This window comes from Cyprinus carpio, chromosome B12 (genome assembly GCF_018340385.1).
Source record: "Cyprinus carpio isolate SPL01 chromosome B12, ASM1834038v1, whole genome shotgun sequence".
Taxonomy (NCBI): Eukaryota; Metazoa; Chordata; class Actinopteri; order Cypriniformes; family Cyprinidae; genus Cyprinus; species Cyprinus carpio.
In genome coordinates this window covers 11,962,871-12,107,049 of record NC_056608.1, presented here as the reverse complement: position 1 = coordinate 12,107,049, position 144,179 = coordinate 11,962,871, and the positions used below count along the sequence as shown (strand labels likewise).

The following is a 144,179-nucleotide window of genomic DNA, read 5'->3' as shown; positions in this document are numbered from 1 at the left end:
AGAGTTTAGTTTTAATTGCCCTTTCCCTATTCCCCAAGCTATTTTTAAATATTTAAATAAAGATTGTTTTATCACTTACTTGTTCTCGTGTTGTTTGGCCATTGGGTTGGCTTTGGGGACCTCCTCGAGGTGGAAGTTGAGAAGGGGTGTGGCTTAGTCAAAGCATAGCCTTTTGATAAGTAAAAAAAACACATGGATTCCAAAGTGTTTCTAAACTTTTGATAAGTAAAGTAATCGCTAAACAGGTTCATATATGCTGTACAGTATGTTACATTCTTATTTCTTAATCAGTAGGACATTTATAAAAAGCACCCTAAAAGTCATAATTTCAACAAACCAGCTGAGTGTGTAAATGGTAAACTGAATCAGTGAGGAATATGTTTATTTAAGCATAATATGCAAGTAAAATTATTAACAAAAAAGGACAAAAAAATATTAATGCCCAATGGCATTTTTGGTTGTACACCAAAAAGGATATTTAACAACTTTATTTAGCAATTTATAATAGCAGTTTATTTCCTGAATCTGCATGCTTCTTTTAATAATTCATAGCTAGTCCTCAATCAAAGAATTCACATACGTTTATAGAGTGACATATCACCAATAAATGCATTGTATATGCTAAAAGTCTTATATCAATAAGACATAAACATAAACATTTTTTTAGAAAGAAATATTTGTATTTAATATAAGCATTAAATTGATAAAGGGACAGTGAAGACACTTCCTTTGATATAAAAACATCATATTTCAAATAAATGTTGTTCTTTTAAATTAAATTCATCAAAGATTATTAGTTTACACAAAAAAAAAAAAAAACCATTAAGTGGCACAACAGTTTAATATTGATAATAAAAAGAAATGCTTCTTAAGCACCAAATCGGCATATCAGAATGATTTCTGAAGGATCATGTGACATTGAAGACTGGAGTAATGTCTGTTGATGATTCATTTTGTCATAAGAATACAATACATTGTAAAATATTTTAAAACAGAAAAAAAACAATAAAAACTTTTTTTTATTTGTAATAATATTTCACGATATTACTATTTTTACAGCATTTTAATCAAATAAATACACAAATAAATTTTCCAGGTCAGAATTAACACACAGATGCAAGTAATTCACACACGCAACTTTCATCTCTCTTTCTCGATTTCTCAAAATGGCCATATTTGAGAAAAAAGTTTCACCCTCTGCTTCTGTGAACAGTTAACCACACCTACTTTGTTTTGATTGGCCATCTCAGTCATTTTGACATTGATGAGTGCTGTTGGACCAGCCTAAAATGTCACTTTTAAACCTTTTTATCATCCTTAAAAGCAGAGGGCAGCAGATTCGTGCAAGAATTTCAAATATTGGTGGGGGAGGGGGGTAGGGGCTAGAATAAAAGTAAAAGGTGTGCATTTCTCAAGCACAGTTAGCTGTTTATGATGAATCATTTCTAAATATATAGTCACATGACAAAAACAGGCACAGTTCGCTATATAATCATGTTTCACTTTCATACACTGAAATCCTGTTAGTTGTTTGTTGTTAACATACACGTGTCTGCCATTCTATTTTAAGCCCCACATTAAAATTTTCTCTGAAATGATCTCTCATATTGTCACTGTGGGATTTTGCTCAACAAAATCCTTTTCCAGTGAACCCTACTTTATCAAAACAGCTATTAGATCTTGAACCCAGGTCTATTTTATATTTCCCTTTTAAGCACAGAGAGCACTAAGCAACAATAATCTTGATTTTGCATCAAGAGTCTTTGTTGTGGAATTAAGTATAAGTATGTGTTTCAAGCTCATTTCAGGCCAAATCCCGGCTGATTTAACAGCTGTAAAATAAGCAATTGCCACTTGCACCAATCAGTTCTTTAACATTAACCCTAATACTAAAAGTAACACATGCCTCAGCTTTTGTTTTATTCTAGACAAAACATCCAGTGTTATCAATAAATTGCAGTGAGTAGGCAGTAGTTGCAAGGCCTCAACATCCCATCTGGTTTTCAACAGGGACAAAGAGGAATACGCAACTAATGCCAAAGATTATATTAATTATGCTTAATAAAAAACAAACAAAACAATTCTCCAAGTCACCAGAGTAAACAGAAATTATGCTATCCTCATCTTAATGTGCCAAGAAACCAACCTTTAAACATGCTTCATTTAAGCATTAGGATATTATAGGCATCAGAACAAAATCATACTTTGAGGTCAACAGAGGACAGTTTTGCAGTATTTCGTCAGCAGAAATAATTATTTAGTTTGTGCAGAAGCTTTGACCGGCTACTTGTAAGGGTGTGCGATTGAATGATCGGCACGTTCATAGCAGAAGTCTCTGATATCAAACTGTGGGATTACTGAAGAGTTGATTGGTCCCTCAGAGATTTCCCATTGAGATAAAGAAGTGCTAAGAAAGTCCTCAATTCCTTCTCTGTAAACCTACTAATATTGCTAAAGGATGGGGAATAGCCTCGAGCAAGATGATGAGGCTGTGGGAGTGTGAGGGGGTGGTACAAGCAAGCTTTCCGGCTTATTCATCCTTTCTCTCTATTCCCACCTTCCTCAGTCTTCACTTCCTTCTCACACTAATCTGTGGGTGAGAATTACATCCTGGATTTGCCTAATGACATTTGTGCATCATTTTCCGAGGTTTTCAAAAACAATGCAGGACCACAGGCACTCACAGGTCATTGTTGTGTTTTTTTTATATTATTAACGGTGTTTAACCTCTTTAATTTGGAGAATAAGGCTTTGTGATTTTAAAGACAGCATGAAGTATTCGCAATAGAAACATAATCTTCAGCAGGAAATGCGTTTCTTCTGCATAATAGCTTGCACTGATGAGTCGTGAATAAATGTGTATAGTAAATGTTCAGATGTTAAAACACTAATATTTAAGCACAACCATTTTCTCCACTAACATTAACCATTGCACCTGTCAGCAATCAGCTTTTTTAAACAAATAAGCAATCAGTGTTTTTGAATGAATCATTTAAATTAATTATTCAATGATTCACAAATAAAAACAATCACTTGTTTCATTCATGAATGAACTAGTTTTTGATTGATGATTCAATGATTCACTCAAGGATAATCACTTGTTTTGTCACTGATTTATTCAGTGTTCTTCCATTCACTTGTCGCTACTCACACATTTGCATAATATAACAATATAATATTATTTTTACATAGTCACAGCCATATCACCCTGCAGCCCAAGACTGGTTGCCCACTGAAGCTAAGCAGGGTTGAGCCTGGTTAGTACCTCCTGGGAAAACTAGGTTGCTGCTGGAAGAGATGTTAGTGAGACCAGCAGGGGGTGCTCACCCTGTGGTCTGTGTGGGCCCTAATGTCCCTGTATAGTGACGGGGATACTATACAGTCAAAAAGCACCGTCTTTCAGATAAGACATTAAACCGGGGTCCTGACTCTTTGTGGTCATTAAAAAGCCCATGGCACTACTCGTAAAGAGTAGGGGTGTAACCACAGTGCCCTGGCCAAATTGCCGCCACTGGCCCTTGTCATTCATGGCCTCCTAATAATCCCCATCTATTTGATTGGCTCTATGACTCTCTCTCCTCTCCACCTGTAGCTGGTGTGTGATGAGCACACTGGCGCTGTTGTACTGTAGCTGCCGTTGCATCATCCAGGTGGATGCTGCACACTGGTGCTGGTTGAGGAGAGATGCCCTCACATGATTGTAAAGCGCTTTGGGTGTACAGCAATACACAATAAAGTGCTATAGAAATGTATCATTCATTCATTATTTTTACATAAACATTTAACTGTTGTACAACTTTATAGAAGACATTCCCCTTAGAAAACATTATTATCTTTGCAATGAAGAACACAAATTTTGTGACGCTAATGGCACAGAAATTACACACTTCTATTATGATGGGAAAGTGCTGATACATTGCCTTTTATTCCATGCATTTGCTTTGTCCAATATACATCTTATATGGTAGTGTATTATCATCGGTATGTCTAGGCTAGATTGATAGTAGGTCTAAATCAGGCTCTGGCAGGAGACTTTAATTTTGAAGCTTTTGAAAATATGAGAAGTGTTTTACAGAAAATTCCCTCTCCAGTGCCTCACTTGCAGTTGCACTCTGAAGTGTAATGAAACCAAACACTTAGCTGCCAAACTACCAGCTGCAAAGCCCAACCTAAATCCACTCTACCGGTTTCAGTGTGGGATTGCCTGGCAAATTATCATTCTGGCCATTAGTTATCCACTGATGGCTGTCAGAACAGTGATGGATGCGTTTTATTTACATTTGAGGGATGAAGAAAAATAGCATCAGGATTTTATTTCGGGGCTGTGATTGAATGCTCCAGCAACCGTAACCTTGTCATTTGCCTATGGTATGAATGTCTATATTCCCTGTTTTTGATAAATCTGTAAGAGCCTGAACATTGCATTGGGAACATGATGACTCGTTTGATGTAAAATGCAACTCAATTGGTGTAAATTTTTGGTAAGGAGGTCAGCATTTGCATTCACGCAGGCACTACTGTTAAATGAATGGCATAAAACGTGATCATATGAAAACATCTGCGTAGTTACCCCTCTGATTTGTAAAATCCCCCATGCATTGGCTTGCAAAAGGGTATGCTGAGCCAGTTCATTAGGAATGATGTGAACAACAGATTTATTATAGAACTGAATATAATAAATGGTCTTTGAATGAGGCTACAGGTTGATCATAAGCAGACTGTCAATGAGTATTTAGAGGAAGTTCAATCCCTCGCTGAAGCTAATTCAGAAGCAGTTTTCTGCAACAATTTTTTTTTTCTACATTGAGATGGTTGGACCAATGCCTCACTTCTCAATGAAACAGCCACGGTCACTTTCAAATCATTTAAAGCACCTGAAAATGTGGTACACAGAGCCAAGAAAGCCACATGGGGAACACAAAGCCACCACCTTTTTTGAAACAAGCCAGGCAGCTTTGCGGTGATATCCAACAAAGCCAGGAAAAACAGGGAAAAGAAATTGTTTTTTTGGGGGGCAGAGAGCTTAACGTGAATGCTACACAATGAAAACTCACCAGCATGTTCTATCGATTTGTTTCTAAGTACATCCTGTAGTTTAAGCCTTGATTAACTCTTTGGGATCCAAAGACTTACGATGGTCTAAAAATAGTGCTTTCTCGACTCATAACTGGTCATTTCAGTGCAGTAGAAGTAGTGGTTGATAAGAAGCCAGACTCTGTGAATGACATAAAGCTTAGGCTGCTTCTTGACCAGGCTGAGGCATTCTTCAATGTCCCTGCAAAACAAATCAGATTCTTGTAAAAGTAGATTAAATTGAGAATCCAGAAATGATGTAGTTTATTCTGCGATTACTTGTCTAAATCCTGCATGTTACATTGGCCGATTGATTTGGGCACATCTTCCCACAGAACCAAGGACAAATACTTGGTGAACTTTCTCAAACTTCTATCAATGTTCATCCAAAATAATGACAATTCTGTCTTCCTTTACTCTTTACTCACCCTCTTGCTGTTCAGAATACAAAATAAATTTTGTTTTCCATGCTTTCACAAAGCTTTCGAGCTTCAAAAATTATTCAAAGTGTTATGAAATAACACGGTTCGTATTCCTTGTGCACGGTCTTCCAAGTCATTTGAAGCCATACAATAGCTTTCTGTGTGAAGCAGAATTTATATAAGTACATGATGACAGAATTTTCATATTTGGGTGAACTATTGCTAAGTTTATCCAGCTTAGAGTCCTAAATAGCACCAAATGGAAGAGAAAACAAAGTGTAGTGCACAGGTTTGTGACGTTTGCAATGATGAAAGTCTTGGCTTTCAGATTGCAAACAATAGGATTGTTTGCCGTTACAAAAGCCACTGAAAGGTCTGATTCCATCAGCCAAGTAGCACAAAAACAACTTGTTCTTCGACTGGAAGCTGCTGTATTTTCATTTATCGAACCCCAAGATACAGAACTTCATACTTGAGCTCCGGTCACTTTCTGATGCCGTAAGTATGCCAGCAAGAGAAACCAAAAGCAAGGAATAAGTTGGTTAAGAAAAAGTGATCTGAAGATAGGGTGAAATCAGATGGCAGAAGGGCATGAGTTATTCAAACAAAGACCCCTGGTCACTCTGCTCAAGGCACTGATGCTCTCAGCAGGAGGGCCGGCTAGGTTACCTGAGGCAGTGTTTATTATTCAGTACCAGCAAGTCTGGCCTGGCCTACACAATTCATCTTTCCACTCTGTCGAGAGAGGAAAACTTATATTGAGTCCCTGGTTACTTGATAAATGGCAGATGATCAGTTCAATGTCATACCCACCCCCTCTCCCACCGCCGCTCGCTGCTTCTCATCTCCCTCTCTCTCTTCAACATACTAAGCCGCATCCTAACTCACCAAAAATTATTTTGATTGGTTGACTTAACAACTCCCTCCGGGCTGTCATGACCACATAATCAGATCTGGCAATATTTCTTCAGCTTCACAAGAGAAGACAAGAGAAGAGGATTTGTGTAGAAAACGTCAGTGTGCTTCAGTTTCTGCTTGCTTTCTCTGGTGATCTAGTACTTTGTTCATCCAAATGTTTTTATAACAGCACAATCTCTCTGTTTCAATATTTGAGATGCTTAAACATAAAGCTAGCATTGGTTTAAAGGTTTGTTCCTTGTGGTTAAATCAACCAAGCAGCCAATGGAAAAGCTAACAGCTCTCTCCAGGTATTATAAACCTCCTTGATTGGTTTTCCCCCAATTCAGGTTTGTAGTTTTTCCATGAAATATTCATTCATGAGATACACCTTCAAAAAGAGAAAATTCACCCATGCTGAAAGATAATTGGAGTTTTACAAATGATCTGACTGAGAGCACTGGTTCTTTGCTATCAACAGTAGCATATTGCACATCAGTGCTCAGTGTGAACTTAAGATAAGGAGCTAAAGGCTCAGCGAAAACACGCATTCTTAACCATTTTCTATAATGCCATGTCAGCAATGCAGTTTTTTTTCCCCCTATCTGGGCCATTTATTAGACAGGTCTTGCTGGGAATATATGCGGTTGTAAAATTGCGTCCAGCACAGATTCCACACAATTATGAGACCAAAAAAAAAACAAACACTTTAATGAAATCAAAGCTAATATGAATGAATTTGATTCTGTTTTTAGCGGGATCACAGGTAGTATCATCATCTCAAAACTAAAGCAGTCACCTTTTTTAATGTTGTACATTTTAACACCTCCAGATTATATTATATTATATTACTAGTGCTGTCAAACGATTAATCGTGATTAATTGCATCCAAAAGTTTTTGTTTACATAATATATGTGTGTATTCTGTGTATATTTATTATGTATATATAAATACAAACACATGTATGTATGTATTTAAGAAAAACAAGTTATGTTTATATATTAAATATATTTATATATAATATAAAATAAAAAATATAAATATATATATGTACATATTATTAAGTATTTATAATATAAGCAAAACCTATTTTTTAAATCTAAGTATACACAGTATAAAAAAATTAAGGTTATAAAGTAAAATATATTTTTTTAAATTAAACTGTTTTCCATATATGTTTACCTTTTAGAATGCTTAAAATGCTTAGTGTTTTTAAATCTCAGTTTCATATAGCATATTTTAGTACAATAGCACTTGCTCATGCCACTATATTGGAACACTGTTATTTTAGATTATTTAAGACGTGAAAACATAAAGAGTGAAGCTGAAGTGTGTGAGATGAGGGTAGAGGACTGCTGTTGCGTTTTTACCCAGACAGAAACATATACGTGAGGGTTTGGAAAGTCTCTTTTATCTGTGACTCCAGGCAGATTATTTGGTATGTGAAACACACAGCAGACAGCAGCTCCTTCTGTTAAGCTTTCCCCTCACATCACTCCACTAGGCCGAGTTGGTTACAAAAAAACCTAAGGAAGGCAAAAACAAACCAACCAACCAAAAAACCCTGCAGCTCCACTAATAACATGCACACATACTTTGTAAAGCATGCATGCACATCTATGTAGACATATTCTCAAAAAATATATTTGTGTTTTCACCACAGTTGTGCAGAATGATTTTTTTACTGAGTGATGGAGGAAGAGGAAAAAAGAGTTGGAGCTTAAAATATATGGTGGTTTACACTAAAGAGAAAAGATGAGACCATTAAAAGTAACATCCTTTCATGCATGTTTTTATTAATAGTTACAGTATGTATTCAAATTACAGTACAGTCCAATACGCTGGATGTATTATTGTGTTACAGCTGAGAACAATGGTGATTTAAGTAATTATGACTGCTACACTTCATACTGTCATTGTACTTCGCACAATTGCTCAAGCGCCAACTATTTTAAACTGACTTTTTTGGTCATTCCACAAAAGCTCAATTGGACTGATCTCTGGGTTTTTCTGGGCTGCAGCATGACATTGATTTTTCTTTGGTTTTAAACCAGTCATCTGTGACTTGAATTATGGATTGCAGTCCTGTAGCAAGATGAATTGTCTTTAAAGTTGACAAGGTTTTTACAGTTGTCCCAAAATGTATTTGTACACGTAGAAGATAAATTACAGCAAATAAATGCTTTACATTTTCTCAGGACTACCTTTATGTCAGTATTTTTCAATTTTTAAACAGCTGATGGCGAGGTTTTAAATACAATACATGCACAATGTTATTTACATTGTTGTAATATAGATAGATAGATAGATAGATAGATAGATAGATAGATAGATAGATAGATAGATAGATAGATAGATAGATAGATAGATAGATAGATAGATAGATAGATAGATAGATAGATAGATAGATAGATAGATAGATAGATAGATAGATAGATCTTATCTAACGCACTAATATGCACACATTTTAAAGCTTAAGTGTTCAGATACTTTATGGGGATCGGTATATGGCAATGCAATGATTTTCTCATAAAATACCTTTTTATCACCAGTTTTATTTTTGTCAAGAGGTCTCTACTGCAGAACTTCTCAGACTTTCATTTTGGTCTCACCATCGAATGTTCCCCTAAATAGAATCTCTCACATGTCTTTGGATGAACTCCAGTCATGATATGAAATTTCTTCCCCATCACACAAGACAGATTTATGGAGGGTGTGAGCTATTGTTGTCTCATGCACACTTTCTTTCATTTCAGTTATGGAAGTCCATAACTCCATACAGCTGCCTCGGGCCTCTTGGTGGCCCCCTTTACTGAAGCCCTTCCTACTTGGACACTCAGATTTGATGGATGAACACATTTTGTTTTTAATGACTTAGGACTTCCGGTGTGCTTCAAGGTATATTCCTTGTTTTTTAGACCCTTTTGCTGACTGGTATTTTTTAAAGGACCTTGTCTCAGATTAGAGGCGAATGTTCCCTGTTCTTTATTGCACTGTTTCCTTGGAAATGTGTGGGTGTGCTGCCGGACAATGTTGTATTTATAGTGAAACCATGTGAAACATCTAATGAACACCGGTTTTGTCATGAGTAGCAAATGTTCTTAATGAAACACCAGGTTCGATGCTGTAACATAATAAAATGTGAAAACTCAAGGGGGTTAAACACTTAGCCATTCTAATTAGCTTAATATGACTGCAGTCCATTAACAACACCTCAAGCCCAGTCACATGAAAGATTGTTTGAGCCATATATAACTGCAGGACACACCTCATTTCATGTGTTTCCAGTGCATTTCTTATTGCATCTCTTTCAATTCACATCAGGGTTTGAGATAATATGACACATGCCAAATATTTTAATATCTTTCTGAATAATTGAGTTCTTCAAACACATGAAATTATAATAACTGGACAGGGTTGTGTGAGATCATTTTGTACAAAGGCTGTTGAAAATTCAGCTTTACAATCACAGAAATAGATTCATTTTTTAAAATATATTAATATTAGCACTGTCAACATTAACGTGTTAATGCAATTAACGCAAAATTACTGAAGCACAATTTCTATTCTAAAACGTTTTACCTCATTTTACCTGATCTCTGTCTGCAATCAAATCATTTTAAGCCGCTAAACTCTGGGAAAGTTTTCAGTCCAATAATCCAGTAAGCCCCCGTTTTAGTTTGAAAACTCCAGGGATGCATTTCAGTGTATCCAAATTTATCTTGAAATAAGCTTGCAGAAAATACATTTTTGTAAGGCTACGTTTACACTACTGCATTTTCATTTTAAAATGCATAACTTTTGCTACAGTTATGCCTGTTGTTTACTCAGACGTTTCAACCCTCGTGTAAACAGACCAAAACGGACACTTTAGACCCCGTTTTAGTTTGAAAACTCCAGGGATGCATTTCAGTGTAAACAGACCAAAACGGACACTTTTGAAAACGATGGCGTGGCTACCCACATTCTCTCTGCGTATCCTTAATGACCATGTAAACGATAACATAATGCTCATTGTTGTACTGATAGACTTGTATAGGTAGTTTTCCCTTTAGACCATTCCAAGCACGCGTCCGCCATCTAAATAAAAGGGAATCTAACTATACACATCTATGGTTGTACCTGCATGAATGGTCATGTGAAATGCGTTTTCGGTTGTGTAGTGTAGACAGAGATCATTTCTGAAACACAGTGAAAATGCCAGTGTAGACAAGAATAGTTTTCATTTTTAAACCCCGTTTTAAAACGAAAACGCACTAGTGTAAACAGGGCCTAAGAATCACCCTTCAATCTTTTGGTTTACTTTGCTGGATATAGCAAATAATGACAAAATTAACATGTTAAACAAGATAAATGGCACATGCTTAATTTCATGAGTATGCGATTAATCACGATTAATCACACAAAAAGTGTGTGATTAATCTGATTAAAATTTTTGATTGATTGACAGCACTTATATAAAATTCTGCTAAAAAAAACCCAGCTTTGAATCACAGAAATAAATCACATATATTTGCCATCTACTGTATTTACTGTATGTTACTGTATTTTTGTTCAAATTAATGCAGTCTTGGTGAGCATGAGAGCCTTCTTTCAAAAACAATTTTTTTTTTTTTTAAATCTTACCAACCCCAAACATTTTTGCTTCAATGGGGTACTGGTAAGTCATTGCAATCTCATTCTATTTTCAGTTCATCCTGATCCTAAGCAGGTTTGCGCTTACAGACCTGTTGCTACAACAACATGTTCAAAATGAGCTTCAAAGAATGGAACAACCCAAGATTGCGTGAAATCCTAAACAATGAAAACCCGTCAACTCAGTAATCCAGATACGGAGCCTAGAAATGTGTGCATGTGTGTGTGTTATTTTTTAACCCAAGGCTTAGGTTGTGGGAAATCTCAGTTGGACAAAGCTTTGCGCCCAGGGACAGGTTACATGACTGGCACACCATCTATTCACTTTGAGTCCTATCTGTCATGCCTTGGGCTTGCACATCACCTTTCCCTGTCGATTCTACAAGCATGCGGTATCACACCAGCACAGAGGATCTGGCTCATCGTGTGAGCTCAAAGATCAGCCTGATGCCAAGTTCTGAACCATGCTGACAACTGGCTAGAAGGCTTAGAAAGTAATTTAACTCGCCCGTGTGGAGAGTCTTCTAAAATAAAAGCAACATAAAGACAAATAAAGGAACAAGAAAATAGGACACAATCTGCAGCATTCTGCCTATTGTGTCCGATCCGAAGAGCAGTAATAATGTGTAGGAAGGGTATGTAAAAAGAAAGGCTGTGACAAGCATGCTGAAGCAAGGTGTCTCCTGAGAGGCTGGTGGTCTCTGATCACCTCCAGCATTCTCATTATGTGCTGAGTACTGACTAGTACCAGCCACTTACAATGGCATCATTATCCAGATGAGGCTGATGCTGACTCTCATTAGAGGTGAGAACATGCAGAAATGCATTAATCGTATTAGAGAGAGAAATCCATTTGACTTTGCTGTCTTCAAACATGTAACAAGCATGGTGTTGTGGGCGGGGGAAACTGGTGTGTATATAATAGGCTCTGTACTGTATGTCTGAGAATGAATGGTTGATGTGACATTGTCTTGCTTATTAGCTATGTGTGTGATGGGTGACAGGATTATTCTGTCAGCCTGATTCTTGTTTCCTGTCCTCTTAGTGACACTTCATACCACCAATACCACATTCTATTCTCTCTCTTTGCTCTAGGCCCACTCTCATCCTATAAACTAAAACTTTGCACCCTGTCAGATGTGTATGTGGTAGCTCAGTGTTATCACTTTCTCTTATAGAGTTGTTCAGTTTATAGCCTAAAACCGTTAAGAGAAAAAGCTCTTTTTTTAAATCATGTGTTCCCTTGAGAATCAATGAATGTTTTTAGAACGGTGGTTTCTGACTTGTGTTAACATGAATTACTCACACCTCAAATGTGAATTTTGAATCTAAGTTGCTAACAAGTTGCAAGGAAATGCATTTCAACATTTCAAAGCACACCGTGGTTTCAAAAACCATACCTGACTGAGGTAATTTGTTTTGCAGAACAAAAAAATGTGAAAGACTGAAAGTAATGTTAACAGTCCTTGTTAAAATTAAAAAAAAAAAAAAAAAAAAAAAAAAACTGCTTTTCCAAAATGCAAGTCTTGAGGAAACTCATGGCAATTAGGGTTGATATATGAATTGACAATAGAAAACAGTAAATAAAAAAAAAAATAAAAAAAATAGTAGTATATTATATGACACCACATTATGTGAATAATGTTCATTAGTGCTGCTTTTTGTTTGTTTGTTTTTTGTAGATAAAATAATCCAAAGTGGTGGACTATGTACACTATTGTTCAGAAATTTAGGGACAGAATATATATATATATATTTTTTAAGAATTTTATACTTATTTTCAGCAAGGATGCATTAAACTGATTAAACGTGACAGTAAAGATATTTATAATGGTACAAAAGCACAACTGTTTTAAACCTTGACAATAATTTTAAAAATAAATGTCTCTTAAGCATCAAATCTGCATATTTGCATTGATTTCTTAAGGATCATGTGACACTGAAGTATTGAGTAACGTCTGCTGAAAATTCAGCCTTGTCATCCCGGAAAATATCTAAAAATATTTTTGAAAATGTATGTATTGATAAAAAAAAAAAAGTAATTTTTTTATTTGCACCCTATTTGTGTTCACATAAATGCAGCCTTGATACTTAAATACAAAACCTAATTTAAAAAAAATAATAATACAAAATCTTACCAACCTCAAACATTTTTTAGGTTAGGAGTTCGGCATGCTAAAATATTCTGTCATTGAATCTTGATGGAATGATGCAACTTTTGTGAAAAGGCTGCAGGGAACAATCAAAAATCAACAACAGAAGTTCTGGGTGAGTTCATGCAAAGGACATCTGAGTGCACAAATCAAAGAATGAAGGCATGATGAAAACTCATTGTGAAAATTATTACTGTAGCCGAGTATGGTTTTTCAGATGTTAGTTGTTTGTATCTTTTTGTCATTGTGTCACTGGTAATGGTTCATGAACAGACATGACCGTCAACAAACTCAGATTAATTGAAAAGTCACAATAATGCTTTGAACTTATTTCATTGTCAAAAAAAGAAAAACCGAGTCAAAAGCAGCATGAGCAGATAAAAAGCTTGTAGGCGGCCTGCGCACAGACCACATGTGGAGGGCTCTTCAAAAAGTCACTTCTTCTGAATTGCTCTAATCATTGACTGGAAGGGCATCAGACAGGTAATGCCACCGGGAGAAACACACATGCTGAGGAAAGTCAGTTGTAGGATTTATTTTGTTTTCTGTATTTGCCTACTGTGCTTTTTTACACACAGCGCACTGGAAATTAAACTTTTTTTATTATTATTCTCAGTTCTGGAGAGTCCAAGAAATTTGACTTCATAGTCATTTTTATGAATTTACAACACTTACAACAGCTAAATTTTTAATCAAAACATCTAAAAATAAAACTGTACTTTCCCTGTAAATATCCCTGAAAAATACATTTTGTATCCCTTCTCACTTTCACAGCCTCTTTCATTATTTACATCTCGAAAATCCAAAGTTGTCAAAAGTAACATAAAAACTGACATACTATACCTGCATAAGTTATATTCTCCATGTTCCAAACCAGCAACTTCCTTTGCTGCCAGTTCACAGAGCTAAATAAATGTATGATGTGGGGCAGAGCTACAGATTTTGGGTGTGAGTGAAGCCAAACTGTCATGTGTTGAATACAAGTCAGTCTAAGCACAACAGCGCTCATATTTTGCATCCTCACTCTCTCACTTACACCATTCGTCTCTTGCCACCTGTGTATCTGAGGATACTGAGGTTGCTGAGGAAAAGCAATCCACTGCAGTCACCAGTGATTCATTTAGTAAGAGGGAACGCAGTAATATCTGGATCATTTTATAGTCAGCTGCACAGACTAAAGTGGTTTCAACTGTAATTTGTGTAAAACCACCATAGGCATGCAGAGGAAATAATCTGTTATGCATAATCAACACAATTACATATACTAGCACTAGTAAGAGCCTACTTTTTGTTTAATGTTACCATACAAGATTTATGAATTGGATAAGGCATATTAGGGGATGTACCAGTTTTATAATTCTGCCATATACCAATAAGCCAATTATTTTCATGTTATGGCTGATAACAGATAAAGATATATAAAAAAAAAAATAAAAAATAAAACAATGAACATTAAAATAATTTAGGCAACACAAAAGTATAATGTAGAGTATAATAAAAGTTTAATATCTATTTGCTAAAGATTACATTTAACACTGTTTTTAATCATTAAATTACTAGAATTTTTTATAGTGAGTGTGAGAAGATGAAGGTAATCCAAACATAAAATAGGCAGAATAAGCAAAATAAATAAAGAACTTTAAAATCAGCTAAATAATGGTATATATCAAGCAACTGTGAGGCATGCAACTCTAAATTCTTTATATATATATATATATATATATATATATATATATATATACTCATTTTACACACACTTTACTAATTTCATATTAAGCAAGATTTTTTTTTTTTATCACAAAAAAAGCTACATCTGCCTTGTAGGTTGTTTTGTTTTTATTTTATTAATTTCTCCATGGCTCATGGTACATACACTTGTCTCCTGTCAGATTCAGCAGTGCTACATTCCGGTGTCAATTCCTGACAGTTACTCATCTTATCATATTGAAATTTTAAACTCCAAACCTATATTCAAAAGAAATAAATATATATCTTGCAGCATGAATAGTTCAATCAAAGATCGATAGAACAATCATAGTTTAAGTGCTGAAGCTGTAAGACATCAGACTCCTCCAAAGCATGACACAAGTCCATTCCTTCAACAAAGAATAATCCAACAAAGCTCTCTGATTTGGTTTGATAAATCACTATTGATTTTAACACTCATGCAGAGAGAACAGAAAAAAACTGTCAAAATAGTCAATCTGTCAATCTGCGATTCAGACTATAGTGGATCATGGGTAACTCTTAAAGTCATCAATAAAAGGAATGCATGGACTGTTGCATTGGCTGCCTATTTAATCATGCTGTTTATTTTGTATAAATTTGCATTGTAAACGTGAATCATGCTTCGAAAGCAGGATTTGGTTTTGTGGTTGTTTTTAGCTTAGGTACAGACCCATGAAAGCATAAATCAGGAAATTTCCTTCACTTCACCCAAACATTGGGCTATATATATCTGTCCTCCTAATCCGGTTAGGCTTCTTTTATCAAACATACAAATATGAGTCAGCCCTTTTTTTCCACACATCATCACATTTTTCTGGATTAATTTCAGTGTCACACTGTGTAACAGATATCTGAGAGCAGAATGTTATTTCTATGGCAGAAAATGTGCCTGCTCTCTATTCCTGTGATGATGGGACTTTTCTTCTCAGTGTTCCTCAGAGCCTGTCACAGACACAAAAGAGCTGATAGCACGACTGCACCGCTGGAAAATAGACAACTTTTCACGTCAAAATGGCCATCTCAGATTTGTCAAGTCAGTGCCATAAATCCACTCACAGATTCACCTCGGGTTTTTCATAAGACTTTATATTTTTAATGCAATCCACAAGGTAGCAGGTTCAGCTGAAGTACATTTTGATCCTGACAGAACTGTCTGCTAGCCTTCTTATCCTTCAACATAGCCTCTGAATTTGCATTAACACAGATTCCTTAAGGTAGACACCAGACATATTTACTATATAAATTTACATATATACTAATTTTGTGTTCCAACAAACATGAGACAGCAGCTTTAAGAACAGTGGATCTGATACAAATATGAAATTGCTTATGTTGCTCTGCATTTACAGATATCAGGTGCAAAAAGGAGATTTCCATAAGATGTATAAATTTTGATACTGTATAAAGAAAAATAAGCACATTTTATGCAGTGTGAATTCAAAAAGAGAAAAATCTCATTAACTTAATGCAGCGGTTTGTTTACTTTTTTTTTTTTTTTTTTTGCATGCTCAATAGTGATTCGCAGGTGACCTATTATGCCCCTTTTAACAAAATGTAAAATAAGTCTCTGATGTCCCAACGTGTGTGTGTGTGAAGTTTTAGCTCCAAATACCTCACATCATTTTTTTATAGTTTGTTAAATTTGCCACTTTTGGTATGACCGAAAACATGCCGTTTTTGTCCCTTTAAATGCAAACTAGCTGGTGCTTCTGGCCCCCTTTACACAACAGGGCGGAGTTTCAGTAGTTGGCAAAAGCAAAACAGGACAATCTCATGCACTTAAAATGTGTTGGTATTGAGCCCTAAACATACTGTATAGGGGACTTTACAGATTTTTTGGGGGGATATTTCCTTTGAAAATGAAATTTAACCACAGTGTCCTCAGCAGCTCAGATGGAGGGTGTCTATGGAGACACCTATATGGTGCATCCCAACACAACACTTGTAATTTGCGCTGACATTGTATCTACAGCAAGAAAACAGTAATGGCGGACAGCTGCTTCTCACTCAAGGTTGTGTTTATGCTAATAGGACAGAGACCGTCACAAATGGGTGGAACTTTTTCCCTAAGACGACGTGTACATAGAGAGAAATCTGGAATCCCTTGTTTTGAGAGACTGTTCATGATTTATTGGGATTATTAAAAAAATTAGTGTGTGGATTTTTACCATTATAGGCTGGTTGTTTTCACACACTGCGGCCATACAACTGTGTTCAAACACCTTATAAAAGTGATTTTTGTAAAATAGGTCCCTTTAAATGTGATTAAATTTAGCAATTTGAAATACTGTATGAATAAGGCATAATTTGCTTCACTCTGTCAGGTGATCTTTTAAAATAATGTAATGAATGTTTAAGCCTATTAGTTTCAGTTGGCAACTGAAGCATTAAAATGCAAGACAAATAAATATGTTCACAAAAATATTCATCTCAGTCTTAAAAAATCCTAGAAAATGTCAATGGAAGATAGTGCTCTAGAAATGGAGCACCCTGCAGGGCTTTGTATTACAATAAATGTTTTTTGGCACCAAACCTTGCACTATGAAAATATTACTGAACCCAAATAAAAGGGTAGAAAAGCTACTTTGCCATGTTGGGTAGCTGCATGTACTGTATATGCTGGAGGCTTCCTGCACTATTCTAATACCTTTCGGTCTTTGTCTTTACTATGACAAATTCACTTTGCTGTGTATTTGTTTGATTTTCATCCCAGATTTTAGATGGGAAAAAACATGTCATTTGAAATAGCTGTAATCACAAACTGCCTAAAACTAACCTAAAACACACCAGACGTCACACCAAACGTCACTTCCTGTTCCCTTTCAGTCGGTCACTCTCAACGTCATGTCTGATTACCGACGAATTGGGATCTCGCTTAGAGAGACCAATACACTTCAAGTGCATGCGATTATTGCATCGAGCTGCCGCTGATCACAGCGTGAGTATAAGTAGGCAGCAGATGCAGCGCATTTTCAGCTTTTCGCTTCGGAGCCAAAGTGGTTCTATCGTTCCGCTCCTGACTTTCTGCTTATCGAGTGTTTTACAGGTCGAGTACAAGCACGCTTTTCGAGGGCTCTCATGCTGGTGGTACAGTGCTTCAGCGGCGGTGGTTTTTTCTGTCTCAAATGGGTTGCACACAACAGGCTGCACTACCCCCTGTTTGTGTTACAGATGGCCATCTCCCCTGTGTGCTTCAGCACACTAAAAGAGCAGTTCTAAAAGAGTATTCACTGGTGGAACGTCTTTATAAAGACGCGTCTTACAAAGATGCCCTTCCTCCTGTGGGTTCCTGGATTTTTTACCTGGCACCAGGTGATGGTCACGATCGCTGCATCTCGTGTCTGGGCATTAAGCACGCTGAGGTGGCTTTCATTGACGAGTCATGCTCCCATTGCGGGAAAATTACCATATCGGAGTAGCGGACCAGGCTCCATTTCCTGCAAAGGGGCGGCGTACCCGTGCCTCTGCCTAGATCTAGAGTTCCCTCTGGTGGCAGCCGGGGGCACACTACTTCTGGCACTTTCGCCGGCACTTCGAAGCCAGTGGAGCCATCGGGAGAACAGGCTGGACCCTCAAAAGGGGTACCACTTGTATCTTTCGATGGTCCCCCCAACAATCGGATGTCGGTTGCTGCATCGGAAGGTGAGCCAAACTTTTCTGGAGAGGATGATCTGGCAGTGCTGCCACCCTCTGGGCCAGCTGTGCCGGATTCAGATCCGGAAATTATGGCTATGCTTTCCCGAACCGCCTAGAGTTTTGGGCGGTTTAGTGGAAACCTCCACCGCATCCAGAACCCTCAAGGCTGGATGATTGATTTCTCGGGGTGGCTCGCGCTGGTTCACAGGGCCCCACTCCGGTACCTTTCTTCCCGGAAGTGCATGATGAGCTCACTGGGTTGTGGACGGCACCTTTCACTGCCAGAAACCGCCCCAGTGGCTGGTCCTCCCTCACCATCCTCGATGGTGGCGTAGCTCGGGGGTACATGGAGGAGGGCCGGGCAGAGAATCTTTTGTTTCTTTTTTCCAGGCCACTGACTTCACGGTCAGTGGTACCCAAAAACTCAACAAAAGAGCAGTTTCCTCTATCTCTGGGTCACCTGAGGGGATGGGGATCTGTGGACAGTCCAGTCCCACATCACAGTCACCCTCCTCTCTCGCCAGTGAGCAGCAGTGGGAAGATCGGGACTCTGCTCAGGTACAGGTAAGAGTTACGGGGGAAGTCGTGGCCTAATGGTTAGAGAGTCGGACTCCCAATCGAAGGGTTGTGAGTTCGAGTCTCGGGCCGGCAGGAATTGTGGGTGGGGGGAGTGCATGTACAGTTCTCTCTCCACCTTCAATACCATGACTTAGGTGCCCTTGAGCAAGGCATCGAACCCCCAACTGCTCCCCGGGCGCCGCAGCATAAAAATGGCTGCCCACTGCTCCGGGTGTGTGTTCACAGTGTGTGTGTGTGTTCACTGCTCTGTGTGTGTGCACTTCGGATGGGTTAAATGCAGAGCACGAATTCTGAGTATGGGTCACCATACTTGGCTGAATGTCACGTCACTTTCACTTTCAACCTCTGCTCAGGTGCAGGTAAGAGTTACACACACTCAGACCCCTGGCTAGCGCTTCCCAGCCCATCTCGTTGGCTGGGCTTTTTGCCAGACTCGGCTTTGCGATTCAAACTCTCCCCGACACAGAGGATCCCTTTTCTCGGTATGGAGTTGGACTCGGTCAAACAGACAGCACGCTTGCGCAGGAACACAATCAGTTTGTGTTGAACTGCTTGAATACATTCAAGAACAGGATGGCGGCCCCACTGAAACGGTTTTAGAGGCTCCTGGGGCATATGGCAGCTGCGGCAGCAGTCACGCCGCTGGGGCTGCTTCATATGAATCCACTTCAGCGCTGGCTCCATGGCTGAGTCCCGAGGTGGGCGTGGCAACGGGGCACTCACCGGGTCTAAGTTACAGTGGCCTGAAGTCAAACCTTCACCCCGTGGTCAGACCTTGTGTTTCTTCAGGCAGGAGTGGTACACACGGATGCCTCTACCACTGGCTGGGGGGCCAAGTTCAATGGGCTTGCAATTTCAGGGGTTTGGACAGGGTGCCAACTGCACTGGCACATCAATTGCCTCAAGTTGCTGGCAGTGCCCATTGCCTTGATCCGTCACATTGGGGCGCTTACGAGGCAAGCACATACTAGTCTGCATGGACAACACTGCGACCGCTGCATAAATCAATCGACAAGGTGGTCTATGCTCCCGTCGCATGTCGCAACTCGCCCGCCACCTCCTCCTTTGGAGTTAGAAGCATCTGAGGTTGCTTTGTGCCGTTCACATTCCTGGGCTGAAAACTTCATGTCTGGTCCCTGGACATGACGCAGAGGTTCTAGGTGACATACCCCAAATAGTAGTTGACACCATCACTTCATCGAGAGCACCATATACGAGACAAGCTTACGGTTTGAAGTGGATCCTGTTCGTTGGGTGGTGTTCTTCTCACCAAGAAGATGCCCGAAGATGCCCGAAGATGCCCCCGAAGATGCCCGATCAAAATCTTGCTGTCCTTTTGCAGCAAGGGTTGGAGCGAAGGCTGTCTCCCTCCACCCTTAAAATCTATGTCACTGCGATTGCAGCTAACCATGACCCTATAGAAGGGAAGTCGGTAGGGAAGCATGACCTGATCATCAGGTTCCTTAGGGGGGCGAGAAGGCTAAATCCTCCACGACCCCCCTCTATACCCTCTTGGGACCTGACTCTAGTGCTCACAGCACTACAGCAGGGCCCATTTGAGCCTTTGCAGACAGTCGAGCTGAAGTTTCTGTCTATGAAAACTTTGCTCCTGCTTGCATTGGCCTCCAGTGTGGAAGATGTTTATTAATCAAAATATGAACTAATCAAATATAATCAATGTGAATCTAACCATTCATGTATTCATTCCCAGCCTCCAAGATCTTTACATCTCCAGAGTGAGGAAAAGGGCTAAAAAAATCACCCCTCACACCCAGCCCACTCTCTCTTTGAACTCATGCCTTCTGGCTGGCGCTAAAGAGCACTGGCCACCAGAACAACCAGGCACAAAAACAGTTTTTTTTCCCGCATACTTTATTCAACCTGAACAATTAATCTTCATAATTATACAACGTCCATCACAACTAACTAACATATCTGAAAAATAAAAACAAAACTGCACACTTTGTAAATAACATATCTGCACACTAATAACATACCTGTACATTTATCTAAACAATTAAATTTTTTTCCGATACTTCTATTTCTGTATATATAGTACGTTATTTAATGTTTTGTTTTTCTTTTTTATATTAGTGTTATATTACATCCCTACTGTGTTATTCCTATTTATGTCTGCACTATGTTGTACTTTTTTCTACACTGGAAGCTCCTGTCGTCAAGTCAAATTCCTTGTGTGTGTAAACATATTTGGTAATAAAGCTCTTCTGATTTTGATTCGGATTCTGATTCTGAATAAGCTTGAATTGAATTGAATTGAATTGAATTGAATTGAATTGAATTGAATTGAATTGAATTTTACTAACTTAGTAACTTGGGACTTTCAGAAAAAAGCTTTTGTACATTTTTGGACATCAGTATTTAATTTGGTTTGTTTTGTTTTTTCACCACATCCATTTTTCTTTGAATGAGCACATTACAGTGCCTTTCATGCATTTTTACACAATGCAATAAATAATTACTGGTGTTTGAAAATTACGGGACAAGGCAAGATGATACAGGTCTCTTTCTTAAGAATGGGATGATACAGTTCAACCATAAGATTTGTTTCATACTCATTTTATTCTGCATTAGCAAGCCATAAAAACCATTATAGAAAAATGAAAAAACAAACATCACCTGCCAGCAATCACAAAATACACCAAACTTTATAACAACAAGATACCTTACTTAAGTTACTCAGTGGTCTCTATTTCTATATTAAGACATAATCTTCACGGAGACATATGCCGCAATGGAGGTATAAGCTCACAACTTCTGGGGTAATTTGTCTTTGTTAACTGCTTTCCATTAAGTATAATATGACATGGTGCAATACAAAACCGTTTCAGATATGAAGTGAAAAAAAGCACATCTAAAAGCTAAAATGGTTGAAATTTAAGGATCTAAGGATCAATTTAGGTCTTTGCTATCATAGCTGAAACAGAAAGTGATGCGATGATCAATATGGCACATTTGTGGGATGGTGTCAAAGGGAAATAGCTCAGCCATGAAGGAGGCATGAAGGTTTTAAATGTATGGTTTATGCAGGAATAAAGACTCGTTTGTTTGAAAATTTATGAGGAACCATCCCATGGAGATGTATTAAGTTTTCAGTCAATCAGAAATCAATGACTATACAGCCATTAAGAACTGCAAATAGCCTTTGAATTCCTTTTATAATTTTGTAAGATGGTCTGCCGGCCAGTGTTATATGCAGCTTTATGAAAACGGTCAAAGTGTTAAAATATTGTGTGGTCACATTTACTGTTGTTTTAATTTTATTACGGATCCATGTGACTAGATATTTCACATCAGGGTAAAAGATTTCCCCAAGAAAATATCAAAAGTTTTTTTGTGGATTTGCAATGTATACTAATAGAAATTCGCTTAATTTGAATGTGACTTCTGTGTATATGGTGCTTTATTCATTGCTACACTATTACCAATATACCATGGATCTTTTCTGTCTGCCACCGTACTTAAATTAATAGTTCGCCCAATAATGAATTTTTTTTAGTTAATTTACTCACCCTCAGGCCATCCAAGAAGTAGGTGACTTTCTTTCTTGATCAGAACTATAAAGATGATTTTAGATGAGCCCATGGTCCTTGATAATTCAAAAAATGCAAGTCATCACTTTGAGAGTCAAAAAAGCTGAAACGGAAAAGACAAAATTAAGGCTCGCAGCTCCTGAGAAAACAGAAAACAATTTTAAAAAACATTCAAAACTGTACAATAAAAAAAAAAAATAAAAATAAAAACAAAACAGAAAACAGGGTGAAAATACATTCAAAAGTGGGCATTTTATGTAATCTTGTCAACTGTAGAATAATAAAAAAAATAATAATAATAATAATTTGGGCTTTGGAAAGACTGGGTTTCCATGTTCAACAACAAAGAAATGAATGAAAGTGGAAAGGCTTATGTGATTACACGCAATGTCTTAATACTATAAGTTGCTCGGCAGCTGAAAGTTCTTTTTAGGAACTTGCATGCACACAACACATGCACAGAATAGACTTACAACAATGATTTGTTTGTGACTGGCATTATGCTACATAAACATTAATTATCATATTACATTTAAAATATTCAATTAATTCTTAAGAAAATAGCATACATAAAATGTAAACAGTTAGTTAAGCTTATCAAAACAGGCCTAGATAAAATTTTATTTGTTTGTGCGTTATGTAAAGTCATGCCTATTACGTAACACGCACCAACTGTTTTGTTTCACAAACTCTTTTCTTTTTAGTGTAGGCCTCCACTGGCTTTGAATTAATTAGTATAGTCTATTTTGTGTACCTTGTCTCTGATAAACTGGACAAGAACAGAGAAACATCCAGGCAATGATTTTACAAGTGGTTTTTACACATTATATTTTAATTTTACACAAAGCTCTTAGGACATGTGCCATAGAGATTAGTTACTACTTAAAGTGGGTTCTAAAATTCTTAGAGTGCAAGTGAATACTTCTTTTTCTCATTTAATAATTTTTTTCCCCATTATAAATTATAATTTCTGCATAAAAATGTGAGTGAAAATGTATTTTAAAAGCAAAAAGAAGTCTAAAACCACCAGTAAATGTTCCTACTCTGCATACATATGTACATTTCAGCATAAAAATGTCAAGGGATTTTTTTTTTTTTAATTCTTAAACCGCAAGATGATCCTTACTTTTTGTTACCTCTTTTAATTAAAATATATATTTTTTCTATTATAAATTATAATGTCTGAATAAAATATGAGTTAAAATAAGTCTAGGACCACTAGTGCATGCTTCTATTCCGCATACACATGTAAATTTCTGCATAAAATGTGAAGTGAAAACTGTATTTAAAAAGTCCTAGACCACTCATTTAAAATATAAAATATTTTTCTAGCATAAACATATGAGTAAAAAAAATGTACTTGAAAATCTAACATGCATTTCAGAATTTGGCTATTTTGATCAGTGGTATAGAAATATTGCAGAAGTTCTATTATTTCCAGGTTTAAATGTGGTCTCAGACCTTTGAGGCCCACTGCACTTGCTGCTAACTTAAGGCTTTGAGAAACCAAACTCTGCTTTTTTTAAGAGACTCTGCATTTTATTCAGAAGTAACACTGTGTATTAGGACAACAGAGAGAGCCTGATGCACTGATGTTCCCTAATAAAATGCTTTATCGACAGACACAGAAATGTAAAAAATAACCAGTGGATATTACTATTAATATTTTAAAAGCAGCATGCTGTGGAGAGACCTTTATGGCAAAACTTTAGAGAAGTGCACTTCCATCAGCTCTAACTCTGGCAGCCTTGTCTACAGAGCCACTGCCTTTAAGCAGAAGACAAATGATACCACTTTCCTCTGTATGTTCAACAGTGTTAGCGCACAGAAGGGGGCATTGCAGTTTTTAAGTGTAGTGGAGGATGCTGCGGATTATTCTGGACTGAAACATCCAGGGGGAGATGAACAATAATGAGGTAAAGAAGTCCTTTGACCTTCATCACTGGAATGATCGCAGTGGACTCCTACTATAGGGATTGTGTTGGAATCTAAAACTGTAGACTATAACCACTGCAAAACTATAAGCAATGCAATGCTTACAACTTCAGACACTCTCTGCCAATGCATGTGAAATAAGTCAAACAATGCATTTTAAATCATGTATGAATCCAATAATCTTTTAGGAAAAAAGTTATGGATTGCTTATCGCGTTTCTCACACGATTGCTAAAAAGATTGCACTGGCAAAACAAGAGAGAATGCAATTAGCACGGATACAACTTATCTGCAAAAATGACTACACAAGGAGCTGAAGTGTTTATTTCCTTAACATGAAGCCTTCCGCTCCAGCACAGTTTTAATTCTGTGGCATAAATCTTGACATGTTATGCAATTCACTAGGGATGCAAAATATATCAGTACCATATCAGTTAGTGTTTTATTTATCATATCAGTCCATACTGGAAATATTTCGGCCAAAACAAAGATATGTAATTATGTGTTTCTAGTCTCTAACTGATTTTACATTTAGATTACTTTATTTTGCAATCATCTATAAAGTCAACTCTTACATAAAGTGAGTCATTAACAACCTTAATACTATTAAATATCAACTAACCATTTTTCTTAGGCTGCTTTTTCTTTTGTATACATACATAACATTTTTTTCATTATAAATTACAATTTCTGCATAAAAATGTGAGCGAAAATGTATTTTAACAGTTAAAAGAAGTCTAAGAACAGCAGGGAATGCTTCTATTCTGCATAAATATGTACATTTCTGCATAAAAATATAAAGTGAAAAAAATATATAAAAAGTCTTAGACTACTAGTAAACACTTTTTATTTATTATGGAATATCCTTTTAGCATAAAAATTTGAGTGAAAATATATTTGAAAATATAAGATGCATTTCAGAGTTTGGCTAAATTACTTGCTTCTTTCACAAACTGATTTACAATCCCAGATATACCAAAAATTAAAATTAATTTACTCACCCTTGTGTCGTTTATGACTTTCTTTCTTATGTAAAACATAAAAGAAGATATTTTTTTAAAGAATGCTGGAGGGCAGAACAACACTCGATGCCACTGATTTTCATTGTTTAGACAAAAAAATAATTATTCTTTTGTGTTCTACAGAAGACAGTCATTCAGGATTGGAATGACATGAGATGGAGTAAATGACAGGATTTTCATTTTTGGATGAACTGTTTCTTTAACATCAACTTCCCTGGTAAAGCTATCAACAGGCCTTTCTTCCCTGCTCCTCAAACTATTATTTTTCCAGTGGTTAATACTAGCAGCAAAGTGGAGAGAAGCTAGAGTGTATGGAATTTTGTTCTAATGAAAAACTATTAAAGAGTTTTCAAATACAAATCAGATTATTGGATAGGCCCAAATGAAATATAGTGAGTGCTGCTCTTAGTAATGTTGTCTTTTAACCCTGCACTGAAGCAATAACTTGCTCTATTACCCTCACATGAACCTGCGCAAGCAGAAATGATTGAACTCAGCAGGATGGGGGGTACACTCTATGGATGCCACAATAGATGACCCAGAAAAATACTGAATCCGGGAAGATCACAGCAATCATCATCTGATACTGTATCGATCCGGTATTGTAAGTTTCATTTGTTTGCCATCAAAAGAACCCAAATAACCCATCTGGTCCCCCAGCAGAATATTGATCAGGCAGTTGTGAACAGATGCAGGTGGTCACGAAGATTCAAAACTCATAACATCCAGGTTCATTTTCCATGAAAATGGCACAAGTAATTCTAAAAGAAGAGGAAATGAATAGATTCAAAAGAGATTTCTGGCAGACATGGAAAAATATGAGAGTGAAAACACCGCAGTACAGTTAAAAACACTCCGAGGACAAACCTCCACAGCACTGTGCCACATGATCAGGGATGTCATCAAAAATCGCCCTTAGTGATAGACTGCACTGCTTGAATATGGAAGTGAAAACAAGAAAAGAACCTTGATATATTTTGTTTGAAGCGTGTACATCTACATTGTTCATTTTCTCAGTGTGCTGAGGACATCTACTGGCACCACATTTGTTACGTGATCGCTTTTCTTACTCTGGGCTACAAGATCCAGTTCATCAAAGCTCTCAGCCACCATAGCAATACACTCAGCAAATCACTAAGGATGAACAGCCGCCTCAGTTGATTTGTGTCCTCTGCCCACCCATCTCGCCCATGTTCCACTGTCTAACTTGCTAAATGGTGTTATATTTCCCAGCTCTTTTTCTGAATGCATGAGTGATTTGTTGCTGTCTTTCTCTCAGGTGAATGTGCAAAGTGTAATACAGACTTATGGCTGCCGTGTTCCTCTTCCCTGACATGGCAAAAAATTCTCTGCCGCTCCATTTATCAAAGCTCCTTGCACTGGCACCGGCTTTAAAATGACCTTCATTAAATTGATATTTTCCTGCAACACAGATTGAAACATTCATTGTCTCCTCCTACACACTCTGACCGGTGTAATAGGCTTGAGTGTCTGGTGTAATTTTTATAGCCTCTTTTAGAACATCATTCATTTTCCCACAAGTTATTCTCCCATAAGTATGTATGCGCGCCTCTCAGAAACATACATAATAAACTTTGTTGTGCAACATCAAGGCTGCACATAGCCCAGATTTTCTGTCAGGGAGCTGAATGAAATACGGTTACCCCTGGCACCACGGTGGCCTTCTGAATTGGGCAGGGTTTAACCGGACTCAGCATGGAAAATGACATGGCAGGTGAGTAGCGGCAGGTTTTGCGCACTAAAATGTGCTTTAGCTCCTAAAACAAGTATTAAAGTTAAAGGAAAAGTTCACTCATTGCTGTAAACGTAGTCACTCCCAGGCCATTTCGAGACAGTCACCAATGGATCTTCTGCAGTGAATGGGTGCCATCAGAATGAGAGTTCAAAGATTTGATAAAAACGTCAATGATGGATTTGTTTCTTACAAATACACAGGTTTTCATTCCACAAGACATTAAATGATAGACTGAATGGAACACTCATTCTCTCATTTGGCACCCATTCACTGCAAAGGATCCATAGATGAGCAAAACCGTAATGATAATCCTTTGTGCCAATAAAATATTTATTGCTTTTCAGGAAAAAATCAGGTCTAGTTATGCCCCTGTTTATTTCCAAGATTTCCAATTACAAATATTTATTGTACAAAGTAAGCACTTCATTATAGTTTGATGCATATGATGCTGCTACACTAAATTCAGTGCTACCAATTGCCAAACAGTTGACACGTTTACAAATTTAGGAATAAGCTTAAAATATTCATGAAATTAAGTGGTTTTGCTCTCTACTAGCATCTATGATACAGCATATTAAGATTTTTCTCAGATATACGGATTCAATTTTCTGTTCCATTTGCAAGCAATTTGCCCTTGGATAATTAAAACAAGACAATGTCACTTTTTGGCAGAATAACAACAAAATAAATAAATAAATAATTTTTAAAAAGCCTGGGCATTGGTATCACATTCATTACTGGCCAGCAAATTAATTATGAGTGTACTAATTAACAGTCAGATTAACCAAGCGAATGGAAAACTGCAAGAAGTTACAGGTTACATTTAAGCTTTGAACTATAATCCTGTGCATTTTGAATATCATTTTGGCTTTACTTATACACTTGTGAGCAACCTGATTTACCGTGCTGACCCAACTTGATTTTCCGGAGAGCATCTTGTGCTTTAAACAGGGATAATTCACCTAGAAATGAAAATTTTCTCATATTTACTCACCCTTATGTTGTTCCAAACCTGTATGATTTTCATTTTCTTTTCTTTTTTCTTTTTTACAGAACATTGGGTTCCATACAACACTGAACCCCACTGACATACACTGCATGGACACACACACTCTTACTGACACAAAAAAACATTTTTCAAAATATCTTCTTTGTGTTTCACAGAAGAAAACAGTCCTACAGATTTGGAATGACATGAGGGTAAGGATGCTATGAATAGAAGAGTATCATATTTTAATCAAAAATTCAATGCCAGTTTCTTTTCTTTCTTTAACCACTTGAATCACAATAAAATGAGGTGACTCAGAAGTTTCAATAGTTTGAAAAGTTGTGTGTGCTCCTAAAAAAGTTCTGTGTGCTTTTACAGAGCAACTCTGAGAAAAGGAGCGATAATTAACTCCTTTAAAAACTCCTTCAGCAGTCTTCTCAAGAAAGCATAAAAATCATAAGTGCAGATATTGATTGCTATAGTCTTTCTGGTTCACTGAACTGCCCAAGTTCAAGGTCAATATGAATTAAAGGCTTTCTGGAAAAGTCCGAGATTTTCAATCAGTTCTTGGAGATAGAAAATCCATTCAAAATTTGCAGGCTTTGCCATCGTAAGAAACATGGCATTGTGGCATGCATCATCTTTTCCTTAAAAACAACACTAAATAAATCTGTAGTCTCTCTGAAAATTTCATTTTTAATCTAAAGACCGTTTGAATATTGTTTGGACTCTGCAAATATTTGCACCATTCTTGTGGCCTTGTTGAGGTGGTAGATTTTTCCCTTTGCAAACCTATGCTCTTTCATTTCACATAAGCTACAGGAATATTTTAACATGTTAAAGCCAAGGCATCATTTTCTCATCAAAATCCAAGTGATAACTGCCATCATAACACAAACAAATCTCCAATCACAGTTCCATTTCAAGTGTTGTTCTCATTAAAGAAAAAATAAGGAAGAAGGGAAGGAAAAACATCTTATCTAAGGGTGTATTCACACCTGTCTTGTTTGGTCCAATGAATCGAAGTCAAGTTCGCTTCCCCCTTTGGTCCGGATCTTTTGGGCAGGTGTGAATACAGCAATCACACTAGGGTGCGCACCAAACAACTCTATCAAGACCTAGCATAACATATTCTCACTGCCCCCTATAAATGTAAATGTACAAGTCATTCCCATTTTCAAATAAGAAAAAAAAAAAAAAAAACACCCCAAACACACATAAAACAATAAAACAAAAAATCTTGCAACAATAAAAAAACAACACCTGCAATAACTAAAAAACTAACTAAACTCTAAAAAAATCCAAAAAAGTACAAATCATCCACATTTCTAAACAAAAGAAATTTTAATAAAAACACAACAAATAAAAATAAATGGCCAGCAACAGGAATTATGGCCCAAAGAGGCATAAATGGCTTGCAACAGGCATTTTGCTTATTCTTAATGTTCTATAGTTGAAAATGTTTGGCCCCAGAATAGTTTAAGGGCACTGACCAGCCCCAGCAAATCTGGCTCAACCAAAGGTGTGGGTTTGGAGCAGAACCATATGTTTAGATGACCAATGGGAGTATTCAGGAAACACATTTGGAAACAATCATTACTTTTGAAATTCCATTTTGTGCAGTGTTATTATTAAGTAAATGCAAAATCATTAAAAAATTATTTTCTGTAATTTAATTAAAATAGAATAAAATACAAATATTAGGCTAGGTGAAAAACTTTTAAAAGCTGAAGTACTAAAATTAATTGTAACTGAAATAAAAAAAGGACAAAAGCACATACAATTACTAAAATGTAAACTAAAATTAAAATAAAAGCTGAAAATATAAAAAATGTAACTAATTAAAAATAGTAATAATTACTAATAGTAGATAAAAAATATTTGTTTTAGTGACACAGGAATTGCATACTTCACCCCCTAACAAAAAAAAAATTATAAATAATCTTCCTCTAAACTGTAAATCTGAATTGAGGAAACTGGCTTTCTCTGGAAATACCAAGGTATATTTTATATAGTATATGGTCTAACACAGAGAGTGATGAAAAAACGTCATTTAATGAATCAATACCTTTCACAATCACAGCAGATGAAGAGGCATCTGGAAAGGAAGTACGATGAAAAGCCATTTGAGATATTGAATGCGCGTAATGAACAGAAAATCTCTATATTTCCACCGCCTCATCACTGTGCTCCATACAACAACCGCTCACACATATGCGTCAGAATACTTGAGAAAGAAATTCAATTGAAGGAATATTGACTGCCAGGAAGAAACTGATAAAGTGAAACTTAGCCCACGAGTCAACTCTCAAAAGATGCGGACTGGTCCATATGTGTGGATGTCAACCTACTGTCTAGCAGCACAAAAACATAACCTGGAGTGCCAGCAATCTTCTGATGGCTGACAGAGAGAGGCATGAAGGATTCCGCCAAGTGTAAGGGCGATGGGAGCACTGTGCCACTTGCTACGGTATTGTCTGATGGCAAATGGATGACACCATTTCTATTCAGAATATGTTCTCCCAGTTTGCTAATGAAGACTTCTGGGACAGTGGGTTGGAAGAAAGAGAAAGCATTTCAAAATCTCCAAAAAAATATAAGAACTTGAACTTAATTAGTATAGACTGTAAAGTGTAGTGAAGTGGGCTAGAAGCAGCTCGCTTCTCAAGGCCATTTGAATTTGTGCCTGGGCTGTCGAGACTGTGAAATATTAATTGGTTGTGGGTGAGTGGGAGCAAATGGCAGCTCTGAAGGCGAGTACCCGAGTAAAGAGAAAAATCACACGCTTGGAAAGACACATCATGTAGCGCCGCAGACATGATCATGGAGCGGTCAGGTTCATCTGGACAGCAATCCTTCCTGTGATTCAGAGTAGATAAAGTACAGCGAGGTGTTATTGTGAAGTAGACAGTACATTTCCTCTCTTCTGAACGGTTCGCTCACTTGAGCTCTTTCAATACTGCTGTTCTACATTAGGCTCCTGGCTTCATTTGAAAAGGACAAGGGAAGTGCAAGGGAACTACAAAAGGAAGTATAAAGAAAAACCAAACAAACCAAAACACTGCTTAAAAACCAAGTGAACAACTCATGATTGTGTACAATTTAAGCGCTTCACTCAGTTTGCTGTAAAGACTGGTTTTGCGATATAGGCTACAATGGGATTTACAAGTAAAAACTGCTTCTATTTTATTTATTTTTTTCTAATGCAGTTTTAATCACAAAATACAGAAAATGGATTTGAGCAATATAAACATCAATATTAAAAAAATTACAATACATATATATCAAAAAAATTTTAATACAAATCTCGAAATTCAAATATAAAACTAAAAATACCTAATTAAAATTTTAAAATAAATAGAAAAAACTAAATTAGAAAATTTCAAGATAAAAAATAACAAAAAACAGAACATCAAAAATACCTCATTCCATAATGTTTTTCATTCCAAGGCTTCCCTAGAAATCTGAAATAATAATTTTTAAAAAAAATTATCCTGCTAATACCCTTTTTGAGATTTTCAATGGTGTTAGATTAGTTCTCGTTAGATTTACCAAGCCAAAAGAATAAACTTAAGTTTATATAACACTGTATAGAAACTTTGTATGGAAAGGATAACAAACAAACTACATTTGAGCAGTTAACCCTCAGTGTGTATCTGAACAAGTCCCACAAGATAATGCTGCAGGCATGTTTTGGCATTATTAGACCTTCACAAACAAAGACTACTATAACAATTCGCCTTCCTGCAATCCTTTTATGTGTGTTTTCTGCATGCAGTTGCCAGCTCTCTTTTCTCAGAGGACATTTTCTCAGTTTTTACTCCGCCTGTCACTTCTGCCAAAGCACATCAAAGTCTTCTTTCCATTAGTCTAAATGGTAGCCTCTCTGTCATGGTTCAGAAGTTAAAAGTAATGGTTTATGTGGGGCATTGAAAGTGATGAATTCATTACTTGAGACGCAGAGATGAAAAACTCAAGCAAACAACATAGATATTTGTGTTATTTGCTCATTACGGTAATGAGGAAATTGAAAATGCGCAGGCTTTGTGTTTTAATTTGAAATGGCATGCAAGCACACACACAAACACCACAACAGAATGGAACAATGTGGGTTACTCTGTAATTGCTTACGCTCATTTAGAAAGCATTATATCAAGTTTATAATTCTTGTTTTCAATTTTATTTTGAACAAAGAGGCATTTATATGAATATGAAGTCTGTTCTAACAAGCAATGTTAGAATTACAGCCCTTGTCTAATTGACTCGAGGCAGAGCAAAAGATAAAAAAAAAAATCAAGCAAGCCCAGCCCAGATGAGAAAAAATAAAGCAGAAGTAACGTAAAAAAAAGTATCACAATTAGTTACTTTTTTAGGGAGTAAGACAATATTGTAATGCATTACTTTAAAAAAGTAACTTTTAACAATACTGCTTACACAGTGCTCTGAAAGTACACAGAGAAACATTAAAATATCTCAAACTCAGAAAATTCAGATTGTAAATCCAGCTATTTTCGCAATTCTGCAGCCTACTTTCTGAGACCAATGACCTGTGTGCAAAGCCCATGGCTGCCCTGTGAGCATTTTATTGATCCGCTCCAATTAACATTAGCATAGAAGAGCTAACGTGCAATTAACACTCCCACTCAAGGGTCATGAGCGACTGCCATCTTTGAGGCTAAATGCAGGTTCTAATAAAGTCAGCAGGCTATGAGATCAAGACAACCAGCCCACACACACATATAAACCTGCTCCCTTTCTGTTTGCTACATCACTTCTCCCCGTCCATAAACACATTTCTTTCTCTTTCCCTTGGCACAAATTTCCATTCAGATCTATTCACGGGTTTTGGATTCCGATCTCAGGGTTGGCAGGATGAGAGGAAGGCCACGGCCTTTATCAATATTACATTTGTGCAGGAGATTGCGCTGCATTCAGCAAGAGAATAGATCTCAAAAGTCAATATAGCGAGCAACAGCTAACAGCCTCTCCAAGTGACTCACAATACAGTGCCTAGTCAAGCGCTTCACTGCAGTCTCCTGATGTTATATATGCTGGCTGTTAAAAAATAAGCGATATGCTAGACTGAGCTGATGTTGCTCTTCTGCTTTCGGGAGTCTGTGAGAATGCCGCATTAGTCGAAATTTCTCCAGAGCTATTTGGCACAAATGTAATGTCACAATGTGGCTCTTCAATAAGCAATCTGGATCCATGTTGTTCTAAAAAACATATACCACAGGCTGTTTATGTACTTGTCTGTGCTGTTTGTGAAAACCGAAGCTGTAATCATATTGTAAATCCATAGAGTTCTTATCTTTGTGCTCTGATACGTGTTTTCTAGTGGGAAAGCCAGGTAGTATAAACCAGATCATACTGTTGAATGCTTGAATCTGATTGGCAAACGTTCTAAGGTGTGCGATTATTTTCAAGCAAATGCACAGTTAAAGTAGTTCCAGGCCAAATGATTTCCTTACAGTTTACAACAGCAAAAGAACCAAAAACCCACAATGACAAGCAAATAAATAATGAAAAAGGATGAAGTTAAATTAATCCTACACTCAACAAAAACCTGATGAATTTATTGAAATACAACATCTGAACAAAGACTGAGGTGTGGTAACTGTAGTATAAGCGGAATAATTCTCGACAGGTGGTTGAATTATTAGAAAATGATGCACACCCAAGGTGGTGATGCTTATACCTTGGGTGTGCATTATTTTTTAATAATTCAACCGCCTGTAGAGAATTATTTCTTACCTCTTCAACTCTGGTTGTCAGAATTTCCAACTTCCCATCTGGTAAAAACTAGACTGCCAACTCAGAACCTCAAATGGATATCCACAACATTTCCCCTGTGTTTAGATTTAGAAAATCTTTGCCATATTTATTGGATTATGGGATTTTTCTCTTACTCAAACACATCTCTTTACTTCAGAAGGCCTTTATTAACCCACCAGAGCCATGTGGAGCACTTTTTATGATGGATGGCAGGAATGCACCGAGATTAAAATTCCTGACTGAAGCTGAAACCAAACAAAATGAAACACTAGACAAAAAGTCAAAGGCCGAATAGCAAACATGGTATTCCACGTTTTTTCTCCATGTATTTTACCCATTTTTCCACCATTGTTTATACATTTTATTTAATAGCCAAAATGTGCTTTTCATTGTTTTGTCTTGCTTTTCAAAGAAAAATCTATTTAAAAAACAACAATTTAAAAATATTTAACACTGAACATTTTTTAACATTCTAGCATTCTAGCAGACATTTTGACGTCTAGCAGACCAACAAAGCACAATTTAACTTAAAACGAATAAGTTAGTAAAAAAAACTTTTTTAGGGAATTTTTGAGACCCCCTTTTTGAATCAGGCATGTGATTGGCTAAAGACAAAAAAAGAAGGAAAACTGAACCCTTTGAGCAGCAAATCATGACACTGATGATTGAAGTAATGATGCTGAAAAAAAACATTTAATCAAAATTATAATAATCAACAAAATAAAATATACTATACAATCACATAAAAAAACAATTATGTACATTTAAAAAATTTCATAATATGTATTTTTTATTACTGTACATATAAATGCAGCCTTGCTGAGCAGAAAAGACTTCTTTTAAAACATTAGAAAATATTACAGATACCAATTTGAACATTAAAACATTTGAATATTATAATACATGTATTAACAGAGCTGTTGCAATTATTGTTATCGTTATAATTATCGTAATTTTTATTTTATTTTATTTTACAAGAACAACATTAAAACTACAATACTAACATTTATGAATGTTGATGCAGTTCTTGCTTGGAAACCTGTTGAGAGACTCAGTGCTTCTTTTTGTTGACAAAAGCAGATTTATAAATGATTCTCATTACAAATTTGGGAAGATGTTTGTTGCATGTATCACATTGTCACATCCATGCCTTGTAAAAATTCATGAAAATGTTACCGAGTAACTGACGAGTAACACTGATTTTGCAGTGCAGATTTTCTTCATGCTTTGGATTTTGAAACCTGGCTAACAAGCAGATAACACTGCGAGCTTGTGCTGCGCTGTCAGAAAACATGCAATTCGTATGTACATTAGACACATTTAATTTTGCAGTTTATTTACTAATTGGGCAATTTCAATCCTCATACAATAACCAGCAACAACCATTCCTTCCTCTTCTCATCAAAGACATGCAATGCACTAAACAGTCTCGCACAGTTGGTGCTTGTAATGATTTTTGCATCTTTTAAATCCTTCCACACTGCCGACATGTTTGTTGCATTATAAAGAGTGTACGCCTCTAACTTTACGCTGGTTGCCATTTGATCGCAACAGCAAAAATGTCATTGTTCGGTACAATTTATTCGGCCTTTTCATGTAGGTTTTTTTTTTTTTTTTTTTTTTTTTTGGCCAAATAATTTCATTTGCCGAACATTTGGTGCATTGAATGGAAGCACTTTGTTGGGCTCAACCCAATTCACTCCCATTATAAAGCTGGCATTTTTTAATATAACTCTGATTGTATTCTTCTGAAAGAAAAAAAGTCACATACACCTAGGAATGCTTGAGGGTGAGAAAATTGGGTAAATTGGGCGAGTAAATTAAATGTCTCTATCTAATTTAACAAATGATGGATAGAACCCTCCCCACCAATTTTTTTTTTTTTTTGATAATCAGTTCCACTCAGATGTAGGGCCAAAGTACTGAAGAAAAGATCTGTCACTACTTCTCTCACATCACAAGTTTAATATCAGTACATCCATTGAAATGAAACTGTATAGCAAACATTTGCAGAGACAAGTGTGATATTTATACTTCAGAACAGATGTTAGTAATGCATAACATTGTTTATCCTTCATAATTTGGTTGCTACGCGATTTATTCCTAGACAGTCACACTCCTGCAATGGCAAAAGTAGTGATTCAATTGTGTTTCCTTACACGTAACCTTCCAAGAACCAGACGCCTTTATCATGGGAAGTTGGAGATATCGAATATGTAGGAATATCCACATCAGACTTTGAATGGAACGCAGCAATAGCATTTCACAGGAATTCTACCTGCCTGAGGTAAACCCATTTTCTCTAGAGTTCTTCTGAAACTGCCTTTCAAAAAAAGCACTCTATTTTAAAAAGTGCCACAGAAACACAAACCATCTGCAATTATGCAGATCAAAGTCAAATGGTAAATATCATGTCCCTCTCAAAGAGCTGTGGTATAGATCAGTACGTTACTCTCACACCTTAAATATTTTGTTCGCAGGACTCGTTCATCATCAAACTCTTTGAAGATCAGCAGGTGAGGAGGCTGCCAGGCTGTTTAAAATGCAGCACTTGCCTCCGGTTTGTCTGCGCGCCTGACGTCCTGTTTGCTTTTAACTCTGGCGTCAGCCTGGGGACAAAGCGTAAACCTTCACATTTAAGAGAAAAAATCCAATAAAATCAGCTTTACCAACTCTCGAAAATAGGAGGATAGCAGTTTTCACACAGCCTGTTCATCTTTGTTTAACTTTTTAATAGACATTCTTTGTAAGACCTGGAGTCATTCCATTATTTTACAAAAACACAACTTCTATCCAAAGAGATAAGCTTTGATACACTGTCTAAACCTCAGATCACAGTATGAACTGGATATGCAGTCAACTAAATTTGTTTAATTGTCTTGATTTTTTGTAAATGGTGTTCGCATATTTGACATTGTTTCATTCTGCTAATTTCAACCACAAAACCCAGCCCTCCAAAAACATGTCAGCCAATCTGATGTCAGCAAACACTAACAGGAACACTGACTGACTGGAAAACAAAACATGGCCTTGAGCTTTCACAGAGTGTTATTTCTCATGACAACCATTTCAGTCTATATATCTGTCAGGTAGTAGAAATGATTTATGTGTGGCATTCCAAAAAATAATCACTTACAGCATTTAATTATCATTGAAGATGAACATGTATGAAATATCACCATCATCAGTAAAACACATGCTCAAAAAAAAAAGTTAATCAACGCACTGGAGTGGCAAAAACATGTAAGATTAAAGTGTGAAAGATTTTTATGTTAATTATTGTAGATTGGCAAGTTCAGTATTTGCAATTACTGGGTTTCAATGCAGACTAGAAAAATAGAATCTGCATGTTATTTTAAATTGCATTTAAATTTAAACCACATTTATATATTTGGCAGACATTTAAATGTAATTGTTAATATATAAAAACACATGAATATATATGTAAACATTACACTATGAGTCTCAACCACCTTAATTGCTGAATCCAGTAATTATGCACACACACAAAAAAAAATAAATAAATGATGAGATTAAATGCAATTAAATATTTAAATAAACTAACATCCATGATTACATGAAACACGGTTTTATATCCTACTCTGATCCCAAACATTTACCAGAAATTTTAAACTGAAGGACAGCACTCACCTCCATCCCCAAACAACATTACAAGGTTGAATTATGTTCCTGACAAGGAGAAACGCTCTGAAATCTTTAAACAAAGCAAAAAGGAGAAAAAGCTACTGCTGGGCAGTGATGTCCAAATTATGACATACTTTTGGATTGAGGGTTGAGGGTCAAATTCTCCGAGGACTCCAATCTGCCAGGTCTCAATTGAGGCGGAACCAGTGTCCCTGCTGCAGAATTACCCTCCAGACCTGGGCTGTCAGCCACAGTACATTCAATTAATTCTAAACCATATGGAACCTCATTACAGCGCTGAGGTTTGGGAAGAACCTGAAGCCCTTCAGTGTACACTACCATAACTGTCACTTTCCTTTCTGAGGGATGTCAAATGAGCAAAAGTCTCATATACGGCTGTCAACTCAATGGTGCAGGTGACATCTGTAAGGTCGAACAATGCTTATAATATTTATCTAACATTCTAGGTTACACTGGTTTACACTGGTTTTAGTTCTTGTGAAAGAATTTTCATGAGAAGGTCATGATTATTTTATGGGTTTTTTTCTTTCTTTCATAACATCATCTGATACCTGTATAACATACTAGCCACTGCTATACACACAGATATACTTAATGTATCAGTAATTTGTTCACAGATGTAATTATTTGCATGATTAAAAAGTCAATTACATACAAAGTCAATGCAAAGATACTAATAGAAACGAATTCACACCGGGCGAGTATAGAAATACTACATTGATTTTTTTTTTTGAAAATGGCACTGGTATCAGATCGGAGCAGAATCGACCAATACTCAGAATTTTTGGTATCGGATCGGTTCTGAACAAAAAAAAAAAATGGTATCATTGCATCCCTAATTATTATGTTTTAATTTGCACAAATAATGCAAAAAAAAAAAAAAACACAAGTAATCAAGACTGAGTAATGCAATGCGAATATTCGCTTTGCTTTTGGTGTGCACACACCATTACAAACGTTGTACAAAAAAACACAAACTAAGTTGAATTCTAAAAGTTAGAGACTAGTTAATATGCAAAGAAACAAAACATTTCTTTAACAGCATGTTAAATGGAGTGCAAAAAGTAAATATAATGAATACAGAAAGACTATAATATACTGCAGCTGCAGGGAAAAAATCATAAAGACTGTGACTATGGTGATTCAGTTAAAGTCTGAACCAAAGAAGGACAATTACATCTTATAAAGTAGATGTCTGTATATCACAGAACACGAAAATCAATAGGCATTCATTATCCATGACACAGGGGGCCAATGTCCGCAGGGTGAAAATTCAATCGGCCTCAAACTGTTACAGCAAAAGATTTACACCTCCTCATCTGGACTTTCAGAAACATAGTACATCACCACACATCTGACAAACAAGACAACAGACAATTTGTACTGGAATGCTTTAAAGTTCACTTCTATATCATAATGCTTCAATTTGATCCACACACCCCAGGCAATGTAGCATAGCAAGAGGAAAAAGTGATAATGTTCTGTAGAAAAGAGTTTCCATGATTGCATAACAAAATGGTTTCTATCGTTATTATGAACAATAATGCAATGTCTCAGTCCGATGGGACTCAAACTCTAAGCAATTTTGGTTCATCCTTAGTGTTTTCTGTGAAATTCTGTATGGGCGACATAGTCCCTCAGGAATTTAGCCTGGTGAAAAACAATTAGTCATGCATCTGACTGAGATCTTGGCAACAGTGATCTCAGGAAATGTGTGATATTTGAAAAGCTGATTATGAAATCACCCATGGGTTTTCAAAATAGACTTAATAAGGTTTATTAAAAATCAAAACCTCATCTGCCTGAGACATGAATCTCACCGGCTGCTTTCATATGCCAGCATAAAAGCCTTTGAAGTGCACTCACCATCAGATATCAGATTTCCTGTAGTAATTTCTTAGATGCTTCTTGAGAAGCCACTATTTTTGTATATTAAATTTATGAGTGTACATTTATCAGTTTAGGCTTTGGGACTTTCTGTATCAGGTCCATCAAACTTGATAGATGTCTTGAATTAGCTGAATAAAAATCTTTCTGTCGGGCCTAATTGATCTTAAAGGTGGGGTATGTATTTTTTCAAAAACGCTTTAGAAAACAGAGTCGAGCCGTGTGCCAAAACAAACTTGTAGCCAATCAGCAGTAAGGGGCGTGTCAACTCATGATGCGGATGACAAAGCGCTCAGTGCACAGGACGGACATCAGCGGAGCCGAACAATGACAGAAATATAGAGATGGCGGAAAAAAAAAACATCTTCGGAACAAAAGAAGGCTTACGATAAGGAAAGAAATATCGGATCAGCTTTCCAGCACTGGAGAGAACTCAAGGAGCGGGAAGGCCCGCGATCGGATGCCGAGGTTGCTTTGTTTCTTCTCGACAGTTGAGTAACATTGTTTTTGCTTTGTTTCACAGAACTAATATATGCTGACATTTGCTTGAATATGCTCGTGTGTCATGTTTGTTCATCTGCAATCGTATTGTGGTTCCCTTCACCTATGATAAAGACACATTCATTCCCACACCCTATAAGCCTGGAGCGTCTAAACTTCCTCCACTGTTTCAAGCATCAGCTCCCAAAGTGTGTCCTACAAGTAAGATAATGCGTTTAATACAGCAGATAATAATACAGCAGATTCCGCCATAATTGTTGACTGGGTTGCGTACGTATGTCTGGGGCGGAGCTATCAAAATAGGGCTGAGATCCTTTTGGGGTAGAGGAGTGTTTGTTTTGGTGATTTGAATAATCAACATTGACTACCAGAAATCATTTACCCCACCTTTAAAGTGCCCCTATTATGCCATTTCCAATATTGCCTTTGTGTGTAATAGTGTGTAATGTGGCTGTATTTGAATGTAATTGCAAAACAAAATTGTAAACCTGAACGTTCACGATAAATAAAGTTATTGGCTTAAAAAAAAATAAAAGAATCGACTCTGAACAGCTGAAACGAGTTGTTAGTATTTTGAATCCCACTTTCGTGACGGCTACAAGTCACTGGGTAACACATTTGCATAATGTGTAAACACATCCTACTACTTACGGCCGCGAACAGCTTGACCCCGCCCACAAACACGTCATTCTACTGATGACTGCTTCTCTAATCTCGGGGAGTTCAACGTGGGATTCACAAACCGCTTGCAGTTAAAAGATAGATCTGTATCCTGTTTATTTGGACCAGTTGCTCCACTGAATCACAACCTGTAAGTATGATAAATAATGGATGTTTATATTTTCTATACAGAGCGTTCAAAATACAGAAGTATTGAAATAGATGTATCATTTCTGACACATGCTGTATGACGTAGACCAATCACAACTGACTAGCCCTTCTGACCAATCAGAGCAGAGCAGGCTCACGGAAAGGAGGGGTTTAGAGACACTGATTCTTTGAACTGCATCGAACAAATCGTTTGAGAATCGCTGGAAAATGAAGTGATATTAAATGCATATTTTGAGAAAACGAAAGCGTTTTTTGACATTGCATGCAGGTAATCCTATTGTAGGAGACTCACAAAACAATATTAGGAACCGTAAAAATGGCATAATAGGCATAATAATTGGCTCTTCGTAATCTTTCCTCAAAAACTGCTTTATTCTGTTGATGCGTGCTCACCACTATAATTTATATGCTTCCCTTAATCTTATTTAAAAAACCATGAAGACACTGCTGCAGTCCATAACTTTTTTGTGTTCAACATTTACAAAATTTATATAATAAGGGAGTACACCATGAATCCATTTTCCAAACCATCTTTTGGCTTGTCCTGAATCACTACGGTACACCTATAATAAATATTTATATTGGGACTATTTTAGACTGGTTCGGGTAGGTACCGCTGCGGAGTAGCCCAGTACCTGCGTGATTCGCCATAGACATAAACAGAGAGAAGTAGCTCCGGCTACAATGTTCTTCCACAAGATGCACACAGTTCTGTTTATTAACCACTAGAGCGCCAAAAGTTACGGACTGCAGCTTTAACTGAGAACAATTGCTAATGGAGACAAAAAGGTGTTTCAGTAATACGAGCCGCTTTCTTCCAGCTTCTCCATCTCTGACACCTTCAATAGCGGGTCAGCTCTTAAACGTGTTTGTGTTGCCCTCTGCCTCCGTTCCTGCAAGGCCAGAGACCCAAGTAATGAGACGGATATCCCATCCCATTGAGCTGACTTCAATTCAATGGGGTGGGAACACCCCAATAAGGCTTCCACAAACTACTTGCTTCAATCTCCGGCAGCCATTTCCAACTTATCAGGAGCCATTACCTGCCTGGTGCTCTGAAGGGTCAAGGACAAGCAAAGAAACATTGCTTGTTTATTCTATAAGGATGACCAATAAAGCAGAGAGCTGCTAGCAAGCTTTCCCCAAGCTTCAGAAAAGAAAACCCAGTGAAAACAATTGCTGTTTTCAGATCTGATGTTTTTAATTGGTGTCATAATTTTCTAAACAAAAATGAAAATGCTGTTAGAAAGCAATAACACTACACTGTGATGTTAAATTTAACAGTGTTAAATAGAGACTTCATCATTTGTTGAATACAAAAGAAGATTTGTTTTGATTTGATTTAAGAAAAAAAGAGAAGCCTATTTCTAAAAAAAAAATCTTTAATGTTCAATAGCAGAATGAAAGTCACAGTAAATAATGAGTTTTTCTAAATCATACCAGTTAGCACATTAACTTGCAGCAGGGTTCTTTTTAGTATATCGGATGTACTTATACAGTTTTATTAATATTTTGAATTTATTTTTTTATATTTTCTGCTTTCATTTTAATTTTAGTTAAGGTTTTAGTAATCTTGTTGTTGTTGTTTAAATATGTACTGTATATAGTTTTTAGTTTTACTTAATGTAGTCCATCCATAAACTAAATGAAAATGAGAAATTATACCTTGGTAGCTATACCTGAAATACAGTACATTATTATTATTATTTTATTTCATCTAACAAAAAATGTTCTATGGATTTAGATTTAGTTTTATTTAAATAAAATAACCCTGTTTGGCAGCCTAAAATAAAAAAACTGCAACAAAAGAACAAGCAACTAGACTTTTTTTAAATAAACTACACTGAAAAGACCATTTTAAAATTAATTAAATTAAAAGAACAAAATTATACCAACTATGCAACTAACTTCTGACTATTAGCAAAGTTCTCTAAAACTAAATAAATATTCTTAACCATCATACTTTTTAATGGGCAATAATGAATTGCAAAACAATCTTTTTTAAACTTGAGGTTGTAAAGAGAGGTGAAGACCTCCTTATAAGCGTTTAACAGATTTCAATAGCAATACAACATCTGTGTGCTACAAGCAAAACAAGAAAAATTTTGTGATTCTGCTCCTGTCTATATGAATTTCTCAAAGGAAATGCTGACGTTTATGTAAAAATTATACCATATCATGGGAATGCATACAAAGATACTGCATTACACCTTACACAACAATTAGATCATCAGATACAAACAGCATTTGTCACAGCCACTAAAATATTTAGAATATGTTTTTATACTGTTGCATACAAAAGCTTATGCTTGTAAATATTTAAGAGTTTGCTTTGAAACCGGGAATTTATTGTATGCAAATGACATGTCCTTTTATTACTTTTTCCCCCATCATCTTCCAGAGACTGAATTTGTTGACATGCCCTTTGACATGTTGTGTTTGCTATTCATTGTGCTGCAGTAGCAGTAAATTCTCCCAAGAACTACAGTGGCTGAGAGAAAGAGTAAGAACGAGATTTTTTTTTTTTTTTTTTTTGTGGGGGGTGGGGGTGGGGGTTATGGTAGCAGTAGCCTTATGAAGGAGATGCCTGAGGGCTTGTCAGAGGAGTCCTCCAAACTTCAAAGTCTCTTTGCTTCCATAAGAAAGGCCATTGGGGAGTTGGCATCAATTTTAAATGATAAAGAGAGAGGTTAGGGAGGGAGTGAGTGAAAGCATACCAGAATAAAAACCAAGCCTCTTGTCAGGATAAAAATTAGTTGTGTTTGAACTGAGAATGAGTTGTGTGTTTGTTCCACCGCTGAAGCTAAGAGAAGCAAGGATGACTCCTTTGACAAGCATATCAGCATATCCAGCAGAAGACATTGTGAACACATTATCAGCATCAGCCGCAGTCATGATGAGCACTTCCTGCACGTATAATGCCAGACACATCAAAGGAAGTGTAAAAAAATCCGATTAAATAATTATGTTACAGCAGACACTCTATACAGATATATGTAGATCAGTTCATATGTTACTAGCGGTAAGGATTGTATGATCTTGGAATAACATAAATCTTTTAAAAGTATACTTGTACTAGTTCCACTTTAACATAATAAATATACTTCAGTATGCAGTATCTGTAGTTGGACTCCAGCACTACTTCCGCACAATTAACATGCGTTTAAGCACAAAATTATACCAGAAGTACAATATTTTTGGGGGGTATTTTTATTAAGCACATGAATATGTAAATGTATTTGTAGTATACTTAGCATGAAATATGTGTATTTCAAATACATTTTAGTATATTTATGATTCACTAGTTAAGGTTCACAGTGCATGTACTGTATTTGTGTAAAATCCATGTGTGAAGATTCCAACAGAAATTACGTGATTCTTCAATAAGTTTGCACTTTTCCGAACTGTGATTAAAAACACAAAAACAGTAATACTGTGAAATTACACTTCAAAAGCACTGTTTCCTAATTAAAAGAAATTTTAAAATCTTATTCATTTTAAAATCTTCTTTATTCACTTTTCATGATGGCAAAGCTGAATTTCACTCCAGTCTTCAGTGTCACATGATCCTTCAGAAATCATTCTAATATGCTAATTTGGTGCTCAAAAATCATTTTCTAATTATCAGTGTCAAAAACAGTTGTGCTGCTTATTATTTTTGTGGAAACTGATACAGGTTTGTTCAGGATTATTTGGTGAACAGATAGATAGATAGATAGATAGATAGATAGATAGATAGAAATGCAATCTAAAAAGAAATGTATACATTATGTATATATTTATTCATTGAGACCACTTCTTATAAACTATAAGAAAAGCCTTGAAGCAAAATCCAGCCAGGATAGGAATACAGGACACAAGAGGTCATCTACCTGCGCGCTTTAGATATGCCATTTAATCTTTCTTTTCTCAGCTGACACGGCTCAAGGGGAACTTAGGAAGGCAGGACGTGGAGGTGATTGCTACGTAGTATAGCCGGTGGACAACGGGAAAGTTCAGAGCTCATTTAAGAGACTTGGGGACCTTTTCACCTCGCACAGCGCACCGGGTTCTGGATGACAAATGAGCTCCTTAAAGCACTGTGCTCTGCTGCTACAACGGTCCCGCCCCCTCACTCCACCTTCAGCCATTTATCATTCACATCCCCACCTCACCAACACGGCCTAGTTCATAAAGGGTGTTCAGCACAATGGGGGAAATAAAATTCAGGAAAAGGAGAATATATCCAACTTTGAGCGATTCTGATTGAATTATTCTAGAAATAGTCCATGAACGACTGATCCGGAACGGAACACACTGGTAAACAGGAGAAAATGGGACAGCTGAGTGGAATGTCACTGTTGTATTGATGATCTCTTCTCTCTTTGAGCTGAAAATAACGACACTCTGATCAACAGACGCATTTTTCCATGTCTCTGTTTATTTGATCAAAACTGATTGGACTGGGGAAATGAATGTGGCTGTAGCTTTGAAAACAACCTGAAATAATTGAGCTATTCACCAGAGTTTCATGAATGTTTTGAATGCATTTAACAACAAGATTTGTGCCCAGAGGATATTCGCTTGTTCAATCATAAAATGTTTGTGTAGTGGAGATAGATAAAGCCTATCAAGTGGATGGAGTGTCCCTGTACATAACAGCAAATAATAACACATCTGCATGTTCCTGTGAGAGATGTAAACTCACTCTCAATTGTCTCCACAGCAACAGATTACATGTCAGAAATGTAAACATCTCCTTCGCTGTTGTGAAAACTAATGAGGGTGATTACACACAAAGCTGAAAAAAATGAAATGATTAGTCCTCTGAAATGCATAACAGAATTCATTTACAGAAATTTCACCCGCTTCAAGGAAGTTAATTGCATCGTATTTGAAGAAGTCATCTCAGACTCATTTCCTCTCAGGTTTCATTTCTGGATCTATTTTCATTGCCTGTAGTCTTCGGCACTATAGCAGACTACCAATTATACCAATAAACAAAATCAAAAATACTATATTTACAAATATGAAGTTTTTCATTATGTACAAAATGAGCAAAATGTCTCCGCTTAGAAAACTGATCATACTGCAGCTATGTAGCATGAGAAGTCCTTGCAGCCACTGACCTAAACCCAGCCTCTAAAATGTTATTGACCAAACCCACCTTTGCTGCTGTTGCTGTCTGCATTTTCTAATGGTAGCATATGCTGGATTTGTGTGTCTGTGTGCACACGTGTTTTGTTTTTAAATTTGAGCTCATAAATTTGTCAAAATGCCCCCCAGTGAAACAATAGACTTCTCTCTGGTGACCTACAGTATGCAGGACTTCTCCAAATACTGAGTCTGCTTAAACCCACCTGGTCATATAAATCCCCCAATCTTTTTTTTTTTTTTTAATAAACCGTTTCACTCAGACCACCTGATAAAACCATGTATCTGCTTTTTTGATTGCAATGTTAAATAAATCCAGGGAAATGCATGTTGTGAATTTCAACTGTCACCCCTCACTCTGAAATGAACATGTTGAACATCAGTAAAGATGTGTATATTTGCTCCACGGTAAATTAATGTTAATAAATTGTTAAAGTAAATTTTAGTGAATATAATGTGAGTGTATTGTTACATTTAGGCAAAATCCTGTGCTGAAACTCAGGCCCTGGTTACTTCTTTGTTAAGGTTTTAATTTACTTTTTCACTTTTATCTTATTTTTCTAATGGATTGTCTCTTGAGCAATTTGTTGTGGGACTGAAATGGTCTAATGAATAGGCCCTGAGTCAATTAGACAGAAGCTGTTTTTCTTTGTTTTGCTTATTGGCCTTAGCACTTTGAATGTACATCTTGTCATCTGATATTATTAAGCAAAAACAACTAGGGACAAATAAAGCATAAACAAGCATGGGAGAAATCTCTGACACCACACTCTATTATTGTGTCCCCTTAGCAGGGCTATCATTTCCTCCTGCTTAGTTGTAATTAATGGTAATTCTAGATACAACGCTATGCTTCATGATGTGGAGATCAACTTTTAGATCAACAATTTTCAGAATATTCTGTTTGTTAATCAATAATTTTAACTATTTAAATTAAGAGCTCTTAAAGGGGTCATATGATGCGATTTCACATTCTATTTCTACAATAACAAGCAACTCTCCTTTGTAGAATCCACCCCAAATCAGCTTTCACCATGGACGAAGCGGCGTCCAGCCCGGAGTCGGCACATGTGATTGCTGCAAGACCAAGGAATGCTCCTTTGTAGAATCCACCTGCAGCACCATTCTCAAGCCACCCGCCTCTGCTCATTCAAGCCGGACATGGCTCATTCGAGACCGCAGATCACTCTAGGCCTCCAGCCTCTGCTCACTCAAGGCCACGGTGTGTGACGCTGTTTCGTTAAGAAAGCGAAACTACTTTGCATTTGCCTTCCAAAAGAAAACACGACTAGAATTCGTGTTTATATCACATTTATAATGGGTTTTATGTTTTTGTCTCGTCGCTCAGGCCAGACAGGGCATCACAATATGTTAAGAGGCGTAACATTTCCGTCACATGCTTGAGGCATTTGGCCAATCACAATGCGCTGAATAGCTGGCCAATCACAGCACACCTCGCTTTTCAGAGAGATAAGCCTTGTGAAAATCGACGCGTTTCAGAAGGCGGGCATAGAGGAGAAACAATAATGTACAGTATGTGGAAAATAATTTCATTTTCATAAACACATTTCATTATGCCAAATACACAAAATAATGTTCTTTTTAGCAACATCATATGACCCATTTGAGGAAAACAAATGGTCAACTAAACTGTTGATTAACTCAATCAATATATAACAACCAGTCATAATAAATTCTACAATAATGTGAAATCATTAAAACTGTATGTACAATGAGATCATTAAAACTTTATGTACAATGCAACAAATGTACGATTCAAACCTAAACTAGACATAAAACCCAACCCAAAATTCAACCTGTGCATAACCATAATTGACCGTTCTCAAAGAGATGTGCCCTTAAAGGGGTCATATGATATGGAGACAGATTAGTCTCAAATATAATTCACGCAAAAAACACGATTCACACATGCGTAAACAATTTCACATGCATGAAACCTAATTCACGTACACACAAAAAAAAAATTCACGTGCGTGAAAAAAAAAATATATATTCACAAAAAGCAATTCACATTCGCAAAATAAAATTATATATTCATAAAATACATTTCACAAATGCAAAACACAATTCGTAGATATACAACTGTGCACAAAAACCTTTGAATGTTTAAAATGTACGAGTGTCTGAATGTACAAATCGTCATTTACTACGAATCCACTCGGATTTGTGTGTGTGTGTTTTTGAGACTTTCCTGGCAGAGCTCTCTTCTCACGTGGGTCTGTCGTACTCTTTAGCCAATCAGATGCAAGCTTACCATTCAACCAATCATATCATAAGCCACCAAGAGTGCATTCAGAAGCTCGCACTCGCAGGCAATCGGGGAAACGTCAAGAGAGAAGCCCATAGAAGCCCTGGCGTTATATTTTAAAATACTATACAAAATAATTAATCAGAATACTTACTCCTGCTCACTCATGCCAAAGAACTCCCCGCTCAAGCTCGCCGTCTCTGCAAGATTAATGATGGCAGTTTGCACGCACAGCTACTAGAAGATTTACATCTGTCAGACAGGTTGCTGACCTCATCAAGCTTAGTTTGAGTCTGCGCGTCAGAAACGGAAGTTCTAAAAATCACTAAAAATGGGCTTCACTTGTCTCAAATGAGTTCCAATTGGGTCGCTGTGTCCATTTTTTTTTTACTGTCTATGGGATTACTGATGTAAAGGCTTAATTTCCGTTCTAAATAATCCATATAGTGCAAAAGGTGCGCAGAATCGTGCTCCTTGAATGCACTCCCAGTGGCTTATGATATGATTGGTTGAATGGTAAGCTCGCATCTGATTGGCTAAAGAGTACGACAGACCCACGTGGGAAGAGAGCTCTGCCAGGAAAGTCTCAAAAACACACACACACAAATCCGAGTGGATTCGTAGTAAATGATTTGTTACATTCAGACACTCATACATTTTAAACATTCAAAGGTTTTTGTGCACAGTTGTATATCTACGAATTGTGTTTTGCATTTGTGAAATGTATTTAATGAATATATAATTTTATTTTGCGCATGTGAATTGCTTTTTGTGAATATATATATTTTTTTCACGCACGTGAATTTTTTTTTTTTGTGTACGTGAATTAGGTTTCATGCATGTGAAATTGTCTACGCATGTGTGAATCGTGTTTTTTGCGTGAATTATATTTGAGACTAATCTGCTTCCATAATATGATGCGAGATCAGTTTTTCCTTTCTCTTTGGGGTGTTACAAGCTTTTGGTGCATTAAGAAGATCTGTAAAGTTGCAAAGACTAAAGTCTCAAACACCCCCCTAAAATGGCTCGTTCTACCACGGCCCAACATCTCTATGTCACTATGTGAGAAGATTTGCATAACGCCGCCCAAATGTTCAAGCAAAGAAAGAAGGCGTAACATTTATGCTCACTGTTGCCGCAGCTGCCATGCTGTGGAGTCGCTGTGTGTTTCATTGAAGTGAAACTTTGTTTGGCCTTCCAAAAGAGGACATGTCTAGAAATCAGTGGTAAAGTTGTTTTTCAACACTGTTCCAGAACAGTTCAACCCAAATACTCCGATGTGTGCTGAGCATTTTATGGAGGATGAGGACTGTTTCCTGAATCAGTAACCTGCAATGCGTCTGTGGCACAAAGGCTGTTTCTATAAAGTTGGGCAGTTCAAACTTCGCAAGGACAGTCTGGCGCTTCTGACCCACAGTCTGTAGGTAACATTACGTTTTTTATATTTAAATAATTTGCCAATGATGATTCAAGATCACAAATGCAGACATGGTTTTATGTTTACGCAGCGCGATATGCAACGCAATGCGTAAAAAGACAGTATAAGTCATTATAATCAGTAATTATGTCCCACACTGCAACAAATGCCTCGTTTGTAATGGGTTTTATTTGTTCTGTCTCGTCTAGTGATGTCCGGATCACAAACAAATCTTTCTATTTAACCGGATCTTCTTAGTGAACCAGTCAAACCAGTTCACCAAATTCACCAAAAACTGAATCGTTTGAAACAGTTTGGGTCTTCAGAACGCACTAATCCACAAATTACTTAAATTATTCAGTTTATAAACATTCATTACAACTCCCTCTGATGCGAAATAAACCAATATCCCGAGTTATTCAGTTACTCCTAACAGTACATTGACTAAACTGCTAAAAGAAAGCGGTGATGGGCTGTGCACGAGCAGAGCAGCTGGACTGAGTCTCGTGCTGCTGGCCTGAAAGACAGTATTGTATGTTAAGGGGCGTAACATTTCCGTCACACACTTGAGGCATTCGGCCAATCACAACGCACTGAATAGCTGGCCAATCAGAGCACACCTCGCTTTTCAGACTGATGAGCTTTTTAAAAATCAACGCGTTTCAGAAGGCGGGGCATAGAAGAGAAACTATAATGCACATTATATGGAAAATAAGAAACCTCATAAACAAATACATTAAACCAAATAAACAAACATAAAAAAACCAAAAAAAAAAGATAATCTTTTTAGCAGCATCATATGACCCCTTTAACCCCTTAACTGTCACCATCCCTTGGCGCTCTTTTTTTGTTGTTGTCCTTTTTCTCTATCAAATCTTTTAGTAATCATCATAAATTATATATCATTTGAAAGCTTAGAAGCCCAAGATTCATCCTGTGAACCATTTTGAAATTGGACATCGCGTTACCATGGAAATGGTACTTTAAAATCTTTTGCCGATTTCCTTCCCCTTAGTGGGCAGTGTCAAGTGTCATATTACAAAATCCATTACGGTCTTTTAGAATCAAACCTTTTTATATTCTTGACAAAAAAAATTTATGTTATGTAAACATTTCTTGTCATGTAAAATATTTATTATAAATAAAATACAATTAATATAGTGCATTTTATTTACAGTAAATTTAAACTTTTACTTTTTGATACTTTTTTATTCCACTTTTGCAATAATCTGCTGATTTTATTCTTTAACTAACTCTAGAACTAAACTAACCTCATGTCGCTTCATGTCATCTTCCCACTCATTAAACTATGACAGGTCTTTTACTGCTAAAAGACGGTCACTGCGAGACTCTATAGTGATGTAATTATGGCACCATGTGCTTTATGAAAACCATTTTCATAGGTTTGACATTATATTGTTGGCTCGGAAAATATGTAAATGCGCATGCCCAGTAGTCGCAGCTGTGATCCTTTCTAGCCTTAACCACAAATCAGAAAGGAGAATAGATTAATTTCAAATGGAGAAAAATATCGCGCTCATAATCGAAGGCGATTCATCTACGATTATGAACGCGATATTGCGTAGCTTGTCAGTGATCTACGGATCTGTGTATTAAATGCTGCTCCATCTGAAAGCACGCAATGGAGATTTACTAATCAAAGAACTGGCTTTATACTGATGAGGTGTGCATGATAATGGCATGCGATTTATCGTGCAACCCTAATTTTTTTGATTGTTTGTTGATCACAAAGTAGATGAGGAAATCTAGGAGGCCAGGTGTATTCAAAGTGCCATTACGGTTTACAATGTGTAGAATGGTGCTCTGTGATATATCGAACTCATCAGAGAAGGGAGACTGGCGTTTATCGCTATCGTTTGTCACGGTTTGGAAAGATAGGGAGAAAATATAACAGAATAACACAGCGGATATCGCATTTTGCGTAAAATTAAAAAATACATTTTCAATACCGACCAGATACAATTCAGATTTTGCCGGGAACTAAATGTTTTTTTAAAAAAATGGCAATTAGGAAAACACAACCTCTTAACACGTGCAGGGCTATAAGTACTAAACCAAACGAGGGACTAATGAGTAAATCAACAAGACACAGGTGAACAGAACGACATATGAGTGAGTGAGTGAGTGAGTGACGTGACATACAGCCAAGTATGGTGACCCATACTCGGAATTCGTGCTCTGCTTTTAACCCATCCAAAGTGCACACAAACAGCAGTGAACACACACACACACCGTGAACACACACCCGGAGCAGTGGGCAGCCATTTATGCTGCGGCGCCCGGGGAGCAGTTGGGGGTTCGGTGCCTTGCTCAAGGGCACCTCAGTCGTGGTATTGAAGGTGGAGAGAGCGCTGTACATTCACTCCCCCCACTTCCAATTCCTGCTGGCCCGAGACTCGAACTTGCAACCATTCGATTGCAAGTCCAACACTCTAACCGTTAGGCCACGACTTCCCCGATACAGGAAAACTAGGTCAAAGCAGGGAAAACAGAAACACAGGGAAATCTAAACCAAAACAGAACATAAACATGACGTATCACCCTGGTGCCCCAGAGGCTGGTGCAGGGCAGAGACAAGGAAGGAGGAGGAGCGGGCCACTGGAGCTCGCAAACTCAGGAGGCTCAGAAGACAAAGGAGGTCTGGTCGGGACAAATGGAGGCTAGATAGATAGATAGATAGATAGATAGATAGATAGATAGATAGATAGATCTTCTATCAAATCTGATGCATGCATGCAAAAAAAAAAAAAAATCATGATCAATTCATCCAGAATTATCCAGCTGAACTCATATGTTTGATTTCTGTCTTCTTATACTTTAATTTATCTCTGATGAAATCGTTCAGGTTTTCTCTGTAGAGCTGTTTTGAACTTACTGTTTGAATGCATTTGTTTACTGGATCCTTTGGACTAAAACACTGTTAATCTAGATTAATAATGCTGCACATGATGCAGCACAAATATTTATCTTTTATCATACCTACTGCATTACCTAATGTTAATTAAATTAAACTTAATGTTAAATGTTATAGCTAATACATAGCACAGTATGAAAGTTGCAACCTAAACTGCATAAGAATGCTTTTTTTTTCTTTAATATAATTTCAAGCATAGGTCATTGGTACATGAATTTTAGGGCCTGCTCAGTAAAAGAAAAATTAAATAAATAAAATCAATTATTCACCAAGAACAAAAATTCAGGAAACCTGCATGCCTGCCATAAACAAACTTCCCATCAGCTCTGAAGGCCATGGGGAATAATCTACTTGAATAAAAAGTTACAGAAAAACTGTCCAGATGGGACTTCTGTGGTAATTGCAATTGAGATATCTCCAAGCGAAATCGTGATTCAAGTCAGTAATGAATTTGCTTTGATAACTTCAAAAAAGGATGTGACGACTTCATTTTGCCTCATTCGTTCACAAATTTAATTGCATACAATGGATAGTTATATAAAATATATAAGCAGTAAAAGTGAATATTAAATAGAATATTGTACAACTTATTGAAGTATCTAAACTGGACTGATATTTTTGCGCTTTAGGGACAGTTTTATCAGATTTTCTTTGCACAGTTCCTACATAACCCTAACTAGAGACATGCAAGGACCTTACACAAGTTCACAGCTTTCAAAGCACTTGACATTGTAGACCTTACAGTATGTTTTTCATATTTCTCAGCAGATGAATTAATGACGTTTTTGCACTGTTGATTTCACTTCTCTTATGACATTATGGTATGTGCTACGCTTTCATGAGGCTGTTAGGAACATGTGATGATTGGATATGTAAATTTCCTGCTGTTTTCTGTATTTCAAAGAGATCAAACATGAGAAGCCTCCCATGTACATTCACCACAAAATGTGAACTGTAATTTGTAACACTGAATGGACAGTTCACTCAAAAAATTAAAAATGCTGTCAGCAGTTACTCACCATCATGTCATTTAAAACTCATCTGTATGACTTGACCTCTATGAAAAAAAAAAATACCATGTCATTTTCAAAAGAAAGGAAGAATTTACATTTGGTATAGTTTTGGTTAGCTTTTGTAATGGCTTTGATAGTTACAGTTTAGTTTTTATTCTATGGAGACATTCCTATGCTGTAAAAAATGATTGAAAAATGGTTAAAAAAAAAGCCGTAAAATGAAGTCATAAACTGTTACTTGGCTAAAAGTATTTTCCCATTACTATATATGGCGAAAATCTGTAATAGATTTAATGGACATTTAATGTCATTTTACAGCAAAATACTGTTAAATGTACAGTTTTTGGAAGTAAAAAGTACAAGTCAATAAGAACAAGAAAATTACTTTTCAGTTTACAATGAAAAAACTACTTAAATTGATTTTCTTCACATTTGAATTTTTTTAATCGAAATAAGTGTTTCTTCCAATTTTTTCCTCCAAGTTATGTACATTAGGGTTTTATGTTGTTATATCTATGCTGTTAAATCAATGTTTATTGCATTATTTGAATGCCACATGTGTTACCATGATTGTGTTTTGCATATGTGTATATGACATACTCTGTATTTTATTTTCCTGAATTTATTTCCTGCGAGCTACTTGATTTTTCATGTGGCTTTTTTCTTTATCACTTCTGTTATTCTGTACATACAGTATATGCTAAAGGATATATGTTCAGGATAAAAACACTGTTTAGTTTACAGTGTATTTTTAAAATATATTTACATTTAGTTTTAAAAACATTTAGATTTACTAAATATTTCAGAAATCAGTCAAAACAGCTCAGAAAAATTCCAGCACTTACATTTAGAAAGATTTTTAAGTCAAAAACAAAAACTAAATGTACTTGTACTTAGTAGGTCTGTACACTTGATTAATTGATTGTAATGTTTTCCACAGATGAAAGGCTGCTGCATTTGTATATTGGGGGTGTTTCTGATCTGTGGGTAAAAGAGCAGTTAGATGAAGCTGAGTGTCACTGATGCTAATCACCAATCATTCAAATACACCTTCTGAGGTGAGAATATCGCCTTCACCCAAGTGCTGAGCTAATTAGAGATCATAGGACAGATTCCTACTGCTTCCAATCACACAAAAATTGCATTACTGCAAAGAAACTGCATGCCTGCGAAAGGCCCAGGAAGTCTGGAACAAGTTACGGCTGAGGTTTATTGAAGGCAATAAAAAGATGAGTGACAAGTGCCTGTATCGCAGGAATATTTCTTCCGTCACTGGAATAGATCTACAATTCAATAAGGTACTGCCGTTTGGTGCAAACTAATGAATGATACTCACAATGAGCGACAATAACCCACTTGGAAATTGGTCTGGAAAACAATGAGTCAAAATGAGGGAATAATACAGGGATGAAAAATAAACAAATAATACTGGTGGCTGCCATATTGGTGGGGGATATTGGAAATGTCAATGTGGGTGTGGAAGAGAGAAAAAGATTTCTCTGTTTCCCTCTGGGGACTTTCCAGATTCTCTGTGTGTGTCAGAGAGAGAGAGAGAGAAGAAGAAGAAACTGGAAACCAGGAGAAGAAACCAGAAGAAACTGCCGTATCTGTTAGGAGAACACAAGAACTGCTGTGTGTTTGCTGCTCAGTATGTGTCTGCCTGCCACGATATAAGAGAAAACACTCAACCTGCCCTGATCTGATGTTTCCAGCACATGTAGATTATGTTAAGCCATATTACTCTATTATATTACTTAGATGTATATTTTGCCTCTGTAAATCTAATACTATTTGTTATTTTATTTTATTTCTAACTTATACACTTACATACACTATTTCATTTTGCACTACATGCTTAATAATTTTTATAAATTTTTATTATTACTATTATTCTTTTTCTTTCTGCTAATACATATGTGCACTATTTGTAAGCAGCCCAGCTGCAACTGCTTTGGCAATACAAATGTACAGTTTTTGTCATGCCAATAAAGCACACCTAAATTGAAATTGAAAAATTGAGAAGAGAGAGAGAGAGAGAGGGGGGAAGAGGGAGAGAAAAAAAAAAAAAAAGAGAAAGAGAGAGAGAGAGAGAGAGAGAGAGAGAGAGAGAGAGAGAGTGAACGGCTGATGATTACCATCAGGTACTAGGTCTGCGACTCAGACTGACACCACCACCAGCAAGGGAAATATTGCCCTAGTTCCTCGCTCAAAGATAATCCTACAAATTCGGAAGATTTGCACCCCATTTTCTTTACATTATTGAGTTTGACAAACTTCTCCAGAGAGGAGTTATATAAAGATATATGAGTTTCTTTAAGTAAATCTAAATCCAGCCATCAGTGTTTGTTGACTCCAGATTGCTACATGGTCCTTCAGTAACAGGTTCTTTTATTTACAATGGTGAATGGTTGATGGTTGATGATCTTTGAAATATACATTTATTTTGTGCTAAGTATACTACAAAATACATTTACATACTTATGTACTTAAAAAATACCCTGAAATTGTACTTTTGGTGTGCTAAACTGCTTAAAGTCTGCTAAATTGGAACAACTAATTGTGCAGAAGTAGTGCTGAAGTCCAACATAAGATATACTGAAGTATATTTGATTGTGCTAAAGTGGAACTATTGCAAGTATACTGTAGGTACACTTTAAATACCTTACATTTAAAGACTGATATTATTCAAAAATCATACAATCATCATCAATAGTGACATTAAAACACATTTTAGGCTTAAAGGGGTCATATTATGCTTTTTTAAAGATCATTATTTTGTTTATTTGGTGTGACAGAATATGTTGACATGCTTTAATGTTCAAAAAACACATTATTTTTCAAATACTGTACATAATTGTATGTCCTCTATGCCCCACCTCTCTCAAACACGTTGTTTTCTACAAAGTCCCTCCTTCTGACAAGTGCAGTCTGCTCTGATTGGCCAACTGACCCAGTGAATTGTGATTGGCAAAACACTGCAAGCACCCATCGGAAATGTAATGCCCCTTTCCATAATTGCGAGCTTTATCTGTCAAAATAAATGTAAAGACGGTTAATAATGTCCTTAGTTTTACCATCAGTTCAAGCCCGAAAGGGGAACAGAGTCACGTGACAGACACAATGATGCACTGTGTGACCCTGTCTGTCTGTCTGTCTGTCTGTCTGTCTGTCTCGCTCTATCTTTCTCTCTCACACACACACACACACGATGCGCAAAACTCTGCATTTGAACAGTCAATAGCAAATACTTTAATAACAAAACATACTTACAGTAGCTGATTCAGAAGCGCCAAATTGTCGTAGCAAAGTCTGAATTACCTCCTTGTCCTAGGTTCACGAACACGGTCCACATCTATAAATTGTGTTTGCTGTTCTGTTGTAAGCAATCTTTTGCTTGAGAAATGCAAATCAGACTTTCGGAAGGCCAAATAAAGTTTAATTAGTAAAGTTTAATTAGTCTTGAACAATGTCAGTAAATACTATGATTTTTTTTATGATTAATATCAGGCAATATCTATCTATTTACCTAATTACTTTTTTATTTTACTAACATTCGGACTGTTCAGCACGTCCACACTATGATTTTTTTTATGATTAATATCAGGCAATATCTATCTATTTATCTATCTATGTCCTTCCTTGATTTAATTTAGCTTCATCAGGCATTTGCAAGCTCCAATTCAGAAAATGATTTCAGTTGATTGTTATTTTCAATATATCCAAAATGTATAAAAAGTAAATTCTGCAATTGCACTACCTGTAATCCATATTCATAATTCCTTTGCTGGATTTTGAATAATGCATGTTGACATTTATTGGCCTTCATTTAGATAGCAGAATATTTAATGCAATAGTAAATTTTGCTTTGCTCAAAGCCAATTCATTCTGAAAATGAGGGTCATAGTTTTACAGGCAAAAGACATTGCAGACCATTTGCAGTTAATGCTCATTGCTAATACAGCATCACAGTGGTGCTGAAAATGGATCCATATTCCCTGATAATGTTATACAGAGCTTTGAATACACATGAATATTCTATGAATGAATTCCTAAAACATGAGTGTGTCTTGTTATCATGCACTGCAAGAACAAAGCATGGTGGGAGAAGGTGATTACAAGAACAAAGCATGCTGGGAGATGTCAGTGTCATCTGAGAAAACACTCTCAACCCCATGAGGTGCAAAATGGGCAATATCTTCAAACCGACAGATGCAAAACTCAGTGCCGTGTGAGAGTTTGATCATCAACTGGAGAAAAAGTTCCTAACCTATCATAAATGTGTGGATTTCTTTCCACTTACATCAACAAAATTAATTAGCTATAGGGAAACCTAAACACAAGTAGAGTAAAGTAATTAGGGTTGGGTATCGAGAACCAGGTCCACATTTCCAAGAACTGTGGATTCGATAAGACATACACATTTCAGTTCTGCTTATCAATTCATGTGTGTGCATTTTAATGTGACTTTAAACCATTCAAGTGCAAGAAGACGTGAAAGGGCACTCAGCAATCGCACATCCAAAGTGGACACACAAAAATCTGCCTCTCATATATTGTGCAAATACTAAATTGACAGACAAAATTATGCCAAAACATAAACAGCTGAGAAAGAAAATGCATGTATAGCATAACAGTACATTGGATCCATGAATTAGGCAGTAGTGGTGGGGGAAGGTATTCACCGGTATACGCAGATATACTTTTTTTCATCAGTCAGCTTTGCGTATACCAATTTCTAAATCCCATCTGATGTGCAACATTCATTGGTGTTCTGCATTAGCCAAAATCATGACAGTCCACCACATGAGTAGCTAGCTAATCAAATCGCATGTGAATAATTGCAAATAGTCCCTTAACACTCCCAGTAAAGACAGTTATGTGATCAAGACGCACCGTCTTCCCTTTAAATATGACTGATGATTGCAGCCGTGCTCACCTTTTCACCCACCCCAGTCAGAAAGGATGCCAACAGTGATAGAGATGCTGCCTCTTCAACTACAACTTCGAATGAAGACATCAGCCAAACTGAGCACCATCTTTAATAACAGGACCACTTATCACATGTTGCCAGTCAAAGCGTCAGTATCTAATCTTGGTGATTAGAAATGACACTATTAAAAAAACAAAAACAAAAAATTCACACTACCTAGGAGGGGCACATTGAGTTACCTCTCATCTCGACAAATCACGTGAATGCAAGCAGAGTTGGTCTAGGGCATGAGAGCATGTCAGGGGAGGCGCACAGAGTGGTAAAATAATAATGAACTATTAAATTTAAATCAGTACATTATAACAACAACAATACCTTAAAAATGAAAGAAGCAGGTTTTTGCGATCTGATATTTTTAAAACCGGTAAACACCTGTATACTTTTAATTACAAGAATCCAATGAACAAATGCGTTCAAACAGTATGTTCAAAACAGTTCTAATACAGAGAAAATCCGAACGATTTCATCAGAGATTGCAGAGTTACATCCAGAATTATTCTTTGTGTGTATTAAGCATGTATTTGGCTTAAAAGCACGAGTGGTTTATAATGGATCCTGGCTGAAGGTGTTTTAGATTATGCGGTGGTCGGTGTAGTGATTCTGAATGGATCCGTGTAGTAGCCTGTACAGTCAGGTCAAGGAAGTAGGTTTAGTGATCTTAGTGGGCATTTCCCTGTGGTCCTGTTTGATATCGCAGCATGACCTGTGTTTAATTGTATTAAAAATGCTCTAAACTGATTTTATTTTATTTTTTATTTTTTGGTTGTACTATACATAAATTGTAACTCAATTTATACATAAATTGTATCTCTCATCAATATTTGAATGGAAGAAATGGAGAAACACAATCACGTTTTTTCTTTTTCAAATAGATATTATGATTCTGTTACAATTCTGAACAGATAACTAAACAAAATAGCTTGTATTTTACTAAAGGTTCTCACAAAATGTTAATTACTGCAGTCTATTTAATTTTTTACATTTGAATTATTCATTGCAAAATCTGCACCTCTTCTGTGGCTAATATTAATTTCATAATGACCCTTACCCCGTGAAGTCAAGTAGCAGAAGTTAAGTGACAACATGCAAATACTACTGGCTCATTTTGGGGTGAACTAAATATGCAAGACTAGTCTTAAATGTCACTGTTTATAAGACAAGACGTTCATCCTTAGCTGGGTTGATTTAAAAATGAGGGCATAAATTAGAAGTATAGTATACCCACTTCTACATGCACCACTACACCATTGGGTATACCCTGCACTACACAAAAACTAAATAATGTCGATTATTGATATTGACTAAAATACTTTTTGCAACTGTAATAAGGATATTATTTTTAAAAGGAAAACTGTGTTCTTTTACATTTGATTTCACTTTCTGTACCTAAACTTTGTTTAGTTTAATTTATTTGTGCTATTGCTAATTTTTTTTATTTTTTCTTATTTTATTACTTGTCTTTTATAATTTTTGTAATCAATATTAATTAGTCTTGTTGTTTTTGCTATTTGATATCCAAATATTCAACAACTTTTTAAACATTTTTGGAATCATATCTTAAAATCGTTAAGAATCAGAATTGATAAGTAGAATCTGAATCAGAAAATTCAAACGATACTCAGCCTTCAATAGTAAAATGAGAAAATATATAGTTTGGAAAAAAAAGCCACAGGGCTTAAGGTAGCATTGTTAAAAGTGGTTTCTTGGGAAACTTAAACCCAAATAAAAGAGCACTGACTGGTGTGCTGCAAACATGCCTGATTCAGTTGTTTAATGCGGCTACAGCAGTGTTTTTACACCATAAACTGGTAATGATTCAGTGGCAGATTTACACCCCCACCTCTCTCCTTAATTAGCTCACTAAATTATTTCAAGCTTAATTGAATGTCAGATTATTATTGCATGACAGCAGCTGTTTGAGGACAAGAAGATGAACAACTGATGTGATTTGGAGTGATGGTCCTATCTCGGCCCTCTATATTAGCCAGGCATGTGCGGAGAGAAGCGTTTTCACTGTTGTTTGCTAATGAATAGCTATGAATTCATGGTCATACTGTGAATCTGCGCCAGCAGCTAATTGAAAAGTAATCTCTGTTCTTTATCTTTATACAACCAGTCATCCAAAAGACAGTGATATTTTTAATATTCACAGCTTGGCTGCAGTCAAAGGCACACATTAGTCTGAGAAAAAGAGCTACTGAGATTCAGACCCACATCCATGACTTTTTTTGGATATAAAATTACATGAATGCTGTCAATTCCCAACGTCTCATCTCAGCAGGTGCTGGCTAATAGATGGCTGCTTTCCAAGGGTGAGCAGCACGGCAAAATGTTTTATGATGGTTTAAAGAATGTTTTATCATACAATCTCAGAAATGTTTTTTGTTGTTGTTGTTTGTCTGTTGTTTGTTTTTTACAAAAGCTGTAACCTTTATAACGTATTTGCCTCTAAATTGTACATATTAGTACCTTTTGAAAGGTGACAGCTATCACACAATGTGTGTCTGAAAGTGTACAGCCATATACAACTATATATCTTTTTTCTACTTATAATAATAGGAATGCACAATACTGTATATTGGTAATACCATCTACTGATATTAGATTTTTTTGATATTGGACATATAATTATGCATGCTCTCTTGACATTTTTACATTTAGATTAACATTACTGTTATTAAAAAAAAGGTGATTTTTAAAAACATTTTTCATACTATACATTATAATGTTTGCTTATAAACTTTAAAACCACTGCATTTTACTTTTTAGAGTTTTATTTTTTTATTATTTATTTAAAAAATAATAATGTCAAATAAAATGTAAAACCTGCCATTTATGGGTTATTGGAAATAACAAAAATAATTACCGGTTTATCAGTATTGGCCAGAATTTTTATATCAGTACTTCTCTACTAGATATTCAAAGAATATATTATAGAATACCGTTTATATATTAAACAGCCAATAAGTAATGTATGTTTTTGGACAATCCAGTGAATTAAAATACAAATTAAATGTTCTATTTCATTTGCTTTATTGGAACTGGATAGACACAAAACAAACTATTTTTACTATGATTAATATTATTATTGATAAATTAATGATAGGTACGGTATCAGTGTAAAATTCTTCATACAGCTTCATACTATGTACTGTAGCACTGGAATTAAAACAAAAGATGGCAAACAGTAAAATGAATATTATAAAGTAATAGTAAAATAGATATACAGTATGCAAATCATTTGCATATCTTTTTAACTGTACTCATGCAGCAAGATTCAGTGTTGCCTGGCAAACATAAACAACTAAACTAAACAGTATAAACTCTACACCATCATACTGCCCAGATCTTCTGCTCATAACATTTTTCATCTTCTTTTATTGTAAAGTAGCTATATCAGTGTCCCCTTTTGCTAAGGATCCATTTGGGGTCTGTGACTTCTACACTTAGACCTCTATCAGCTGCGTTTATCTCTCTGTGGATCTTCATCCTAGTTTATAGCTTCCCCTGATTCGATCCAAATCTTAGCCATGTATACTAGCAAGCATGTTGCCTGCAACCCCACACTTTGAAAGTGGGAAAAAACCTATAGCAGGCAGTGGGGGACTGACCTGATTTACTGTTAATGCATTTTAATACAGGCAAGTCCCCGGTCTCCCGCAGAGTCGTCTCTGGGAGAGAAAAAAAAAGGTTCTACTGCTGTGTATTATCATTTCATCATTTATTCATGCTGGTCTATAAACAGAGGGAGAGAAGCAGGCTGAAGCGCTTTGGCAGCTGAAACCTGAAAAAGATACCCATTAATGTGGGAGACATGAGGAGAGTCATGTGATGTCAGACACTTTACCTTGACATCAAATTGATGATAAGGATTTATTTCAAAGGTGGACTTAAACTGTGTTCAAGACAGTTTCATTTCAGGCAGAACAGAGGGCCGCTCTAGGCCATGCTCTGGCAGAGCTAAAGAGCACTGCAGCCATATTTCTGCCCCAACATGAATAAGTACTGACTATAGCGTGAGCCATGGGAATCATGCAGCACATTCCCAAAAAGCCTCGCTTTGATTTATAAACATCAACAAGTGGAAAGCATTTCAATTTTACAATGTCATTTTGAGCTGAGTGCTTCAGATGTCATTCATGAAACTCCAGATGATTTCATTTTAACAATGCTTTTGACTAGGTAGGCACAGATGGTTTATGAATATTAATCAACTGATCCACAGAAATATTGAGATTCAGTGTTATGTTTTTTTTTTTTTTATTATAATTGTAAACTAAACAGTTTTTTTTGAAAACCACAGTATATATTATTTTTATACAGTAAAAAATAAATAAAAAATAAATAAAAAAAATAGCATAAGCTACGTTTTTGATTTTTTTTCATGCTGTTTGAAATAGTATACATATATTTAAAGGTGTTATGTTGACTATTACACATTTTAATCACCCTTTTTTTTTCATTAGCTGCATTTAAGTGGTCCTGTGACGTCACAAATTATTTATGTATTTTTTGCAAAGTACAAATATTCCAAATTTTTTGGGTCAGATTTACTAAACATGGGAAATTAGTGTTAGACCGCAATTCCATAAAAGCGCCGATGGGAGGGTAAAATTCTGTGTGTGATTTACTGACAATTTGCATGAAGAACAGCTAGATCATTTCCATAATGAACAGCGCAATTTACCAAGAGCAGTGCAAATTAGCACCTGCTTTAAGACATGTTTTTTGGGGTGTTAAATAATGTCGCAAATACCAGTAATTTGACGAATGCAAACTTTAGTAAAACGCATTGCATGATTCATTTTAATACTCTCCTCCCATAATTTTTGCAGCTGAAAGGGAAACTCCTACAAATGCATATTCAATAAGGTCAGGTGCAAAAATAACTGTTCATGTCTTTTGAACGCTAATTCTGCACTGCGCGTCTTTAGTAAATCCTGACAGTACTATTTTAATGCCAAAAGACGTTTGAGCTGGTGCAAGTTGTTAGTAAATCTGGCCCCTAGTCTCTTAATAAACTGCACACAATAAATGCTGTTGAAAATATTTTTTTTAAAAATATTTAGTAGTGCTGTCAAAAGATTAATCGCATCCAAAATAAAAGTTTTTGTTTACATTAATGTACGTGTGTGTATTGTGTATATTTATTATGAACATATAAAGACACACACATACAGCATATATTTTGAAAATATTTACATGCAGTTATGTGTATATTTATATTCATATAAATTATATCATACATATATTTAATATTTAAACAAGTAACATTTTTCTTAAATATATACATGCATGTCTGTGTAGTTATATATGTATGTATATATATATATATATATATATATATATATATATATATATATATATATGTATATATATAATAAACAGTACAAACATGTACTATGTAAACAAAAAATTATTTTGGATGCGATTAATCGCGATTAATCATTTGACAGCACTAATTTTTAGTTTAGCATGTAAGACTACGGGACATGTCAACTTCCGACAAGTATTTCACATTAACTACCCAATTATTTCTCCCTATGCTCATCTTAAAAAGAAAAATAATATTGAAACAGGGATGCATACAGCATAAAAATTAAAGTGTTGGGACATGGGAAAGTTATTGCACTCTACAAAATAATAACAAAGATAAATGTAACATTTGTTAGAAATCTGTCTGATTCACAAGCTGTTTAATGATTGAAAATTGGTATAAAAAGCATGATAATTTGAGGTTTATAATGTTAATTACAAAGACCTTTAAATAAAGTTAAATGTCTGAATATCCATTCTGTCTTTAGAAATCACAAAAATGTTTCATTTAATAAAAAGTGTTGGTAATGGTATCAAAGAATTAGATCAAAAACATACTGTATGTTGTAATGAAAAATTGCTGAAAATGTACATGTAAATGTAAATGTTTGTTTCTTCATCGGAACAAATTTGGAGAAATATGGCATTACATCACTTGTTCACCAATGGATCTCTGTAGTGAATGGGTGCCGCCAGAATGAGTTCAAACAGCTGATACACTGTAAAACAAAAATTCCACCTATTTCAACTTAAAAACTTCAGTTGATGCTTTACATTTTTAAGTATAATCAACTTGGTTGTACAAGTCATTTCAACTTAAATTACATCAATCCAACCTAAAAAAAAAAAATCCAGTTAAATTTTATGTATTTTTTGAAGTGAACAAATGCATCATTGTAAAAACTGGAAAGCAAGTGATGTAATGCTATTTACCTAAATCTGTTCCGATGAAGGAACAAACTCATATACATCCTGGATAAGTCAATTTTCCTTAAACTAAAAGCATCTGCGCTTTAATTGCTCTAACATAATCTTAAATATTAGTCTCTATAACTATATGTTATTAAATATACCAGAAAGTCTTAATGTATTAGTGATTTACATACCGCATAAACTAAATTTACTAAATCATGTTTATGAAGTAAAGGAATACCTTTCTTTAAGTCTCTGAGACCTAGCGGCCCAGGACTTTAGTTGGACATGTGGGTATTTGAGAAGACAGGACCAATGACTGTCAAGGTTTAATCAAACAAATGGGATATGACTAAAAAGCCCAGTATGTAGTCTTTATTAGAACATAGTTTCAGGCCAGAAGCTATTACTTCCTCTGAATTCAGATCTTGAGTCCCTTATAGGGGACAAAAATGAATTACAGGGTCTCGACAGACAGAGACCACAGGAAGCCTTCTGTCACACTGAATTAACAAAGTGATCAACAGTACTAGCTAGCAGGATGAATCCGATAATGGATCAGTCTACAAAGTCACAACAGCACGAAGCGATTCAGGGTAGAGGCAATTCGGCGGATTCCCAGAAAACACCATTTTCTTGATGGAAAATGATTCATGCGTTGAAGAGCAAAGGCTTTATTCACAACGCATTTTAAAATTCTCCATGAAAAGAAAATATCTGCTATTCACTATGGATGCATTTACAGTATAAGAGGCTTTTCAAACCAAATTTACTTGCAATACTTTAGGAAAACTAAAAAGAATATCTCAAAACTTAAGTCTCGATACGTTCGACAAATACAGATGAATTATTCTTTATCTGCAGTCTAAAGCACAAATAAATTCAACAAATACAGATGGATTATTCGTTATCTGCAGTATAAAGCACAAATAAATAGAGCAATTAGCAGTCTGCATAATATTTATTACACTGAATAATATAAAAATATTTTAATATATATACACACACACACACACACACACATATACATACATACTCTTCGACAAACATGTGCTAAACAAAGCATGATTGTTTCTGATAAGGCCTGTAATGTCTGAAACATTTTCACAAATCTGAATCAAACCTACAATCAAACAGCCTGCACCTGACTCCACTACACACTGGATGAACAGAGCTCTCCGCCAAGCAAAGAGAACACTGCCCTCTGCTGTTTATAACCAGTATCTGTTGAGTGTTCCCCAAACAACCTGAATATGTTGTAACCCCTGCACTTTCATTATTTGATAAAGCATCTGAGGACTCACAGCTTCACTTCAAAGACTACAAAACGACACTAGGCGAACTTATCTGACGCATATTACCGCTTTTGTTCAAACAAACAAGCGAGAAGCGCATTAATGCCAAGCCCTGAGGTCAAAGCGGTGCATCACTCATGCGATATCTGCACCTGAAGGAGATGCAGACTTCATTGTTCCTGCTCTGACAGCTGAGTTTGCTCAGTCAAATCCCTGCACTGTCAAAAAAAATGCTTGAGAATATAAGCAGCCGGAGAGAAAAGTACTGGAAGATTGTATTGAAGAATATAAGATCCTCAAATAAGATAGAGCCAGAAGGACGGAGGTGCAGAGAATATTAAGCAACACAGAGGCTTTATGTAACGCAAGACTGTGCCAGAGCTTCCACCTCAGACGTTCTCGCCGCCGTTCCACCTCCAGTCTCTCTCATCGTCGTCAGATTATTTATAGGAAGAATTTGTCAATAAGCATGCCTCTCTCACCAGCTGGATTGCCTCAGGTTGCAGGTTACCAGGGGAACAAAGATTCAGCAGTCTGTTTCTATGGAGAGCAAACACAAACCTCAAGGTTACCGATATTAAGGAGTCTTATTCATGTGGAGAGGCTCAGAATATCTGACAGTTCAACTGAGCCTTCTATCTCAAGCCTGTCTGCTGTCTTTTTCATCCCTGTACAATCCACCCCAGAATGACATGAGAGATGAACAACAGTGAGTTCCCATTGCTGCTCTGTGATGACAAGGCACAACAAATCCCACACCTGAAAAAAGTAGATCTGCTCCCGTGAAACTATCTGCTCGGATTCAAAGCTAAAGTACGGTTTCTGAAAATATCTGTATTCGGTGGATTTCTCAGCTTTTCGCCTTTCCAATAACAATGTTCTCCATCTTACCCAGCCGGAAAAGCGATTTCACAGACGCAAAGTCTTCACAGGGTACTTGATCCTCGGAGTCTGCTAACAGGCACTGCGAGCTATTCAGAGAACACGTCATGGCATCTAATGAAGACAAAAGCAGAGGTTTGGGGAAGGAAGATGTGGGTGAGGAAAGGTTAATGTTATATTAATGGAGACCTCCGCTGTCCTTGACAAATCATGTGGCCCCTGTGACCCTTTCCCAGACTTTAACTTCACGACAAAAAGGCTTGTGCTTGCTTTAAGCAATTTATTTTACCCTCAAAAACTACATTTTTACAAAGCGGCGGTGTCTGCGTGTCAGTTGCTTTGTGAATCCCACTGTATAATTCACATTTTTAGTTATCCAGTAGGGACTTGGTGTTTGCGTTTGGGATTCACACAGACACTTACGCTGTGTTTGTAGCGAGATCCCAAAACAGCCCAGTTTTCAGGATGTTCTGCTGTCAAACCAAAATCCCAAGACAGATGGGAGCCGGAGATTTTTATTCCTCCCACAGCAGGTTCAAATAAAGTTGAGAATTAGGTTTCTATAATTAGTTGACTCTTTGGAGGCATGCTGCCAAACTGTAAAAGAAACTGTAATTTCTAATAGAGGGAATATAAAAAGACTTTAAAGGGATAGATCAACCAAAAATAAACTTTCTGTCTTTAGTTGCTCACCCTGATGTTGTTCCAAACCCGAGTGACTTTGCCTTACGATCAAAATATCTATTTTCGGATCACAGAACAGAACTTTTGTGCAATGAAAGACATAACTAAACATACATGTCAATCAAAACAAAAAAAAAAACAAACACAAAAAAAAAAAACACACAAAAAAAAACAACAAAAAAAACAAAACTGGTTTAAACTACTGTTCAAACATTTGGGGTCTTTTTTTAAGCCTTTGAAAACATTAAAAAAATAAGTAATATTGTGAAATATCATCATGATTTAATACATTAAATATTGCTGTGTTTTATTTATTTATTTTTTTCTGTAATGGCAAAGCTGAATTCCCAGTATTCAGGTTTCCACGATCCTTCAGAAATCCTTTTAAAATGCTGAAACTTTTAAATTAGTCAATGTTGAAAAAGATTATGCTGCTTAACATTTTTGTGAAAGCTGTGATGCAATTTTTCAGGATTATCTGATGAACAGAACGTTCAAAAGAACAGCATTTATTTGAAACTGATTTTTTTACTGTCACTTTTGATTTAATGCATCCTTGGTGAATAAAAGTAATTATTTCTTTCAAAAAAATCCTACTGAGCCCCAGCCTTTTGAACTACCTGAGCACTATATTTGAAGTCATATGATATCTTGAGATTAACAGATTAATATTTTAGTCAAAATTTACTGATCATCTGGTGACTTTCAATGAACTGTTAACTTGCAAACTGACAACTGAAATCTGATTCATAAACAGTTCTCTCTGAGAACCAGTGGGAACTGTTTCAGCAAACCAGCAGCAGCAGTTCTCAAATTAATATTTAAATATCAGCTCTTCATACTAAGAGGAGCTATTCAAGTCTTCTTTAGTCACACGAGTCTAATGGACCACATTTATGGTGCTAAAACTATTTGTGGAAAATTTGTGCATTTAGATTCTTCAAAAGATTCTTCTGTGTTCCACAGGAAAAAAAAAACGGCATTGTTACAATATTTGGCTGGTTAGTAGTTAATTACAAATCGTTAATTTTGGGTTAATTTTTGGGTTATTGTTGCTAGTCTTTAAGTCTAGTAGATGCAATAAAGTATTAAGAAAGGCAAGATTTATTCAATCAAATTTTTATATTACAGTCCTGCCAAGATGAATCAAAACATTTAAAACTGAAATAAACCTTTACTGTATGTCAATCATTTAATTTACTGTTTGGACAAGTTGCATAACCACTTAGCTCTATGTAAATCTGACTCTGTGCCACAAATATACTTGATGATCATTATGCAAAATGACATTTACTCTCAGAATTCACATCCTTAACATCCACGCTCACTTACAATCTCTCTCCTTCTCACACACAATCCAATTTCTGCAGCACCTAACCATGTGTGATGAAGAGCCCGGGCCAATAAGCTTCATTGATAACTCGCAACTGAAATGACAACTGCGGCACAACGTGATGAAAATATCAGAGTGTTGCTGCTGTGTTGGAGGTTTCTGACAGTGCCACATCAATCACCCCCATCTCAGCACTGTTACTCAAAAATATAATCTTGTTTCCTCGCATCAATCCAGGTGTAAAGTAGGCTGATGTGATCAAAATTAAGCTGTTGACATGACTGCTCACCTTCCTTATCCAGCTCTCTGACTATCGGGTATACACCAGCAAATACAGACAGACATAGCACAGATGGATTGTCTAAACATCGCAGCAAAACTGTCAATGCATGCTACAATAATAAGCTTGCCTTATGAAATTATCGGTTATAAAGTGCAATCGCAAAATCGCTACACTTTGTTGGTAAAACTTTTTTTTCATGAAAACAATATCCTGCTCCTGAAGGCCTCAACACTACACATATAAGGCATTTCAATAATCTGACTCACACAAATTAGCCCAGTAAAACTACACAACAAGATTAGACATCAGAAATCACAATGAAGACACTAAATAAAGTAAGCCAAAAATACCCAGATGATAGATTTTTACAATAGATATTTAAAGTTTGCATCCATGAATCCTTTTTGACCACTGACCCGTACAGAGCACAATGCACAATATAAAACTGTAAGCATTCTAAACCTTACCAGAAATGTTGTAATGTCCTCTTCAGTCTATCATGTCACCAGAAACGAAGGGTAAGTGCATGCCTAATAATGTCACTGAACTTTTAAACAGTAACAATGAAAAAACCTGAAAAACATACAAATATTTCAGTGTTTATTAATGATGGGGGGGGGCATAGGTATAGGTCCCCTTTGTGTTGATGTTTAATATAAAACATAAATTATTTGTTTAGATCATAGTTTTAACATGTAATGATTCATATTTTTATGTTGAATTTTTGTTTAAAAGGGTGGTTCACTTTTCTTTTTCTAGGTTTGTTTGTGTTTATGGGTGGTGCAGTCTAACGTGTTAATGCTTCATTTTTAATATAATATAATTTACCTTCATTCCACACCTCTCTATCCCTTCTCTGAGAAACACGCTGATCATTTCCTGCTTTTATGAAGCCCCTCCCTCAGAAATAGGTGATGGGCTCTGATTGGTCAGCTAGCCCAGTGTGTTACGATTGGCTAAACCGCCTCTAGTGCATGTCTAAACGTCCCACCCCTCAACTCAGCGGTATGTGCTCCGGTTGTATTGTAAACAACGGCGTCGTTAAGATCGCTTATCAGTTTGAGCCCGATTGAGAAGCAGAGGACATTATTGAAGAGGATTGTGCAATATCTGTGCAAGCACTGCTTTTAATGGTAGGCCCAAGTTTTTTGTTGTTGTCTCATACTTTTAGATAAGCTGTTATTTGTAAATGCTACTGCTTATGTTAGCTTTTAATATACAGGTTTATCCTGATTAAAGCTTTAGTATGACAACTGTACTAGCGTACATGTTTAACACTTCTCATAGCTATGTAAAAATAAGTGTATAATTGGAACAGTTTATTTTTGGAGCTGAGCTGAATGAGAGAGAGAGAGTGAGAGAGAGAGAGAGAGAGATGCAGAACGTGTGTAGAGCAGGGGGACGTGAGGAACAGTATTAAGAGCTGCTGCTTTAGAACATAGATTTTGAAACTTGTGAATCCATTCGAATCATTAGAAGACAGAATCGCAATTCATATGTGAACAGATGTTTACGTCCACCTCTAGTTTTCTCTTACTCTTCTCTAAACCAGTGCATTACTGCCACCTATCTCTCAAGTGGACCCTTGACACTCCTAATTGAGATTGTAGATAGAGTGTCAGTGGTCCATTTGAGGGATAGATGGCGGTAATGCAATTATAATTCTTCGATCTGCCTTAAATTAAGCAAGAAGAAGAAAACGCCTCATGCCCTGCTGCTGAGAACGCGCATAGGAGGACGTGCTCAGAAGAGTTCTAACAGTTTGGACATTGTGTGAATCAGAGGTAAAAAACGATATAAATACTGTTCAGTTTCTTGCACAGACCGATTTTTTTTGTGTCTTTACACATCAATGCATTGTCATGAGCCACAGGGTTTAATTTGGTTTTGTTTTTTTGTTTTTTTTTGTTTTTTTTATTTTTATTGTTACGTTTTACCCGTGATTCCCATCAACTTACATTATAAGACTGATAGACTGCAACAGTTTGAGCTAAAAATCTTGGTTTGTGTTCTACTGAAGAAACAAAGTCACATACATCTTGGATGCCCTGGGGGTAAGCAGATGAACATCAAATTTTCATTTTTGGATGAACTATCCCTTTAATGGCTGAGCCACTGCAAGATGAACCCGCCACATGCCTTACAAAATCGGATTTTTTAAAATCTCGGCTCTGAACTTGTACCCAACTAAAACAAGCTACGACTACAAGTGGAAAGTTAAGTGTGAACGGATGGGAGTTCTCTTTCTATATCAATTTATATGTAAATCACACTAAATTACCCACCATATGTCTGTCCTCATTTACAGTTCTCCCAAATTCTTCCATGCAGAAGGGCAGCTGAATGAGGATCTATCATCAGGATTGCTCTAACGTCTGTTTGGCAGGCCAAGGAGGAAGCAATGAGCCCATCTGGAATGACTGCACTCCCTATACACCGCCCTCATGTGGTTTTAAGTAGAATCAATGGGGGGGTGTTGTTTGGGATCATGATTACCTGTGAAACCATATGGAAAATTCTCTCTCTCTCAGCTTATTCCCTTTATCAGGGGTCGCCACAGCGGATTGATCCGCACAACTGATTTGGCACGTTTTAACGCAGAATGCCCTTCCTGCCGCAACCCAGCACTGAGGGTATAGGCGCAGATATACTTCAAACGAAGTTCATTTTTGTTCTTCGTTTGGGGGCAAAAATAAGTTTGAAAAGGCTGAGCAATGGTATGCTTTTTCCGAACTTTCCAACACCCCCGCGCTCAGGGTGCTAAGAATATTATAGACAAAAGAATAATGATTAGAAGCAGTTCAGAGTCAAGTATCATGTTTGCAATACAAAAGAACCATACCATTTCCATAATCAGTCCTTTATGGAAAGTGTAAATGGCTCATAATCTGTAAACTTCAGCATGATGTGAAAAAAAAAAATAATATTGGAGTCAGTTTGTTACTTTATTTTATTAGTGTTCATTTATTTAATTAAACTTGATAAATTGTTACACCTTTTTATATTTTATGTGGTGTCATGATATACTTTTAATAAAAACAGACGTTTTATTATTGTATGTTCATTTGGCATTTCATTTATTGTATACCCTTATAATTCACTTACTGAAAGAACAACAGCAGCAGCAGTATGGTGTAACATTTATTTGAAACACATGTATTTGATACTTGCTACCTTATATCTTTACTCTTTCCTTTCATTCTTTTCATGGCTTTGGAAAACTTGTCTCGGATGTTTCTCTATGTCGCATTTTGCATAACTCCGGGTCGTCGACACCAAACTTCGTTGCAATTCCTTTCAAGGAATTCAATGCTTTCTCTCCGCAAGCAATCGTACAGGTGCGGATATATTTGTGCCAGCTCAGCTATTCGACACTCCAGTGTATTCATGTTGTTAGTGACTAGTAGGAGATGTTGTTCTCCTGTTGTACCATCGTGAAATGAGAAACGAACCGGGAAAAAAAAAAAATGCACATCAAAGAAGGTGGAGTTTCAGAACACACCCACCGACTATGTAACCACCACGGACCAATGGAAACTCAAAGGTGTTCAGGAACTGCTGAAACAAACTCAAAACAAACTTCGTTTCGGCCTGATTTTTTTCAAATTGACGTCATATCAGTTCGTTCTTCGATTTTGTTTGAAGTATATTGGGACCTTAACTAATGCCCTTATGGAAAATTCTACACCCGAAAATTCACTGGGACCGAATATTTTTTGTTGTTGTTGTTGCTCAAATTTAAGAAATGTATCTTTACTGATATCAGAAATGTGAAAAGTTTGTGCGTTGATACTTCTTGTATGCTAAAGTCAACTCCCTTAAAAATGTTTTAAACCAAAACACAAAAACCTTGTTTATATAGGCCCTACTTTTTGTAACTTTCAAATACAAAATTCAATTTTGCTCCAAACCTCATCATACTAAAGTTTCCAGCCAGCAAGAGCAACAACCTTTCACTTTTTGGTTTGTCTTCTAACACTGGAGCAGACTTCATCTGAGAACTATAATAATTTAATGAAGTCTCTAATGAAAGGAAATCAAACACTAAAAATACCTGCTTATAATTGGTTCTGTGCACTCTACCTGCTACAACTCAGACAAATAAATGATGCGGAAAATTAGAGCACAAAAAAAATCACAGTGATTTACAATACATGAGGTGACCTGAATAAAGCTGCTAGAGTACAAATATGATTAAAAGCAAAAGGAATAGATAGAAGAGAAAATTGTAATTTACAATAGACCTTTTACTTGCTGATATATTTCCTGCAATTTCTGCCCAGAGCTGTTACACCTCACTGAGAATTGCATAATGCTTTTGTGCTGATTGACTGACATTCTGCCACATTAATCACGTATAACAAATAACAGGATTTGATACGAAGTACGCAAAATACTTATTTACAGAAGCAATGTGTATTAAAACTGAAAAAGGGGGAAAGAACAAGATCTGTAGTGACTTACACTAAATCAAAGTTACGGTCACTATGAAGGAGGCAGTACTTCACACTACCTTTTGGCAGCTACCTCATTTAATCCTTACTTTAAGCCCTGGTAAAAATAGAGCATTGAATACAAACCATCTAGTACTGTGGGAGAGATTAGTAGAGGATTATTTATCCATTTAGTCAGATAAGTGCATATTATGTTAGAAGGAAGGATGTGGAGATACGAGCCCTGAGTGGCATGTCCCTTTAGTTAGCTAAGATGATAAACTAGATGATAAACTAGATTGCAGATTCATATTGGTGTTCAAGGAATAGTTCACCCAAATTTACTTACCCTCAGGCCATCCAAGATGTAGATGAGTTTGTTTCTTCATCAGATCTGATTTAGAGAAATTTACATCACTTGCTCATTAATGGATCCTCAGCAGTCAATGGGTGCCATCACTTGTTAAATGAAAAAGTTGCGTGTTCGTAGAAAACAAAACTGACGTTTTTAACAATACAAATCCACTATCCATTTTATTGCTTTTTTCCAGTGGAAAAATTGGCTCGTCTGAATCAGATGAGAAATATGCACAGATCAAGCACCGTTTACAATCACATAGCTTTTCACTTCACAAGACGTTAAATGATGGACTGGAGTTGTTTGGAGTACTTTTGGGTTATTGTAATGTTTTTCTCAGCTGTTTGAACTTTCATTCTGGCGGCACCCATTCACTGCAGAGGATCTACAGGTGAGCAAATGATGTAATGCTAAATTTCTCCAAATCTGTTCTGATGAGGAAACAACTTCATCTTTATATGTGACTTTATATAAAGCCTTTATAATAGCCTTTATGTGAGAAAATACTCAGCAAATTGTTGTTTTGGGGGTGAACTATTCCTTTAAGTCGCAGTCATATTAAAATTTTGAGGGCAAAAATGTTTTATTGTCAAGTGTGTTGCAATGTCAGAAGTCTCAGAGAAGTCACTTTCCAACTAAGTAGCTTTCTCTTGGACAATGCAACAAATTCTCTTGACCAACTTGAAAACAATGCAAAATCTGTGTGGGGAAATATTTCACCCTCAAGCGTTATGGCGCATGGATTCCTATTGAATGGATTACACTCTTGAAAATTCACAGAACGGTAAATGTGACTGCACCTTTAAACCACATTATTGTTCCTGTCAGGTTCTATTTAACTGACACTCACTTGTGAAGGTCCAACTATTGCTACTAAAATTTTAGTCAGTAATATGACTACCCATGCCATTGCACAGTGTGAATATTTGGGTTACTGGGGGCATTTGACTTGTTTGTTTCTTGTCTTTTTCTCAGGGTCAGCATCATAAATCCCTCTGTTGCCAAAACTGCATTGACTGCAAATAGGGATGATGGGTTGAGAATACAAACATGAATTATTGCTAAAACTGGACAGAGTTTATCAGCAGTCATTCTTGTCATTTCAGGGTCCATAAAAGGTATGAAAGTCATCGTCAGAATACTCTATCTGCCATCAGATGTGCTATCTGTGTTATATGAAGCGACGGGAACACTTTTGTAAGCAAAGGACCTTGGACAGTGTCAAGGACCTTTTATGGACCTTGACACTGTTATTTACTTGGCAGTCTATGGGACAGTCACAGGCCTCCCGGTTTTCATCTAAAATATCTTAATTTGTGTTCCGAAGACGAACGGAGCTTTTACGGGTTTGGAACGTCATGGGGGTAAGTGATTAATGACAAAATTTTTATTTTGGGGTGGAGTATCCCTTTAATATATTTTCTTAGGCATAAACCAAAATTCAGTTTTTAAATTAATTATTCTTTTTGACCAAAATAAAAAATAAAAAAATTGAACAAAACTGGTATAAACCAGATCCCAGGATTTTCTGTTTGACCAATATAAAAAAAAGGAACCTATTTGTATGAGCAATGAAGACTCCTTTCCACACTCCTGCTTTTCATTTTATTGTCAGTGCAGTGCAATACTTTATTTAAGAGGACTGAGACTTGCAAGTCACCAAATTGTAACATTTAATTGCCAGGAACTACTGTCATCCAAATGTTCAGGCTCTTTACACAAGGCTGAAATTTAACTGCAAGTTGTCAAAAGACTCTACTAATGGTCAAATAATAGTGTTACAAGAATAAGAGCCAAACGTGTCACTACACTGTGCATGCATTAGATACTGAACTGACAGTTGCATAAAACGTTTAATGCAACTGCGGGAAAAGAGTGTTTGGAAGTGCATGTAAGTAACTGACATGACTGCGAAGTCATTCCCTGAGGATTAACTTAGTATATGATGCTGAGGGATTTTCTGCATATTTCTTAACTGTACAGATGGTCTAATGTGTCCAAATATCACACCAGGGAAATATGTTGTACAGATAATGGCCATGAATGTACAGAATGTAATGCTTGGCGGAACTGGAGCTCTGATCAGTCCCTCGCTGGCCCTGTACTGTTAGATTAGTGCCCCGTGGATAAATTGCTTTGGGTACACTTAACGAATCAGATATTTTTATCATTCTCTAATGTTCTTTGCAATGATGCTATGATTGCATAATGAATTTTGATATGCAATTACACATTAGAAGCACTGTAACTCATTAGACCTCGGTTAAAAAGAATGTTGGAAAGATAATAAAGTTACACTATAAACAAAGCACAACTTATTTAAATGTTAATTAAATTAGTGAACCTTTTCATTTTTTAATGCATTTATAAATTTGAAATAAAATAAAATCAAATTGAAATAGCTTAAAATTTTACATTTAAATCTAAGTAAAAAAATAAAATGTAAAGTATTATTGTTTATTATTGTTGTTGTTGTTATCACCATCATCAGTTTTTTTTTTTTTTTTTTTTTTTTTTTAATATAATGCCTGTAAATAATGCTTAAAAATACTTATAAATACTTAACTAACAATCAGAAATATTCACTGGAATAAAAAGTGTTGCAAGCCCGATCTCATTTAGACTATATATTTACAATCTATTATATATATGCGCATGTATGTATGTATCTGTGTGTGTGTGTGTGTTGTTGTTGTTGTTGGGGCAATAAAATGATGTACAGAAGAGATTTCTGTTTTAAGTTAAAAGAACTTTATCCAAGTTGGTGGGAAAACTACCTAATTTTTGTAAAGGTTTGTAAAGGTTTAACAAATGTATATGTGTTGCGTATTACTTTCGGATTCCATCGCAACAGATTAAAAATCACTGCATGTCATAGCGCTGGAATCAGTCTCCGCCCACCTCCATAAAACACTTACTGCTGATGATCATGGATTAGTGGAAGCACACGAGTGAGGAATCAACTTCAGACTCCTGGACTGCCGTCAGAAAATGTAAGAAAAATATTTTCACTCAATCAATCAATTATCTTATTACTGTCAATGTGACAAATATGTTAATACTGTATGTTAATGGCCTGGTATATTTGGTTGGTATGTAGCACAAGCGCAGATCTACTCTACTTCAAATGAAGCGCGTCCCCTGATTTGTTAAACAAACGTGAGCGCAACAGTTTACCAGATATAAGTAGCCTACAGCTACAAAAATCTTTTGCTTTAAGTGTAGTTTAAATAAGCTTAAATGTGAAAGTCGCATTCAAATGAAAATTATAATTATTTGAGCCTTCATTGTCTTTTTATAAAAGAGATATATGGCTAAATAAAGTTTGTTAAAATGAAAACGTGATTAGATAACGTGCTAGGACCGGATGCGTGAGGACAGCTATCAGATCAGATCAGTATTCACGGTTTAAGCTACAGAAAGCCGTCAGTACAGGTCAAGACAAGGAAGGAAGGATCTCACTGTCACTTGACATGTAATTAGTGATGGGGTCAGGGGTTTCATCAGCCAAACCCCCCTCCACACCTGCAGCCCAGTGTGCCAAATGTGCGACGGCGTAAGTTTGAATGCACTTCTGTCATTGCAACTGTTTTTCCTCTTGTGTATGTTTTACGGGTATTTGTTTTCTATTGTAGCCCAATGTCTGGAAATGAAGAGCGCACGTTCATTGCCATCAAGCCTGATGGAGTGCAGAGGGGACTAATCGGAGAGATCATCAAGCGTTTCGAACAGAAGGGCTTCAAGTTAGTTGCTATGAAGTTAATCCAGGTAAATTGAATTAACAGTTTTGATCTCAATTGTTTAGATAGGACTTGCCTTTCCTTTTAATAGTAAAACAGCGCGCTGAGAGCGCGTCATTTGGCGTTTATAGTTATCAGTTACATCCACAGTATATATTTGTGTATGTATTGCGTGTGGCGAAAGTGACAACAGATTTGTTTAACATTTATACCTTACGAAAATGAACCATGCTTTATCAAAAAATAAATAAATAACGGTAACTATAGCCTAGTTAAAGCATTGTAACCCCATGGTTTTGCAACACTAACCATAGTTTAACCATGGTAAAGTTAGGTATTTGTAAGCCAGTAAAAGTGTGGTTATACAAATGGTAATTTAGTACGCCAAAAACCATGGTTACTATAATTTTACTATAATAAAACCATGGTTCATTTAAGGGTAGAATATTTGTCAAAAATGCTTTCCAAATACGTTTACATGGACAACAATATTCCGATTTTAACACGATTAAGACAATATTCTGATTAAGAATTTACCATGTAAACAGAATTTTGATTACCTTAATCCAGCTAAAGTCATACTCGAAGTCAACACAAATGGAATTAAGACAAGTGGAGTATTCCTTTTTAGTGGCATTATTGAAGTGCAGTAAAGACATGTACACACATTATTACCATTGTGTAGGACTTTTTGCCACATTTTGCGGAAGTGCATGGTCAACCGGCCGTCGGTTTGCATGTATAGGGTAACAAAAAATTAACTGCACTTGAAGCTTTCAGTAAATTAAAAATGAAACAGCCAAAACTGTATGAGGCTTCATAACGAAGACGAACTATATGTTTATACTTGAAATTCTGGGTTGGTGACGTAATGACGTGTGCCATTAATTGATCTAAGTACTAAAATGTAAAACGGGAACATGAAAGGAATATTCCAAAAGCAACTCATGTTAACACCTTAATCATAATATTGTCTTATTCAGAATAAGGTAAATAATTATATTACTGATGTCCATGTAAATGTTCTGTAACCGTTACCATCGTAGCAAAAGGTACTTAGGCCTATATATGACTTTCAAAAAAACTTTTATCAGATTAAAACGTTACATGTTTTCCCCTTGGTCCATAATTGTAAAAAGCTCTATTATTGGTGTGAGGGAACTTAAGCTCTCTCAGACACACTTGTCTTCTAAGAGTTAAATCAGTTACTAGCTCTAATTGGAGTTCCTTGTGGTCTGCACGTTGCACCTGCTATTTATATCCCTTGTGTAAATCTAGTTATTTACACACACACACACACATATATATATGGTTAGGGAAAAAAGGCCCTCAAATGCCACTGAATATCAAATCTAGAGGCAATTATTGTATATAAATATCTATAAATTAAAAAAATTTCTAATGAATGTTTAAAAAAATTATAATTGTATTATAACTGCCTTTTAAATTTATTTTCTTAATTTAAATTACTTAACTGATTAAAAACGTACTATATTTTATTCTCTAAATGTGGAAAGCTCTATTTAGAGCTTGTCTTCTAAGGGTCAAACCAATTGTAGGTGCTTGTGGTCTGCAAAGTTGCACCTGCTATATATATCCCCATGTGACCATCGCATTACAGTAAATATTGCCTTAAAATCAGTCACAACAAAAATTGTCAATCACTTACCCCCATGTCGTTCCAAACCCGTAAAAGCTCTGTTCGTCTTCGGAAAACAATTTAAGATATTTTGGATGAAAACCTGGAGGCTTGAGACTGTCCCATATACTGCCAAGTAAATAACAGTGTCAAGGTCCATAAAATCAGTCACAACACACATATTCTGCACATTCTGTGTCATCCACGCCACAAGGATGCGCTGTTTCTATGTGTATTTAGCTTTGATTGTGGCACGGATGACACAGAAGAACATATACAGCATACGGTGATATGGAGAGACACAGAGGAGACCGTTGACAGGAATTACTGAATAAAGTCGTTATTTTTGTTTTCTTCACTTACAAAAAACGTTCACGTCGCTTCATATAACCCAGATTGCACGTCTGATGGCAGATTGAGTATTCTGAAGACCACTTTCATACCTTTCCTGGACCTTGACACTGTTATTTACTTGGCAGTCTATGGGACAGTCACAGGCCTCCAGGTTTTCATCCAAAATATATTAAATTGTGTTCCGAAGACGAACAAAGCTTTTACGGGTTTGGAACAACACGAGGGTAAGTGATTAATGACAAAATTTTCATTTTGGGGTGGAGTATCCCTTTAAGAGGTCAAAAGGGTATGTGGAATTAGAGATGTAACAACATGCTTTTTACTCATGTTTTGTATGCTTTAGTAAACAAAGTGAAAAAGTTTTGTATGCTATTATGCTTTTTACTCATGTTTTGTATGCTTTTCTTCAATGCAGGCCGATGAGGATCTTCTGAGACAGCACTACTGTGACCTAAAGGATCGGCCTTTCTTCCCAGGGCTTGTCAGTTTTATGTCCTCTGGCCCTGTGGTTGCCATGGTAAACCTATTTATATTATTTTCCCCAGAGTGCGACTCTAGGGCACTTTGAATTTAATAATATTTCTGGCTTATTGCTAATAAATATTCTTCATTTTATGAAGGTGACTAATGTTATTTCTGTGATATATTTTTAGGTGTGGGAGGGTTTTAACGTTATAAAAACCAGCAGAGTAATGCTCGGCGAGACTAATCCCATTGACTCCAAGCCTGGGACTATCCGAGGTGACCTTTGTGTTCAGGTTGTCAGGTAAGATCTTACACTGTATTCTTAAATAACATTTTGATGACTGTGTTTTAAACAGCAAATGGTTTATAAAAAAAAAAAAAAGAGCCTGAAAAATGAATACATTTGTTGTGTAAATAATGCAAAATAATATACATATATATATATATATAATATATATATATATATATATATATATATATATCTAAATTCTAAATATTAAATTTTTACTGTGTTTTTTTTTTAATAATAAATAAAGCAAACAAGCCTTGGTGAGCATTAAAAGACTTCTTTCAAAAACATTAAAAATCCTTACCAACCCCAAACTATCTTTGGATCTGTTTGTCTGGTATTTATTTGATATTTATCCACACTTGTTTCTGCTAATATTAAATTGCTTTAACTTCAGGAACATCATTCACGGCAGTGATTCTGTCGAAAGTGCCAACGCCGAGATCAACCTGTGGTTCAAACCAGAGGAGATCTGTGACTACACCAAATGTCAGGACAGCTGGCTCAACGGCTGAACGCTTTCTTCTTTTTCTGCACTTTTCTTCCTCCCGGGTGCTTCAGATTTAAATCAGCTCATTTTTATCCCCAATGTTTCTGGTGATTGTCTTTACAATAAAACCAAAAATCATTCAAACGACAGCTTCAATGATCTGATACTATATAATAAAACAAAGATTAGAGCCACTTTGACACGAGTAGTCTGAGGATTGATCTTGTGATGATTTTATTAAACATAATACTTCAAGTAGTTCAAATGAATGAATTAGAGGCCTATTTTTACTTACTGTGTGGTATTGGTGGCCCCACTCAGGCAAAGCAACGTAGCGCAATGCCACACAAAGCACTGCAGTAAGGAATGAACTTGGGAAATAAAGTACACAGTGCTCATTTAAATGATACTGTAGCACCAACAGTGCTGTTGTCCATTAAAATATCATTATCCCACGTAATACAAAAACTATAATTCCAGATCGTTGCTTACAAAAAGAAAGCATGCAAGAACAGGTTGGCTTTCTCACAGTTTTTACATTTACAATTCTTTTGAACAATGTAGTTTACATCAAACAGTTCGAGAAAGGTCTCTTTTCAGTCAAGTACAGGCCTTCCTGCCAGTGTACAGTACATGCAGAAATAAATCCATACAATAAAAGATACATAGTGCATACTCAACATAAAGATGGTAAAAGTGCACAAGAGTCTGAATGCTCCATTTGAAGACTTCTTATCCTGTATATTCTAGCAGATGGTGATGTTTTTGTGTGTTTTTATTAACCACATAGGCCCCATTTTATTCAAATAAAAGTTCCCTTTTGGTCAGCCGAGCCTAAAAATGTAGTGCTTTGCAACAGTTTCTATTTTTGCTTCTCAATTTCAGAATTCACAAAGAGGGACTTTTAACCTGACAAACCCAATAAATTATCATTCTGGTACAAAAATATATAATAGATGTAATCCATATAATGTTTCTCTTTCCCCAAACACAACGGTTGTCAAAATATACTATTAATATGCTAAGAAAAATCTTTTTTTTAACATGTTAAGCTCTAGTTGAATCTTATGCAAAGACTGAAACATAAAATGTACAGTGAATCTAAAAATATACTGTACAACACTGAATCTGTTGCCATTGACCTTTTTTTTAAAAATAGTTTTAGTTACAATACAGTCAAACATACTTGGTCCATGAGGTTTGGGTCATTAATAAATCAAGCATTTTCTTGGTTATGGTTTTGATCAGCTGTATTGTTGCTTTTGTACGGGATCTTTCAGTCTACAGAAAACAAAACTGAAGGGTGATGAATCTCTTGTACTTGAAACCAAGTTCAGGTTGTATCTCACTTTGATTTTACACCATATATCCATTTGCTAGAGGCCAACAGGAAATTAAATCGTCTCTGTTGAAAGAGCTTTAGTACAGTAGATCTGAACAGTAAGTGCTTACATTCGGCAATCTTCACTGCAGATACGTCCTGTCCGAGCGAGACGAAGATGCAGAAAGCAGTAGTTTGCTAAAAGATATGTTGAAGCTCTCAAGTGGATCTTTCGGAAATGTGAGGCACGATCCAGCCAACAACATTAAAACTGGTATATTAAATTAGCTCATTTAATTCAACTGTAAAACCAATGCTTGTAAGCAGGATCACTGAAGTGCGTAAACAAAAGTGTGAGAAGTTAGACACTGCATGTCTAAAACATCCAGAAGCTCCCATGTGAAGGCCCCACACAAAGGTTCTACCTGTAGGAATTACAGAAGGTCAATCCAACATGGCTTCCAGCTGGTCAGCAAGATCATCGAACATGTTCCCTATATCATCAAGAATGTTCCCAGCTGACTTCACTGTGCTAATGCCCCTGAGGGAAAGAAGAGAAAGAACAAGGTTAATATGGGAGTATTGTGAGAGTATGACTTAATAAAGGAGTATTTACACTGACAGCAACCTGCAGTCATTTTCAATTTCAATGAGTGCGCGATATTTAGGACCATGAGCATCTGTTGGAGATGCATTGTGGGAGTCCAGTTTCCTTCAATGTAATGCACTTCATTTCAACTTTCAGTGTGACAGATGAACCGGAGATAACATTAACCACGTATAGAGCAAAAACAACCATTTTTATTTCAAATAATAATATATTAATGTGCACATTTAATTATTGTGCATATTTAAAAGTTTGGATTCTGCAAGTTTTAAAAAAAATTAATTTATTATGTAGCAAGGGTACAATAAAATGATAAAAAGTCAACAAAAAGATATTTATAATGCTACAAAAGATGTCTATTTCAAAGAAATCTTGGGGAAAAAAAACACTACAACCATTCCCACAATCAGCATTTTTTTTCTCTCTCAAATTGCTAGTAAAAAATATTAAGAAAAAAATATAATCAAATAAAAATTACTCCAATAATAAAAAAAAAAATAAATAAAAACACAAAAAAAAACAAAAAAAAACATTAAATAAAAAAAAATAAATATAATCATGAAAAATTAAATACAATGCTGAAAATTCATCTTTGCCATCATGAGAAAATGTACCCCAATAATCTTTGTTTCATTTACAACTTTAATATTTTTTTGTGTGTGTGACACTGAAAAAATGGAGTAATGGCTGCTGAAAATTCACCTTTGCCATCATTAGAATATTTTTTTTTTATTTTAAATTGTAATAATATTTTACAAGAATACCTTTTTTATTGTTTATATATTAATTAGTGCTGTCAAAAAATTTGCATGTTAATGCAGGCGATTAATTTTTATTGTTAAATATATTTGATGCCGTTAATGCAGAGGCAGAGCCAGGGTTGGCCACCCCACTCCCAAATGCTGCTTCTGTCTCTTTTTTTTTTTTCTTGACAAAGATTGTGTTTATTTAGACATATAACGTCTTTATGACCACATCAAACAGGAGACCTTTCAGACGCGCACTCCACTTCACCTCAGCTCCAGGCACTAGTCAAACAAGCGCAGAAACAGTACAGGTAATGAGGAGCTTCAGCAGAACAACAAGTGAACTGCGGTCAGATGAGATGTCGTCAGGTCATATGTCAGTAAAAACAAATGTTATACTGTCCTCGTAGCGCCTGCTCTTCAATTGCAATGCACCTAAACTACGAACAAGCATGTCAGATCTGCGTCATGTTCACAGCAGCAGCTCTTAAAGTAATAGCAGCCAAATACCCTAATAACCCAGCTACTGTGATGTCTGTTCATCAAAAAACTAAAGTAAAAAGAAAATCAATAACTTTTGTAGCTTTAAGGATTCATCTATATTTAATTTAAAACTTAGTGTTGATAACTTCAATATAAATATTCAATTCCTGTATACTCTTAAATTAGAAGTTGTTATTGTTTTAAGTCTAATAAATGTAAAAAAATTAAAATCTCAAATTATTTTAAGTTCACTTAAATTAGAAGTTGTTATTGTTTTAAGTCTAATAAATGTTAAAATTGGTAGCTCTCAAATATACATTACTCCTACTACTACTTGTGATGATTATTTTATATAAATATGTATTTTTTATATGTGTGAAATATGTATTTTTTATATATATATATAATATTATACATATTACTCCTACTACTACTTGTGATGATTATTTTATATAAATATGTATTTTTTATATATATATATATATAGATATATATATATATATAAAATAAAAAATAAATATATATATATATATATATATATATATATATATATATATATATATATAATATATATATAATATATATATATATATATATATATAGCATACTACTATTTAACACACACTCATTCATACTACCCCCAAGCTTTTGAACAGTAGTGTATTACTAAATTCATATATCATCCTATTAAATTAATGTATAATTAAATGCTGAGGTCATATAAGGTACAATAGCATACTACTATTTAAAGTGTTTCATGTTCCACTTCACTTCACTTTTTCTTTTTAAAAAGGAACCCAGTATATAATGTTCAACACATTATGTGACAGCATCAGCACCAGTCAGGACCGTCAGGATTAGATTCACAACATCTATATATTTAAAACACTATGACGGGGGGTTTATCTTGGATTAGCATATGCTCCGCTATGAGCTAAATCTGTTCAAAATGCAAAATGTGGTTCAACACAGACAGATTGACCAGCTACACTGCTGAGAGTGGATTTGTTGTGACAAAATAGGAGAGGAGTCAAATGAAAGTCCAAATTGTAGACACCATCTGTCTGAGATAAGGACATCAACAATCTGTCTTCATCACAGCCAAAACAATCAAAGAGGCAAAGGAAAAACACACACTAGTTTTAGGGAGATCACTTATTGCTAGATTTCCCAGTGGGCTTGTTGTGACAAGCGGTCATTCAGTCATTATAGGACCATCTGCAAACCTGTCTCATCGAAATACAGAACACAGAATTTCCTATACCGTGTGGAAAAAGTGGATTCAAGCCGTTTAATACATTTACTGATCTATTACATGACAAAAAGGACAGTTACAAACATAAGTGGTTGGTGTTACCTGTCTGCTGGATCTTCCTGAGCCAACTTCTTCTCCACAACTTTAAGTGCTGCCTCCTCGAGAGACGTGCTGGTTTGCTCAAGTCGTTTTGTGACCAGCACGTTCTGGCCTTCCGTCACAGCCTGTGGCTTTCCTGCCAGTACAGACTGACCTTGAGCAGCTTTGTTTGGTGGACAGCGAGCCAGAGGACTACATGGAGGTGAGACGGCAAAGGCCACGCTCTGTACAACACTGACTGTCACTCCTGAAGAAAATTGACCACAGCCAAAAGGTGGAGGAAGAACAAAAATTTAGTAAGAGCATATGTTAATAAACAGAACCATGGCGAATGTGTGAGAACACCCCGGCTATATTTCTAAAACATCAGCATCAACAAATAAATCAATCATAAAAAAAAAAAAAAAACGATTCTTTATAGTTTTTTTGGTTGAAAAAATTACAAATGTTGCCTTGCAAATAACTGAAATGTTTAAGTTGAAGTACTAATATTACTCAAATTAAAAGTGAACTTATAATAAAGCTTAATAGAAATACATATAAAAAACAAAAGCACATAACAGAATTAATAAAATGTAAGCAAAAAATTAAAATATACTAAATATTAATAAATACGATAATAAACAAAAACACTAAAATACTGGATCCAATCAATCTTTATGAACAAAACAATGAAGTTCTGCCCTATATATTTTTGTTTTTGACTCAGGAACACATAACATTACAAATGTGAAATAAGCCTAAAAAATTAATTTAAAACAAAAATAAAAAAACATCAACAAGAATAACAACACAATAACACTTAAAAAACAGTGTATAAAAATGTTTTATAAATAATAAAAATGAAAAATATTTTTTCTATATAATTTTTTTTTTATATTTGGCATTTACAGCTGTAAATAAAGACAGATTAAGCTGAACATCTTTAAATGCCTCTGTGTGATCACACCTCCTGTACATTATTCAAATCATATCATACTAATCGGAGGAAATATAAAGATATCATCTCTAACACGCACTCGAAGCATCTTGTTTTCAGGCATTAACACAATTACGCTGTAAATGAGCCTATAAGACCTACACATTCATAACTATAAAAATTACCAAAATTCAAAAAATACCCAAAAAATACCAAAAAAATTGAATTAAACTTTAAACATAGAAGTAGTTAAGTATTTGTTCAAAATAAAATTTAAATAAATGTAATAAATAAATTGTAATTTTTTTTTTAATAAAAATAATTTTCTGATACAATCACATTTAAAAAATATACATAGTGCTAATTTAAATTATAGCCTTAACACATTGCAGTACCTGAGTTTGCTGCAGAAGAATGGCGTGTGGGCTTAGTAGGGGTGGGAGGTTTATGTGGAGATCCTGGTTTCGGAGAGAGGCCAGATTTATAAGGATTTTTTGTCAATCCACCATTCTGCATGCACTGCGAGACCATCTCGGTCTCAGCGGCCCTCTCTTTTCCTATTTGCGTGCTGCTGCCCTGACCTTTCATCTGCAGTTCTTTTGGCTTGTGTCTCCTTTTGACTGTGTCTGATTCCTTTAAGTTAATCTCCGGGACCTCTAGGGATGATTTGATAGATTGCACCGGCTTCAGAATTTCAACAGCGGCCTCAGACTCTATCTTAGCGGATGCTATTTTGGTCCTTTGTTTGATGGTAACTTTGCCCTCTTCTGCGAAAGGTATGCTCTCCTGTGAGGATGTTGAACTTTGCTGGTTCCTCAGAGGGCTGATGTTTTCACCAGCAGGATTTTCTCCACCATGCTTTGTTTCATACATTGAAGATTCACTAGTGGTCCTCCTACGGTTTCCCATATTTTTTGGCGAGATGGCTGGGGACATGGCTTTAAAAACAGGGCTGTTACATGCCTTGTTGGGGCTTCCTGTATTGTTCTCCAGCCTGGCTGCAATGCTTTTGACACTTCCTGCGCTCTCCATTTCAACCCCACTTGGGGCAGAGCTTAGTCGCTTTGGAGGGGGTGGAGGAGCACCTTTCCTCTTGGCACGTATGGCAAAGGAATGACTGCGGCCCACTTGGCGCTCACTGGAACTGTAAGATGGTTGGCTGCGGCCGGGTTTGCGACTGAGTGTGGCATAAGACGCCACATTGGTGGTTGTTGTCGTAGGGGCCGAGATGTCATCTTCTTCATTCTCTCCATCTGACATAGCATAGCGTGAAAGACTCTGAGTGCGCTTTTTGGACTGGGATGGGTCCCCGTTTGGCTGCAGGGCTCTGATAGTTCTTGGGCTTCCCATGTTGGCGTTGCAGTTTTGATGCTGCAGGTAGCTGAAGCCCCTCGGATGAGGTGATCCATGATGGGGCTGAGAGGGAGAAACCACCGGTCTAGGTTTGGTGAGGACGGGTGGATATGCGAAACGTGCTATTTTACTAGTAGTTATGGGTGGCGTCCTTACTGGACTGCCAAATGAGGGGTGATGATGCTGTCGTGGCAACACTGGCGCCATTTTTACAGGTGATATTTGGCTTCTATCCTGAGATTCCTTGCTGGGACTATTGTCCATGCTGCCTAGGCTCTCCTGTGTGCGGCTGTTGGGGGTTACCGATGCCATTGGACGTTCTTGCGACTGTCCTGACCCTCCTGACCGTGTACCGATGCTTTCTTGACTAAGACGCATGGATGTTCCACTCATGTTTCCGAAACCATCTTGGCCTCCACTGTGTCCGCTGCGAGCCATGGCGTTCTGTAATTCAACGCTCAGCTCGCTGTCCTGGAAGGTGAGCATCTTTGGTGATAGAGGTGACGAGGGGCATTCGGAGCTGTTGTGATGCTCGATGGCCACCAGTTCGAGGGGAGGAGGAGCTCTCCTACGTTGTAGCAATGCCTGCCCCTCGGCTTGGTTCTTACGAGCCTTCTGGATGTCACTGAGCTTCTTAACAGCAAGCATCAGCTTCTTCTGATGGCCTGTAGATAAACAATATGTCAATCCACAGATGTACATTATTTCGGAAATCCAAATACTTTGGAAACAGAAATGTGGTTTTGGAATCTTGTGTACATGGGCATTACTAAAAATGTATAATCTAGGCTTGAATCCACAGTGCCATTTATATGCATTTGTGCAATCTATTTATCTACAACACCATTCAAATGTTTTGCAAATGTTTTTTTTTTGAACAAATCAATGCCTTAATGCAGCAAGGATGCATTAAATTGCTCAAAAGTGACAGTCAAGACATTTATTATGTCACAAAAGATTTTTATTTCAAATAAATCAAGTTTTTTCATTAAAAAAGTATTACAGTTTCCACAAAAATATTAAGCAGCCCAGTTCTTTTGAACATTGATAATAATATGAAATTTCTTAAATTCTTCAACGACAAATCCACACAACAGACAGATTTCTGAAACTGAAGACCGGAGTAATTGCTGCTGAAAATTAAGCTTTGCCATTACAGGAATAAAATTAAATTTAAAATATATTAAAATAGAAAAAAAAAAATCAACAGTAATAGTGTATCTATCCATTCACTTACCCAGCTTAGTGATGCCAATTTCCTGTAGATCCTCCCATGTGATATCCTGCACTATGTTGATGGAGTCATATCCATTCTCTGCTAGCTTTTTCTGGTATTGTGGCAGCCCAATAGCACAGAGCCATTTCCCAATATCAGACTGAAACAAACAGACAAATTTCATCTTCAGTGCCTCCGCTGGTTAAGAATAAAAAGTCAATGTCTGTGATATGAATCTAGCAATTATCTGTTTATTAACTCCTGAAGCTGTACAGCACTGCATGTTTGTGTAAATTTTTAAAACTGTTCATATATAGCACTGAATTACTGGAATGTAATCTGGCAACCACTCTGAGATATTCATGTTGCCGATCTCCATGGAGATCTTCTTGCGGTGGCCAGGCTTTGTAACGCCAATAGCGGTGAGATCCTAAAACATAAAAACAGATTGATACACTTAAAACATTAATAGACCGTATGTTCAGCTTTGATTTCTATTGAATGCAGTAGTGAATACCAATGAGTTGTGCATGATGCAAACGTAAGCCTGTGTACTCAAATGCTGATACACAAAAAGAGGGCTCACCTCAGGGGTCATCCTGCTGATTGTGGGCACATCATAGCCAGCTGTGAGGAAATTCGATGTGTACTGCTCAAGCTGAAACTCACAGAGCCACTGGTAAATAGCCTCAGCATCCTATAACACAAAGATGATGCACAAAAGCCCAATGGGTCAGTCATGTTAACATCCACAGCTCATTTAGATCCAATTCTCTAGCTTAAGAATAGTTTAACATTTCATTTTAAATAAAAAAAAATATATAAATATATAAATAAAATAACTAAAATTTAAAAAGATTAAATGACTGTGCAATGCTGTGTTTGGCTTCTATTTCAAGGAAATACTAGTTTATTACTTAATAAATAGTGTGCTGTATATAAAATAATAATAATTAAACTATGCATCAACATTATCTCATGACCTCATGGCATCTAATTAACATGAAAATAAAAACAATTGTTTTGAACTTATCTACACGTGTGTGTGTGTGTGTGTGTGTGTGTGTGTGTGTGTGTGTGTGTGTGTGTGTGTGTGTGTGTGTGTGTGTGTGTGTGTGTGTGTGAGAAAGGTCAAATCAAGCACATTGCATAAACAATTTTGTATGTGGCTGACAATGTACACAGTACAGGTCCTTCTCAAAAAATTAGCATATTGTGAAAAAGTTCATTATTTTCCATAATGTAATGATAAAAATTAAACTTTCATATATTTTAGATTCATTGCACACCAACTGAAATATTTTCAGGTCTTTTATTGTTTTAATACTGATGATTTTGTCATACAGCTCATGAAAACCCAAAATTCCTATCTCAAAAAATTAGCATATTTCATCCGACCAATAAAAAGAAAAGTGTTTTTAATATAAAAAAAAGTCAACCTTCAAATAATTATGTTCAGTTATGCACTCAATACTTGGTCGGGAATCCTTTTGCAGAAATGACTGCTTCAATGCGGCGTAGCATGGAGGCAATCAGCCTGTGGCACTGCTGAGGTGTTATGGAGGCCCAGGATGCTTCGATAGCGGCCTTAAGCTCATCCAGAGTGTTGGGTCTTGCGTCTCTCAACTTTCTCTTCACAATATCCCACAGATTCTCTATGGGGTTCAGGACAGGAGAGTTGGCAGGCCAATTGAGCACAGTAATACCATGGTCAGTAAACCATTTACCAGTGGTTTTGGCACTGTGAGCAGGTGCCAGGTTGTGCTGAAAAACGAAATCTTCATTTCCATAAAGCTTTTCAGCAGATGGAATAATGAAGTGCTCCAAAATCTCCTGATAGCTAGCTGCATTGACCCTGCCCTTGATAAAACAGTGGACCAACACCAGCAGCTGACATGGCACCCCAGACCATCACTGACTGTGGGTACTTAACACTGGACTTCAGGCATTTTGGCATTTCCTTCTCCCCAGTCTTCCTCCAGACTCTGGCACCTTGATTTCCGAATGACATGCAAAATTTGCTTTCATATCCGAAAAAAGTACTTTGGACCACTGAGCAACAGTCCAGTGCTGCTTCTCTGTAGCCCAGGTCAGGCGCTTCTGCCGCTGTTTCTGGTTCAAAAGCACACGCCTGTGCATGGTGGCTCTGGATGTTTCTACTCCAGACTCAGTCCACTGCTTCCGCAGGTCCCCCAGGGTCTGGAATCGGTCCTTCTCCACAATCTTCCTCAGGGTCCGGTCACCTCTTCTCGTTGTGCAGCGTTTTTTGTGCCACACACTTTTTCCTTCCCACAGACTTCCCACTGAGGTGCTTTGATACAGCACTCTGGGAACAGCCTATTCGTTCAGAAATTTCTTTCTGTGTCTTACCCTCTCGCTTGAGTGTTTCAATGATGGCCTTCTGGGTTAACCTTTTACCCATGATTGCGGTTTTGAGTAATGAACCAGGCTGGGAGTTTTTAAAAGCCTCAGGAATCTTTTGCAGGTGTTTAGAGTTAATTTAGTTGATTCAGATGATTAGGTTAATAGCTCGTTTAGAGAACCTTTTCATGATATGCTAATTGTTTGAGATAGGAATTTTGGGTTTTCATGAGCTGTATGCCAAAATCATCAGTATTAAAACAATAAAAGACCTGAAATATTTCAGTTGGTGTGCAATGAATCTAAAATATATGAAAGTTTAATTTTTATCATTACATTATGGAAAATAATGAACTTTTTCACAATATGCTAATTTTTTGAGAAGGACCTGTATATGCTACATTGTAAAAAATAATATATACTGCAACAATAGCATGAGTAGTATTATAATATGCAGTTCTGCCTTGGTCTTGCCTTGCCATCCAGAAGTTGCTGTGGGTGTATGACATGTTTTTCTCCAGGTCTGGAGCTGCTCAATGGAATCCTCCTTCCAAGAGCACCTAAAGCACACACACATTTCTGTTGGCCAAGGACTCTGCTATTGCCTTAGGCTGTGCACTATGGGATAAGTGCAGTCTTTCATACATGTTATTGTACCTGCATGTTTATACTTTTGTGTTCATATAGAACACATTTCACAAAAAAAAAAAATTCTCCCCTTACATGACTCACTCACTTTTTTCACATCTTCATTAATAATAGATCATGCCAGAAAAGCACAATCACTGACACATAGAAAAGAGGATTTAAGACCTGAGGCTGTTTTGGTGAGTGATTGTGTAAGTATGTGTTCATTTGAGAGACATGCATATACATTTCTTCCTTGATAACAAACAGTACTCCAAAGACGTGCTTGGCAAGAAACAAACATTTACAGTTATTAAATAACAAAAATCCATATAATGATAACCCATTAACTCATAACCAGGCATTAAGATTTTTTTAAATGTCTGCAGTGGCAATAACACACATGTAAATATACCCCCATTTAACTCACCTCCAGAAAATAAGCCGATTTTAGGAGAGTTTGTTGATCTCATGCTTATTTTTAGATCCTCTTCGAGTCAAAGACACTACAAAAACACTCCCTTGTGTCCGTGTCACTTCTCTCCTTCTCAAATTTTCTGACTTACATACAACTTTGCCTCCGTCATTGCGTCCTTCCCTTCTAGTGAAATATGACACTGCACAGTATCTGTCTTTAAGTAAAAATGAGCAGGTATTTTAAGCTGCCTTGCTCATGTTTTTAAAGCGGTCTTGGGAAGGAACCTTTTCTCCCTTTAAACTGTATTTATGTATTTATGAAAAACATGGCTATTTTTTTTAGATGAATAAAACTAATGAATACACATGTCTGAGGTGATATTTGTATTAAATGATTCTCTCAATGCCCTGTTCATGGAAAAGACACAACAAGTGGACATGCTCAAGGATATTAAAAAAAAATATATGAGTAATCTGAAGGACAGTGCATGAGGCTTTTTAATTTGAGAGCATTAAACTTTCAATGAATGGTTTTACACTTTAATATACAGAGCCTTGTAAATGTATTTGGATACTTAAGGCACACTTAAGTACTGCATTAGATGTTTAATATATGATATTAAGCCAAGTAGCAATTAAAATGTTGAAATCAATTAAACAATAAAAGTTCTTAAATAATTTTAAGACATTCAGAAATTAAAACAAATGAAATTCATATATAACAGCAGAGGTTCTGACCTGAATGAGGGTCCGTCTGTTTTGCGGGGTCAGGGTCCTGACTGCACTGTTCCACCAGTTCTCCAGCAGAGGGAGGCAGCTGCATATGCGAAAACCACAGCACTGTCACATTTAACTCAACAGCTGTCTGGCAGAAATAGCTTAGAGGCATGATTACTGTGTGTTAAAGACTTCACACAGAGAGTCTAATTACTACATATGAATATTAATTATAATTATCAGCAAGAAATTAATATCGCTTTAATTTCACATGTAAGAGTCTCTGTCACAGAGGTTTACAGACTCCATGATTGAGAACATTGGGGGTAACTCGCAGCATGATATCAACATTAGGTTCTCTATGGTAGTTTAAATAAATGCTGCAGTATGAGTAACCGTACGCTCAGCTGCATATAAAATGCAGAGTCTACTGTGTTATGTAATTAGGCAATATCAATGTGACTGCTATATGAGCTCTAATTACTGTTCCTGCTGAGCAAAATCCTTTTCTATTCGCCGAACCCTTTGGACAAATTTGGGGGTCAGAAAGTTTCTTTTTCCCCCTTTCTTTTTTTTCTACTGAATTAATCAGTCCTGCATATTTCTCAGCACAGTTCTCACAGCTTCAGTTCCCGAATGAAAATCAATGGACATGCAGACGGAATCATAAAAACTCCTATTTTTTTTCTGGTTCAGCTTAACATTGGACGTGTGAGACTGAAGCCCACCTTGGTGGTGTCCTGGACAGCAGAAGGTGACTGATTGGGTCCATTGTGTGGAAAGTTTCCCTCTGTGCTCTGTCCACTGCCAGCACTGCGACTGCTGCCCATGCTGCCTGCACTGCCCACACTGTTCCTGTCACCTGCTGAAAGAAATAGGAACAAACAAAGACAGGAGAAAGAAAACGAACAGTTGGTGAAACACTGCCTGTTAAAAATGATTGCTTTACAGCACACTGGGCAACAAATGGGGTAAAGAAATTAGCAGCTATGATCTCTGAACTCCAGCAAGGTCTCTGTAGACAAGGGGAACATGAAGGAACAAGGGAACATAAGCAATGTGAATGGCAAGCTGATGGTAGGCTGACAAACTAAGGACAAATATAGCCTAAGTGAACAGGAGCCCTGTGAAACAGCTGGAAAAATTGAGAGAAAAAGTCACTGGTGTGTCACTCTTTTGCACACCCTTGGACAAACAAAACAGTAACAAAACAGAAACCTGGGGAAACGGACAACTCTTACCATTACGAGAGGTCCTGAGGACCCAAATATCTTCTGGCTCTTTGGGACTAGCTGGCTTACACAGGGCACTGGGACTGACGGGAATCGCACCTAGCAAACACAAACACTTTAAAGGGCCATGGGGGGAAACTCTGGGAGTCCGGGTATACTTAAAGCGAAATCAAAGAAAGAACTGGTGTGGTGTCATTTCGCACAAAATCAGACCAAAACTAAGTTTGTTTGGAGCTTGACACAACTTGCCTAACCAAACTTTCCAGAAAAGTTTGCTCCAGCTGGTAAACCCCTTCAAACTACCAATGGTCCGTGGCAATTACTACTGTAATAGGTTCATTTCCTCAGTTTACTCTATCAAGGTCAGACATGTGTAAAAGCATAACTATACTGGAGAGCTGCTTAATAGTAAAAATTTAAATTGTAATTCTAATTAAAAATGAAAGTGCCACTGTCTCTTATGTTTAAAGTAATAGTTCACTTGCAAAAATCAAAAATTCCCTGATAATTTACTCACCCCCATGTCATCCAAGACATTCATGTCTTTTTTTCAGTCGAAAAGAAATTAAGGTTTTTTAGGAAAACATTCCAGGATTTTTCTCCATATTGTGGTTTAAGGTCCAACTTGCAGTTTCATTGCAGCTTCAAAGGGCTCTACACGATCCCAACCAAGGAATAAGGGTCTTATCTAGTGAATCTACAATCTGTGATTTTCTAAAAACAATAAACAACAGTGGGGGCTTGTGAGTTTTAAAATAGAAGAGGCACACTAATTGTATTGGTCTGGGAATCCCTGCCGATTATTATTATTATTATTATTATTATTTGCTTAACCACTTTAAAATGGCTTGTTGGTTGCTTTTAGTCAGAAAATGTTAAGAAAACGATATACTATAATATATATATATATATATATAAATATATATATATATATATATATATATATATATATATATATATATATCTATATATATATATATATATTATATATATATATATATATGCTTTTCTGTGTCAGCCGCATTGCGCCGATGCATTGTTTGCTTTCAAACCAAAATGTAAATACACGTAAAAAACGTATCCTTGTTGCGCGGCTGATACAGAAGAGCGTATTGCCAAAATGGCGTTACACTGATTTTGAGAGACAGAGAGGAGAGGAATTGTTGAATAAGGTCATTATTTTTGATTTCTTCATGTACAAAAAGCATTCTTGTCGCTTCATAACATTACGGTTGAATCACTGATGGCAGATGGACTATTCTGAGGATGCTTTTCATACTTTCCTGGACCTTGACACTGTTATTTATTTGGCAGTCTATGGGACAGTCTCAAGCCTCCCTGTTTTCATCCAAAATATCTTAAATTGCGTTCCGAAGACGAATGAAGCTTTTAAGGGTTTGGAATGACATGGGGTAAAGTGAATAATGACAAAATTTTCATTTTGGGATGGAGCATCCCTTTAATATCTTGGATGACATGTGGGTAAGTAAACTATCAGGAAATTTTTATTCTGGAAGTGAACTAATCCTGTTATACTGTAAAGCTGCTTGCTTTAAACCAATTTATTATATAAAGTACCACATACATAAACAGGACTTGACTGGAGTGTGGAATTACAGAGCTGGTGTAATAATATCCACGTCGCTATGATCAGGTGCTTTCTTAACTTCTGCTTTCTCACCCCTCTCATTTTTGTTGTGTGTTTGTCTACTTATAAAGAGCAAAGCTAAATTTACATATTCATCTAAATTACGCTCTCAGCATTTTCTCCCAAAGCGAAAAATGGAAATGTACTTCCGTTCTGAGTATATCATGTCCTTTACGGCTAATGCAGATCAAAATAAAAACTTTGGACTTGGGAAAACTTGGGAAAAGTCTAAATGTAGCTACGATGGATTAAAGTACAGTTTATGTTGCTCACGTGGTGAGGGATAGAGGAGTTTTTTTGCTTCCACAGATACTTGGACGGGCTCTTGAAATGAGATTGTAAGTTTGTAGGTGTATGTACTTTGAATTCACCCCAAAGAGTCTAATTCTCACACTACCTGGGTGCTGATCCAGCCCATTGTGGTGAATCAGTACAGGACGGGTGGATGAGTATAAGGTGTAGGAGTCGTCTGTGTGAGAGGTGTGATGAGAACTGTGTGAGGACAGGGCCCTGGACAGAATGTGATGTCTCTGAATGGGTAGTGAGGCCTGCCGGGAGAGAATGCCCCCTATGAACACAACATGGAAACAAAAATGAGGCACCATGGACATAAATGAAACATCATCCAAGATGTTTCCATTAGGGACATGCTCTAAATAATATAAAATAATGGACATTTATGAAAGTTTTGGGTCATTATTTTTTTTTCTTCTATGTAGCAAGGAAGTATTAAATTGAACAAAAAGGACAGGAAAAGCCATTTATGATGTTACAAAAGAGATCCATTTCAAATAAATGATATTCTTTGGAGCTTTCTGTTCATTGGAGAATCTAGAAAAATATGTATAAAGAATTCCACAAAAATATATAGCAGCACAAATATTTTCAACAGTCATAATAATTAGATTTTTTATTTATTTATTTATTTTTTGAGCACCAAATAAATTAGAATGTTTAAAGGATCTTATGACACCAAAAATTTGAGTAATGGCCACTGAAAATTAAACTCTGGCATAACAGGAATAAATTACATTATACAGTATATTAAAACAAAACAGTTATTTTAAATCATAATAATATTTGACACTATTACTGTTTTTACAGTATTTTTGATCAAATAAATGCACACCGAATGAGGCTGTGTGAAAAAAAATGTCTTACCAAGCCCAAACTTTTGAATGGCAGTGTAAATATTTATTAATTTATTAAATAAATAAATAATAAAATAAAAAGGTGAAACAAGAATATGACATGAAAGACAAATCCCTTTTTTTCTTTCCATACATTAACTTCAAAAACTAAGATGAACCTGGCGAGACTTTAACATCCTGATAAGATAATGCAGGTGGGAGAAACACCCCAGCACAATGATTAAGTGGTTGGGTCTTAATCTGGCTGTCTTGCCTCCATCATGTCTCTTCAGCAGTATTGAGGCAGAAGCTTAGAGCGGAGGCTAATTTCATGTGAGCAGCAGGATGTTGACGCTGTGACACGACAGAGTGCTGAGTCTGCCGCTGCGCTCACTCTCACACACAAAAAAAAATAAAAATACCAGGCTAATTTCAGGGATAGATTTTCTGCTCAGAACCTAGCAATCCATGGCCGGCTCCCATTTTTCATGGAGGCACAGGGCTCTAAAGCTGATCCGCCTGCCCCCAATATGTTCCTGTTAATCCCATAAGTGTGTGTCTGTGTGTGCCTTTATCAATGGACTACATGTCCACAAGAATTTATGAGAACTGCACTACTTAAGTATGCATTATTTTGATATGCATACTGTGGGATACAAATGTCAGAGAGTGCATTTAAAATCTGGGATTCAAATTCTATTTTAAGCTTAAAATATAGTTTTAGGATTTTGAAAGATTAAGAACAAATGTTATTAAAAAAATAACATTCCACTACTTCAAAATCAAAACCTTGTGCTGCTGTCTTTAAAGCAAAACGTTACAATTTTTCAGTTTTAATCTGAGTTGAAATTTTTATGCTGATAATATAATTTGGAATGAAAAAAAAAAAGAAATACAAAATAGAAACTCATTTTGAAAATGGACCATATATTTGTAGTAAATGCTTGTGTAAGTTGAAAAATAAAACAGAATTATTCAGTTTACCTGATCTGCGACTAATGACCTCCACGATGGAGGGAGGGAAGAATCCCACACGGTCAGTGCCTCTCTGACTGTCGTGGATGTGTCCTTTCCAACGTCCATCCATATGCTGCTCTAAGACCTGGAACAGAACAGAAAGATCACAGGATATTCAGCTCTTTGAATACTTGCACATTTTATAATATTTATAACCGTCTTCTTACATAGTTTTTATTTTAGTTTTTTCCCCCCGTGTAATTTTATTAGGCATTTTGTAATTTTGTGTGTGTGTGTGTGTGTGTGTGTGTGTGTGTGTGTGTGTGTGTGTGTGTGTGTGTGTGTGTGTGTGTGTGTGTGTGTGTGTGTGTGTATATATATATATAATTTTTTTAAATATATATATATATATATATATATATATATATATATATATAAATTATTATTTCTGATATAGTTCACCATTTTAGTACTTAACAACTTAACGCAACATTTAAAGTTTTTAAGTTTAAGGATATTGTCCAATATTAATATTTTATTTTAACTTTACTGAAACTAACAAAAAGGATTTTTAATAGTTTTAGACAGTCAAAATTAATATAAAAAAATAATTCTACAAAAAATGAGGAAGCAGTTTTAAGAAAACTACTTTTACCACCGTATTTGCGAGAAAAGTGCTTTTTCAACATTTTAAGTATCTGGTTTAACTGTACTGCTGATATTAGAGAATAATAAAAATAAATTTGCCCCATTTTCAAAACTGCTCAACATAAAGGTCAACATCTGTATTTATTTAGTGTTATTTTAACCCTCTACAGCACAGCATTGCCCTTAGGCAATAAAGTTTTTCTTATGCCCCATGTTCAGTACGTTTTTTTAAAATGATTGCAACCAATTAAAATGTTTGAAAAGTATCAAAGAACATTCCAATAAGGTGTGGGAGTCACTATTAAGCACCATTTGAAGACAGGACTTCCTTTTCTGACACGTGGTCACAGGAGCACATGATGTGACAGGAGGAGAGATTATTTGCTTTAGTAATCTTATTTAAAATGATATGAACTGTACATAAAAAATGTGTGTGTGTGTGTGTGTGTGTGTGTGTGTGTGTGTGTGTGTGTGTGTGTGTATGAAGGTGTAGAGAAATTCAGGCAACATTCATAAGGGGTAAGCAGGGGCCCACGACTCCCATCCCTTACCAGGATTTCCCAAGGACAATACATAAGGGTAAATAATGTGTGACAAAACAGGAAGATACAGGGTTCCTGGGTGCGCACAGGAACACCCAAAGTGATGTGCAAAAAGTGTAACATGCACCTCTGTTTCACAGCAGAGAACTGCTTTTTGAAGTTTCACACAGAGTAAAATCTCATTCCATGAAGTTTTTACAGGCAGGTGTTTTGATTAGGGTTGGAGGTAAATTCTGCAGGCCAGTGGCCCTCCAGGACCCAAGTTTCCCAGCCCTGCACTACGATACAAACCTATGTCTGTATCAAATGCAATATATTAATGTGTTGCAAGTGTTTTTCCCTTTTCACTTAATGATTTCTTGACATTTTTTGACAGATTTTTGATTTTGTATAGCTCTCTGCACATGTCTTATGATATGTGAATGGAGAATTTTCTCTGTGATTCTGCAACATTGTTTCACAACGTTGTCCTGAGGCAACAAAAAAATATTTTGTAATGGGGGGTGAGTGGTGGTCAAAAAAAATTTTTATCAATAAAATGTTCCCAAATAAATCATTACAAAATAACAGTTATTGGAGTTTGAAATGAAAGACATGATGTTGTTCATCACCTTTCCTCAAGGTATTAGTTCCTGAGATAATGAGATGTTAATTTACCCCCAATTCAACTCCCTAATAATAAAGCTGTAAAGGAACTGTGAATTTTCAAGGTGGGGTTAAGACTGAGTAAAAGTATCTTTCATTGCTAGCTTTTAAAAAAAACCTGAAGTCTGTTATGTCTCACTGGCGCAGAAACACAGCAGTCTTTTATGCTAGCAGAAATGGCCGCCTAAAGCTATCTAGACAGACAAGGTGTGAACAATAACAGCATACATGAGGCACTGAGCCTCAGGCTGCACTCTAGAGTACACACACTGAACCAAAGTCTTTTACTGGGGGTGAAGCACGCTGTTATGAAAGCAAACTAGGCTGAACACACGGTACTATAGCACAAACAACAAGCTACAGTTGATTAATTTGAGACACCAAAGGTTGATTGGTAAGAACTTGTTGTAGCATGTTAAAGAATTCTCTGTAGGGAACACCAAATTACGGTACTCACTTGTTCATGTTACTGTTATGTCTTATGTGAAGGACATAATTATATCAGTAAGAAACATATGCAATGCTGTTGTGTTGTCTTCCATATTTAAAGCATTCTGAAAACCGCTTTAATATCTAACAACAATCCAAAACCAAAAACCAATTTGTTGTTTTGGGTTTCGATGTTTTTGTGATTCATTAGAATACGGTTTAGTAATTTGGTAAGAATGCAGATCAAGGCAACGCTCAAGCACATTACCAATTATATAGGCCTTTTACATAATGCACATTATACAGTATTAAATTAGGACAACTCTTGTGAGAAATAAGGCTTGAAAAGCCTACCATGATTATATCTCCTGCCCGGATGTTGAGTGCAGTTGGGTCATGGAGATTCCAGTAGTCCTTCAAAGCTCTCACCTGCAATGCTCCACTAGCGTCTGATGTCACCACCCAGGGAAATGAATGCATGAAAGAATAAGAATGAGAGAGAAAAAGCTTGAAAGTAGTCAACAAGTCATGCACTATGGGTTTAAGTAATCTCTGAGGTCTTCATATTAACTAAGGTCCACAAAATTGCTATCGGAAAACCTAAAAATTCAATACTCAGGTGGGATTTGTTGCAATAAAGAAGTGTAATAAGCAGAATTTAAAGAGAAGTAATGTAATGTTTAAATACTCTGAAGCACTTAGCAAATCTTCTGAAAATTTAATGAGGAGCTGAGCCCAGAACAGGGATGCAAAACACCCCTCATCTTCAAACACAGCTCCTTCAGCCGTTTCAGTGTTTTGAATCAAAGCGCACACTTCAAAGACAACAAGCAGCTGGATTACAGGAGGGATAGTAGAAGGGCACAGCTACTTAACACATTCAGACGTATGCCTAGACCCAGACACACAAACACGTAAACAAAACTTTTAGCGAAATCTCCAGGCATGGCTGCCATTTCTGTTGCCCCGGGAAAGTAATGTTAAGAAAGAAAGAAAGAAAGAAAGAAAGAAAGAAAGAAAGAAAGAAAGAAAGAAAGAAAGAAACTAAAACTAAGAAACAAATAAAGAAAAGAAAGAAAGAAAGAAAGAAAGAAAGAAAGAAAGAAAGAAATAAATAAACAAAAAAAAAAAAAAGTAAACAAAGAAAGAAAGAAAGAAAGAAAGAAAGAAAGAAAGAAAGAAAGAAAGAAAGAAAGAAAGAAAGAAAGAAAGGGGAATGCCAGGAGGAGGAAAAGGGTAAAACATGTATGGAAAGGAAAAGGAAAGTAATGGAAAAAGTAAGTAAAGACAGACAAAGTAAAGAATGGGAAAAGGAAAGGAAAGGAAAGGAAAGGAAAGGAAAGGAAAGGAAAGGAAAGGAAAGGGGTAAAAAAAAATATATGGAAAGGAAAAAGGAAAGGAATGGAAGTAGTAATTAAAGACAAAGTAAGGGAAGGGAAGGGAAGAACAGCAAGAAAGAGGAAAAATAAAAAAAGGTAGGGATGCATGATAAATATCGGCACGATATTGATGCGCATCTCGTCAGTAAAGCCGGTTATGTAATTAGCAGTAAATCTCTACACGTGTGTGCTTTCCCGTGGAGCAACATTTACTACACAGAGCCGTTGTTCACTGACAAACTGCGCAAAACATGCGCAAAATATGATTGTGGTTTTGCGCAGCATGTCGATATTTATCGTGCATCCCTAAAAAAAAAGCTAAGGAAAAATTAAAAGGAGGAATGCAAAACAGAAAAAGAGAAAGGAACAATAAGAGTAAAAGGAAAACAACAGGAGTTTTGGATTTCTGACTCACCTCTAAGGAGTTTTTTATATTACTTTTCTCGCATGTTAAGTGGAAACCTGAACAGCTATATATGGATATACTGTAGATATAAAATACCCTGATGAACACATCAATCCCAGCCTAAGTGTCAGATGATGAAGAGTTGGATTGATATGTGAGGGTTAATTCAGGTGAGAAAAAAAAACACTGTATACCGGCAGAAATACAAAAAATGATATATCGTTGTGCTCTGATATGACAGACTCAAGCACTACACTGTGAGGAAGCCCCCAAAACTGGTTCTACAATTCACAGCATTTTTTCTTGATAATAACTCTGACATAAGAAATAAACAACAAAAAAATAATCAACACTTCCAAATATTTTGTATCCATCTACTTACATCAAGCAATAATTTTACTACTTCCGTTTTCCCATAGAGGGCAGCCTCGTGTAGAGCCGTTCCAGATTTAGTGGTTCTGTTGATGTCAATCCCAGCTTTTAGCAGCAGTCTAAAAATGAGTGATAGACCACAGTGACACATGAGCCATACCGTCCACAAGACACCAACGAAATCACTCAATGGGGTACAGTCAGCTGCTCATTACCACAAAATTCAACCTGACACACTGATTTAATTAATATTAATTTCAGATAATGATATATCAGATACAGATTTTTTTTTAGATACTGATTTCAGTTGAAATTATATTTGAAAAGAAACGAGCTGTAAAAACATACAATATGAGACACATGAAACTGGCACAACTATGTAGGATTTTATTTTTATTTTTTTGTGATGCCTCCAGCAATACAACTACAAAACCAAAATCAGCATGAGAAATTGCATAGTGAGTGGGCAGCACTGAAACCACATGATGAAGGTGAGTTCAAGACCACCAGCAATAGGTCAAAAGTCATGGCAATTTAAAGCTTTTGAGTAACATAAACAGCCTCTGCATAAATCAGTTTTACATTGTGTGTCTCTCTTCAGGATTCAGTATCTAAAGCAGCAGTGCAGGCTCCATTTTCCATTTAGCTGTAATTGATTCATCCTATTGAACGGATTAAAAGCCTGCCTTCCCTCTTTAAATAAGGTCATCCAAAGTGTTCACCGAAAAATGAAACTTCTGTCATCATTTACTGACCTTCATGCTGCTCCAAAGATTTGTGATTAATGTCTAGCCTGCTCTTTTCCATATAATTAAAGTGAATAGGGACTGGGTTACACAAAAGAATCACCATAAAAGCAACATTAAAAAGCAGTTCTTCTATAGTTATATGAAATCTGTAGGATTTGTTTGTGGGAAAATCTTTCCTGCTGCAACTCTCAAATCAAATATGGTGTCAGTGACATCACAAGACATGTGAGAGCCTATGATGCCTGCTATTGATCATTTTTGTAGTCCATTTCAGAACTTTTCTGTAAGTAACCTTCTATTAAATGGATAAGAGTGACCAATATATTATTTGTTAATATATGACCAAGTCATATATTAGTCAGCAGTTAATTTGGCAATAATAACAAGTATTATTATTATTCCGTGGGGAAGTTGTGGCCTAATGGTTAGAGAGTTTGACTCCTAACCCTAAGGTCGTGGGTTAGAGTCTCGGGCCGGCAATACCACGACTGAGGTGCCGAACCCTCTGCTCCCCGGGCGCTGCAGCATAAATGGCTGCCCACTGCTCCAGGTGTGTGTTCACTGTGTGTGTGTTCACTGCTGTGTGTGTGCACTTTGGATGGGTTAAATGCAGAGCATGAATTCTGAGTATGGGTCACCATACTTGGCTGTATGTCATGTCATTTCTTAATCTCAGCAAAAACATAATAACAGTAGCAATTCATAGATTGCTTGTTAAATTCTGCTTGAATTCATAAATTTTTCAGAATCCAATGCCTTATACTAAGCATTGTAGAGCGGTCTCCTGTTACCACTGTCCATCTTTCCCATGTTTACAAGTTCCAGCATTCCAGAAAGGCAGTGGAGGGGAGAGCTGCAGCGTGAACTTTCATATATGGTTACTGCTAGAGAAGCATGTTGAGCAGCTGACTGGCTGGTGTAACCCTATTCGGCCTCGTTCCTATGGATGTTACCATCACAGCGCAGTCACAGCCCTCTCATTACACTCAAGAGGGGAGGGCAGCCCAGGACAACACATGCACACAGCACCAAACACACTACACTCATTCCACAACCTCTTCTCTCCACCTCACTTGCTCGACAAACAAGTCAACAAAGCGCCCAGCCAAAGTCTGCCTGAACTGTCAACTTTACACCGTGCAAAAAAGACAGACAACCTCCCCGGCAGGCTTGCATGCATATAAACACATAATTCTCACACTCTCTTTGCTGCCTATAGAGGTTGTGTGTTAAGGAATAGTAGGCAGGCTCCTGATCCAGATCAAAACATAGATAAACTTATTTACATGCATGTAGCCTTTGGCCAAATTTTAAGATGGAACTGTATGTATTTACTGTGGATATAGCAATCCTAGGATGCACAGCAATATTCTCAGTTTTGGTTTTATATATTCACAATGTTTTATTCCAGGAACCCAATTTGAATATAATAATATTTATATATATAAAAAAAGAATAATAATAATAATAATAATAATAATAATATGATTATACATTTTAATATATATAGTTAGAATAACATTGATAACTTACAAATTGTGTGCATGTGTTTATTAATATATATCACTAAAGTGAAATTTACTATTAAAAATATATTTTTTTATTATAGTTATAAAATATACATACATACAAAATATACATACATATATAAAATGTTAATAATATATATATATATATACATATATACATACACACACACACACATACATATATACATACACATACATACATATATACACATACATACACACACACACAGTGTGTATATATATATATATATATATATGATTAAAATTAATATAATAACCAAAAATCTTTTAACATATTTAATAATAATATAATTTTAGTGCTTATTTAATTTAAAATAAGCACTGGGGTTTATGTAATGTTATGTTTATGATTTTTTTTTTTTTACCTATTGAATTATCAAGCCATTATATAAATATACATTTACGAAATGTGTAATATATATACACACATATACACACATACATATACATACACACACGTAAATATTTCTTAAATATATACATGCATGTGTGTGTATTTATACATACTCATAAATATACACAGTAAACACATTAAATAAACAAACTTTTATTTTGGATGTGATTTATCGATTTGACAGCACTACTAAAAACACCTGCCTATGTTAGTAGTTGGTTTCTAAACAAACTTACTGTACCTCTGTGAAACTATTTCTACATCAGTTTGAAAAGCTAATATTTAGACTGAAAGGAAGATGTTGAAAAGCACAACAGGATATAAAAGTAAGGGCTTAGTGAGAAGCAGACCTGATGATGTCCTTATGACCATTGCGGGCAGCAAGATGCAGGGGGGTGTTATCCCTGCCGTTCCCCTCTAAGAGAGCTACCACCATGTTACTGCTCAACAACAGCTGGGTCACCTGGAGAAAAGAAGTAAAACACAGTGAGGAAGTCGTCCAAAACTAGAACACTTTCAGCCAGAAAGTGCTCCAGTCTAAACAAGATGTCACTGCCAATTTAAACGACAAGTACGCAACCAGATGACTTTGTACTCCCTGGCATTGAGAATCTGTCAAATGGAATTCAGTTTCCAGCTGGGGCAGAATCCTCCTGAAGCCCAGCAACTGACTCGCTGGTGTGCTGCTAAATTAGACTCATTCCATCAGCCAGACTCTCTGCAGCATTTGCATTCTATAATTCCATATGACTTAGGCAAAAGATTAAATACAAGTAGTTCACTCTGACAAATCTAGTTTAAGATGAATTAATAAAACTGTCTTCAGGAAAGCCATCTTTTAAAGCCTTTCATCTCTATTCGTCCAGCTTGGGGCTTATGCAGACAGTTTGTATGAGCTTACTGATATCCTTTGCCGCTGAATGCATATGTAATACAGTCTTCACCAAAATAAACAAGACCTCGTTCAAGCTGTTATGTCATGAACTCCTGCTCAGAATTATAATAGAGATTGCGTTGTGGAAATAGATTCAGCACTATGAGCTTGCATTGAGACTGGGATAACTCAGATGGATGTTATAAAGAGCACACCCTAACTATATTGATGCAGAAATGCCACTAGCTGAACAATTCCACTGCAGCTATGTCATCTCATGTCTGCTGGAAAATACAGTTTTATTCTCTAGTTATGTTTTACTTTGGAAACCACATATTGTTAAATGAAATATCAATATTACATGAATATTAAAATACTGGCTGATGCATAAGCTGATGATTATTTAAACTTTATGGCCAATAATCAATAAATGGTCAATAATAGATTCTAAGCTATTTTGTCAAAAATAAAAATAAAACACCAAAAACTAAACCCAATCATTTTAAATGCATTTTGGCATCACTAAACCGTAATGTACAGAATGTAAAATGGATATCCATTTTGAGATTTGCAAAATGTTACATTCAATAATAGTATAAAACTACTCATTTTAATTATTGTCTTTAAATTATTCTTTTAGATTATGGCAAAGGTAAAATGTAAAAAAAAAAAAAAGATTTTTCAAAGTTAAAACAGATTAATCTACAGTAACTGTCTTTCTACTTTAAAATTTAATATTTAATTTAATGTGTTACTTGCCATTTCTTTGTAAGTATTTGAGTGAAAAAAAAAATACACATTTTATATATATATACAAATAAAGCTAAATAAAATAATTTTACTACCAACAAAACTTTCATCTAGTTGAACACAAATGGGTCTGTGGAGACAATTTAAGACCCAAAAGCTTATATCCATTAAATGTAATTACATTTTTATTTCTGTGTTTGTTGGGTCTTTAAAAATGCAAAGTGAATATTCTGCTTCTTAATTGTGATTAAATCCTGCATTTTCACTCAGTAATTATTAATATAGAGCGAGAATAAGCCTTCTGTTTGAGGTAGTCAGGATCTTTCTCTCTTTGCTACACCACATTGTCATCTCTAATATGCTTTTTTGAGACTAACACAATTCAAACATATTAATCCCACTGAGGTGGTATAGCAGCAGGTCAAGTTACAACGTCCCAACAGATGTACTGTAACTACACTCTCGTGACTCACCTTGTGTCTGCCAAACTCACAGGCCAGGTCCAGAGGGGTCTTCTTGGCCTTGTTGACAGTACAGGGGTTGGACTGGTGTTGTAGTAGCATTTCAGACTGAGGGGAGACACAGACACACAGAGATACTGTGAAAAGGCAGAGAGGCTGTGCCTGGCTACATAACGTTTCTGAGATAACACAACAGAAGACAATGTCAAAAGCCATATCAGTTTAAATCTATCCATATATGAAAAACTGAAATACCATCCAAAAAGGTCATGGACTAAGAGGGAAAGGCTAAAAAAACACTGCACATTATTGCACACATTATACCCTGTGACATGTTTTGTGAGGAAGGGTATGCCATTTGGAAAGGGAATACTATGCATTTCAAGCCAAACAACTGGTCAGTCTAACCTGGTTCTGAGAGGTATCATATACACAGCAAAGTTAACTAAAAAATGCATTGTTTTTAAACAAAGCCATGGACCTGCAAAGTAATGCTATCTTTGCAGGGGACCTCTTTTCTGCCTCGAGCGTGCAACGACACGTCTTGCATTTTCCTTCCTTTTCCTTTAGAAAACATAAAACAGTACGCATCCCTTTTATCTAGCTGCCAGAGATCTGTAAACAGCCTCAAAAGCTATATCTTGGTTTGAGTCGCAGCACATTCCTGAGTCACTATCAAAGTGCTGCGTTCAGCCTTTTTGCTCATTTATTTTGAAGATACTAGTAAGTGACATAACCAGTGATGCACTGAAAATTCGACAACCGAAAAAAGCTTGTCGAACACAAATTTTTGGTTTCATGTAAATGGCCCTGGCTTTATATTTACCTCAAGAAATCCATTCAATGTCCACAGTTTGCTAGTTAGCTACAAATATTAACTCTAGAGAGAAGCATTTTGCTAGATATTTGCACTGTATTATACATCATATTATTTAACCTGGTGCCTTCATTATTTAATGTAAGTTTGAATAAATCTTGAAATAATAAAAAGTTATTAGAGTTTAATTTTTATTAATGCTCAAATGTTAATTTCATTACCATTTAAATTTTTATTTTTCAAGAGTGAATTGGAGTAGAAACAATAATATAATCAAAAAAGCTGTTGATGATTAAAAAAATTAAATAAATTATTATAAAATAAAAATTAAAACTTTTTCCATTATCAAATAAAATTAAATAATTTGATTATAAAAAAAAAAATAAAACTAATTCCAGTTTCCGTAAATGTTATGCACTTCTATGATTAAAAATTAAAACTTTTTCCAGTTTCCGTGAAAAAAAAGAAAAACTCATTTTGATGCACCACTGGATACAACAAATGCAAATCCAGAGTTTGTAATGGAAATACAATGTATTTCCCACATTGCTTGGGCACTTCTATGATTGTTTTTTTTTTTTCATTCTTTGGATGGAAATCACTTTAAGCAGCCCAGACTACATCAGTACATAAAGTCCCCACCATACCCGTCAAACATACCTACTTTTGTACAATGGATCGTGGTATAGGTGAAAGTCTGAAACCTACTTGACATTGTTCTTCCTTTTGTCAGTGTAGACTGGCACAAACTGGTCAACAGTGGAGGAGCAGTGTGCTACATACCACCTCATAGTGTCCATACTGTGCAGCCAGGTGAAGAGGGATCTGTCCATCTTGTGAAGCACCATTCACAGAAGCTCCGGCTCTCAGGAGCGTAAGTACAGAGTCAGCCTTCCCCTGCCAGGCAGCATAGTGCAGTGGACGCATACCTACAACAGCAAGCAGAAAATCATTATTTCACAGCTACTTGTTCTTTTACACTGGGGGAAAAAAAGGGCTTTCTTTCTCTGGTGGTGCAGTCATTTTTCTGTTGAAATGGGAAAAATTGTAACTACCTAGCTTGTCTACACAACACAAGTTTGGAGTTTGGATAAATTACTATTTGTATAAATTTGTTTATAGACTTTTTATCCAATTTGTTTTGATGGTACATTAAAGAGATATTGACCCAAAGATTCTCATGTTGTTCCAAACCTGCATAGCTTTGTTTCTTCTGCAAAATACAAACTAAGATGTTTAGCAGAATGTCCATGCTGCTCTTTCACATACAGTTAGTGTTGTCAAAAGACCCAGTACTTCAGTACAAAAAAAAAAACAAAGAAAATGTTATGGTACCAGGTTTAAAGGGATAGTTCACCAAAAAATGAAAATTATGTCATTAATGACTCACCCTCATGTCGTTCCAAACCCGTGAGACCTCCGTTCATCTTCGGAACACAGTATAAGATATTTTAGATTTAGTCCGATTATTGTCAATGTTTCGTTCGTTATCTGGCTCGGTTCAGTCAGTGTACTGTCCAAAGGGTAATAAATACATCTTCAAAGTAGTCCATGTGACATCAGAGGGTCCGTTAGAATTTTTTGAAGCATCGAAAATACATTTTGGGTCCAAAAATATCAAAAACTACGACTTTATTCAGCATTGTCTTCTCTCCCGGGTCTGTTATGAGCGCGTTCACAACACTGCAGTTTAGTGATATCCGGTTCGCGAACGAATCACTCGATGTAACCGGATCTTCTTGAACCAGTTCACCAAATCGAACTGAATCGTTTGAAAGGGTTCACGTCAACAAAAAGCATTAATCCACAAATGACTTAAGCTGTTAACTTTTTTTAACATGGCTGACACTCCCTCTGAGTTCAAATAAACCAATATCCCGGAGTAATTCATTTACTCAAACAGTACACTGACTGAACTGCTGTGAAGAGAGAACTGAAGATGAACACCAATCCGAGCCAAATAACGAACGAAACATTGACTCGTTCTCGAGTCAAGAACCGGTTGCAGCGGTTTTCGGATCACCGGTAGTGATGGGAAGTTCTGTTTCTTTTTCCGCGAACCGGTTCTCTTTCGGACAGTTTGATTCAATAAACCGGTTGCCGAAAAACGGTTCACCAGTTCTTTTGCGCTCGACGTAATGACTTCATTGGCGACGATTGCCCTTGATTCAAGCCTTCGGTTTACCCGCACTCATTAGCACAGAATCAGTTCAGAATCAATCACCAAAAGAACCAGCTCGGTTCAGACGCGCTGTGTGTCAGTCTGAATCACGCATGCGCAGTATCATCAGCTCCTCGGTTCTCGAACCGGACACGTCCGACAGAAACGGTTCTTGACTCGAGAACGAGTCAATGTTTCGTTCGTTATCTGGCTCGGCTCGGGGTTCATCTTCACTTCTCTCTTCACAGCAGTTCAGTCAGTGTACTGTTTGAGTAAATGAATTACTCCGGGATATTGGTTTATTTGAACTCAGAGGGAGTGTCAGCCATGTTAAAAAAGTTAACAGCTTAAGTCATTTGTGGATTAATGCTTATTGTTGACGCAAACCATTTCAAACGATTCAGTTCGATTTGGTGAACTGGTTCAAGAAGATCCGGTTACATCGAGTGATTCGTTCGCGAACCGGATATCACTAAACTAGTGTTGTGAACACGCTCATAACAGACCCGGGAGAGAAGACAAGGATGAATAAAGTCGTAGTTTTTGATATTTTTGGACCAAAATGTATTTTCGATGCTTCAAAAAATTCTAACGGACCCCCTGATGTCACATGGTCTACTTTGAAGATGTTTTTATTACCTTTCTGGACGTGGACAGTATACCGTACATACATTCTCAATGGAGGAACAGAAAGTTCTCCGACTAAATCTAAAATATCTTATACTGTGTTCCGAAGATGACCGGAGGTCTCACGGGTTTGGAACGACATGAGGGTGAGTCATTAATGACATAATTTTCATTTTTGGGTGAACTATCCCTTTAAGTACCGGTGGTACCGAGTACCTGATCAACCGTGCTCTTGATCTGCTATCGAAAGGTGTGCAGATGTTTTACTGGCCTTATGCTCTGAAACATTTCTTAGAGCTGTCAAATCGATTAAATGTGATTAATCACATCAAAAATTAAAGTTTGTGTTTACATGATATGCATGTATTATATACATTTATATGTATATATAAATACACACACGTATGTATTTAATACATTTATATATATATATATTATATAGATTTATTAAATATACACACACAATATTACATACATTTCTTTTAGAAATTATATATATATCTTATTATATACAAGTATGTGTGTATATTATATACACAAACATATACACATATACATATATATACACATACATATACACATATACATATATATACACATACATATATATATAAAAACAAAAAAAATATAATTAAATAAATTTTTTTTTTTTTTACACACACACACACACACACACAAATACATAAAATGTATATATTTTATGCAAACACAAACTTTTATTTTGGATCCGATTAATCGATTTGATAGTCCTAATATGTTTGTAACTTTTCATTTTATATATTTTTCTTTATGCCTATATGGCATGACCACTGTGATTTTCTGACTTCTAGTATTTTATCAGCTATCAGTTATCATTGTATCAGGGATATTTATTTTTGATATCCTAATATATTCTATATATTTAAATGTACTTTACTGTTGATTTTGGACCTCACATTTCTTGAATTATATACCTTATCAGAGAACACATTACTTTTTAAAAAGTAATTATACAAAAGATAGTAAAGTAAGAAAATACATTCTAAAGGTTTTATAAACTCATTGGCTCATGGATAAAAATGGTAAAGTGCCTCACCATTGCTGTCTTTGATGTCCACGGTGGCCTGTGCCTCCAACAGCAGAGACAAGAGGTCAGTGGTCCCATTGAGAGCCGCATGATGAAGAGCTGAAAAACTGAAGAACAGAGAAACAGTCCTGAAAACTACACAAAAATCTCCAGTAGAATGTTAGCCTACCTACCTAGACCCCTAAACTGAATTGCTAATTGCTTATATTCACAAAACATTTGGCAAAATAGCAGCTGTTCTGATTTAAGAAAGAATAGTTATAAACCGTAAACATGAAAAATATGGTGTATTTTATGTCATGATCATGATCAATATATCAGAAAAGGCATTTGTTCATTTTACAAACCGAATATGACAAATATGCATCTAATTTTTCCATCTGGTGTGATAGAGGGAAATGTTTGGCCAGTCTGTCACAGGGTTCAATCGAGTATAACACTGTGATCAGTCCTGATGGCACAGCTAGACCCAACTCCCAAATAACAAAAAAAACCCCTCCTTACACAGTCACTTCATGACTGACGATGGTCTAGCTTCTAAAATACGCATGTGTTTGAGGGAACAGACGACTAACAGAATAAATAAAAGAACATTTCTTAACATAATTTAAAAGGATTGAACTCAACCAATGTGGATTAGTCCTAATAAAGCTGCATCTTATCCATACATAAATAAGTCATGGTCCTAAATGTAATAAATATTGTGCTGTTCGAGACAGATCAAGAGATATGATATACTGAAGGGATTGTTATTGTAAGTGAAAGAGCTAAATAACAGGATTATCATTTCCCAAATCTGTGATGACAAGTATGCTTAGCACTTACTAATCTATGGGACAATATGTGGTCATGTAGTTGGCAAACCTTTGAACATTCTCACGCTCAGTTCTAGGATTGGCTATTAAAATGTGTCAGTGCAGCTAATAAGTATATAATTAGCTCCCTATATTAAGCTGACTTTTCCTTGCAGTCTCAGATTGTTTCCAGGGTCTGAAACTGAATCTGGTCGAGCCGTGCAAATCCCAACAAAGCACTTCTGTCTGCGATAGATAAATATATAATTTGTATTAAAAATGTATCACAGGAAGAGAATACCAAGATTTCTTTAGATGTACTTGTCTTAGAGAGGAAACTGTTGTCCCTGTTTTCACTAGCAGCCAGCTTCTGCTTTGTACCATACTGTCATTCGGTGTCAGCATAGACAGGTTCAATGATGCTCCAATTCAAGTTGCTCAGTATTTATTTAACACTTTAAAGGATCAGTTCAGAGAAATTCCTTTCCAGTCCATAAGTGTAACTCAACGACATCACCATAAAATCCCTCTGACTTGAGTTTAATGTTGGATGAGACATTCATGCATTTTACAGTGCACTTGTCACAGCCTCATTTTACCAAAAAACACCTAAAATACAGCAGAATCAGGGCCTAAACAGAGCAAATATTTTTTTTCAGGATTGTTTGAGTAACAAAGTTCAACCTAAAATAAAGAAGAAAAGACCCATTGTGTGTGATGTCAACATGCGATTAAGGTTATGTTCCTCATAACTTTACATTAAACCTCAACTTTTTGCATTCAGTGTGGGCAGACAAATTATTTTTGAAGGGGTCATATGACGTTGCTAAAAAGAACATTGTGTATTTGGTGCAATGAAATGTGTTTATGCGGTTTAAGGTTCAAAACACATTATTTTCCACGTACTGTACATTATTGTTGCTCCTCTATGCCCCACCTTTCTGAAACCCATTGATTTTTAAAAAGCTCATCGTTTTAAAAAGCGAGGTGTAGGCTTATTGGCAAGCTATCCAGTGTGCTGTGATTGGCCAAATACCTGTGACTGAAATGTTACGCCCCTTAACATACTGTGATGCCGTGTGTCCCGGCACGAAAAGACAAAAACAATAAAACCCACTACAAACGAGGCATTTATTGCATCCAGTGGAGACATAATTACGGATTATAATGACTTATACGCACACGTCTTTTTATGCGTTGTGTTGCGTATCGCGCTGCGTAAACATAAAACCCATGTCTGTATTTGTGATCGAAGAAATGATAAACAACAAGCGCTACTCTTCACTGCTCAAAACTTGCGTTTGAATCATCAGTGACAAATTCTTTTAATATGTAAACGTACTTACAGACTGCTAGTTAAAAGCACCAGACTGTCCTTGCAAAATTGAAACTGCCCCTCTTTATAGAAACAGACACCGGCATTGTAGGCTACTCTTCCAGGAAACAGTCCTTGTCCTCTATAAAATGCGCCGCACACATCTGAATATTTGGGTTGAACTGTTCTGGAACAGTGTTGTAAATACAACTTAAACACTGATTTCTAGTTGTGTCCTCTTTTGGAAGGACAAACAAAGTAGTTTCGCTTTCACAACGAAACACACAGCGTCTCCACGACATGGCACCAGCGGCAACAAAGAGTATAAAAATTACACCTTTCTTTGCGTGACCATTTGGGTGCCGTTATGCAAATCTTCCCACGTTGTGATATAGACATGTGGGGACGTGTTAGGATGAGCTGTTTTAGGTAGGTGTGGCTGACTCTTAACTTTTATAAAGAATAACTCCAAAGAGAAAGGAAAAATATAAATCTCATCATATGACCCTTTTAAAGGTTTTTCCAGGTTAGGACACGCAAGGTTCCCTGAACCCCTTTTACACCTCCTCCAGTCTTCTCCTTCATTGCATTGCCGCGGTGCTCTTACAAGCCCTTTCATGCAGAAAAGATCTCATACATGAGCACAACTTCACACATATCATCTCCCAAAGAGATCATACACCAAAATAACAACCAATACTTAATCTTCAGCAGAGACTTGGTTAAAATCTTATGAGGGTTTAAAATCATATGAGAATTTTGTGAAACTAACAAATAAGAGATGGAAAAAGCACCCTACAGCTATTGTTCAGCAGCCACAGATGTTGAGTGTGAGTAACGCTTATGATTAATATGACATATCTGAAGAATGCTGTGTTCAGTCTATGGTACAGCACACACTATCTGATCCAAACTTCTTAAACACATCAGTATGTCATGTACTGCGCATGCTAAAAATATCTCACCGGGATTTGACAAATTATTATATACTATTCCCATAATACAGATGGCGGTATGATTTAAATTTCCTGATACTATAATGGAAGGAAGGATGGATGGAAGGCAGGAAGGCAGGGAGAAAGAAAGAAAGAAAGAAAGAAAGAAAGAAAGAGAGAAAGAAAGAAAGAGATAAAGAGAGAAAGAAAGAAAGAGAGAAAGAAAGAAAGAAATAAAGAGAGAAAGAAAGAAAGAGAGAAAGAAAGAAAGAAAGAGAGAAAGAAAGAAAGAGATAAAGAGAGAAAGAAAGAAAGAAAAGAAGAAAGAAGAAAGAAAGAAAGAAAGAAAGAGAGAAAGAAAGAAAGAAAGAAAGAAAGAAAGAAAGAAAGAAAAAACAATGAACAAATGAATGAGCAAAGATAAAGAAAAAGAAGAATGATTGAGAAAGAAAGAAAGAAAGAGCAAACAATGAACAAATGAATGAGCAAAGAAAAACAAAAGAAAGAAAGAAAGAAAGAAAGAAAGAAAGAAAGAGCAAACAATGAACAAATGACTGAGTAAACGAAAAAAACAAAAAAGAAAGAAAGAAAGAAAAAACAATGAACAACTGAATAAGCAAATGAAAAACAAAAAAGAAAGAAAGAAAGAAAGAAAGAAAGAGCAAACAATGAACAAATAAAAAAAAAAACAAAAAAAGAAAGAAAGAAAGAAAGAAAGAAAGAAAGAAAGAAAGAAAGAAAGAAAGAAAGAAAGAAAAAGAAAGCAAACAATGAACAAGTGAATGATCAAAGAAAAAGAATGAACAAACGAAACAAACGAAACAAACGAAACAAACGAAAGAAAGAAAGAAAGAAAGAAAGAAAGAAAGAAAGAAGCGAACAGCGCCAGTAGCAGTGATGAATAATGAAATATTTTCCTCCACCTCAGCTGCAGGTCCCTCAGGAGCCGGTTTCTCAGTTCTTCCCCTGCTTCTCTTGAAAGCACAAATTAGCACTCATGCTAATGTGAGGCCCTCAACTTCATGGAGATGTGCTTTCAACTTTCTGCCACTTTCGTCTCTCAAGACTAAAGGGACCCCAGATTCAACAACAGCACACACTGCACACAAGCAATTAGATTTTACCCAGCTTACAGGGCTTAGTGAGCCACAGAAACGAGAATGAGAATTACATAAAAACACGTTAACGAATAATATTCCCACAAATGCTGTTCCAAATAGCCCAAGAGAGTTGTCTTTATAAATAATTTCAATATTGTCCTGAACATGAGCTCCTAGCATGCACTGCAGAATGAACGTACAGATAGATGTGCAGAACGTATAAGATTATTGTTTTCCTGTTTGCTGACTTAAATTTTATGTTGTTGTTTTAATCATCACTGCTGGGTATTTGTTCACTGGTGATAAGCTCATGTTTTTACTTAATGATATATGTGGACTGTAAGGTTGGTGAGGTTATTAAAGTTATCAAAAAAAGTAGGGCGGGACTTGGTTCTAACCATCAGTTATTGATTGGATCGTTGCATATCTGAATTCAATCCTTTTTTATCAAATACACAATCCATTTCTTGTCAACTTTCTTTACTGGTTATGAGCTCCACTCTACAAAAAAAATATACACAGAGCAGTTTCAAACCCAGACAATATTTCCCATAGCATCTATCCAGTATTTTTAAGAGTTAAGCTTTGGGTCTGTGGCTTTCTCTAATAGTCTGCGCTTTGATTTCAAACAGTGCTGGTAGCTCAAAGCAGAAAGGAATCATGGGAAGACTCATGGGAAAACCAGTCAAATCATGTCACGTTGCTTTTAACTAATGCCGAGATACACAGTGGGGAAAATATTTATTTGATCCCCTACTGATTTTGTAAGTTTGCCCACTTACAAAGAAATGAAGGGTCTGTAATTTTAAAGGTTAGAAACTGATTTGTATTTCAGTGAGTGAAATAAGTATTTGATCCCCTACCAACCAGCAAGAATTCTGGCTCCCAAAGATTGGTTATGTGCCCATGCGGAACACAGATTAGTCCTGCCACTTTAAGAAGTTACTCCTAATGTCAGCTCGTTAGGTGTATAAGACATCTGTCCACACAATCTGCATCTTCCATTCCAACCTCTCCCACCACCATGGGTAAGACCAAAGAGCTGTCAAAGGATGTCAGAGACAAGATTGTAGATCTGCACAAGGCTGGAATGGGCTATAAGACCATCAGCAAGAAGCTTGGTGAGGAGGAGACAACTGTTGGTGCGATTATTTGGAAATGGAAGAAATACAAAACAACCATCGATCTGCCTTGGTCTGGAGCTCCGTGCAAGATCTTGCCTTATGGGGTAAGGATGATCATGAGAAAGGTGAGGGATTAGCCCCGAACAATACGGGAGGAGCTTGTTAATGATCTTAAGGCAGTTGTGACCACAGTCACCAAGCAAAACATTGGTAACACACTACGCCGCAATGGACTGAAATCCTGCAGCGCCCGTAAGGTCCTCTGCTCAAGAAAGCACATGTAAAGGCCCATTTAAAGCTTGCCAAATAACATCTAAATGATTCAGAGAAGGCTTGGGAAAAATGTGTTGTGGTCAGATGAGACCAAAATTGAGCTCTTTGGCATTAACTCGACTCACCGTGTTTGGAGGGAGAGAAATGACAATGACCCGAAACATACTGCCAAGACAACAAAGGAGTGGCTCAAGAAGCAGCACATTAAGGTCATGGAGGGGACTCGCCAGTCTCCAGACCTCAATCTAATAGAAAATCTATGGAAAAACTTAGAGTAGTCAAACGACAGCCAAGAAACCTTAAGGGATCAAAATCCCTCCTGAGATGTGTACAAACCTGATGACCAACTACAAGTCTAAGTCTTACCTCTGTGCTTGCCAACAAGGGTTTCTGCACCAAGTACTAATTCATGTTTTGCTTAGGGTTCAAACAGTTATTTCACTCACTGAAAAGCAAATCAATTTCTAACCTTTATATAATGTTTTTTTTCTGGATTTTTTGGTTGATATTCTGTCTCTATGAGTGAAAATAAATCTACCATAAAAATTACAGACCCTTTTTATTTCTTTGTAAGTGGGCAAACTTACAAAATCAACAGGGGGTCATATAATTATTTTCCCCACTTTAGTCCACAGAAAATCTATAATGCTTGTGTGTGAAGTATATTGAGGAAAAAAAGGCACAATAATTACAAGTTTGTCTCTTAGCCAAGCATCTATGCTTTTTCTTTTTCCTCTTTGCACAGGAAGGTGTTACAGTACAATGTTTGGATAGAATCTATGCAAACACACTGTAAAAGCAGACAAAACCCACAGCTAGGCTCAGCAAACAATCACAAGTCATGACATGGAGCCTTTAATATGCATCTTCGAGGCATACAGTAAACTGAAAAATAGGCAAGTTACTACATTCATTGGGACGCATTATATGTTTAATTCTTACTAGGGATACATGGGCATGCATTGTGGTACTCTCGTGAACACGCATCGAAGACTTGACATGGAAGAGAAGCAATTGTTGAATAAAGTCATTTTTGTTTTCTTTGTGCACAAAAAGTACTCATAGCTCCATAAAATTACAGATGAACTACTGATGTCACATGGACTATTTTAATGATGTCCTTACTACCTTTCTGGGCTTTGAACATGTCAGTTGCATTGCTGTCTATGCAGAATCTGAAAGCTCTCGGGATTTCATCAAAAATATATTAATTTGTGCTCCGATGATGAATGAAAGTCTTACAGATTTGGAACGACATGAGGGCGAGTAATTAATGACAAAATTTTCATTTTTGGGTGAACTATCCCTTCAATGCAATCTGATATAATCAATGCACATCACACACACACACACACACACACACACACACACTTTAATAAATAAAAACACACACACACTTTAATAAATCATTAATTAGTTAAAAAAAAAAAAAACCACACAGCAAGGCAAAATTATACAAATCATATTGTAATGAGTGATTAAACCTACCTTAATGCCAAGTGTTTTATCTTTCTTCACTTATTCATTTACTAGGGGAACATTATTGTTAGACTGCACTGAGGAAATGACAATTGGTGGATGAGTCAAATATTCAGTTATGCCCTACAGTTAATATATTATACTAGGTTTAATTAATGTTATAGATTTTCAGGGTTTTTTAGGTTCTACCATCATTATTTATTAACAAAAAAAAAAAGAAATTTTAAAATATAAAAAAGCAATACATAATTGAATATATAACTTAAAAAATAAAATATAAATCTACATTCAAGATCAAAAAAGCTATCCAATCAAAAGCAGTAAATTATTTATTTGTTGCTGCTGTTCGATAATATTAAGACTGTCACTTTAAAAGAATGTACTGATCCAGTGCACTGATATAGTACGTTCAGCCGGCTATATCTGCTACAGTATACTTACCAAGATGGACATTTTGACATAATTTTTGTGTGAATTTGTCCATTCAAACACAATACTTCAGAGAGAGCTTAATATTTGCTTGTGTTCTGAGACGCGGGCAATACTTCAGAGAGAGCTTAATATTTGCGCGTGTTCCGGGACGTGGGTTTGCGCGTTTCGGATGAGCGCATGCACAATTCTTCTCACTGCTCGAGTCTTCTGGCTCTTAAATGTTTAAACTGGCAAAACTTAAATGAGTTTAGTTTCAACCTATATATATAGTATAAATATAGTTTGTCAGACAGCATAGTACGGCCTATGAAAATGACACATCCAACCAGTGAAACGCCCGCGCTCAGCTGTAAATTCATTTTACAGCTGGTAACGTTAAGTCACAGTGGCAATGCCCCCAGAATAAGTTTATCTGAGGATATGTTACAAACCGCCAATTAAGCATTAGGCCTACATTTAAGAGAAAATGAATGGCAGGTAATATGCAGCTTTTTGTGTGTTTGAAACCAGCAGGATCGTGTAGAACATGGATTCACACAAGGTCACATCACGCACTTGCAGCGTTTCTGTGAACAGAGAAAACGGAATAAATATAGGGCTACATAAAAAGGAATATATAGGCCTATGCACAAAATATATTTCACTTAAATCATTACAGAGGAAAGCCGTTTTCTTTATTGTAGCATCCAGATACGTCATGAATATGGAGCTCCGAAGTCCACGGAAAGGAAAGCCGTTTTCTTTATTGTAGCATCCAGATACGTCATGAATATGGAAACATTTAGATTCGTGCAGAATGAGAGAGGTAGGTTTCAGTTTCATTTTTAATTCGTTTTGGCTTACAACTTTAGGATTTGTTTGTTGTGGAGAGAAGAGAACTAAAATAGCCTAACTGTGTTATAAATTAAAATATAAAAAACTTTCAATATTAACTTAACACATATCCCAAAAAATTACTGAATCATAATACAAAAATAAAAATAACAACATAATAATACTCTATGTACAGCCTTCTAATTTAGGCTGTTTTTTTCCTCTCAAAACGTTTATAGCAAACATTTTTAAATATCTTAAGCATTTATAGTGTAAAAATAAATAAATAAAAATAAAACAATAAAAAAAAAGAAATAAAAATAACATAAAACCATGAAAAAAGAAAAAAATCTTTTTAAAGATTACAGGCTTGTACTAATGCAAAGCCTATAGCACCTGTATTGCCAGAGCTTGAGCTCTTGAAACTCCGCCCTCTTCTCCACGAGCACCAGGTCATTTGCATTTAAAGGGAAGGACGAAAAAGTTGTGTTTTGGCTTATACCCTAAAAGTGGCAATTTTAACAAACTATAAAAAATTATTTGTAAGGTATTTTGAACTATAACTTCACACACACACTCTGGGGACATCAGAGACTTATTTTACATCTTGTAAAAAGGGGCATAATAGGTCACTTTTAAAAATAACATTATTAACTAGTATTTTTCTACACAAACCAGTTTCGGAACAGTAATAAAACAGAGGCATGCAGGAACAGAAACGTTCAAATACCAATTCTGGCCGGAGTGAACCGGATTTTTATTTTTTTTCTGTTTTTAATTTCCCCAAATCCTCTCATTGGTTGAGATGTGTGATGACACCCATACCAAGCCAGTACTGATCAACATCCCACCCCTCCTGTGACCCATGGTTTGTCTTGAGCCAGGGAGCAACAGACTTTCATAATAATAAAAAACGGTGCTCAATCATGATTCTAGTTTGACAGGTGTTTATTTTTTAATTATTAATATAGTTAAACATTATAATAGATGTTTAATAATAACTAAAAAATAACAATATACAATAATATAATATAAAAACATAAAATAATAAAATAATAAAAGTGTTTTCTTCCCTATACATATTTTTGAGACAGATCATTTTCAACAAGGTCGTTAAGGGTTTTGAAATTGAATAAGGGTTGACTAGTCATGGCACTGGAAAGCATATTACCTTCTAGTAATAAAGAAGAATGTCAACATGATACAACAGCACATTTCCAGTGTTTAAACAGGTGGGACATGCACGCAACGTTCTGATGAGTGACATAAATGTGACCAAAGCTTTTGTGTAGCTGTGTCTGATGGACTCTGTTTGCTTCAATCTGCTTCTCAACAGTTATAAACATGCAAAATTCATACATTCACAGTGTGTGTGTGTGTGTGTGTGTGTGTGTGTGTGTGTTCCCAACTCACTGCTGTGTGAGTGCACTTGGATGGGTTAAATGCAGAGCACCAATTCAGAGTATGGGTCACAATACTTGGCAAATGTCACGACTTTTTCACTTTAAGTTTACTGCATAAATATTAAATATTTAAACAAATATTAAACATTAACTATCATCTTCATTTAAAAAAATAAATAAATAAAAATCTTCTATGTACATATGTGGAAAACTACATATATAATACATATAATTACATATATAATACATAATACACGTTTCCTTGTTCTCCAAAATTTGGACCAGCTGTGTGGAAAATGTGAGAACTTACCCATCTTGGTCTTGGTAGTTCACATTCAGCCTCTTTGTGGAGCCCAGCAACTCTAGGAAAACATATGGAAATAAAAGTCAGGACATGATGTGATGTTTTCAACAAATCAGTCAGCTGCTGAGCCCTCCATTAGAGAGGTATGAGGCATGATGATGTTATGGCATGAAAGCACTTGTTTCAAACTTTCAACAGGCATTTGTTTTGTAATCAAAAACAACGTAGCTTGATGGTTATATCATGTTTTTTTTTTTCTGTGAGTAACAAAACATTCATTACAAATCCATTTTTTTCCATAAGAACTGAAAAGTTAAAACAGTTCAAAGAGGTCTTAAAAGGATAGTTCACTAAAAATTATATTTCTGTCATTATTTTCCCACTCGTGGCATTCCAAACCTGTGTGCTATGAATATCAGAATCCTCACACAGCTCTTTTTCATAAAATGACAGTTATTTAGGGAAAATTCATTTTTATGTGAACTATCCCTTTAATGGAGACACCTTCAATGAGATCAACCAAATACAGATAGTCTTATTATTTAATCACCCCAAATAACAAATTCCTAACAACCACGCAGGATCCTAACATTCCAAATTAGGAAGGATTTTTCTAAATAAACTTTTCCATGTTTACAATAATGACAAGAGCAAAAATAATTGTAATGCTGAATGACACAGAACCTGAGAACAAATGTTCCTCTTTTTCCTTTTAAGGAACGTGTCAATGCAGACATGTAAAGTGAGAAGTGAGAAGTCTAGAGCCTTCTGCGATGTGAAAAACATGGACGAAATCATGGGATCCAGTCGTGAAAATGGAATTTACTGTATACTCACCCGCCTCAATATATAAGTACATGAACACAAACAATCTCTAGAACTGCTATGAGAATCATTTCATGAGCATTTTACCATCTCTTTTGAGTAAAACTATCATCATATCATATACAAACAGAAACCTAAAGGTCTTCAAAGCAACCTGTCAAAATAAAAGTTTGGTTTAACTTGGAGAAAAAGTTACAGAAATACTAAATGTAATGATAGTACTACTAATAATAAAATTATTATTAAAATATTATTTCTAAAGGAATATTTACCAGCAAAATGATTTACTAGAATTTATTAAGGGGAAAAAATAAATCAAATCAATTAATTAGAGATGCTTTTGATTATTAATATGTAATGAAACCACTAAAATGGAATCCAGAAAATTTATGGAAAACAGATTTTGTAAAATTTGGTAAAAATACAACTGAATGAGAAAAAAAAACCAACATTTATTTCATAAGGCTTTAAAATGTGATTTTTGTTAAACTTTTAATAAATTCCTGTTTAATACTGTAAGTTTCATGATTTCAATTAATCAGCACTGCTTCTGATGAATAAAAATTTTAATTTAACCATTAAAACAGAGTCTAGAAAAAATATATAAACAGAAAAAAAAACTGAATCCAGAAAAAAAAAGAAGAAAACAGAATTTGGGAAAAAATAAATGAACAAATTCATAGGGCCCTAAAAGTCCCAATGATGTAGGACTGTAATTATCAGAATTAAAAAACGCTCCTAGACCAATTAGATTTGCAGGCACACAGTTCTATAATGTAAGTTAGAATGTTCTAATGATGTGGAGAAGAAAAAGGAAACAAAAATAGAGTATTTAAGGAACAAAGGGCAGCTTTGTAAGCACTGTAAACATCAAAAAATACAAAACACTGAAAAAATTGTTTGCTCCACCTGTCGCTAAAGGGAAAATATGATCTAGGTCACTAAGTGAAAAGCGATGAATGCAAGACTGTCCCAACTGTCAGTGACAGTAGACAAGCCTGTCCTCTAAACAACACTGAGCGGTGTCATCATTTAAAACCAGCTCTGAGCAACTCAGCATCCTGACCGCTTTTATTTCAAACAAACATGGAAATGAAGAGTCTTAACTGCAAATGGAAACTCTTTTCTTACCTGTCAGTACACACACAGCTGCCTGTCCCATTTTGACTTTAAAAGAAATGTCACAAACTTAAACTTTTCTTCTACATGTCAATCATTCACCTGCTCAGAAACCTTTCCATCCATTTCATATATCTAAATATATCACTCTCACAAAAGATCCTCTCTCCTGCTCCAAATCAGAGAAAACCACAAGTAATTGGATCTATAACTATTGTTCCCTCCAGCAAAGTGGGAGCCATAACAATGCGATGAATTCCTCCCCCCACACCTTCTGGATTAAAGAAAAAAAAACAGAAAAAAATATTTTATTTATTGTGAAAACTGCATCTTTTATTCTGTGATTATAGGCATCTAAAGTGAGGCAGCTATCAGCTCACTTAAACTATAACATTTCACCGCTTTATTTAAGAAAGTGAAAAGGCCTCTCATGGTTGACTGTTAAAGACATAAAAAGGAAATAGCGTTTAGAATGTGAAGAAATGCACTGCATGTCTTTAAAACATTTCACAACACACAATATACATAAAATCTGATTCAACTTTTACAGTCTCATTATGTTTATCACACTCTTGCAAACTATTCTAACTTAAACTTTCAGGGAAAATGTTTTTTTTAATAAAAAAAACTTAATGGGGTAATGGTGAAGTGATTGCGACTGATGTGTAGTTTATCTACAATCTACAATAAGCTCATTACGTCTGGGGGTGTTATTAAAGCTTCAAAATTGTGAAGTTATTATGATGAACAAAACATGTAAGAATCATCAAGGCAGGTTTTTATAGGTCGCTGTCACTTTAAGACCAACTGCATGGATCCAATATAATGATACACATGCAATTTCTTTCTCCACTTTTTACGTTCAAGTAATACAGTACATAACTGACTGTGATTACGAGAATACTTGCCCAGACATGTATTTTGCGAATTTTGTGTGAATGTGTCTGTTCAAGCTCAAGGAGATGCGTAAAAAGAATCAATTTTGGAATCAAACACCAAATTAAACCAACAAAAACATCTCACAATAACTGAATTGAATAAAACTCATAAACTCCTAAATACAAAACATGTGAAAATTATAAACTACTATACATCAAACACATGCAAATGATCAGCTACGATCCATTTCACCCCTACAAGCAAGTGAACAACAAGAATCAAGGAAGGAATTTTATATCATTATTCAATATAGCCCATCGAGCAGGGCAGTGATTCATTTTGGTAGCCCGGTTGGAAGATACAAAAGCCCCGGGACATCAACTAGCAATTTTGCATGCCCTGGGGTTTTTGTCAAGGGATCCAGAGTGATGCTAACTTTCGGGTTGACCTATAAAAAAAAACGTCACAGCAGCACTCAATACCACACATTTCATATTTATATGTTAATTTATATATGCATTATATTTGTACAATTGCAACTTTACTGTGTGAATGCATTTATGAAACCTTTTATCTTCATTAAACAGTCTGAGTAAATACACCTAAATGGCACTTTCAATACAGCTCTAGTGTTTCCTCTGCACTGGAAAGATGGAGTTTGTTGATACTGATTTCATTTGAATGGTAACAACCATAAAGAGTCTAATTATTCTAACTGAATGTATTGATAAAATTAAAGAATTTGATGTAAATTATGACATACATTTAGTAAGGTTAGGAAAATATTGCCCTTCATATGTTAAAAAAGTGTCCTAGAAATCAATTTAAGGCAAATATCACAAATATGCTGATTAAAGAAAGACCTCATAGAGCAGTGATGAGACTATTGCTTCAGAATGACATTTATGCCAAAAAAATAAATAAATAAAAATAAGACTTTTTTGCCCCAGACAAGCAATTTTTTTACTCTGACAAATGAATGACTGATTTACACGTCAAGGTTTAATTTCAAGCCCTGCTATACCCTATTTTGGCTGATCCAAGAAGCCTAACACTGTATGCTTCACACATTGCCACCACTGATTTCATATGGATCTGCAGGGTCTGTAAGCTATGTCTTTGGCTCAAGCTGGGCTAATCACAAGCCCTGTTGTACTCCAACAGAATCGTCCCACTAAGGGCTATACACCATGGCCAGCGGGCAGAGGGAACGATGCCAACAGAGCTATGAACTTTACATATCGCTGGAGGGAAAGAAAAAAAAAATGCTGTGGGCCTTTCAAGAGGAGTTCGAGTTTCAACATGAGACAACATTCCAGACATGGCTAACCCACCCAATCTCTCAATTTCCATCTATGTCCCCCTCTCTATCCCTCGCTCACAGTATCCACACAAAAGTGTGCGTGCTAACACAAACACCCTTTGTGTCTGTCAACAGTGGTCTTTTCTCACTGAATGGAAAAGCTGCTTCTAATGTGGGCATCTCTCAAATGAAATGAGCCACAGTAACCGCACAGGACTCAACCACTCCCTAAACCCACACAATAAACATAATGAGCCAACTTAAAGGACACCTTGTATCAAGTCATTCATTGTCACTCAGCCTGTTGGGGTTTTTTATGCTTGAAGGCATCTTACCATCTTTCCTTATGAATAGAATCTCCCCTCAAAAACCTTTAAAAGCACAACATCATACAGGTACTACTGAGTGAATCTGAAGTTTGGCCGTAAACAGGTGAGAAGACAGAGTGTATAAGGTATAACCAACAATAGCCTTAAATATACACTGATTTTAAGAATTTGACACATTGACAATAATGGCACTGAAAATGCATCTGTGAAAATGTCAAACTAATGTCAGTTCTTAGTCTTTAATTAATGCCAAGCCATTAGCAAACACAAATTCTAAGATGAAAAACAAAACCTTATTGAAGATTTTGCAGCACAGTTAAGCACACACTTGCAATGTTTCATACATATGTATAAAATCAAGTAAAATATTAATTGATTTAATTATATTTTCAAGTACACTACCATTCAAAAGTTTGTCACTAAGATTTTTTAAAAGTAATTAATACTTGTTTTATTCAGTAAGCCTGCATTAAATTGCATGTATTAAAAGTCTAAAAAAAAAAAAAAAAAAAAAAAAAAAAGTTTAAATAAAAGCTGTTCGTCTGAATTTTCTATTCAAGAATCCTAAAAAAAAAATAGCATGGTCTCCACAACAACATTAAGTCAATTGCTTTCAACACTTATAATAAACACATTTTACAAATAAATGAAATAAAATACATTTCTTGTGAACCAAATCAGCATATTAGAATGATTTCTGAAGGATCATGTGACACTAAAAAGTTACTGAAATTCAGCTTTGCAATCATAGGAGCATATTAAATGTTATATTAAAAAAAAAAAAAGATAAAATGCAAAATAATTTCAAAATATTGCCATTTTTACTACATTTCAAAACTTGGAGGTCTGAAGACAAGAAGCCACGATGTAGCACTTACAGAGAACTTATAGGTCAATAAAAGAAAAGTATAATGTTAGGTCAAAAACTTGTTAAAATTCATACAAAAAAAGACTTGAATACACTATAGTGAAAATGTTTCTAAACAATTTTTGAATTAAGTAATTTGTTCAAAAACAATTAATTGTAAAGAACATTATCAAGCTGAAAAGTTGGAATGTTTTTACTATAATTTCAAGATTAAAAAATAACAAATGTAGTAAAATTGCAAAGCAGATCAATTTTAAAACATAAGCAATACCTGAAAACCTATTGACAATCAAATTAAAGTTGTGCCACTATCCTGCCATTTTGTTGACATGAGACAAAAAAACAAATGTGTAGGCACGTCATAAAAAAAAAAAAAAAAAAAAAAAAAAACATTTTGACAACAAAAGACATGTTTTGTTCATCTCAAATGGAGCAGAATAACCCTAAGAAAAACATCTTGATATTCATGACTCAAAAATCCACAAGCACACACACCTACTAAATACTTTTCAGAAATTTACAGGAACGGAAGCAGGTGTTGCAGGTCAATCTCTCAACAGATTAGATAATGACTTTAATTAGATGGATCGCTAGTGATTTGGTTTGGCTTGCCAGAAGCAATTTGGGGTAATCGAGTTGAATGACCTACCTACAATTTGTTCCAGTAAACAGCACAGTAAAATACGAGCTAACAACTTATTCTCATATTAGTAATATTATTAGCAACCTCTTATTAGCAACCTCTCAATAAGCTTGCATTAAAAATGAAGACTGTAGAAAAAGGACTTTTCATCTCTGCATGAGGTTGAACCACGTAGTTACGTATACCTTTACCAACATAGATTTCAGCATCTTTATGTCTGGTGCACAAGACCCAGCAGTCACATTACTGTTATCCCATGAGCCTTTGTGACAGTATGTTCAAAGGGAATTACCACCACAAAATAGCAAAAAGGTTTTACTGTAATACCTTTCCAAAACACTGGATCTTGGCTTATTTCTTAAACAACGTTCTGCCATAAGATGAAAGCCTCCCTGAACAAAACAACTGAAACATTTTCAAGGTGTCTGAGCTCACTGTCAGTGGATGAGAGGAGATAAACGAAGGACCTGGTTATGTAACACGCACAACGTGACTGCGCACAAAGGTGACTTACTAGCTCAATGTACATTTGAAATAATGTAAATGATTTTGCAAAAGACTCAAACAAACCTAATTCTGAAAGGCAAAGTTTCACTCATAAATTGTCATTCTGCAAAATACAATTTATCCTACCCACACTGGGCTATGAACAGTGGTGGGAAGGTTTCTTTGGAAATTTAGTAGATTACAGATTACAAGTGACCCTATTTAAAATGTAATAAGTAGTGTGTGTAACTACTTCAATTACTTTATTAAATGTAACTGATTACATTTGATTACTCTAAATTTATAATGAACGTTTTTAACCGTTAATCATTTTCAAACATTTAAACCAGGCAGCGTTAACCTTACAGTAGCACTCAACACTAATTACTGTCAGACTTTCAATCCTTCACCCCTTGAATTATTATAATAATTTAATTTTAAAGCACAGACACCACAAAATCAGACTTGAGCACCTCTTTTTACTTTGAGATCATTCTGAGATTAAATATAGATTTAAAATAATAACAAGAAACTGTTTAATAACTACTGTTTTTGAAATCAAATCTTTGCATAGCCATGACAGAAAACAATGGCATCTAAGAATGCCTTGGAAAAAAAAACAGTTATTCTTAAAAAATAAAACATACAACCCAAATAGGAAATGAAACAGTTATCAAATAAGCATGTGTCCTGTTCTGTGTCCTAAACTCCTGAAACATTGGTGTTTCATATTTTAGAGCAGTCAATCAATATCTGTATGTGTGTGAAAATATTCAGATGTAGCCCCATTTGTAATCGTTAACATTTCCTAAGTAACTAATTTACTTACACGTTTCCTCAGTAACTGTAACAGATTACAGTTACATTTATTTGTAATTATATTACATATTTCTGTTACATGTAATTAGTTACTCCTCAACACAATGTTAATTATTACTTAAATTATTGCATAATAATTATTATGAAATAAGGGTCATTCTACGAAATTGGTGCCTTTAAATAAGTTTAATCAATATTTTTTTAAATATCCATGAAATGAAGACCTTAAAATTACAAGAAATTGTATTGTGTCATCTTAGGTTATGATGACTATTTTACTACCTCATGTTTTGGTATTTTTGTCAACCCTGTTACCGACACAAGCGTTACTAGATACTATAGTTTAATTAGAACTCATATGCCACTGAATGATATAGGCATTAGCTCAATAATATACCGAGGGTGAACTTCAAAAAGTTTGAAACTTTAAAAACAGGGTCAACCCTAATCAATGTCATCCCTGTTACCCACGTCAAAACCTGTTACTCTAAAAAGTAGGAGTTTTGACGATTTCAAACTAGTTTGCTAATTGCTAGCTATAGTCAAGTTCACAAAAGCACATATTGTACACTTTGAAAGGATTTTACTTATAGATATTGATTATATTAAATGTAAGAAATAATTGTTTAAATTTACAATTTAAAAATGGTAACAGGATTGACATTGCATGATGCCTCCCCCTCAGTCAAGCCTCATAAATCATCAAAAATAGAACATAGAGGAGTGAGAGAAACATGCTTGTGTTTTAAATGAAGGAATCCTGGTTGACTGATGATGTAACCTCCTAGAAAATATATATCTTGAATGTACATTATTTTACAAGGGTTTTTTTATAAGGGTAACAGGGCTGACATAAAATCAGGGGACATCAATAAAATAATTTGTTTTATAGAAAAAAATGCATACTTATGCCAAAAACAATGCTTAACAATGAGACTATATTTAGAACAATATGCAAATGTGATTTTTATATCATTTCGCCTTCATTTTGCAAATTAAAAGTCCTGTTGAAAAAGAAAAAATCATAGTGAGGGACAGGCCAAAAACCTTACCCTTACCAGCATAAATCCCATTTAAACAATTTAAAAATAATATTTGACTTTTTTGACATAATATTGATGAAAACATGCATAGTATTGTTATGGTTTTAAATTGCACATTTATTTGTTATATTAAATCTATGTTTGATTATTATTTAGGGATGCAAAAGACACTGATATCGTGGAATGACCATAGGATCATATGATAAACATGCTGTAAATTCTAAAATATTTTATAATATCTTAATATTTCTCTTACACGGATTTCTGTTCAAAACTATAACATTCCGCGAAAAAAAAAAAAAAAAAAAAAAAAAAAAAAAAAAGGCTTTTGGCCATCTAACAAAGATTACCTGCATATCCATGATGGTTATCTTTCTATTCCTCTTCAAAATAAAAGAATCTTTAACCAATCCTGTACGAGGACATTAGAAAGAAGGTATTTAAGATAATCTTTACATACTGATCACTCACTTGAAGGAAGATAAAATCATTACAATGAAAGCACACATGGTGTTCTGATTTCATATCTCTCACATAGCCTGGATTCGCCTGCCTTTGTAAGGTTGTTTTGGTGCAGATGACCGTAAACAAAGCTGCCGAGAACTAGTCAGCTCGAATTAAGCTTACATTTACCTTGCTAGTCTGTGCATAAAGACTTTTCTCCAAAAAGGACATTTTTATCATGGAAGCTTCAATTAATAATTTTTGTGAAATTAATGCTGTTGGAAATAACTAGGCCAGTAACGTCTTGTTTAAAGAAAATCTGTTCTGAACGAGCTGAAGCTCAGTGGATCATATGACCAATGGCCATAGTGATACCAAAGATTATGTTAAGTCTCGATGTAGGTCATTATTCAGCTTTACAATACAGAACATTCGGGTCACAGAGGTCAAATTTAATCCAGGCTATTGTCTCACTATAATAAAGCAAAACTACAAAGGGCATGTCTGTGTAAGTGCAATATTATTTATTCAAATACATTTACTCTGAAATTACTTATTCAAAGTGGTGATTTCTTGCTTTTGAATTACTTGTACTACTTATTACATAAGCCAATGAGGATATGAATGTGTTGAGATTTTTGAAGCCCCTTAGAGATTCATTATCATTTGCATCGACAATGAAACCAGAAATGAAGCAGGAAAGGTGAGACCAATCAAAGCTGAAAAGTTAAGTAACTAAATCACGCCCATATTTATTACAGTGTTAATTTTGACAGGCATTTTTGATTTAGTCTTTATCTTGAGACGAAAATGCTTAATAGTCTTAGTCACATTTTAGTCATTTGAGTCTTTCATAGTTTAAGTCTAGTTTTAGCCGACGAAAAGTCATTGCATTTTTGTCAACTTTAAGTCATAACTTTTAGTCAAGCTGCAGTAACCAAAATTTATATTGGTAGCTATTTTATATGCAGTTTCAAACAAAAATAGTCATTAATTCTTCTCTCTTTAGACCAAATCAATTATGTTTATGAGACATTTGAATCAAGGATTGAATTTGGAAAAACTTGAATAAATTATGACAATTTAAATTTTTTGGTGAACTATCCCTTTAACAGTAGTGAAAAGGGAGCATCTTATAAAAATTATAGCTGTTCATATATAATATATTTCATATATATAAATTATCATTTTTGAAAAAGCAGCAAAAAATTACTAATACGAAAGAGATACAAATTAAACTCATTTTTCAGATACAGTAGGTTTACTTAACATATTTATTTAACACTGAGCAAAGTCAGGAAGTTTTAGTCAGGAAGTTTTCCAGTGCGATAACTTTAGCACTTTTGGGAAAAAGAAAATCCTCTCTATACTGTCGACAATCACTTTAAGACAATTAAAACAAAGGCAGAAGAGCGTATTCTCATGCAGTCATTTCTAATAAATGTGAGGACCTAGATGTAAGATGTTGTATGTGTACGCTGTTTGTGTTTTCTACAGTAGCCTTGTGTTCTGTAGACTAATTAAGCTAAAAATAGTAAATGTATGCAAGCTCTCACATAATGCTAATAATACAGTCCGTCCTTTAATTAATCTAGTTTCGATGAATATTTAAAAGCTGACTGTAAGATGCAGGACCTGTTTGCTAAGTTGAAGGAACGGCTGACTTACACGGTTTATACTAGATCTAGTGATGACTGACAACATCGCTCAAGGATTAACTCACTGAGCAGATTCCAAAACAGTCCTGAGTAGCCTGACCCATCTGTCATGAACAAGAGGAGAGAGTATTAAAACGTGTACAAGCTTGTGTAAAACATGCTGTGTGGAAAAACTCTATGGCTTTCAGTCAGCTCATATGGAATTGGTATTTCTACCCCAGTGTTTTAAAGTGATACAACATTTTTAGGGAAAATAAGCGACTGAAAGCAAAATAGCCCTGATGACAGTGCGCTGAAATCCAGCTCTCTTTAAAGTTAATCTGTTAGTTTGCCATATGGGTTATCCCTGATCTGTAACAAGACAGGTGGGGGTAGAGATGAACACAAGATTTCAGATTTTGGCAAAATGGAATCTGCTTAAAACACTTTCTTAAATTCGAGCTCAAGCTTGCATTCAGATATGATTGAATCAATTTACAATGCATAGAACCAAGTCCCCTCTATTTGAGACCCTGGACCACCAAATTTCTAAATTGAGATTTAAACATCATATGAAAGTCAAATAAATAAGCTTTCCATTGATGTATTGTTTGTTATGATAAGACAACATTTGCCCGAGATACAACTATTTGAAAATCTGGAATCTGAGGGTGCAAAAAAAAATCAAAATATTGAGAATATCGCCTTTAGAGTTGTCCAAATGAAGTTCTTAGCAATGCAGATTATTAATAAAAAATTAAGTTTCGATACATTTACAGTAGAAAATTTACTAAATATCTTCATGGAACATGATCTTTACTTAATGTCCTAATGATTTTTGGCATAAAAGAAAAATCAATCTTTTTGACCCATACAATGTATTTTTGGCTATTGCTACAAATATACCCCAGCGACTTAAGACTGGTTTTGTGGTCCAGGGTCACATTTCTGATAATCTTTCTCACTCAGTCCCCCAGTAAAAATCACATTCAGGGGTCAAAATACAAGTTGTTTTGGTGGGGATCCCCTTGTAAAATTCATGTTTTAGGGGCTAAATATTATGTTATTGGGGTTGCTTAAACCCGCAGACATGACAACCCGTGGCAACAGTGTTAAAACCGCAGACATGGCAACACCAGCAATTACACCTTAGTGAAAAATAAGTATACTACAAATATATTTACATATTTATATACTTGTAAAAATACCCTACAATAGTACTTTTGGTATACCAAACTGGTATACTTAAATTGGAACAACTAATTTAGTGCTTAATTCACTTTAATTGTTCAGAAGTAGTGCTGACGAAGTCCAATAATAGATATACTAAGGTACTGATTGTTTTGTAAAACCAAACCCACTCCCAAAAATCTCCAAGGCACTTCTTTATGAAAGTGATTAAGATTGATATGGCATTGTGTGACAAGAAACACATTTAATATTAATATAAAAAGACTTCACACTGCCATCAATATCCTGTAGCAGAATATGACCACAATAGTGTTAAGCTTTCAGGTATGCAGGGGAGTTCACGGACCGTCTGACCTTCCACAAACTGACCCTGTTTGGCCTCCAGTTGAAGCAGTCTCCATCTGCTTGGGGAAGACTGACAGACCGTCCTGAAAACATCCTCTGCAGGTGCACTGCACCAACTTGGCCAATAACTGACCCATGACCGCCTAGTGAGTAGACTACTGATTCAATCCCCAAAAAAGGCTTTAATGTGCCATTCTAACTGCAATTGATGTCTGAAGGTACCTATTTACATCTAGTGTTTACATGAAGTGCATACATTACTGGAATAGTCAAGAGATGCTAATGGTCTTTTCATGTTCAGTTTGGATGCAGCTGTTGTTTGGTGTCATACAGGGCTGATGCAGCAATTAGTCAAGTGTTATTGCCACTGCTGTTGCAGCTCAGATGTTAAATAAATGAGTCCCTGATGGCTAATCTTAATATTATACACAACAACATCTAGGCAAGTCGAATCAACAATTTATGGGCTTGAAAATGAATTTTTCACCTGGAGTGTAGTCTGGGACACAAGAACAGCATTTTCAAGAATGAGTGTAGAGGTTATCAGGTTGAAGATCATCTCATTTTAAATATGAAAGAGAAACTTTAAGAAGATACTTAATTGGTGTTTAATCTGACCTGTGGCTGATAATGTTTTCAGATGCCTGCTGCCAAAAGAAGAAATAAGTATGCCAAAAAGCAGCGTACTTACTATTTCGGTTGGTCTTGATCTTGGCCAGAAGTTTATGAGCTAAAGGAAGGTCTCCATTCTTCACAGCCAGAAGAAGGTCCTGCTCCTTGCCCATGGCTTTCATCCAGCTTCCAGAAAAATGTTGTTATCTTGATTCACAATGTCATGATTCTCTGTTCATGACTTGGCTTTTGGTTTACCTTATCACTTTTTGGTTTGCTTTTACACATATGGTCTAAACATTTAGCACACTGAGCTTTTATGGTATTTTATTTATGGTCCTATGCTACATAAAGTAGATGCCTGCTCTTGAGCAGCGAGAATATACTGAATACAAGCCATCCTTACAGCCAGAAAAATCACGAGGAAACCTATGGGAAAAACAGACATGCTGTATTATCATCGCTCTCTATACAGTCATATACACTTTAACATAATATTTGCACATAAAACAAAACTTTGCTGCTGCTGCTGCTGATGATGATGTTGTTGTTTTAAGAAAACATCTCATGGCGTCTTGAAACTGTATTTTTATTTACAATAAACAAGCAACCAATCACTTCTAAGACAACCTGAGAGCTTGTGATCGTTTCGTTGTTTATGAAAGTACAGTAGGACGGAAAATAAGACGTTGAAAATAACCCTAAGCATTAATGACAACTTTCCTAAACGGTTAACGTTACCTCTCTAGGTGTTATTTAATCAAATTGTAAATAAGTAATGCACTTGTCGTGTAGAGCTGCAGGATCATATACTCACCAATGCGGAGTCGGGTCGATAAAAGCGCTTAAAGCCACTTATTCCACGAAACCGACGAAGTTCAAGAAGTATAATCCCGTTTGTGGTGTCCGTTTCTGCTCGGGAAATCGCAAAAGAGCAATGCCATACTTGAGCGTGTTTGACACAACACAAGTAACCGGTGCGTGAGCGCGCGCGGATCAGTCACGCGCCTCTCTACTGCTCTCTCTTCCTGAAAGGTGCGCTGTGAAGACTCTTATATTCCAGAAAAATGATTCCATCAACGACGAATATCTCCTATAAAATACTCTGTGCGTTCAGATTGCTGGATGTAATGTTCCAAAGATGTCTATATCATTTCATGTTATATTTACAGCTTGGGTTTATACCATAAATGTTAATTCGTTGTTAATTTAACAGTAATTTTACAATGGCCTTCGTATTCGTTTATTGTAATTTAGTCATTTAAAACATCTGGGACTCCCGTGTTAATTCGTTGTCGTTTCTAAAGTTAGTGCGACATCTGGTGCCTGGACGCTGTAATGTCCCGAGAGCTCTTGGAAGTAACCACAAACTAGTTCAGGTTTTGTCAAACTCAATTCCTGGAGGGCCAGGGCCCTGCAAAGTTGAGATTTCGCCCTTATTAAACACATCTGATCCAACTAATCAAATCATTCAGGCTTATTTGAAAATGAATTATTTGGAACAAAACTTTCAAGGGCTCTGGCCCTTCAGGAATTGAATTTGACACCCCTGAACTAGTTAATTTGGCATCTACTGATTGTGTCCCTTAATGTCACAATAAGCAGAAATTATTTGCAAAGACAAAGGGACACTGATAATATCAGTGTGTAACATAATCCTTGTCTTCTAAAAATGGATTAAATCTTCTCTTCTTTAGAGTTGCAATGCAATAATTAATTGTTTATTCCAGAATATAAATGCACAACTACCAATAAAAATATATATAGTCAAAAAAAAAAACCACATTTGCAACAATTTAAACTTTCTGATTGTAGAAAAAAAAAAAAAAAAAAAAAAAAACACTGACTCAACATTTTGTGTCTGGAAATTATTTGGGTCATTTCAAAGATGATGAGATTTGTTCAGATTATCAGATTTTCCCAAATACGTCCAGATAAATTTGTCATCATGAAATTTCTTCCAGGTTCTCATCTCCAAACGATAATCATGATTAGCATAACACACTAGTTTAGTGTTTTTGTTGTCATAGTAGTAGTTTGGATATTTCTGATAGTCAGCAGTACTAAAACCATAGGCCCTCACCTGCAGGAGAGCAGAAAAAACATGACATTACTATAAAACAATAAGCCCAGGGGTCAGTTTATCTGATAAAATCAATCTGAACTACTAGTATTATTACTATTATTACAATAACACTTACAATGTCACATATGTCCATAGCCAGCAGAAGAGTAAATGCTCCATTAGTTGGCTTGACTAGCCAACATCTTTTTATTTTCAATTGTTTTGCCCTAAGAAACCTAAAATGAAAAATGTAAGAAATGACCATAAACAAGTACCGATACGATCATGCACTGAATATATGGGTGTATGGAAATTTCAGTTCTTACCTGTTTCGCACATATCTGAGAAAGTCTGGATGGAGGAAGTAGTAAGAAGTTTCATTAAAATGCCCATTGTAATAATTCCTTGGCCTTCAAAATAATAAATTATAATAACTCACTGAACTTATCCCACAACAGCCTAACACAAGGCGGATAGTTAAGTGAAAATGATTAATCACTCTCATTTTTGGCTTATGACAGGGGTGGGGAACTCATTTGGGGTCGGTAGCCACATTGGACAGAACATCATATCAGACCGTCCAAAAACAATGAAAACTGAATTTAACGATTCATCACCCATAATGGAAGACAAAACATGCTACCACAGCTAACATACAGCTTGGAGGATGAAACGGATACAACTGCAGATCATTGTGATGTGGTAATCATTTTACCACAACACTGAAATTTCAATTATTAATTTAAAGAAAACTAATTGTAAGGAAAACCACAATACAAAAGCGGATGCATAATGGGGAAAAAACACAAATCTAAGGGTGCTTCTCATTTCTTATTTGTGCATCCTTGTTTCTCCACCCCCCTTATGATGTGAGGGAAGTATGCAAGGAGAGAAAAAGAGGACAGAGGAATCAAGTTAATTAGTATATTAAAATATTTTTGATCACTCAAGTGTCACTTCAAAGCACCATCAGCTGCATTCATGAGATCTGGCCTTATGTTGTTAAAGTTTAAGACATAATAACTACTATCATAGCAAAATGCCCTGGTGAAATACGTGAGATGTACGGTTTATTTAAACTGTGAAGGTAAAACAAATTAAAATTATGACAATTGTGAAGGGGGAGGAGATTGTGCATCAGTTTTTGCAACAAGAAAGACTTACGCATAGGATACACCTGTGTATCCAGTGAAGGGTGTGCATTTATCATGCGGATGCAGCAAGAATATACATTAAGTGTCTAAAATTGAATGATAAGGTTTGCCATTTTTAATGATGTTAAATTGAATGTGCAAAGCAAACTTCACCACAACATTAATAAGAACACCGAAATAAGACGGCTCTGTTTATCTGGCAATCTTGTGCATAAAAGTTACGTTCGTTACAGCAGTAGTTTCAGTAGGATCCTGGCATGTTTATTTCAGAATCACCATTGGGCAGTAAGAAAACTGCATTTTATTTAAATTAAAAATAAGATAAAGACCCTATATAAAAATGCCACATGGCTGCATTTTGAGCAGCCTTCAGAGCTGCCGGTGTATGTACACTCAAAAAAAAAAAAAAATAGTGTGGACCTTCTCGTTTGGTAACTGCAACATTGCAACCATTGTGTTGTTAATTCGGCACTTTTGGTATCTTGGCCTGTGGCCCAAAAGAAGGCTCAAGTGGGCTGTATATTTTGCACTATGGGTTCATGATAACAAATACTGATTGATAATTACTTTTCTGTTAGGATGACTTACGTTCCTCCACGATATGCTCCTGATGGTATTTTTCTATTCTTCATAAGGGACTCAAAAAAGTTGTAGTCTCTTGGAGCCTCAGGGATTAGAACATATTTAATGTCCTTCCATAAAAAAAAAAAAAAAAAACTATCAGAGGTTCAGCCAAAGTAGCCCACACACAGGAACATGTGATCGCATAGACACCTTGTCAGTAGGAATCTGTTTGAAACCTCTCTTTTTGTTTACCAAGAGGGACTGGATTAAGGAATGTGCTGTGTGCACATAAACAAATGTCCTTTTCCCAACATCCTCATCATGGCCTGCTATAATGGCTGCATTCACCCTAGCAGAAACAAACAAGTGATTAAAGGAAAGGGTCACCCTAAAAAATGAGAATTACTCCATGATTTACTCACCCTTAAGCCATCCTAGGTATGTATATATGGCTACAATCGGAGTAACATTAAAACTGTCCGGACTCTTTCAAGATATATAATTGCAGTGAATGGTGGTTGAGATTTTAAAATCCAAAGTAGTGCATCAATCCATCATAATAAGTATTCCACATGGCTCTGGAGAGTAAAAGCCTTCTGAAGTTAACTAATGAAATTTGTGTAAGAAATATATCCATATTTAAAACTTTATAAATCGTTATCTCTAGCTTCCACATTCATGAGAGAGTGGCGTTCCAGCAGATGACATGTAATGCAGACGTAGCATAAGCTCCAGTGAGAATATGCTAGTCTCGTGAGAACCAAGTTTTGTTTACAGCAAAGAAAAAACAGTTTCATCTTGGCTTATATTGAAATTATGCTCCATGTGGAGTACTTTTTATGATGGATGGATGCACTATTTTTCAGCTTCAAAATCTTGACCCCTATTCACTGCCATTATAAAGCTTGGAAGAGCCAGGACATTTTTAATATACTGTATTTGTCTGAAAGTAGAAAGTCATATACACCTAGGATGGCTTGAGGGTCAGTAAATGATGGGGTAATATTCATTTTTGGGTGAATTAGCCCTTTAAGAGGCCTTTGACAAGATATACTGATGTATACAACATAACATAATCTCGCCATCCCCAACAATAGCACAGCGAATACAGCCATCCTTCGCTCTTATGGGTACTTGTAGTAACTGGGTAGATGCTAGTTTAGGGATGGTGTCAACAGCTGCTTTTTTGGCTATAAAAAAGAAAAATATTGCATTATTCTAAATCCATGTCTTCATAAACCCTATAAATTATCACATTTATGCTTTCGGATTAAACAAACCTGTGTAATTGAGTCCCATATAGCCAAAGGGGGTTGTTGAAGTGATAAAGTCAGTTCCACTCACTCATGTTGAGATGATCACTTTGTTAAAACAGCTGAATGTTTGGAATAAACTTCTCCTTAAACACAGGATTAGAGGAATTTCGCAAATACGCCATTCATTTCTGAAAAACATATTGAAAATGTCGAAGACAAATGAAAAACAATTTGAAAAGTTGCATGTTTTACATGATATATGATGATATAGCGAGAATATGGAGCTCATGCTTGAGGGAAAAAAACTATTTTATTCAGAGCCCAAACTAAGCAAAAATCTGCTGTTTGGTATGGTTACCCTCACCTATCACCAGTTCACCTGCTTATTGTTGAATGCTTAACATTTTTTAACTTGGATACTCTATAAACATTTCACTTTTATTTCACCTGTCTCGACTTTTCCAGAATGTGATTCAGCCATCAAAATTAAAAATTTCTTTTAGTTCACAATTTAATATAATTAAGTTGATCAGTCAAATATTGTAAATCTTTTCTTTGTAGTTTAGTCATTTAAATAAGGATTAACCGATGAGAAAGAGAATTAAATAAAATTACCAAATGAAATATTTTTGTGCAAACAATTTACAAAATGTACCACTATTTTTGAAAATGGGGTCGTTTTCTAGGGCAAAAAAATGAAGCATGGAGAAATCATGCACACCTACAGTAAGTTGCCTCAGTTCTGTAAATTTTCATTTTAAGATATTACTAATGGGAAAGTTTTTACATTTTCTTTGCAAAAATCACTGAAAATTAGGCTGTTAAGAGACATTTACCATGGACATTTTTAGAATTATACTAAAATGCCTTTTACTTGCAAAAGATAAAAACTATCAGAAGGCATGTAGTAGATTGTTTTTCAGCAAATTTTTAATCATGTTGAGTCCTAAAATGTATCAAACATGATGCAGTAGGATTTGTTTATCTAAAAGTAAGTTGGTCAAGATTGCTTTTATCTATTATTAACTGTACCCATGCTTACAGAATCAAAAAATATATATAAATATATATGTGTGTCCTATTTAAAAAGTCCAAAATTAATCAATGAAGAAATGACCAAGAGTGAAAAAAAACCCTGTAAAACCAGTTAACAGAGAAATCTGGAAAACCAGCAAACCATTAGGCTGGTTTAAGATGTTTATTTTAAAGCAGGGTAGCATCAGCCGTATTAGCAGGATGTTCACAAATTTTTCTCTAGTTATTGTTGTCCACCATACTTACACGTTTGCTCCCGTGTCAGTCACAGCGATATATATATATATATATATATATATATATATATATATATATATATATATATATATATATATATATATATATATATCATCATCAAATGTCCACTGGGGCAGAGAGGTAAAGTTGTGCTTGTCCATAACTGGTACAAGGACCGATTCACTCCCAAGAGGATCAGGGCTCATTGTAGTGTTTGCTCCAGTGTCAGTCACAGCTGAACTGTTGGTTGTTGGTTGTGTCTCCTTAACTCTCTGCAAACAATCTACGACATTGCCTTCCTCCACCCATACAATCATATTGTCCAAGGAGGAGGGTAGTAGAGTTAACGGACTCCATTCTGTCATTGCTTTACATGACGGAAACATTTCGGTAGAAGAAATCAGTTGAACAAACTAGAAAATGTGTGTGTTTCTTACCCCGAATGTACCTTAAGAATACAGGTTCCACTGTGCAATGTTACAAAAATAAACAGAAGTAACGTTATAAGGGATACGGCCAAGAATATCCTCAGAAGAAACATCCTCGTGAGCGCATCTGAGAGTATACAGCTTGATTACGCTTATTACCGACGAATCATGCGAGCTGCCTATCTAGGCAACATTTTTGGATATGGGCATAAGCTGTCCACTCTGATATGAACGCACACATTTAAAAAAAAAAAAAAATACTTAGGCTTGTTATATTACATTGTATTATAAGAGTAGCGCGCGCTAGTTCTCACAACTCTTTACTTTTGCATATTTAAATAGGCGATAGAGGCGAGAACTAATGAGGTTTGTTAACATTTTCTTCTCCTCCTTCTTTTCCTTATTTGGAATCAAGAAGTGTGCAGAGGTGTGTCAAAAACACTCGCGTGTATTGCGGCAGATTCCACTAACGGAGGTGGAAACTGTCTAATAAAGAGGCGGGAGTGTCTATTCACACTAAGTGCAAATAGCCCGCATTATTGCCAGAGGTTATTTACACTAACTCTGCCCCTCAACGTGTGATTCAGCAAGTCAACACTGCAAGACAGGAAATAACCGCCAGTTCCAGTGGCGCAGATGGTAAACCGTGTTACCTACCTTTTTTTTGCGAACATTTTTCTTCCTTTTCAAATTTCAAGTCACATCATAAAAGGATTTATTTTCAATGAAAATGAAGGAAATAATCAAAAGTTTACAATAAAGTATCGGGTAGGGTTATGGTAGGGTTAGGGTAGGTGTAGGGAGGGCTTTATTGTTCCAATAAAGTGGCATCCATTTAATAATTTGAATTAAAATTAAAATTGACACTCAATAAGTTATTACTGCATACTGTTTTATAATGTACTACAATTCTGAGGTGCAGATGATTGCCACTATTTGCAATAAGTAGTATAAATAGCAGAAAATACTGCTAGAATCTATTTGCACTGTGTAAATTGCATCTAATTGCTATTTATACTTATTGTAAATAGCCTCTTTTGCTAATTACACTTAGTGCAAATAGCCGCAAGTAGCAAACAGTGGTATGTTAATATGTAAGTGATTATGTGTGGATTTTAATCCCCTATTCAACTAAATACAAAGAAATCATGCAGAAAATTATACAGAATTTCAGTTCATTGTTTTGAATTGGACAAAGATACATTCTTGAGATGGTTGTATAACAGAGTTGACTTTGGGGGAAATTTTTTGGTAAAAAATTAATGATTAATATTCAACAGTCTGTTCTTCACAAAGACTAAAAGAATAGAGAGCTTCCTTCTGGTTTTGATGTGTTTGTGTTTTTGGAAGAGTCTAATGATTCCAGAGTCACACAGTTTATTCAGTCTTTAGTCTCCAGGGCAGCTGAAAGAATAAGTTTGTGAACCCTTTAAAAACATCTGAATTTCTGCATTGCTAAATGATCTTAAATCTTTCTTAAAAATTATAGATAAACACAAACTGACTAAACTAATAATACAAAAATCATTGTATTTTTCACACTTTTATTGAATACATTGAATAATCGTTACAGTGCAGGCCAGGGTGTAGAAAGTAGAAATTAGAAAATGTAATGAATAATAATTAAAGATAAAACTACACAAACCCAGGTGCTTAAAATACTGTAAATATTAAAATGTATAAATATTACTGCAAGCACTGTAAACACCACCTCACTTGGAATATTCACAAATAATTTGCTTTCAAATTATGTTTGCATAGATTTCTATTTCATTATTGTCACAGGCTAATCAGTTTGCTAGATAAACATGTTCTTACAGACATACACCCATAACACTTGTGCTGTTCATTACCAGGGTACCCAACAGACATGTGTTATGGAAATGTTGGTGTTGTTAAGCCTGCGTTTGTTACTTCTGTGTTTTGTTGTAGTTTTCAAATCTTTATAGTTTGCTTCTTCAATGCACAATAACAGCTGCCAAAAGAAGAAATTTAAAAAGCAGCCTACTTACTATTTCGGTTGGTCTTGATCTTGGCCAGAAGTTTATGAGCTAAAGGAAGGTCTCCATTCTTCACAGCCAGAAGTAGGTCCTGCTGCGTGCCCATGGCTCTTGTCTGGATTATAATCTGGATTCACAATGTCATGATTCTCTGTTCATTAAACTTTAGACTTGGCTTTTGGTTTACCTTATTGTTTTTTACACACATGATCTAAACATTTAGCACCTTCAGCTTTTAATTTGTTTTTGTGTTGTTTTTAAACTCCTATGCTAAATAAAGTTTATGATTGCTCTTAAGAAGCGAGAATATCCTGATTTTAAGCCATCCTTACAGCCAGAAACATCACAAGGACACCTATGGGGAAAACAGACATGCTGTTTTATCATGGCTCTATACATTTTAATACACTTTAACATTATGTTTGTACATTTAAACACGTATGTTTTTGAAGAAAACAGTGTATGATGTTGAATTTGTATACAACTGTATTTTATTTACAATAAATAAGCAAGCAATAATTTACAAGACAACACGAGAATGCTTCTGTGGTCGTTTAGTTGTTATGGAAAGTACCATAGAATGGATAATAACATGTTGAAAATAACCCTAGACATTAATGACAACTTTCCTGACCGGTTACTTCTCTGAATGTTGTTTAATCAAATGCTAATTGGTAGTTAATTGCCATATAGCTGGATCAC

General features: G+C 35.8%; 2 protein-coding genes and 2 long non-coding RNA genes across 5 annotated transcripts; 1 reads left to right on the top strand and 3 right to left on the bottom strand.

Annotated features, from left to right (window-relative positions):
- The first annotated feature begins 77,124 nt into the window (after positions 1 to 77,124).
- LOC122139215 (nucleoside diphosphate kinase A-like) lies at positions 77,125 to 81,409 on the top strand. 2 transcript variants are annotated; one of them, XM_042735409.1, is made up of 5 exons: positions 77,125 to 77,281; positions 77,924 to 78,056; positions 80,437 to 80,538; positions 80,675 to 80,787; positions 81,173 to 81,409. In XM_042735409.1, exons 2-5 carry the CDS (start codon positions 77,928 to 77,930, stop codon positions 81,288 to 81,290), a joined length of 462 nt encoding a protein of 153 aa, XP_042591343.1. In that variant the 5' UTR covers positions 77,125 to 77,281; positions 77,924 to 77,927; the 3' UTR covers positions 81,291 to 81,409. The 2 variants fall into 2 exon arrangements, with proteins under 2 accessions (XP_042591343.1, XP_042591342.1); XM_042735408.1 differs by lacking the exon at positions 77,125 to 77,281 and adding an exon at positions 77,520 to 77,844.
- Positions 81,410 to 82,035: 626 nt separating this feature from the next.
- Positions 82,036 to 136,025, bottom strand: LOC109090360 (caskin-2-like). Its single transcript, XM_042735410.1, has 22 exons — positions 135,556 to 136,025; positions 134,818 to 135,167; positions 122,202 to 122,253; positions 112,233 to 112,330; positions 109,153 to 109,298; positions 107,565 to 107,660; positions 105,818 to 105,930; positions 102,785 to 102,893; positions 102,499 to 102,522; positions 100,972 to 101,169; positions 98,381 to 98,498; positions 96,664 to 96,834; positions 94,628 to 94,717; positions 94,115 to 94,251; positions 93,408 to 93,486; positions 92,100 to 92,185; positions 89,851 to 89,961; positions 89,593 to 89,694; positions 89,286 to 89,424; positions 87,091 to 88,713; positions 85,780 to 86,023; positions 82,036 to 83,127 (listed from the first exon to the last, which is right to left on the bottom strand). Exons 2-22 carry the CDS (start codon positions 134,918 to 134,920, stop codon positions 83,031 to 83,033), a joined length of 3,936 nt encoding a protein of 1,311 aa, XP_042591344.1. The 5' UTR covers positions 134,921 to 135,167; positions 135,556 to 136,025; the 3' UTR covers positions 82,036 to 83,030.
- Positions 136,026 to 136,934: 909 nt separating this feature from the next.
- Positions 136,935 to 139,368, bottom strand: LOC109099207. Its single transcript, XR_006156091.1, has 3 exons — positions 138,546 to 139,368; positions 137,130 to 137,154; positions 136,935 to 137,039 (listed from the first exon to the last, which is right to left on the bottom strand). It is a non-coding gene; the product is annotated as an uncharacterized LOC109099207 (long non-coding RNA).
- An 86-nt stretch (positions 139,369 to 139,454) lies between these two features.
- On the bottom strand, positions 139,455 to 141,788 carry LOC122134270. Its single transcript, XR_006156090.1, has 3 exons — positions 141,487 to 141,788; positions 139,802 to 139,965; positions 139,455 to 139,711 (listed from the first exon to the last, which is right to left on the bottom strand). It is a non-coding gene; the product is annotated as an uncharacterized LOC122134270 (long non-coding RNA).
- Between the last annotated feature and the right edge of the window lie 2,391 nt (positions 141,789 to 144,179).

Excerpts from the sequence above, each read along its gene's own strand:
- LOC122139215 (XM_042735408.1), top strand. The coding sequence starts at position 77,774 with ATGGGGTCAGGGGTTTCATCAGCCAAACCCCCCTCCACACCTGCAGCC. Across the intron at positions 77,845-77,923 it reads TGTGCCAAATGTGCGACGGC|CCCAATGTCTGGAAATGAAG; the intron begins GTAAGTTTGAAT and ends TTTCTATTGTAG. Across the intron at positions 80,788-81,172 it reads CTTTGTGTTCAGGTTGTCAG|GAACATCATTCACGGCAGTG; the intron begins GTAAGATCTTAC and ends CTTTAACTTCAG.
- LOC109090360 (XM_042735410.1), bottom strand. The coding sequence starts at position 134,920 with ATGAAAGCCATGGGCAAGGAGCAGGACCTTCTTCTGGCTGTGAAGAAT. Across the intron at positions 122,254-134,817 it reads GATCAAGACCAACCGAAATA|AGTTGCTGGGCTCCACAAAG; the intron begins GTAAGTACGCTG and ends ATGTTTTCCTAG. Across the intron at positions 102,894-105,817 it reads GGTCATAAGGACATCATCAG|ACTGCTGCTAAAAGCTGGGA; the intron begins GTCTGCTTCTCA and ends ACTCATTTTTAG.